The sequence below is a fragment of the Clinocottus analis genome, unplaced genomic scaffold, assembly GCF_023055335.1.
Source record: "Clinocottus analis isolate CAN_PGR_092001 unplaced genomic scaffold, fCliAna1.0.p SCAF_24, whole genome shotgun sequence".
Classification (NCBI taxonomy): Eukaryota; Metazoa; Chordata; class Actinopteri; order Perciformes; family Cottidae; genus Clinocottus; species Clinocottus analis.
The window spans coordinates 2000060-2142460 of record NW_027175976.1 but is presented as its reverse complement, the minus strand read 5'-3'; the positions used below and the strand labels follow the sequence as shown (position 1 = coordinate 2142460).

Here is a 142401-nt window from a genome sequence, read left to right as displayed (position 1 = left end):
ACTCGTTGGACTGGAGGTCTTTTCCCGCCACGGCGAACAGCAGGTTATCGCTCTCTCCGACGCTGAAGAGGCACCGAGGTGAAGGCATGGGCGGCAGGGCGACCCAGTCGGACGTGAGTGGATCCAACTGTGAAGAAAAGTACATTCATATCAGCCCCCGTCAGCTCGGCCTCCTCATCTCCTCACAGACCTCTCAGGTACTACTCACTGTTTTATTGCAGAGACTTGATTAGGCAGCTAGCTTAGCTTAGCATACAGCCTGAATGCAGGATGGACCGAGCTAGCCCGGTTGCAGTTAAACAAAAGTCTAATCCTTATAATTTCAAGTTTAATCCATAAAAAATAGACAGAAAAAAATCACCGCCAAGATATCTGTTTCACAATGCTGCATGTCTTTGTTTGCTAAGCTATCAGTCTCTGGGCTCCAGCGTTACATTTAAAGGGACAGAAATATGTATGTTTCCTTTTACCTGTGGTGCTATTTCTTAATCTAGATAGTGTTGGAGTTATTAGCCATACAGATATCTGCCTTCGCTCCAATATAAAGTGACTATATGGCACCAAAACAATGATAAATAACACTACAGATCCCTGCAAGAGAGTGATTTAGAATATTTTCCTCAAACTATTTCTTGAAATATTTTGTTTGTAATGAAGGTAGTGATATCGAGTGAAAGAGAAAACCCAGTTACCTGGAAGAAGTAGCATTGCAGGGGCACATCTTTGTTGTCCTCGTCCACAAACAGTCCTCCCATGATGTACAGCTGGTTCCTCTGTGACGCCAGGCTGACGTGGTTTCGCGGCACCTGCTCCGACATGGCCGCCAGGAAGCACTCGTTCTCGCTGACGTCGTACGCCACCGCCGCCGCGTCGTTGATCATGACGATGAATTCCCGCGTGTACATGCCGTGTCTGCGGTTGTCGTTCAGGAAGCCGGGGAACGGGCTTTCCTCCGCGCCCGCCGCCTCCTCACCCGCCTCCGTCTTGGGCGTCTCCGGGAGCTTTCCCTTGTAGGCGTCCCTGACGACCTGGATGGTCTTCTGCAGCTCCGGGTCGGCCTTGATGATCTCGTCGGTCTCCACTTTGTCCTTGAAGTACTTCTCCGGCAGCAGGCGGAAGCGGACGCAGTTGAACGCGTCCTTCAGGACCTTGACGCGCTCCTTGTCGTGGCGCACCCAGGCCATGACCGCCTCGAACACCAGCTCCTCCTTCTCCACGTTCAGCGAGTCTCCGCCGATGACGGCGAACAGTTCGTGGGCGGCCAGCTGGAGGAACTCCTCGTCCCGGTGGAGGAGTTCGAAGCGGTCGGCGATGTAGTTGCGCGCGGCCACGGCGAGCCTGGGACAGCTGAGCACCAGGCCCATCCTGAAAATGGCCAGGCAGTTGCTGACGGACAACTTCTTCTGGAGGTAGTTGACGCATACCGTGAAGACGGAGGGGATCTGGAATCGGCTCGCCACGGCAATTATATCCTGGACGTTGTCATCGGTGAGGTCGATCTCGGCCGAGTAGAGGTACTGGACGATCATGTCCAGGATGGACGGGTTGACGTCCTCAATGACCACCTCCTTGGTGTTCTCCACCTCCCTCCCGTCCTCGGTGAAGAAGATCTCCCTGAAGTAAGGGCTGCAGGCGGCCATGATCAGCCGGTGGCACGGGAAGCTGCGGTCGCCCACCTTCAGGGTGCAGTCCACAAACTTGTTCTCGTTCAGCAGCTCCTTGAGCCCGTCCTGGAGCAGGGTGCTCTGGAAGAGGCGCAGCTCCTCCTTCATGGCGTTGGGGTCCATGATCGTGCGGCGAGAGGGGAAACAGCGAGGCGAACGAAAAGGGGGTCTGCGGAGAGAGGAAGGAGGCGAGGTGGCCACAGGTCCTTTTGGCAGGCGGTCCTGGCTGGAAAAGGCAGAGCACAGAAAAGGGTCTCAGAGTGAAGACGCGGCAATTTAATCCCGTCCCGCTCTAAATATAGCTCGCTCGGCCCCCCGCCAGCTTCGGCTCCACTGGAATCCGACTGGGCCGAATCGCAGCGCAGGCCTGGGCTCCAGCAGCTGCCGTCACAGACTGAAAGAAGCAACTGGCCGCGCCGGCCGGGAATACGCCATCGTGGTTCAGCCCCCGAGAGTGTCATGTGGCCGCCGAGTGGCGGAGACAATGCTGTCAAAGCCCTGGAATAGATCGTCCTCAAGCTCCACCTATGACAGGGAGAGATATTTAGAGCCGTCGCAGTCATGTTCAAAACCATATGTACATAGATTTCTGGTGTCATTCATTCATTTTGTTCAAGACTGACAGGAGATCATACTTTATACTTCATATATTGAGACGAAGCAACAACCAGGACAGTTTGTCATTTTACTATAGACAATTAATTATGATCATATGATCATTTTTATCACACAGACGGGGCTGCAAATAATTACTTTTTATCATGTTACTTTCTGATTATTTTGTCAAAACCCAACGTACGATCTTCAAATTACTTCACGTTTTGTTCAACCAACAGTACTAACACCCAAAATGTTCCATTTACTATCCAATATGATAAAGAAAAACCTCAAATACAACAATTGAATCAGCAAATTGGGTATTTTTCTTCAATAATGGCGAAAGATTTTCCACTAAAATCCACACATTTTTATTCTAGGTTTCATGTTTAAGATTTATTGGTATTTTTAAGCTTTCCTTCATCACTTTTCTCTCTCTACAATCCCTCAAAGCAACCAACAAACTCGATGGAAAGTCGTATTGTTTCTATCTCATCCTCGTTATTAAAGTGAGATTGAAGTGCACAAAAACATTGAGCTAAAAAAAGACCAGAAAAGTTTGGGTGCAGCAGCTGTGCAGAGAAACAGGTGAAGCTGTTCTGTCCACCAATCAGCACGCCTCCTTCCCCCCATGTGGTGTGTTATTGTCCAGCTGCTTGGTTGTGCGACCGTGTCAGAGTTTGTTAAACCCGTTAAAAACAGTTCAGCTCATTCCACTGCTGAAAATGTTTACTCAGCGTTTCCTTTCTTCTTAAAGATAAATTATGTCAATTTGCTCAGACACACATTTTAGTACATGTCAACAAAAACAAAGATGTGTCTGGATCAATAAGATATTGTATTGTTCAGTCTTGTTTTTGTGGTCCGATACGGTGTGAGGAGTGTGTAGAGTTAGGTAAGATTTCTCCCGTGGGCAGCACTAAAGATAGATCAGACTACTTGTCTAACATGTAATTTAAGCAGAAGGGGAGAGCAGATTTCTGCGTGAGAAAACTCTGACACTTCCCCCAAAGCGGCAGTACATTCAAGAGTAATTGCACACTTAACTTAAAGACATGACTGTGCTTCTGCTGGTGTTAATAATGGCACATCTTCCCAAATTAAAAATAAATAAATTGTCATTTCATAGATAAAAAGGCCTCGAAACGCCGTCTACGTCGTTAAATCCGTCCGAATCATCAAGGTCAAAGCGGATATAAGCCTGTTCTCTTTTATCTGTGGACGTGAAATGAGCTGTCGTTGACTATTTGTTCACAGCAATGTGCTTTTCCACGCTGTGAAACAGTGTTTGTGGAGACGAAGCATTCACTTTTTCAGTGGCTGGCTAGTTAGCTTCATTAGCGCGCTAACGTTAGCGCTGGCTGAATTCGAGCCGTGACAGCCGCGACCGTCCAGAGCGGGATTCTTAGTGTTATTTGTTGACAATACGTTCAGGCTTTTGACATCAAAAGTGTGTCAAAATAATGCAGAGGATGGACTGAAGTTGAAGCAGATTTCTAAAACATGTTTGGTATGAAAATGAAGAGATGGGGAAGAGGTTTGAAGCCTTTGTTGCTCTTTTAAAAGAAAGCAACAACCAATACCCTCAAATACTGACAACACAACTCCTTTAACCATAAATAATGTAAGGGTCAAAACATAAGGAATAAACGTTCAATATCTTAATAGAATCTTATTATTTCCACCAATTTAAGAATAAGAAATCGCGACACTAAAAGTTAAACTTGCAGTTCCCAAATATATCAGGATATAAATGTTTCAAACCATAAACATCCAGTCAACATGTTTATATTTCTACAATGTTGATTAAAACAATAAATAACACCTACCGCTGGACACTATAATCCAGTCTAGCTTCATACGAAGCCAACAAAGCTAATATAATGTGCATGCAGTACCATGAACGTGATGCCACTGCACACATATATTAGTTTGGATCAGATTTATTATAAATGTTTGACATCAAACGTTGTCTACAATACGGGTTGACAGTCAGCACAGCTGGTTAACGTGGTGACAAAGCTCAACAATGGAAGAACAAGTGTGTGGCAGTTCAGTGCCATCAGCCCGTGTCACCCAGTAGAGGGCATCAGTTTACTGTCGAACAAGTGGAGACCGTTAGTGTTAAGAAAGAAATGCAATCATGTTAAACACAAAACATCACATTTTCATTCAGAAAATAAAATAATAAAAACAAACACATTCAAGCACACACAATTATTTCATGAAGTTACAGAGCATCAGTCATTTTTCTATATGAAAAAAGAACAAACTATATTGTATTATTATAAGTGATGAGAAGCTTCATTTGTGTGTTTTTGGCTCTTGCACGTATACAGTGATTTATACTCTCTCTGGCTGACTGGCTGACGTGTGATTCTGTCTTTAAAAAGGCTTTTTTTTTACTGGCCAGTCCACTTTTTTCACAACCTCAGCACTCACGGTCTGTGAATGAAACACACAATCACGTCCGAGAGGTTCGGGAAGCGGACACACGGAGTGAGAGTGCTCATCTGTATTCCTGAGTAGGAGCGATGGAGTATCTTGTGCGTTAGATGCTGGAATAAAAAAAAACTGAAACAAGCGGAGGTATCTATCAGAGCTGCGCTCCCGCTCACTGAAATTAGAGGATCATCATCGATAAGTCGTACAAGAAACTGAAATGTAAGCAAGACATCCCAGTACATGTAAATGCCCGAGGATTGTGCAGAAACTTTACATAACCCTGTAAAAAAAACGGCTGGGATTAGCTGCCCCTCCTTGAAGTATTTATAGCAGATGTAAGGCAGATGCCTGCAGTCGGCCTCCTGGAAAGAGAGAGCATACGAGTCAATACCTCGGAACATTTGGATCCGATAAAATTGTCACAGACTCAATTCGACTGAGGGAAATTGCGAAAAAAAAAAGAAAAAAAAGATGAAAGGAACTGACAGGTTTTTGCCGTTAAACAGGTGTGACTGACATAAATCATGAGCCGTGGGACTGACCGGTGGGTCAGACCATCACACACGTCCTCTTGCACTCCTCCTCTGTGTCGAAGCGGTTCCTGTTGCCGTTGCAGCCTCCGTACCAGAACTGGGCGCAGGCGTTGGCCTGCTTGTCGTAGTACCAGCGGATGTTATAGTCGCGGCACGTGCCCTGGTCCAGGACCAGGCCGCAGCGGGGGTCCAGAGGTACGGTCTCTGCGGGAAGAAAATGGAAGATGCGATGAAAATCATCCGCACGGCGTCAAAAAATAATTGGCTTCCCTCTCCTGCTCCCCCTCACCTACACGACCTCATTACTGAGCCTGTCAATCACAAAGCACTCATCACACTGCTGCCACATACATCTGTCAGGTGACATCACAGCAGAGATCAGACACAAACTCCACGAGATGATGCATTCAGGAGTGTGTTGTGTTACTTAGCATCTGACGGGTGGAGCGGTAGTGAGGGATCAAACTATTTTTAGCCTAATTTTGCACTTTGTCCGGTAAATACATTTCCAATGTACAGTTTTCCACTGGATAATTTACACTAAGTCTTTTGAAAAAAGGACCTTATTCTTAAATTTCAGCTAAATACATTTTTACTCCTTCATTGGCTTCCTGGAGACCTCATAAGTGTGTAATATCTCATGCGTAGTGATGTGAGGGTTGATAAAAATGGGCCCACGTGTGTCGAGGGGTAAATTAAATCCCTTTAAGCCTCATATCATGATCTCTCACGGTGTTAAAGAGCAGCTGGTAAACACTCAACCACAGGTTTTTATCCTCACGTTCAATCTAACCTTTTTAACATTCAAACGTGTCTCTGAGGAAAGTGCTATTTTGAACACATTTGGAGGGATGATGCATTTAAAAGCACTACTGCAGCCGCTACGATGAAAGGCAAACGCCGTTGCTTGTTTGATTGTAAAGGAACCTGGAGGTTCGATGGATTAATGCTCTGTTGCCCGAGGAGTCGTTTACAGGAAGCGGCTTTGCTTGTTTTCTTTTGCTGATATAGCGTTTCTCTGCAATCACCATTGCCGTGTTTGTTGTGGTCGAGCTCTCCGCTTTGTGACCGTGCCGTGCCTCTGCCTGCGCCGGCCAATCAATAATGAATCATCTAAAACGTAGAAAAGCAGAATAGACTGTCTGTACCTTTGGGGAGAGCTGGCCTCAGTGCAGGCTCGTGCGATATGGCGACACCTGAGGATGACGTGGTAACTCTTGTCGAAGAAGAAGAAGAAGATGAGGAGGAGGAAGAGGAGGAGCCTCGCGTACTGGAGGAGTCCTCTTCAGCAGGAGTTCTGATGACTGAGGTGTGAAATGTGTCCCCGCGCCCGGATCCCACGTGTGTCTCGGTGAACACGCGCTGCCCTCCTCCTCCCTGGCGGTGACAAAACCAGCGGTGTTAAAACAGTTTCATGACTTTCATGCAACGTGCGTCCACTCATGTGCTCCGTACTTGTCCTGCGCTGGATCCTTTGCCGCCGTGCACGGCGGTCTCGACCCGGCCTCCCTGGCTCTGGGCGCCGGCGCCGGACTGACGGCCGCTCAGCACTTGCTGCCCCGTCGCCAGCTGGTACCCGTAGCTGCCGACGGCGTATTTGCCGTCCGCGTTGCCGTTGTTGCCGTTGTTGCCGTTGTTGTAGCCGTTGGTTATTCGGTTGTATATCAGGGCGCCGTTCTCGTCCTCGCAGAACTGGCTGACCAGCTTGGATTCCAGCGCTGAGAGAGAGAAAGACACGGGGAGGGGAAGTCAGAGCCACTCGGGACGCCTCGTGTCGCCCGCTGAGCACCACCGAAGCGCTCTCTCTCACCTGGCAGCGTGTTGAAGTCGTCGATGAGGAACATGTGCTCGCTGTCGGGGTCAGAGGCGATCAGATTGAGCTCCCTCATGAACTCGGCCTGCGTGGGGTCCGAGGTGTTCACGATGCCCAGGGCGAACATCTCGATGTTGGCGGCGTGCGCCTCTCGCACGGCGATGTCCAGCTTCACGGGCTCCCGCTGGTCCGTCTGCCCGTCGGTGATCACGACGGCCACTTTGCCGACGCCCACGCGCGCGCTGTAGAAGGCCTCCTGCGTGGCTTTGCGGATGGCCGTGCCGGTGTAGGTGCCCTCCCCCATGTACGGGATGTTCCTGATGGCCTGCTTGATGTCCTGCTTGGTGGTGTAGCGCGCCAGGTTGAACACCAGCTTCACCTCCAGGCTGTACAGCACCAGGCCGATGCGGGTGGCGTTGCGGCCCACCGTCACCCGGTCCACCAGCGCGTTCACAAAGTCCTTGATGATCTCAAAGTTCTCCGGGCCGACGCTCTCCGAGCTGTCAATGACGAACACCAGCTCCATGGGCCGCTCCTTACACTTGATCCCGCATCCTGGAAGCACATCGCACGAGATCACGGTGAAAAACGTCACTTTGACGAGGTCGACCGCCGCGAAATCTGATCCAACGGCTCACAGATAAGACGAGACAGTGGCTCGGATTCACAAAGGGAATCGTCTCCGGTAACATCTGCGCTGCCGGGTCAATACCGAGATGTGAAATGAATATTGCAAAGATCACAAGATACCTTACCGCAGATCTCTTTGATCATCCGTATGATGTCCTCTCTCTGAAATGAACACACACAGCGTTGAGGGTAAAAATAAACACGAGCGGCATCCGAAAAAAATCAGCGAGTGAAAGAAGTATCAAGATCCTTTACGTGGGTAAAAATAGCGATATGTTTTCAGGGAGCGCTTCATCCTCCAGTTTATCACAAAGATTACAAATCAAAAATCACCAAATTTGGAGATGAATGCTTTTCACTGGACAGGAAGGGCGTGAAAAAGGTCACATGAGAAGTAACTCGTAACTAAAGCTGTCGGACACATGACATGAAATAGCATGACACGGGAATACACAAGTGAAGTACAAGTACCTCCAAGTTCTACTTGAGTACATGTTACATTTCAACACTGGAAAAAGTAGATAAAAGAAGACTCACAGTGAGGCCGGCTTCACCTTTGACCCCGGCTCGGCCCTGAGGTGAGAGACACAGTGGTTGCATTACTGCGAAGGAGACGAACATTTGCTGCACATGGAGCGATAAGGATCAGAGCGCGAAGCGTCATGAGGGTCACTCACAGGCTGCCCAGGCGTTCCTGAATCTCCCAGCTCTCCTTTGATTCCCTTCAGCCCTCTCTCCCCCGACGAGCCGCGGTCCCCCTGCCGCGCAAAAACAAAAAAAAAAGTCAGCGATCAGGACGCGTCACAAACCGGCATTGAGTTCTGCTCAACATGGCGACTCACTTTAGCTCCAGGGAAACCTTCTCCGGGAATCCCCCGCGGCCCCGTCACGCCCTGGGACCCCTGCTCCCCCTGAAGCAAACACGGGAATTAAGGACCATGTGCAGGGAAGAGTTTATAGATGCATGCACTCCTATAAGGAGGGCAATAGTGTGCCTACCTTTGGTCCTTGGACTCCTTGTCCTTGGGGCCCCGTTGGCCCTGGAGGGCCGGGCCGGCCCGGGTTACCCTGCAGCCCAGAGACACAGTGAGTATTTTCTCTTTACCACATGAATCCCCCACGCATTGGCCCTCTCTTACACATCACTGGTAGGCGGACCTAGATCTCAAAGTTCCTATTTATTCAGAAAATCTTGCAAGCAGAAGACTTCTCACTTGATACATGACCTCATCGTAAACGTGTGTTTATGGTTTCTTGAATACAGCGTGATGATCAAATACTCCATGATCTTTTTAGACAATACCAAATACTACTATACTGGTATTTGACACACATTACTGCAAAAAAAGTACTTTCTTAACAGAAAGCAGCGTGTAACAATATTTTTGCTCCATAAATAAAATCCTTAACTTGACTTGAGGCGCATGTGCAACAGATATAACTTTTATATGAGCCTGTCATATATCTCGGCATAAAAAAAGCATTTCCAAGGTGAGGATTATCCCCGTCTTATGAACCTGACTCAGGAATTTCTGACAGCAGCATTCTCTCAGCGGGGATAACGGCTGGAGTCTGCCAACGGGACGGCTTTCGTTGAGTCCTCAATTAAACGCCGCCTCGCTCGCTCGCTCTGCGTGCCCGTGACGGCGCCCGGACCTGCAGAAACACTGGTCTGCAGCCCTGCAGGGACTCTGGATGGGGCATTTGGGGACATGTGGGTGTTGCTTCTCATCAGACACAAACATCTGTGGAGACTCACTCTCTGCACCAGTGTGTCAGAGCGCTGCAGGGGAAATGGAGATGAATACCCGAAACAAATGAACTGTCAGCCTTTAGAATATAAGGCCCCTGTGGTCGGCATGTTCCCACACAAGACAGAGCGGTTTTCCCCCTTCGTTTCTGGAACTCTTTGACTGCAGCAAAGCGGTAATCCTTCAGAGGATGTGACTCAATCACGTCTACTTGGTCGTGTGTCAAATTGCGGTTTCCGCGCAATTAAACACAACGCAGTGTTGTTTCTTGGCGGGTGTTTGCGGAAACAGTGAAATGTGAAAAGCTATGAAGTACCAGAGGTCCTTGGAGGCCTTCGCCCGGAGGTCCGGGTAAACCAGGCAGCCCTCTGAAGCCGACGTCCCCCTGCGAGCGAGCAAACACAGCAATTTACAATCCATCAATCAAATGAGGCCAGCGCGGCGCAGGATCGCGCTTCCTCGAATGAATGAATGAACGCTTCTCATTTGTCACTTCCTTGACAAACGTTTCTTTGGATCTGACGGATCCAGGTTCTCACCTTCGGTCCGGGGATGCCCAGTCCTTCCTGTCCGGGTTCTCCAGAAAGTCCAGGCAGACCAGGAGGGCCCTGAACAACACACGGAGGTAGAATACTCTCTCAGACGGTGAAGTTTTTAAGGACTTTGTGTTGTCTTTGTGCTGTGGTTTGTGTACAGAATACACAAAACAATATACTGTCATTATTAGAGAGCTCATTTAAAGTTTCATGAAGCAGTAGATGTTGATCGAACTATGTAATGATGACATCATCGCCGTTATGATTGGTTTTCTCTAAGCCTTGGTTTCACGATACAATTCTACAAACCACCGCGTACAACCGCCCGCAAAAAATGTAGCTTATGAAAAGAAAACACTGTCTTCATCATATAGTAGCAGTGCATTCAGGGTTTCTAAGTCCAAACACAAATAACTATGATTCATCGTTTGTTTGATAATCTAATCCAAGGACGCGTTTTCTATAACGAGCTGAAACCAATTAACTGTATTCTGTTATATTTAATCCAGCTGTTAACAATAAGAACACTTGGAAACGATAAGTAAATAAATTCCTATTCTTCAAAATGTTGAACTAGTCCTTTAAATGTCCGTAGCCCAGATTTCCCTTTGCTCTGTCCTGGATCTGATTCCCCGACTGTCTCCTCGCTATGGTCCTGATTAGGGAAGAGGTTTATGAGGGACAGGTACTGTAACTTGTAGTAATAAATGTGGATATAGGGCTGGAATTGATGGGTGGGATAAGACAAGCAAAAGACAGATGGATGGGCGACAGAATAATGTGTGGGTGGAATGAATGAACAGATTTATGAGTCTCTAAATCAGTTCCTCACCACGGGGCCGGGGTAGCCGTCTCCTTTGGGACCGAATGGACCTGCAGGGCCTGAATCTCCACGGTCGCCCTACAGGCGGACAAATAATCCACTTAGGCAAAAGGATACAAAGTGATTTACAGGCGGACGTTCAAAGCGACGCACACGTGCTTTTCTGCTCCTCCCGATTGCTTCTGTATCGTGCAAAGCATCACATTTTGAACACGCGTTGTGTTGTTAGAGCAGAGATTGGTGACGGCTGTTACCTTTGGCCCAGGTAGTCCGTAGCCGGTCTCGCCAATCGGACCAGGAGGACCACTCGGGCCCAAATCCCCCTGAAACACACGATAGCGCTCATCAGCTCTAGATTCATGATGAAGGCACGTATCGTACAAGTTACACAAAACCTGTGATGAGATTATGAAAGGACAGGTTTTCACCCACAAAGGAGCCACATCCCCTTCCCACTGCTCTATTTTAAGTAGATGAACATTGTATTTAAATCAAGCCGGTGGTCTCGGCGGAGTTTGGGGATCGTAAAGCAGCGGGGGATCATGGGAGTTTCTGTCTTCACCAAGCACTGCAGTCTGCTTCTTCCTCGTTAGGATTCCTTCAGTGTTCACCGTTTATAAAGTTTCCCCCTTAGGTGTCCTTCTCTCTGAGACAAGTGATTCAAACCAGTAAAAAAACACTAAATATAAAGCAGTTTCACATATAAAAAAAGGAAAACACGTTAACTAGAAACAGTCACTAGTGCCAAGAGAGTCTTCCGCTTTATTCTAAATTGTTTTAAGGAATAATTGTCTCTTATCGATGTTTTCTGGGAGCGGTTACCTTGGGCCCGGAGACGAAGCGGCCCGGTGGACCGGGTAAACCCCCCCTGCCTTGTGTCCCCAGTTCTCCCTGAAGAAGACAAGAGGTCAGAGTCATTAATTCAGATCTCTCCTCACCATCACGGCGCTTCCAGCAGGCCGCGGGCAGAGTTTCACCTCAAAACATATCGACTAATCAAGCTCCACAGCTCCTCACCTTTGGTCCGGAGGGCCCGGCGATGCCAGGTGGCCCCGTCAAGCCCCGTATTCCTCTTTGGCCTTGGTCGCCCTGAAAGATCACGTTAGGTATACAGTTAATCTGACGTCCCTCATTATAGAGAGCTCAGCAAAGTCCTGGTGCGAGACATGCGCAAAAAAGTAAGCAGGAAGTGACACTTTTTGTTTTACCTTCTCACCCTGGGTGCCGATTCCAGGTGCCCCCTCTGACCCCCTGAACCCGACAGGACCCGGCTCACCCTGCAGACACAGACCAACTGGATTACTTTCGGAGGGAAGGAAACATGCAGACGCAGCAGGTGGTGGTTGAAGCTAACCTTCTGTCCGGGCGCTCCGTCCTCCCCCGGCAGACCCGGCAGGCCGGACAGCCCCGTGGACCCCGGCTCGCCCTGAGGACAGATTCGTGGATGTGTGGTAAATCGAAGCGCCGTACAAGTATACACGTCTGCTGCTGATGCGAGTCTTCACCCACCTTAGATCCGGGGTCTCCGGCCCCTCGCTCTCCGGTGGAGCCGACCTCTCCAGGCAGACCTTGGTCCCCCTGTGAGAGACCGGACAGCAGATCTTATTAAACACCGTCGCTCACGCGTTGAGGTGCAGCTTTTAAACTAAAACATTGGGTCTTGATGCTGACGACATGGAATTGAGCTAACATTGTGAATTGAGTGAAGGTGCAAACCTTGGGTCCAGGAAAGCCCTCGCCTTGCAGGCCTCGGCCCCCCGGCGGACCCCGTGGTCCTTCAACGCCCTGCAGGGATTAATAGACTCATAAAAAGAGACAAAATCCATCTAAAAAATAACACAAAGTCAAAACTGGACGGCTAAGGGACTGTGCAAAATGAATGACAGGAGGACAAGTTTGAAAACACATCATGGTTCATTACAGTTTTAAGTCGTTGAACATATTCAGCTTGTTGCAAAAGTAAAATTTGGCATTATTAAGCTAAAAAAAGCAGTGCACTGATCTGCACTGCTGTAACATTCAAAAAAGGATCAATATCGATGAAGTAGAAGCAGACATATGACTTTTTCTTACAATTTCTTCCTCGTCAAACTCTGGTGCTTACACATTACCCACAATGCAATGTGGCCACTGGGAGTTTGGTCTAATATAGCCGTTAGCATCGCACGAATTATGGCTATAGCAGCAGGAATGAGTAAGAAAATCAGGAAATGAGAATTTTTTGCACTTCCTGTTGCTCGTTCAGTCCGACTGGCTTCATACAAATTCTGGATTGTGTTATTTAATCCGTCGTTGTTTCTATTATTTGGAATTATTCATTAAAAAACAGGTTGAAAAAAAGGTTATGGTCCCTTCCCCGACGCAACCATTTCTGTACAGTCCCTAAAAATACTTATTTACATTCTTGGGATCAAGGAGCAACATGCAAAAGTGTAATTGTGCAGCAGTTTACGCCAAAGTGGGCGTCGTCTCAGCCCAGCACTTGCCTTCTCGCCCTGTATGCCTGCTCCTGGGAGGCCGAGGGGCCCTGGAAGACCTGGAGGCCCGAAATCCCCCTGCAGATCCAGATACGCGGGGCGGTTAATGATGATTACAGCGTGTTCAGTGTCGATATGCCGGAGCATCAAACGCGGATGCCAACGGGAACATTTCATGATTTATTATTACGTGGAAAGCACCCAAATGTAAAGCAGTTCGTTGCCAAGATCCTGTGCATTTCCTCCTGGCTCAGTAACGGATGCGTACGGTAAAGTATTTTTACACTTCGTTTCATCCGTCACATGCAACATTAAAGCCGTAAACCGGCCATGTTAATGCACAGGAGAAGCCCCTGGGCGCTGGTTTGACATTACCACACAAAAACATTGCAATTATCCGTGATGAACTTCAGCACCGGGCTACGCAGTAAAACTGTCAACGCCATCTTTGTTTTTAATAAGAACCACGTTGTCTTTTTTTCTTTCTGGGGTTTCATTTATTGTTCCAGCGACATAACTGTAAATTGCGTTTTCATCATGTCACTGTGCTAAAGGAGGGCCAGACCTTCCTGTGTCTGTGCAGAGCTGTAGCTTCCCCACAGCCCAAAAAACCAAAGCGGCACTCCTCCTACACTGGGCTCTGACCTTGACTCACTGCGACCTCGTCTACACCACGCTGAATGCTTCAGCGGAGACGCTGACTGCTTTTCTCCCTGCACCAGGACTCGGGCTTTGTCTCCGTGCTCGTGTGAAGGCGTTTTATTTACAGCCGCTCTGCACTCTTACCTTCCCGCCTTTGATGCCGGCGCCCGGCTGTCCTCTGATCCCTCGCGGCCCGTCCAAGCCTCGCTCGCCCTGCGGAGACGGACAGCAGGAGTAGCAGAAAATACATGAACACACAGGCAGCGTAAGAGGAAGTCGGCCATTCTCAGTTTCTTTGATCGGTCAGACAGACAGAGGATCTGGATTTTGACTCTTTTGCATAATCTGATACCCACATGGAGCTACATGAGCTCTCTGATCGACTGTTTGTTTTTTATGATTTTTAATGTAACATATATAACAAATATAACAAATGTTTCTTACTTATTAGCCTATTAGCTTATTGTTTCTAAGAGCATGATGTTTATATGCCCGCCGACATGTTTTCCAGCCAGTTCAGAAATCGTTTTGTGAAACACGGTCAGCCTCAGCTTGGTTTATTCTAACATTTATCAGCGATGCTGCTTTTGTCAAAAAAGCTTAACTCAGCAATCTTTTTGCACATAAGCCAAGGTGCTAATGATGTGGAAAAGAAGGAGATAAGACCGATGCCGAGCTCCTGTGAATCCGGAGCCTGTCGAGACACGCCATGTGAAGAACATGAACGCCACCTGCGAGAAGAAAAACGAGCGCCCCCGAGGCCAATCTAAAGGTACGAGATATACCACCTCCTGTTCGGGAGTGGAAACGAGCTGGAAAAGTTGACGAATGATAAATCAGATGAAGGTGTGGAGGGGAAGTGGAAAAAAAGTATAGTTTTTACCTGAATTATAGGGACTGAGCCTTCTGATGTAAAGCCACACTGTTGTGACATCGTGGAGAAAGCAAAGGATTCCCGTTGTGAATAACACTCCATTAACTTAATCACCTTTGTGTCTGCCTTCATCAAAACAACAGACGGTTTGGTGTTGTTGGGGAGCGGTGTGTTCACTTGGTACAGCTGACACGGCATCGGGGTGGATGTACAAACACATCTGTGTTTAGTGTGAAAGAGACTCGGATACTACAAAGCAGTGAAGGGACTGTGACGGGGGACTTTAAAGTACACGCCTGGGGGAAGATCAACACGCTGCACAAACATCTACGGCTTTTCTATTCAACATTTTAGGTTATTTTGTTATATTTTTGTACATATTTGCCCCGTTTTGTGAATAAAATGTGGTAAAGGCTACGACAAATACCACAGAAGAAGACTGTGAACATGAGTAATGAGCTCATTTACCTTTGAGTAGACAAATCAAGGAATATTAGCTAATTATTTCTTCTTCTTTTTTAACATATTTGATACCAATTTATTGACGAATAGACGGACAGATAGCCCTGAAACATAATGTCACCGGCATGGAGGCATAAAAATGTGTTTTTTCTACAATATTTAGAAAGCGGGTGGGTGGAAGGCACTTGTGTGAATTATATATATATATATATATATATATATATATATATATATATATATATATATATATATATATATATATATATATATATATATATATTTGACTTGTTAGACATCCAAACCAGCCGTGTGGAAGGATCTCTATCAATTCAGATTTCTCATCACATTTATTTTCATTTTCATTTATTCTCATTTTCTCATATTTGGATTCGAAGCATGTGTTGTGCACCTGTATGTGTGTGTGTGTGTGCGTGTGTGTGTGTGTGTGTGTGTGTGTGTGTGTGTGTCTGTGCATCCTGAGTGGAGGCAGACACAGGAACAGACTCATTGCTTCCTCTCCATCACGTCACAAGGCGTCCTGGCTGTTTCCCCTCTCGTTCCTGCACCGGCGAGCTCTCAGAGGGGAACACAGCGGCGCTAATGAGAGCCGCGGACGTCTCGTGGAACTTCTGTGTCGTGTTATCATCTCTTGTAATCATCCACACTGTCCATGCCCTGTCATTACCCTCTGGAATCTGGAGGCCGGGCGGGGCCTTTGAGCGAGTCAGGTGAGGTTGACAAATTGAAATTGAACGCATGAAATGGGGTCAAAGGGGTCAAAGCTATAAAAAAAGGTTTGGGTGCAGGTGTGCCAAGAAGAAACTGTGAGCCCCAACACCCGGATCAAACAAACAAACTCACCTTTGGTCCAGGGAGACCTTCTCCTATCTGTCCTCTCTCTCCTTGGGATCCCTGTGGCCCTTGAGGCCCCTGAGGAAAACAGAGCAATGCAAGTGACCACTGAAAACTCACAACAGCGAAAACAGCAAAAGAGTGTTTGTGTGCTCTAAAGTGAGTTCAAAGAGTTAGCGTCCTTGCTATCTTAATGTGCAGCCTCTTTTTAAGATCATTTTGTGTCACTGTAAAGCTGTTGTGTGTGTATTTGTGGTCATTTTGTGTTTGATTGTGGTTGTTTTTATCTTTTCATAGTTGTTTTGCATCTCTTTTGTGGTCTTTTTGGGGTCTTTTTTGGAGTTGTTCTGTATTTCTGTGAGGTCATTTTGAGTTTCTACCTGCTAAGTGTCTCTTTGAGTGACATTTTGTAGGTGCAGGCCACGAGGCGAGGATCAATTCATTGCTCAACACGACACCTGGCTTTCTGTTGCGTGGGGAATTTGGGGAGTGGGGAGTGTGAGGAGAAGGGCTGAAGCTGGATTGCAGGAAATCTGTGCGAGCAACAGTACGTCTGAGTGCAAGCATACAGTTCAAGAAGAAGCGAACCCAAGCTCGAGCCGGGGCTATTAGAGTGCAAGGACACGGCTTTGAGGAAAAGCACTACACAATCTGAATGGAAACTCAATGAATCATGCTATCAAATGGAAAGGTCAGGCTCTTGAATAAAGATGGGATACAAGCTCCTATAATTCACTAACTAATTTAGTTTTTGGGACGACAGGTTAGTTTAGAAATATTTCCATTCAAGAGGAAAATCAAAGACGCTGCTTCAAAAACAACAATGCATTTTGATGATGGATCGTCCGTGTTGTTATTTCAATAACACGGAGCTCATTGTGCTACAATGGAAAGCGTGACAGCTAGACAACAGCATCAGTGCTGGGGCTTAGCGAAGGGTCCATTAACGTTGCACTGCCAAGAAATGTAGCCTTGGTATGAGGTGTGTGTGTGTGTGTGTGTGTGTGTGTGTCTTACTCACCGGGAGTCCATGCTCGCCAAGTCCCGGAGGACCAGGGGGCCCAATTTGCCCCTGGTAGCCGACATCCCCCTGTGTAGCGGGAGGGGACACGACGAGTAGGTGGATTATTATGGACTCGTGACTTAAATGTTCCAAGCAAGAGAGTCAGGCTTTACCTTGGGACCTGGAAGGCCCATCCCTGTTTCCCCTTGGATTCCAGGCGGCCCAGAAAGTCCCCTTTCCCCCTATAGAAACACAGGCAGCGACAGACATTTACGAGTGCGCAAACAGACGCACAAACACGGCCTTGTTGGTCTGATTCCCTGGGTTCACTTTGACACGATGGGACGTCAGTAGAGCCGTCCAGTTTTCCCGATGACCACCAAACCAGTCCAGGTTCTCCCATTCCCTGGTTTTCCTACTTTTCATATTGTACTATTTTAAGGGGGTTCAGACATGTACTGTAGGGCTGCTTCATTCCTCCAGTCAGGAATCTATTCTTAAAGAATGTAATTATTCACACAGAGGCCGTAAATCTCCGCCATGAGGGCACGCGAGAGGCGTGGAGAGGGTGTGGAAATGTTAGCATGCGCATACCGGCACTTTTTTTTTATCATTTCCCTTGCCCTTTCAAGCAAGTTGGGACAGTGTTTAAAGCCAGACATTAGGCTGCCATTCAGGTGATATAGATTGACAGCCAGACAATCAACATGGACATTCTTCCAAAAATAATTAAGGAGGGAACACGTCGGGAAAGTGGACTCACGGCAGAATTGGCAGTTATAAAACATGAGAAAGGGGTCTTAAAGAGCAGGAATGGACAAATAAGCTGACAAGGTAATAACAGATGAGGTACAGATGAGGGGTTTCAAATGTTCCACTGGTGACGGGACATAACTCACACACAACATAACACACATGTTCAAAAGTCGGGGCATCCGATCAGTTTGTAGGGCTACTTGACATTTGTGCTATTATTATTTATTTATTGATGCCGGTGATGAATGGATTTCCTCTGAATGCATTTTAAATGTCAATTTCCAGAACGTCGCCTTACTCTGAGAAAACCCTTCATCATTACGTCACGTGTGTGTTCTCTCTGTGTATTCCTCCACATGCAGCAACACACTTTCATTTCTCAGCTCCACAGGTAACAAGGTTATTCGTTGTCTTTGTGCTGGTGAATCCGCTGACACGGTTACATTGATAAAAGAGAGTTAATTCAAACCAGACTAGAAAAAAAAACATAAAACCCTGAATCCTTCAGATATGCATGTGGTTTTGGAGAAGGGGAAAGGGCTGTCTTTGGCACAAAGTGAATTCACTCAAGTGTGAATTTGCTTCTTTCTTAGTTTCCTTTTGTATTTGAACACTTCCAGATTTCAAAGCTTTGGTTCAAAACATGATATCAAAGGCATCAAGGATGAAGGAATACTTACTTTTTTACCCATTGTCCCCTCAGGTCCGATGTCACCAGGTGGACCGAGCGTACCCTGAATCGTGGAAACATGTGTGAAGGTTCACACATGGGTAGTTGAAAGGAGCAGTTAATGGAGACGATCAAGGATAAGACACTGAACATAACAATGTGAAAAAAACAACTCAGCAGTTTATTGTAGAAGTGAAATATAAAAAGCCACCACAGAAAAAAAGGTTGGCTGTCAAACGTTCAAAACTTTGAGGATCATATTTCAGGGCTTTTGTTCCACAAACATGTGAGCTGGAAACACTGTGGTTAGCTAGAGACTAGGTTTTCAACCAGCACACAGAGAGTGCTAATTAGCGAGCTCGTTACAGCTGATTAAATATATAAATCTCTAGAACTGTAGCAGCAATAATTAATGGAAAAAAGGGCGATTTCACCTGGAGTCCACGATTTCCTCTTGGGCCAATGGTACCTTCAGGACCCTAAAAAATAGGAGTTTCTTAATATTCATGATCAATGGAGATCCTAAACAATACTTCATCTTAAAGAGGCCTTAAGATCGCACAACATTAAAGGGCAACATACTCTGTCTCCTTTAATTCCAGGTGTGCCACACTCCCCTCTCTCTCCCTGCAAGAGAAGGAAAACAACTTAAGTGAACTCCTCAGCATAGCATTTTGTTTTCATTTTGCATACAATCAAGTGCGTTCAAGTCGTTTCCTCGGAGCAATTTATTTTATTTTGTGTAAAAAATGATGACGTGGAATCCATGTAATTAAATTCCTTTGAAATAAAAGTAACTGGAGATACTTGCAGTCGGGCTTGACATTAAACCCAGATGGACAAAAAGAACAAAATGCCTTGATATTTCCAAAGTATTCAGAGTACAAGCTCCCTTTCAAGGCACTCTATCAGGTCTGGAAAACATAATTCTCCAGTTTCTCTCACTGTTGCAGATTGTGGGAACCCGATACGTTAACAAACCATTGGGGCCTTTGCATCGACGTCAACAGAATCCATACTATACCTTCTCTCCTTTGTATCCAGACTTTCCCTGTGTGTACAAAACAGTCGTGTTAAGTCAACCAAAACATTGCCACATAGAGCACAGAACAAGACTATAGGCTATTTTCCTTTAAGAGCAATGATTAATGTGAGAGACTTTATCTTATCAACCGGATCTGAGACCCTCAGCTCACCTCTGTTCCTTCCCGACCCGGAAGTCCACTGAGCCCGCTCTCACCCTGAAGGAAAGAGGGATTTTAGTTTAACGGGGAAAAGCATCTTGTTGACACCAGCAATGTCTTGTACTGGCACAACGTTTGTGTATTTCATGGTTAAATGAGTTGGTAGCACCTTAGCTCCTTTTGAGCCGGGGCTTCCATCTTCTCCAGAGCGACCCTTCTTGCCCTGAGGAGAAAGTCATGGACGCACCGTTAGGCAGAAAATGACGTGAAAAATAAGTGCTTCAGAGTGATGGCTGTGCAGCATAGACCGGCGTGTCAGCATCTGTGTGCCTGTTTCCAAGCTTGAAAGGAAAAGCATGACAACATCATAGCGTCCAGGGCCACCTGCGAGATGATGTCATACGAATGAAGTTTACAAGAATGGAGATGAGAACATATGACTCTTGTATGTCTGTTAAATATCAATATGTGAGCAGAGGAGCAGAGGGAAACAGGAAGCCTGACTTGTCAATTAGCCTTTTAAGGTGCTATTTGGCTGATTTGATCACCTTTGGAAAGAACAATGTTCCCAGTTTTTATGCTAAGCTACACAAACAACCAGCTGGCTGCAGCCATCTTCTCATCTAACTCTTGGCAAGAAAGCAAATGCATTTCCCAAAATGCCAAACAAGTCACTCCAAGTTTGGCAATTATTTTGTTATCCGTCAGTAAAACGATAGAGCAGTCTTCCTTCTTCTCTCACAGGCCTCATGGAAACATGTTTGAAGTGCAGCATGAATCAAGGCCATTGTATCTGGCAGCAGATGAGTCAGCGGGGGGACTCCATGATGTCTGTGTGTGAGAGGACTCGCCCCGAACAAGTGTCTGGCTCTTCTCTCTGTGTTCCTGCAGTTCGTGAAGTGGACTGTGGATGCTCTTATCTTTCAAGCATCTCCCCGTCTGCGTGCCTCTGCGCTGCACACACCGCCTCCGCCAGTGTGCGCCTGTTGCCAGCGATGTGAAACAGCTTTTGTTCGAGGCATTAGGTTTTAACGGGGTAATTGCTCTGTTCTCATCCCGCGAAAATACATCAAAGCGGAACCGCCGCGTCTAACTGCGGCTGGTCTTCTTCGTGTAATTGAAGGAGAGCTCACATCGCGACATGGCAAAGAAAGTCATGCGTGCAACATCTCATGCGGGTGTCCTCAGACCATCCCGAGTGGCAGGGCTCTCTCGACTGACAGACAAGATCCTGCTGATTTTCCAGGTAAATATGTGTTTAGGCCTGTTCTCAATATACGGTTAGAGGAATGTAGGGTATTTACTTTACGGCTTTACTCTCACTGCTGCAGGGAAACAGATTCTCAAAACCACATGATTTACTGAACCCCCCCACAAAACCCTTCAATTACGCAGGGTGTTAGCATCAAAGGTGCTTTTGTCAGCTGTGTTGTCCTTTATGGCGTTACATAACGAGCCGGCTCAGGCGTAATGGTCTTTAAGGGACAGCGAAAGAGACAACATGTGGTTTTCAAAAGCAGGGTCTCAATGTCACTGTATGTAGCAGAGGACCGCCGGTATGTACACGCAGAGAGGTTACTATTAAATAATGACAACAGTACACTGAGTACACAGCACACAGACACAGGAACTAACGGCCATTATTTAGCGTACAAAGGCTGCTGAAGCGACTCACTTAGCCGGCTAACAAGCTGGGCTACAAGAGTGTGGAGGGTGTTAGCCATGTTAGCTGGCACCTGCTGGGCAGAGCAACAAAAACTAGAAAGACTGCCATTTTACTCTTCACAGAGTTGTGTCTCTCTTTCTGCTTGTTTGAAATCAAGTTCACAATCCCGCCTCGCTAGCTAGTCTCTGCTAGTGACTCTGCTAGGTCGCTAGTTGTAGCAGACTTGTTAAGCTAAATACACAAAAGCTGTCTTTGAGCTTGCCAGCTCAAGAGGCTGTGATTGGTTAGGATATTTGAACATTTTAAGTACAAATGTCAATGACTTATTTCATTATTTAATAATGAACTCTTTGGGGCTCCATGGGGCTCCATGCTGGGTCGGAGGGATACTCACAGGAGGGCCGCTGGCTCCCCTCTCACCCTTGTCACACGCACACTGGCTCTGGGCCAGAGGACACTGCAAACAGGGGAAGGAGAGTCAGACTTTTGGGCGCACAAATTGGGAAATGTGCAGAAACACTGACTTCTGGAGACTTACCCCTTCATCCGCCAGCGTCGTCTGTGGAGCAAGAAAAAAAGAACATCATGCTGTTGTCAGACTTAATGCAAATATATATATATATATATATATATATATATATATATATATATATATATATATATATATATATATATATATATGTATATATCCAATCAGAACACATTTACAGACGAGAGATCGTAGAAAACGCGTTCAAAATCTGACGCAAGTTGTTAATTTTGGTCTCAAAGTTACATCATAGGAACAGTGTGGAGCCACAAACACCTGCTACTCAAACACCAAATTAAATGTGCGCTCAGCTGGCCTGGGTTCAGTTTGACGCATGACCTCCTGATTCTGCGAGTGGACTTTCCTCTTGTAACAGACAGGACTCGTTTCTTCACCACATGGGTTGCCTTTTCTCTTCAAAGCTCACCACATTCCCTGCACGAGGGGAAATGGCGGAAACTTCGCCCGAGACTAAACACAAACCACATGTATTTATTAGTGGAATCGGGGCAATGTTTCCCTCGCATGTTCTGAGAGGCATTGAAGTGAAAGTCTGGCTGTAGCCTGGCTGCTGCTGCCGCTGCTGCTGGACTCTTGCACGACGGACTTGGAGGCCGTAGAAGCCGCAATGAAAGTTTTCTATTACGTTTTCCCCTTTTAATATGCAGATGCGTACCACCTGTGTTGAACAGTGAGTTTAATGCGCCGCATGTGTTACGGCCAGCAGCCGCTCGTGTCTGCAGGACGTCAGCTCGCAGCGTTTCTTCTAATCATCTTGCAAAGTTTTTTTTTAAATTACCCAAATCTCTTGGTATGAACAATTGGAAATAAAGTCACATCTTCTTGACTTGACACGTGGCTGTCGAGGGGGAATTGAGTTTTGATTATTTCACCCAACTTACTTGAGTTGATGTTACGAGTGCGTTTCATTTTACAGCGATAACTTAGGTGATGACAGCTGATCTGTTACCATGGCAGCAGGGATACATGACAGGAAATGAAGCGTGGGTGGTGTCAAAGACGTAAGAGACGCTAACAGTTTATTAATTTGACTGAAGTCACTCTGCATATAACTCTGCATTCAATTCACACAGTCTTGCAAGTGTTTTTTGTAAATGAGAAATATTTTCAGGCTTTTGGGTGTTTGGGGCGTAAATTAAATAAAACATAAAGGAGTCTAGTGAGACCGCAATGTATTCCTTTAACAAAGTGACAATTGTTGTTTTTAAGTGTAATATTTGATTTGTAGGAGGAAGAATGCGTTATTTATTTTCATCCAAAATTACCAAATCATGCATGAAATCAAAAAGTAGACTTTGACTCCCAAAACAAAATCTGTACATAATTCTTACTCACAATCTCTTGGATGAATTTATCCACAACACCCCTGTCCTGCAGGTTGTGAAGGTAGCGCGAGGCCGGGGCGCTAGCGATTAGCCGCAGCTGAGCTATATTGGCGGCTGCGTTGGCTTCGGGTGTGATGCCGACGGTGAAGAAGCGGACGCCCTGGTTCTTGGCGTCGGCCACGGCTGAAGAGATGTCCGGGTTCCTGGGGTGCGAGATGCCGTCGAAGAGCAGAACGGCCACCTTGATGCTGCTGGCGTCCGACTCCTCCAGGTAGATACGGGTGAGGTTGGTGATGGCGAAGGTCGTGTAGGTGCCGTGACCGATGTACACGATGGGGGCGATTCGGGCCTTGAAGTCATCGATGCCTCTCCACTGCTTGAAGGTCTGCTCAATGATGACGTGGCTGCTGTACTGCAGGAGGGCCGCCCGGGAGTTGAGGCCCCGGCCCGTCTGCAGCCGGAGGTTCTGCAGGCGGTCCATCACGTCCAGGGCGAAGCGCTTCTCCTGGGCATGGTTGTCCTTGGCGCTCTCTGAGCTGTCGATCAGAAAGGCTAACTCCAAATTGCATGCTTCGCTTGCGAGCGCTGAAATGTAAAGAGGAGAAAGTCAGAATACAAAAATGGAAGAAAGGAAGTTTGACATTTTTGTACACTTGTTAGCTTAGCTTAGCATAAAGCCTGGAGACAAGTGGAACCAGCTAACCTAGAGCTAGGCTTTTTTTTAAATATGTGCATGCAGGATTCAGTAAAAAAGATTGCCCACTTGCAAGTTACTTGGCAAGTAAAATGCCAGGTTGGGCTAGTAAATCTAGCGACTCGCTTACCCGATCAGACGAGTGGTAAAAAGTAATTAAACACATTTTCTTCTGGAGCTGAGGAAGGAAACTAAGGAGCGAGCCATCTTCTCATCTCTGTTTAGAGTTAGTAGATAAATTATCATCCGTGGAGCCTTTGATTTACTGACGGTTTCACCTCCATAGTAAGCCGATGCTCCTTTTTCAGGAAAACTGTGATAAGTTTGTGAATGTGTCGTATCGTTGTTGTTTTTAAGAGAATATAAAAGCACCTCAACTTGCTGCACCAACCTTCGGCGGCGGGAGAAGGTCACAGATCTGATATGGGTTGGGGATAAATTACATTCATCTTCATGGGAATATGTCACGGGGAGAATTCCCCCCGGGGCGAAAGGATCGTGAGGGAATAAAACATTTGGGTAGCGCAGCACCGAGCTCAGGACACAGGAGATGGATGGCTCTGAGGAGCCCAGGAGATATGATCAATCCAAGTGGATTGCATCCTCCAGCGATGTCCTTGTTGAGAAAATCATGTTCTGTTTTTGTTTTTTTTTACATCTGTGGCAGCAGCTTTGGAAAAAGTGAATGATGGGCCACCTGCATGAATCCAACACCACTTTTCAGAGGAAGAGCGTCAGTGGAAAAGATGTACAAAATAGATAAATAAAAGACTCACGTTTGCCATTTTGCGGGATGGAATTGGATGGATTTAGTTTGCTCTTCTTCTTGGTGGTGGTCACCACCTCTTCCTCATAGTCTTCGTCGTATTCCTGTGCCCAAAGACCTTGAAGTCCCCACAGTAGCAGGAGCCAGCGCAGCGAGGGGACCATGACTTCTCTGGGAGATAACGAGAAGACAGAGATGGATAAAAAAAAAAAGAGAGACCCAGACACATTTCAATACCAACCCCCATACTGCACATACTCAGAGAACAAGCTTTAACATGCATGTATGAGACTCAAGCGTGCATAACTCACAAAGTTGCTGGCTTTGACTTTAATGAGTTCTGCTGTATGAAGCTCTGCTGGCACTGAGGAGATTCAGAGAAGTGCAAATAGCGAAGAGGAGAGATGCTTCATTCAGGTAGTGTTGGTTCCATGTCCTGAGCATCCAGCTGGGCGTCCTCTTCCAGGGTCGGATCTCCGTCGAGTCTGAAGGCCAACGGGCAGCAGCGGTGCGTTGCCAAAACTTTCTGGCTCTCGTGAAAACTCAGATTCAAGTCATTCTGAGCTTGCAGCAAATTAAGGGAGGTCCAGCCCACTCCCACTCAGGGGGAGTGTGGGAGGGACGCCCGGGAGGCAGAGAGACATTCAAGAAATCCCTCGTCATGACAGAGCAATGAGAGCCCCCACCTGCCATACACACTTTTTTTTCCTCCAGATTAATTCTTTTACATGGTAAGCCGTGCTATTTAAACAGGAACAGAGAGGGAAGCCCCTGAGGATAACTGACCAAGACAGATGGTAAAAATGAAAACAAGGCTTTATCAACGTGTTGGTAGCTACATTAGGGACACCGGGGTCGAGTCCTTGGTGATGTTTCTGGAGAGTTAAGGAGGTTAAGGACATGAGTGAAGGCTGCTTGGAACAGAAATGTTTAAACAAACACATTCTCCCTTTCATATATGAAAAATTGAATTCATTAGCAATAAAACACACCGCTGGCTGCTTCTTTACACTCTTTTGTCTTGCTGCTACTGCCGTATCAGGTAGATAGATGGAGAGATAGATATATAGATGGATAGGGAGACAGAGAGGTGGATAGATGGATAGCTGTGAACAAAAAGTCAACACGGTGAACTTTGCATATCTGTTCATCACTACCTTTACACATTACTCATAATTTAATTCACAGTTGTTGTAAGAATATCTTTTGTCGCAGCTTTAAAGTTGGTATTGTTCATGCGTTCTGTAATTGTGTCTCCAGAGGCCTCGCCCTCGCTCTAATCCAGAGAGATGAAAAGTTAGGATAGGTGATTTATACCTTAAGGCAACACACTTTGCAGAGGCAGCGTACCGTGATGCATCTGTGAAAACACCCAGAGCCGCTGTTCGTCTGTCTCTCAGCATGATTTACTGTAAACACACATTTCCAGGAGCCGGGGTGAAGTAAATCCGTAGGAAGGGTCACACCACCGTAGCGTTTACTGCTAAAGAGCCTCCTTGTTTCATTATTTTCAGACAGGAGTTTGTCTTTTTTCATCTCACTTCATAAAAACGGGTGCGATCTGCCCGGTACGCATGTCTTGTCCCTCTTACACACCTCAGGTCTACGTTCAAACTCTTCAAAGCCCGACGTGAAAGGTTAGAAGTTCTCCACAATCAGTCTGCTTTTTTATTGAAACCCGGTGTCCTTTTTTAGCACCAAAGGGAAGTCTCATACTCCCTGAACATATTATAATTCCGACATAATCCCAGATCAGAGGAGTCTCAACATCCCATGAGACCGTCTGCAGCCATAAAAGCTGCGAGGTGGAATCGCATAACCCTGCAGCGAGATGACGCCGTGTGTTTTTATTGCAGACTGCATTAGTGAAAGAAGGAGAGGTGAGCTGTCACTCAAGAATGCATCGTTCTGGAAGATGGACCTCGTCAAATCGGGTTCGCCTCCCCTCTCCTTCGTGTGGAGAGCTAATTAAGCAAAGTGAGGGTTTGTGGGAAAACGTTTGTCACATTAATATCGCGTCTGTTTTGGAAGTAGTCTGCAGCGAGAACGAGGAGGAGGCTGTCATTGCTTTCGACCTTACATTTTTAACGCTTGCTTTGTTGCATATTGCACAATATACGGCGAAACTGGGACACGGCACAGCACTGGATTTTAATATGAAATGATGTATTTGCGTTGAAAACCACAGACTATATGCAGAAATGAGACTCAGCACGACTTTCTCACAATCTTTTATATATTAAAAAAAAAACATTCTGTTTCAAAGTTAAGTTCTCAATGTTGTGATTTCTTTCACAGCGGGGATGCTCCATTAATGAGCCCGCTCGTTCGCTATCTGTGCTTCTAACAGCAGACCCCGCGGTGCATGTAAACCCAGCAATTAGGGTGACATTCAGTCAACGAGTCTATGGGAGTATATTTTTATTCAAGGCCTCCTTATTTAATTGTAAATAGCAAATAGTTTCCTCTGGGAAAAAAAGGTGTGCGGTATAGAAAGAGGAGGACAAACGGAGGAAGAGGAAGGCTTTCTTTTACGACACTGCGGAAGCTCTTTGATATCCGCTGCCCCTCCAGGTATCTTTCCAGGTTTAACCACTGTTTTTACAAGATAATGTAACTATACAGTTTGTCCTTCAACAATCTATATAGTTACAGCACATGCTTTCATCCGAGGCTGTTGCTTTTTAGCGAGTGAAATGCAAACCCTGTGCGAGATAAGTGTGTCCCGACAAGTTCTCACACCGGTCTGATCTTAAGTCGAGCTGAAGATAATCCTCAGTGTAGCTGTCATGGCGCACCAGAGGAATGTGTTCCCGGTTTACGAACAACAAAACGTTCAGATGGGGTTGTGTAGGTTGTCAATCACAATGCATTAATGAGTTTCTAACAGGTTTTGTTTGCCTTGTTTCTGACAGGAAGGGATGGATTACTAACCTAGGCCTGCCGGGCACGGGCCCGGGGGCCCGAAGCGTCAAGGTCTCCCACAAGATGTCACTCAAAGAGAGACATGCGAAGCGGGAGGAGGCTAAAAATGACCACAAAGAAACATAAAACGACTAGAAAGAGACACAAAAGCCTACAAAGAGATGCAAAACAGCTACAAAGAAACACAAAATCTCTTCAAAAAGACCAATACAGTTACACAAAAAAAATAAAGAGACACAAAATGACCACAAAGAGACATAAAACCAAACCGAAGCTAAACAAGTATGAAGTCTGTGTGGCTTTGTCCTCAGAGAGATGGAGGTTTTTTGCATGTCTGTGCCCAGGGGCCCATTGTCTCATAGTCCACCCATTGTAAGTGTCTTACTTTCATGTTAAAACATGCTAACGTTTGCAAATCAGCATTAAACACCAACTCCAGCTGATGGGAATGTTATTCTTTTTGCAGGGATTTGGTCATAAACCAAAGTATTGGAGGAATGTAAATGTTGATCGTATAATTACTCTGGATGAGAAGTTGAGGAACCACCAAAGTGATTGCTATTCATGAATGTGTGTACAAGATCTGAGGAGAATCCATCCAAACCACAAATGTCGACTTCATGGTGGCGCGGGGGAGAGAAAAAAAAAAATCAGTGGATCACTAAAGTCAGTGGGGTTCATCCTCTGAGGGCCATGAATGTCGGCCCAAAATCTCATGTCAATCCATCCGATAATTGTTGAGCTATTTCAGGCTGGACTGACAGACATCGCCTGGAGTCGTCCTGCTCGCGAGTCTTCAAAAGACCAGAGAAAATAACTCTAAAGCACTCACTGCAGAAGCATCTCGGTTTACCATCGAACATCATCTCTGCGTCTCTGCGTGGACAGACAAGAGCCGCCTGCTGTCAGCCTGTCCCCAGTATGATGCAGGGGGTGCTTTGAATAAAGGTTATTGTCGTGGATTTGAATACAGAGCAGGTTTGCACAGATCCTTCTGTAATGTGGGGCGTCAGATGTTTCTATACCGCATCGGCCTCTCCTGATTGGAACATGTCCGTTCCTGCATCCCTCGCCGTCGTGAGCTCACTTTTTGGCAACGCCATCCCAATCAAACGCGGAGAAGGGATGACATGGAAAGCTTTTGGGAAAACCACTGAAGGGTGATATCAACGTTGCTCTTGGCCGAGTGGCAACCTTTTTTTTTGGTGGCATTCAGAGTATTCCCATGCATGTGCCTGTGATGATCCAACAACACGGAGCACAAAAGCCTGGCAACGCAAACAGCCTCACTCATCTCTCAACACACTCTACTTTTGGGGCATGCAGAGGATGATTAATTCAAATATGTGCTGTGTTTTCATAGACAAATACAGACTAGTAGAGATGCGGCTATGCCTGCAGACAGTCACATGTGGTTAGCAGGAGCGATGCCAAGCCTTGCTCGATCTGTTACTCTGGAGGGAAACATCAGTGTGTTTGTTTTCAAAGCACAATCACACAGGTGAACTCATTTTACCTGAACACACTACTGATGGGATGACTCTGCTCCACTTACAAGTCTACAAAAGGGAACTGTTTGTACACAATATGTGTACGAATCACAGATTGTACAGAGAGGGTTAAACTGAGGCAGAGACAAGGAGAGACACACACACACACACACACACACACACACACACACACACACACACACACACACACACGCACACACACACTCTGTCTAATTTAATACAGCAGCCCCCTCTAGTGTACTAATAGTAGACTCTTCACATACTCTGTCCCAAATCCCATACTGTAGAATAATATATAATAATCTATTCTATTTATAGTGTTTTTTCATTATCAATGTTCTATATCAATTACAAATGCCCCCATTAACCCCTATATATATATATATATATATATATATATGGTTTTCTTAATTGGTTGGAATCTTTTCCAGCTGTTCACAGCTCCTCCCTTTCCTTCCTGCACTGCATTGTGGGACACTCGACTCAAGAGGACTGTCCCACTGTCGAATGGTGAAGAGCACCAGGGCTCTGATGAGTCTTTCTGTGAGTCTGCGTACCAGACTTCCCTGAGGGACGTGTCCACCGTTCATGGCAGAATTGGGGACGTACAAAACGTGGTTGTCTCGCTCAGAGAATTGAAAAATGCTGAGACTCAACTGCAAACTGTTGATAACCTCCAACAGACTGGGTTGTATACTAGACGAACCAATGGTGTACTTTCTACTGGGAATGTGGGCGTGTTGCCAGCGCTTTTCTAAATTTGTCCCTTTCTTTTTATAGTTTCAGGTTGATCCTCTGACTGAAATTGAACATTTACTCAAGTACTGTACTGAAGTACAATTAAGATGTTGTACTTTACTAATTAACACATGATGTATTATCATAAATTAACAAAAGACAAAAGAGACATTTACAAGCTACCAAGACGTCTATAAGGTCATTAAAGACTGCTTTTTTACCAGCAGCAACATTAAAGTGATCAACACATTAATGCATCAATATTTATAATGTAATAAAGTAATATATGTATGACTCTGAGACAGGCCATTCTTCACTGTTGTACTTTTACTTAAGTACATGTTTTGCCTGTAGTGTGTGACAGAGTATTTGTATTGTTACTTTCACAACACCTTATTGTGAAGGTTGGTTTCTGTGCAGCCTGAAAGGAGATACTGTCAAAGACATCTATTTGGGTTAAAAATCATTTTTATGTACAATTTTATTTACACTTGGGCCTCATCTTCTAGTAGCACGACCCACCACCAAAATAATGCTGACGCCAGTGTCCCAGAATAAGGATAAGCCAGCAGTATATTTACTCTTAGGTCCAACTGTATTGAAGGCAGGAGTATTTTTATAGTGTGATTTTAGAAATGTTCCTGAAATTAATGATTTGAATACTTCCACTACTGTAAACAAGTGAATATTTCTTATGCTGCTCATCACCAGCAGTTGCTGTTTTTCTTTTCTTTTCCCACTGTAATCAATACATGTGTGTATTGTACAATTAGTAATTGGCCTACGTTGCACTTCCAAAAAATACACCACACTTTGGATATTGGTTGCAGCTGTACTCACGTTCATGTTCACACATCCTTCTCTTCTCCAGAGAGCATGATTGGCTCTGTAATCAATGCTGTTGTGCGTGTGCATGTTTGTGGGTGTCGGTAATGTATTCCACATTACATATTCAGCAGCCTGTGGTGGAAAAAGTCAGATTCAATACTTGTGTAAAAGTAGTAACACCAAACTGTAAAAACACTACAACTCTCACGGAAACTTGCTACATGTCAAGGCATGTGACAAAAACACTTATGTTGAGTGCTAGTAAATTTAAATGTAAGTACAGTGCTTAAGTTGCTGTTTATCACCTTCACAAGCCTAGCTGTGTAGTCAGTGCAGATACAAGGTTTTAAGTGTACACCATTGACATGGTCTGCAAACAGTTGTCCAGATTTCAGTCAGAACATGGAACCAACTGTGGGTATTTCTGCTATTTCTCTGGGGATTGAGGTCACTGTTGATGACCTAATGTCAGGCCTGCTGCAGAAAACTGAACTCCCCTTGACATCAAACACTGTATAAATGGGAGAATGATTCCAAAATAATTTGTTCCCATGTCGTTCTACAATAATTGGAATAGTATGAAACGTGTATTATATTTAACTTGTAGTCTGGACTGTCATTCAGCAGTCACTGTCAAATAGTCCAGTCCTGGAGGGCAGAATGTCAGCTGGAAGCGCTTACCATCTGCGCATGCTCAGTTCAGCCCCTTACGTTGCACGCATGCGCAGTTCGCCTTATCGGCCATTCATTATAAAGCCGCAAGTTCCTCCGTCTCTTTCCACCTTCAGCCATTTTGACAATGTTAGGAGCTGTGGGACGTTGCTGCACCGGGGCACTGCAGGCTCTCAAGCCTGGGGTCCAGCCTCTGAAGGCCCTCGTCGGCTCCCCAGCCGTCCTTTCACGTAAGTCCTGCATGCTGAGCGAAATCGGACGAAGCAAAAAGCGCGTCTTCGCGTCTGTCAGAGAAGGGCAGAGGCTCGGCTAACGTTAGCGTTAGCTGTCGTTAGCCACACGTTGACTACCCTGTCAGCGGCGTAGCAGGCCTTTAACATTAACATGTCTAATTTCACATCTGCTGGTGTGACTCAAACAATTTACGTGGCCACACGTGTGCGTATGTGCTCTTATTGACGGATGTCACGCGTCAGAAAACTACTCCGCTGTGTGTTCCTTGGGCTAGCAGCAATGACCTTTGTGTAATGACATGAGGCGGTGCTACACTTTTGCAGGGCATGCTAAGCTAGCGTTACATGTTGCGTGTTAACGACGTCTAGCTGGCAGATTAGCCACGGTGTGAAGTCGTCTGCAACATTTCTCCACTTTGGGTTTATGCAGAAAAATAAATGAGCGTGAGGATTAAATGACACGCTAGCAAACTTACCCGCCAATGAATGTCCTGCGTGTGTCATTAGCAGTAGTCGCATTAGCAACGTTAGCCCGAAGTACACTTCATTCAGCTGCCTGTCATTTTAAGCTAACGTTGTTTAGTTGGTGACATGGTAAACCGTGCATACTGATAAATATCTATATATATGTACACTTTTTGACTTGTTAAAGGGCGTCGCTCGGCTCATTGCAGTTTCCTTTAAAGCTAATTCATCGTTTGGCCGACGACTCTCGCGTGACATTGACACGGCCAGACACGCAGTGTTCGTGTCTTGCTGCTTTTCACCGGACCGTGTGGTGCGTTCAGGGCTCCCGAGTACCGTCGGCATCGCAAGGTCACGGCGGTAGCACTCGTATGCTAACTGCACATACGCTACTTTACAGGCAGAGACTATGTCGCACCTGCCGCCGCCACCTCCGTGGCTGCCGGGCGCATTGTGGCCGTCATCGGTGCCGTCGTCGACGTCCAGTTTGACGACGACCTTCCTCCCATTCTCAACGCACTGGAAGTCGCCGGCCGTGAGGCCAGGCTAGTCCTGGAGGTGGCACAGCATCTTGGTGAGCAACTGTGACGTGTACCCTTCAGTCCTGTAACCCGCAGAAGCATGACAGAAGGAAATCAATTTAATGTTTTGTGTTTAGGGGAGAGCACAGTGCGTACCATTGCTATGGACGGTACCGAGGGTCTGGTCCGTGGACAGAAGGTTCTGGACACCGGTGCCCCCATCAGAATCCCAGTGGGTCCCGAGACTCTGGGCAGGATTATGAATGTCATCGGAGAGCCCATCGACGAGAGGGGTCCCATCTCCACCAAGCAGTGAGTTCACCTTAAACAAAAAGTCTTAATGAATGGCAATATAAAGTTGCTGTTAGTAAACAAATTCAAGTGCTAATTATGCTGATTAGGAGTGAATCGGCTTTGTTGAGCTTTGTAAAGCTCTGCAAAAACAGAGCTGCGCTTTGAATAGCTGAAAATCTCTTTATTTTTATCCACAGCACTGCACCCATCCACGCTGAGGCCCCTGAGTTCACTGACATGAGTGTGGAGCAGGAGATTCTGGTGACTGGCATCAAGGTGGTGGACCTGCTGGCCCCCTACGCTAAGGGAGGAAAGATCGGTATGTGCTACTACACAAGTTTGGCTGACTGTTGTATCATAACGCACATTACCATGCAGGAAACAATAATCTCCTCATTCTTCGCCCTCACAGGTCTGTTCGGTGGTGCCGGTGTGGGCAAGACTGTCTTGATCATGGAGCTGATCAACAACGTGGCCAAGGCCCATGGTGGTTACTCCGTGTTTGCCGGTGTGGGAGAGCGCACCCGTGAGGGAAACGACTTGTACCATGAAATGATTGAGTCCGGCGTCATCAACCTGAAGGACGACAGCTCCAAGGTGAGGATTTTGGCAGAAAGTAACTTTTTTTAAAACATTTTTTACCATGTTGTGGTAGCAAATGTCCACCGCTCACCGTGGCACTTGTCCCTGCTAGGTGGCGCTGGTGTACGGACAGATGAACGAGCCCCCCGGCGCCCGCGCCAGAGTGGCTCTGACTGGACTGAGTGTTGCAGAGTACTTCCGTGACCAGGAGGGTCAGGATGTGCTGCTCTTCATCGACAACATCTTCCGCTTCACACAGGCTGGCTCCGAGGTCTGTAAAACATTGTGTCCCTCAAGCAAAAACACAACAGTTATCGCGGTTAATGGTTTTAAATTTGTACACAGTCCCACTGAGACTGTTGGCTGGCGAGCTTGATAATGACCGAAGTCGTCCTACTCCCCAGGTGTCCGCCCTGCTGGGGCGTATCCCCTCTGCTGTGGGTTACCAGCCCACTCTGGCCACTGACATGGGTACCATGCAGGAGAGAATCACCACCACCAAGAAGGGCTCCATCACATCTGTGCAGGTAAATGTTGCGTCAGTGAGGCCGACTGACATTTTGTCCTGCGTTTATCAAGCAGATGATGTGCAAACATGATTTGCTACAATTAAAGGTTGCCTAAATTCTCTCCACCAGGCCATCTACGTGCCCGCTGACGATCTGACTGACCCTGCCCCCGCCACCACCTTCGCTCACTTGGACGCCACCACCGTGTTGTCTCGCGCCATCGCTGAGCTGGGTATCTACCCCGCTGTCGACCCCCTGGACTCTACCTCCCGTATCATGGACCCCAACATCGTCGGCACAGAGCACTATGAAATCGCCCGTGGTGTGCAGAAAATCCTTCAGGTTTGGGACTTAATGGTATTTTAAAACCTAGAATTTAAATTGTTTTTCTGTGCAACGCTAACAATTTTACTTTGCCTCTGTAGGACTACAAATCCCTGCAGGATATCATTGCCATTCTGGGTATGGATGAGTTGTCTGAGGAGGACAAACTGACTGTGGCCCGCGCCCGCAAGATCCAGCGTTTCCTGTCCCAGCCCTTCCAGGTGGCAGAGGTCTTCACTGGCCACGCAGGAAAGCTGGTGCCCCTCAAGGAAACCATCAAGGGCTTCCAGAGCATCCTCAACGGTAAGATGTCACGTAAAAGTACTTAATCATTTACACTTTAGATTTGTGCCCCTCAACTTCGCTTGAGCTTTCCGTAGTACTAATATTTATTTCTTTTACCCGATTGTTCCCTGCAGGCGAGTACGACAGTCTGCCCGAGCAGGCCTTCTACATGGTCGGCCCCATCGAGGAAGTGGTTGAGAAGGCCGCCAGGCTGGCTGAGGAGCACTCATAAACATCTAAACAATGTAACTGTTAAGGGAGGATTAAAAACAAGAGGGGTTCTGTGGTTAGGAGCACTTGGTTTGTAAAACATGTCAAAATACAAAATGTACCCGTCTCGTCATCCTAAGAGAAAGTTCTATTTAATGTTTCCAATGGAAGATGGAATAAAACGCTGTCTTTACACAAAACGACTTGTCAACTGTATATTTCTCATGCTTTTAATAGTTGTAGTTTAGAATCTTGTTCATGAGGGGTTTCATGAAATGGCTGTTCTCATCAGTCTGACCACCAGGAGGCAGTGAGTCATGTTGAAGCGTTCTGAACTGTGTTGCAGCTTTTCCTGAACTGAAATAAAAACTGTGGACAAACAATTGGATCAGTGTTTGAAACTTTAAAGGGGAAACCATATTGTTGGGATTAGGTTTTCTTGGCAAAGGGGTATTTGGCTCCGGAGGGACAGGATGTTCAATAATAAAACTTTTTTTTCCACATGGTTTGCAATTTAATGTCAGTTCAACACACCAGATATGTACCTGTATTTCCTGATGGTGGATTAAATTGTTTTTTTTTCAGCAAGAGTGTCCTACAACACTGATACACTAACAAGTGTTTAAGATGTTTCCTGACAGCTAAAAATGTAAAAACTTTCATACATTTGGAAACTAAACAAGTCCTGTGTCTGCTGCTCTTGCGAAAGTCCACTCTGTATATTGTGCACTTTAACTGCATGCACAGGGAAGTGTTGCTGCAGAGCAGTGTATTTGCAGATTTTTTTAAAAACCAGACAGCAATATTGATATTTCAAGCTTGTTTTTCACAAAATGTACAACAAATCAACAGTCCTACTCCAAATGAACTTTGTATTCAAGTCTTTAGTTTACCTGATTTTTTTATGGCTCCTCCCTGACCTTCCACACACCAATCATCACATTGATTTGAACCAACTCCTATCTGCCTGTAGATAAGGTGGCCTTGAATATGGCACAGTTTTGCATTAGCTACACAAACGTATGTAGGAGCAAGGCATTGTTCAGGAATATATCAGTAATACACTAAGAAACTTGTATTGCATAACGTGCACTATCATTGCACCGGCTTGGCAATAGGAATGGCTTCTTTGCACAAGATGTAATCGGAGACACGGGTGGGCATGTACGACAGCGGCAGCCAGAACAGCTTGGCGTCCCAGCCTGGAGAGTAGCGGGTGCGGGGTCGGACGGCGGAGATGGCGTGCTCCATACAGCTGACCACCTTCATCAGATCCCCGTCGCTGATCTTGGCAACTTTAGTGGATAGCACATCTAATGCTGGGAGGGAAAATGAGCAGAATGAGTAAAAAAATGAATAGACAAAAGACAAATGTAAAAAAGCAACAATCCCAACTTACCCTTTTGTCGATACTCAGTTCCGTAGACATCCTTCATGTCCTGGGACAGTCGGTCCCACAGCGTATTTATGTTTTTGCTCAGGATGCCGGTGTCGGTCACGTTTGTTTTAAAGAACCCCGGCTCGATGCAGTGGACTTTGACACCGAATGGCTTCATATTCAACCTGAAACGCCCCGTTTTATCAGCGCCGGGATGTAAAAGAATCTCTGCATACTCTTAAATATTGATTGTGCGAGTTAATGTTTCACCTGAGGCTGTCGTTGAAGGCTTCCACACCGTATTTGGAAACAGTGTACGGGCCCCCCACCGGACTGATCCTCCCGAACACGCTGGCGACATTGACCACCCTTCCCCTGGCCTTCTTAATCAGCGGCAGGACGCTCAGCGTCACCGCGATCACGCCGTTGAGGTTGACATCCAGCATGGGCTTGTAGTCGTCGATGGTTAGCCAATCGCACGGGGCCGAGGGGATGGACACCCCTGCGTTGTTCACCACAGCCCATAGGCCTGGGGGGGTTGCACAGAGGACGTACAGTCAACTAATGAACTCTTTTTAACTAAATTAAACCCCACTGAGCAGAGTTGCACCACAGTTAAGAGAGCAGAAAAATGCAAAGCATGTTAATACACGCTGAGTACATTTAGCGTGAGGGGATGAGAGGAATGAGGTGGGTGCGTTTTGGCGTTGAACCAACATGTTATTCTGTCCTGACAAAGGCCCCAGTAGGACTCAGAGGATCCTTGTTATGACCGTACATCCAATAAATGCTACTTCAAACACACATATGTCAACCTTGTTGGGACCTTAGAGGACCAGTCAGGACCAACACAGTCTGCAGGATTCATCCTCTGGGGATCATGAATGTCTTCATACAATTCCACGGCAATCAAGCCAATAGCTTTGGCTATATTTCGACCAAAAGAGGGGGCGGACACTCCACTCACCAAGCACCCCCACCTTCTCCTTGATCATCGCCGCAACCTTGTCCACGCTGTCCTTGGACCGCACATCCAGGTGCATTGTGGTCAGGTTGCCGGAGCAGGACTTCCTCAGGTCCTCTTCTCCCTTCTCGCTGAAACACGAGGCGATCACCCTGAAGCCCTTCTTGTCCAGATGGCGGGCCAGCAGGTTGCCGAAGCCGGTGTCGCAGCCGGTGATGTACACATACTTGCTGCCCTTGTCGGGGACATGGGGCAGCTCCCTGAACCAGCGGTACAGGAAGTAGACGACCACCAGCCCCAGGAGGTACAGGAACATGGCTGCAAGGCGGCACATCACATTCTCTCAAGTACTGCACTTCTTGTATTTTATGCTTTTACTTTAACCAATAGAGATTATACAAAATGGTTCAAATGAGCTCCACTTATTTCCAGTAGTATTAATACTCATAAATGTATTACTATCAACAATCCAGTAAAACACGCATACAAATAGATCACTACAAAGACAGCATTTTGTCTAATAGAGAAGTACATTTTGTGAATACATTTTTTTTTTTTTTTAGCATTTTAAATTAATTTTATCTGACGTCACAAACTAGAAAGCAAAGACACGCCGACACAGATCAGGGGCTCGTGCCGTCATCCAGTTAGAACAGTAACTTCGGAATAAACTTACATATCTACAAAAAAAAAAAAACTATTACGGAGGAAGCAATAATTAACTTGTACTTAAAAAAAATGAACTTCTTTATTGTTGTTTCACCAACTTTGGTTAACAGGCTTACACATCGCCTGCGGTTTTACGTCGCACATTGCATTTTTAACTACGCTACTTAGATGAAAACACAAACACAAACACAGACATGTGAGCTAAAACTCCTTCACTTCGAGTTAAAAGCGTCTACAAGGCGTTAAAAAGACCAAACCCGGACCGGGACCCCCCTACCTGTTGCGTGGAAGACCTTCCTGGGCGTCCCGCAGCTGCTTTATGTAGTCCGGCAGTGAGGCGCGCGCATCCCACCGCTATCTGGGGGCTGATGACGAACGGGCGACCGGAGGCCCCGCCCACCTCACCGAGGCAACATGATGACGTCGCCACCTATCGGTGAGAAAAGTAACAGCCGCTAGTCGACAGAGACAACACATTTGGATATCGCTGTTTGTCAAGTGCTGGACACCATTGTGTGTATAATTAATTTAAAAGACTACCGATTTTTTAAAAAAGGCCTGAAAGTGGAATTTTATTAATTGCTAATTTATGTATGCGTACGCAGCCTATTTAATTAGGTATGTCTCCTGTTTAATAATACATGAGGGTGTAATTATAATTATAGGTCATGTTCTGGGATGGATGATCAGTCAGGGTTAATTGCATTGATGTTGTCAACACAAAGGCAGGCTTAGAAGTTGTATTGGCCCCAACATGACTCATCTATTTAGATGTACTGTATATTATACAGTTAAAGTAATGGAATAATACAAACTAAGACATATGAATTCATAGTATTTACTTATCTGTGTTATCAGGTAACTAAGCAACATTTTAATTATGAGTTGGTCCAGTAGGAGCAAAATCAGGCGGTTAAAATGTACCTGTGAATCAGTTTGAAAGCTTATCTTATGAAGTAACTACTTCACAATTTACCTATGTCACAATGTTTTGTGAAATCAGAGTGATTTCACAATGTTTTGTGAAATCAGAGTGATTTCACAATGTTTTGTGAAATCAGAGTGATTTCACAATGTTTTGTGAAATCACTCTGAAACATCAAGTCTAAGACATGTTCATTTGAATAAAAATGGTTTCAGTGTTGAGAGAAATGGTGCAATAATCTCAAAATGTGTAGCCCTTCACATAAACTACGTTAAAAAGAAGAGGGGGCGGAGAAATAACAAAAAATAAGTTATTGTGTCGCTTCAAAATCAGCATTAGCTTAGCCTGAGCTGCCTTTAGCTTGTGCCTTGAGTGAGCAGCTACATCTGCATGGCTGGTGTTAGCTGTAGCTACTGTATTTACAGGTCACAGCACAGGGTGTGCAAGGTCATCTGAGACTTTTTATATTTCTATATACATGCCTACCACAAGGTGGCAGCAGTGCTGTTTTGTAAATTCCCTGTTGTGCAAACGCTGCCTTCAAGCGCTCTTATTTCCAATAATAAAGTAGCAATTACAAATGTCTTGCACACATAAATGCTTTCGGGCTGTATTCAATGTTTCAAGAGGAAATAGGTCATAGAAATATACAAGATGGTTGTTATTAAAACGTCGCTGCTAAACAAAATAAAGTAATTTACACTCAGTTGTAAATGCAACTGAGTGTAACTAAATGTCACAGCAACCTGGGGAAACATGGACAATTGCAACCTTTAAAGTTTAATTAACAGTATTCTTTTGATAGTTTGTGTTCAGTTCATTGTTCAATATTTCTGATGGGACTGGAGTCAGTTCCCTTTAACTTGACCTAATGCAACACTCATGCATGGCATTAATAAATAATACCCTTCATTTATGAAAAACAACATATTCCTCTTTGTAGTTTCCTGACGGCGCTTGAAGGCAGCAGTGAATGACCGACAGTGTGTTAACACCAGTGAGCAATACAGCTGTTTTCATCTGTCATATTTCAACCAGAGGCTTTTTTAATTCTCATACATAATTAAAGAAGCTTATTTTAAAAATGAAGCATGTTTCAATTGTCTCAAATGATTAAAACTGGACATACAGGCTTAATGTTGTCAACAAACCTTCAGCAGCATCATTAATAAAAACACATTGAGATTTTAAAAGTGTGAAAAATACCCAGAATTCCCTTGTTGTTGCATTGACGGCGACAGAAGTATGCGCAACATGAAGCGGCTGAGGAAGTCGAGGGCAATGACCTAAATGTCAACCAGCAGTTACGTGGTGTTCAAGCAGAGTTGTATTCCAGATATTAATCGTGTAAACACCCTGTTCCAGTAGCAAAAAGCGAAAAAGAGTCATAACGTTAGTGTGAATCAAGCCAACGTAACAATTCAGTGTTCAGTTTGAGGAACTGGAGCATCCGCGTCCACACCGAGTAAACAAACAAACTGGACTTTTGTGTTTGAATCGGTTGTGTATGATTCACAAGGAGAATTACTTAATACATGTTAGTCATTCATTCATTTCAGACCGAACGCGCACAGACGGGAGGCATCGGCGTGAAGCTGGAGAGGCGTCAGAGGGATGCGGCCAGGCAGAGACAACTATGTGCCAACCACACCGAGTGCACTTGAAGAATTGATCCTCAAGGAGAACACTATGATGTGAGTAAATCAGTCACGTTCAGATAGTGCGGGGTTTATCCTCTGGAGGTAAAATATTTGCCCTGCTGAGGTGACTGGCCTTTTACGCAGCATAAACCGACAGGACACTTACCCTCAAACAACACACTCTGACCCCGAGTCCCAGCCTGTGCCGTCCAATAAGAAGGTGAGACTCGCTGACGAGGGACTCAGTGTGTGCACGAGCCGCTCACTGCAACAATCAGCTGGAGACGTAACAAGTGGACGTCTGGGATGAAGTGAAGGAGTGCTGCTGATTTTGGTTTCAGAGGAAAAGAAAGAAAAAGACGGTATGGGGTTTTATTTTTGGCATTACCATCATGACAAAACACGTATTGTTCTGGTTTTGTGCATGTGAAATGTGACGCGTGCTCTATTTCTGCTTTTCCTAGAAGAGTCAACATGCCGACCGGATCGGTGAAACTGCAAAGCATAAAAAAACTGGGACAGGAAAACCACAGCTACGACTTCTCCGATGAAGGTAATGCAGAATAAAAGTTCTGCAAATCCTCCAAAAATAATCAAATAATACGGAAATCTTTTATTTTATTTGAACACAAAAATATGATATTTTTATATTACACCTGAGGATGTGATTGTAGAACCTGATTCTTCTCTTGTGCTGCAGAACCAGCTGGCTCCAATAAGTAAGTATGCTGTTAAAGACTCATCTTGGATTTTGTTTTAAGAGTTATACATTACTGGGTTTTGATTAAGGGTTAAGTTTTAAAGTGATACTTATTATGAATGACTTGACTTTTTTGCCTTTACTTGACCAGACTAGTCTATACTTGACTAGTTGACTGGTCTTTACTTGACTGGTGGACTAGACTTGTGTGGGTGAGGTGAGACTAAAGATACACGTCATAGTTGTATTGTGCAGCGCTGCTGCACCAGAAAACAAGTTAACACTGAACAAAAAGGGTACAAACCACATTATTAAGTTATGCATACCATGTGCATTAGAAATGATAATTTATTGCAAGATTAGGTCTCAGTTAAGGATTGTTTTCATCACTGATTAATATCTCTTAATTTGCAGTGCATTGAGCCTTCAGGGCCACCATACAGGATCATAAATTATATACATAGTTGATATATTAAATTAACACGGCTGGTGAATTCCAGCAACAAAGGGAGGAGGAGCCAAACACACACACACACACACACACACACACACACACACACACACACACACACCTTCATCTTGACCGTCTGCCAGGGAACAAGTGGTAAAGGAGCTGGTTTAATATCTGCAGCGCTGAAGAGAGAATAAAGGGGACAAAGGTTGATAGAAGTGTCTTTAAATAAATAATTGTTACTTGCTGATCCATTACAGCAGAAATACATCATGCATACAAGTGATGACACGTCTCTAACGGGGCCAATGTGGAGGGTTTAGTGGGTTCTGCCCGCAGAGACAGAATATCCTGTTTAAAAAAAGGAGGTTTTCATTTGTGTATCTCTGGCTGTGCGAGCGTCTCCCGCCGTACTTCTCCTCCACGCTCGAAGTTTCAGCGGGTTGCAACCTGCAAACTCACCGCTGGATGGCGCACACACACCTACACGCTGCACCTTTAAACATGTGTTTTGTTCCTGTGTTTTCAAAGTGTGATAAGTTCAGTAGCTCACCACGTGTTTTGTCTCTTCCCAAGCAGGGCCACGAGTGCAAAGGGTGATGGGAAGTGAGTACAACATGGCAATGCAGGGCCTGTACCCCGAGCACACAGTCACATCCAATAAAAACTCACCGGCCTTCTATTCCAAACAGAAACAAGGGCGATGCAGATCAGCCAGCGATAAGGGTCGGCTTCTTTCAGCTGGTAAGATGTTCATTCTTAACACATGGCGTCTTTCCTTGAGTCCGCGTTGAGATCCGCCCGCCTCATGCCACGCGCCCGCCCACAGTTCCGCTTCGCCACGTGCAAAGACGTGCTGATGATGGCGGTGGGCTCCGTGTGCGCCGTGCTGCACGGCTCGGCCCAGCCCCTCATGCTGCTGGTGTTCGGCCTGCTCACCGACACCTTCATCGAGTACGACATCGAGCTCAACGAGCTGCGCGACGACAGGAAGGAGTGCGCCAACAACACCATCCAGTGGAAGAGGAACTACACGGACTGGAGCCTCATGCACAATTCAACGTGGGAGATGTTCACGCCGCTGAAGGCCAGGGCGTGCGGGTAAGTGGCTTGTGAGAAATGCATGAGGTGGCCTTTTTCCTCAACATCCAGTATAGTGTAAAATGTGATATTTGAAGTTTCAGACCTGCGTTGGAGTGCATGTGGTTTGGTTCTTCATGAATGATAAATTTGCTGTATTTGTGCTATTTTTCAGGATTCTCGACATTGAACATGAAATGACCAATTTTGCCTTCTATTATGTTGGAATTGCAGCGGCTGTGTTCCTGCTGGGGTACTTTCAGGTTGGTTTTCACATGGCATCATACTCACACAAAGAGACTCATCTCAAATTAGATTAGTACGCGCCATCCACCTAAAACCAATTCAACCAGCATGACATCTCACGATCCCATCGCCCATGAGATATTGAAGGATATTGCCCAACCTCTCAGCGCCTGCTGCCGCTGCTTTGATATATTTTTCTGACTTTTTATAAATAGATTTTTAACTGCAGAAGTTCTGCACAGTCAACTTTTCTATTATCTCTGGCTGTTTTTCCACAAGCTCTGAAACGTGCAGTTATTAAGCCTTTCTGTCTGAATCAATCTAAAGCCCTCAATGGTGAACAAGAACAATTGTTTTAACAGTTGTTAATATATTCAACACGGTCCGCCACAACATATTACTAGACTAAACTTACGGCACATTGCATAGTACACTATTTGATGAGCGCTTAATAGTTTAGAGATTGTATTACACTTTCATAAAGAAAGGAGGCTCACCAGAGAGATTTTAATCTAATCAAAGCCGGAGAGGCAGAGATATCTGGATTTTAGTCCCTGGAATCGCTTCATCTTACATTTCCCATAATGCATATCGTCAGAGTTACTTTCTCAAACTTGACAAAAGCTCCTCGAAAGCCTCTGAAGCCTTTGTACAGCTGTTTTCCGAGGCCGAGTTGTACTCCTTATGTCGAATAAGCTGAACTTCATCATATAATATTCATGTAAAGCCTCTTAAATGTTTTACGTGACATTTCTCCGTTCACCCTTCAAAGGGAGGTCGAGGCTCAGGGTCACAGTACCATCTTGTTGCCCCGCTTGTTTTTATATCTAACAAATACGAGCGCTACCGGCCTTTTTACGACCGACAGATCTCGCTGTGGGTGACGGCCGCCGCCAAGCAGATCCAGCTCATCAGGAAAATGTACTTCAGCAGAGTGATGAGGATGGAGATCGGCTGGTTCGACTGCAACTCGGTGGGGGAGCTCAACACTCGCATGTCAGAGTGAGTGCGGCGACGGTCCCGTGATGAATGTGTCGTGGCATACGCTCGGCGTCTTGACGGCGTCTTGACGGCGTCTTGACGGCGTCAGCGCTGACGTGGTTTTATATCCGCGTTGCAGCGACATCAACAAGATCAACGACGCCATCGCGGACCAAGTTTCCATCTTCCTGCAGCGCTTCACCACCTTCGTGTGCGGCTTCTGCATCGGCTTCGTGAAGGGATGGAAGCTAACGCTCGTCATCGTCGCGGCGAGCCCACTGATCGGTCTAGCGGCTGGTCTCATGGCCATGGTGAGAAGCTTGTGGACCTGACTTTACTAAACTAGTATTCACTTGTTGACTTAACTTCTCTTGACTTCAAGATTTGACTTCTTCTAACTTGTTGACTCGACCTTTCATCAGCCGACTTGTTGACTAGACTCGTCTCTCAACTCGAGCAGTGACTTCTCTTGACTTAACTTCTGCTCTCCTCTCTTGTCCTCCAGTTCGTGGCGAAGCTAACAGGGTTCGAGCTGCAGGCCTACGCCAAAGCCGGAGCCATAGCAGACGAGGTCCTCTCCTCCATCAGGACCGTGGCTGCGTTCGGCGGGGAGAAAAAAGAAGTGCAAAGGTAGAAACTTGCCAGATGAAGGCTGAAGATCAACTTCTTCCTCTGCGCAGGTATGCGACCTTTCTCCTCGTGTCTGCTGCAGGTACGACAAGAACTTGATCTCGGCGCAGCGCGTGGGCATCAGGAAGGGTCTGATCATGGGCTTCTTCACCGGGTACATGTGGCTGGTCATCTTTCTGTGCTACGCGCTGGGCTTCTGGTACGGCTCCGGCCTGGTGGTGGACTCTGAGGAGTACACAGCGGGAACACTACTACAGGTATCACACCGGAGACCAGCAGCATGACGTTCACCTTTTCCATGTCACCGGAAGAGCCTTCGGAGCGATGACACACTGACGTCTTCCTTCCAGGTGTTCTTCGGGGTTTTGATAGCAGCCATGAATTTGGGGCAGGCCTCCCCGTGTCTGGAGGCGTTCGCTTCGGGCCGTGGCGCTGCTACCATCATCTTCGAGACGATTGAGAGAGTGAGAATGCTTGATGTTATCATTTTTTGCGAGACTTTGACCCTCACAAGGTACCATATTATTATGTGTTTTTAAAGGAAACCCTTGCTTTGTGTTGACAAGTCTCATTTTTCATAAATGTGCTACTGCCAGGAGCCGGAGATTGATTGTCTATCTGAGGCTGGATACAAGCTCGACAGGGTCAAAGGAGATATTGAGTTTCACAATGTGACCTTCCACTACCCCTCCAGACCTGAAGTCAAGGTACCAGCGTGCGTCGACACGCTCTGTCACCTGTAGCTGAGGGGGGAATTAGATCTCTGTAAACATACGTTTATGCCAAGGGGGCGGGGTCATGTGATCTCTACTCAGATCCTGGACCAGCTCAGCGTTCCAGTGAAGTCCGGGGAGACCACGGCCTTCGTCGGGCCGAGCGGAGCCGGGAAGAGCACCGCCATCCAGCTCCTCCAGCGCTTCTACGACCCCAAAGAGGGCATGGTGGGTCCGACGGCCGAGACAGCGGCTCAGACTGACGACGCCCTCGACGTCAGTCGCCGCTGCCGACTCCTTCCTTTTGAGCTTCATTCTGCTCGATTCAAAAATAACCGTCCCCAGAGGGTGATAGAAGAACGTGATAATCTGTTCCATTATTCAGCCAATGGGTCCTTACAGCCTCATTTTTCACTTTTACTGGAATTAGAGGTCCTAGCACACCTTATCTCTCTTATTGCTTCCAGTTTCTAGAGGAGGAGACAGCCCCTTCCAGCACAATGAAGGTTATGCACAAGACTAACAACTTTCCCAGCTGAAACTAGAAAAACGCATTATAGCAGGCAAAGTACTTTAATGGCGTCGTCCATCACTTTTGGCCCACTAGCAGCTCTCTGTGCCCTGCGACTCAGGTGACCCTGGACGGTCATGACATCAGAGGGCTGAACATCCAATGGCTGCGCTCGCTCATTGGCATTGTGGAGCAGGAGCCGGTGCTGTTCGCCACCACCATCGCCGAGAACATACGCTACGGTCAGGCCGGCGTCTCAACGGACGACATCATCGCCGCCACCAAGCAGGCCAACGCCTACAACTTCATCATGGACCTGCCGCAGGTGACGCGCAGGGTTTCAATGTGTGAAGATTCAGAGTTCAAACCGGCTTAACAACTCCATCTGTCGTTTAAAAAAAACAGAAATTCGAGACGTTGGTGGGGGAGGGTGGAGGTCAGATGAGCGGCGGGCAGAAGCAGCGCATCGCCATCGCTCGAGCGCTGGTCAGGAATCCTCGCATCCTGCTGCTGGACATGGCGACCTCGGCCCTGGACAACGAGAGCGAGGCCATCGTTCAAGAGGCTTTGGATAAAGTGAGTCTGAGCGTCTGTGTGCTGGATTATCTTCTGCTCTGGTCTCAGGTCCGGATGATTTATGGTTTCATTGTGTCGTCATGCCGGTGGCGGGACAATACGAAGAAAAAGCTTTCCGATATGTCGTTTTGAGCCATCTTTTTGACAACAAAAGACGACAAAACATACCTCTCTGAGTGTTTCTGAAGATATTCAATAAGATGACTGGACGAGGGGGAACTTTAACCCTTTGTGCAGCTGTGAGGTCAACGCGGTTTCTTTTGTGCAGCCCCTTTTTATTTCACTATATTGAATAAACATTGTAATTTCATATAGTGGTCATTTCATCCACATATCAAACAACACGAGCTACGGATGAAGGAAAAGGAAAATGAATCCGTGTGATATCAAAGTTGCATCTAAAGCATGAAGATAGTTTTTCTTCGTTCTGACACCTGTTTTGTTTGGTCTCAGGTGGGCGCGGGTCGCACCACCATCTCCATCGCTCACCGCCTCTCCACCATAAGGAACGCCGACGTGATCGTGGGCTTCGAGCACGGCCGCGCCGTGGAGTGGGGCAAACACAGCGAGCTGCTGGAGAGGAAGGGCGTGTACTTCACGCTGGTCACGCTGCAGAGCCAGGGCGACGAGGCCCTGAACGAGAAGGCGCCGCAGAGTAGGTCCAACCTAATGTCCCGGAAAGATATTCAGTCAAAGCTGACGACGGTCCGCCGATTGTGACCGCCGCCCTTTTGTTGGATCTCCTGCATTAGCGGCTGACAATGAAGAAGAGCCGGCGAGGCTCAATCTATCCAGAGCGGGCAGCTACCGTGCCAGTTTGAGGTATTACTCCCCCGCTCTTCATCACTCATTTGTTTATTTGTGTAAACTGTAATATCCATTTCCACGGTCCTGACTGTGCATCTAAATAGGATTATTACCGCAGTCGCTCTGTGTCGTGGCAGGAACTGGCACCTTCATTTTACTTAATTGCTCTCTCGCAATTACTTCGACATTTGGAGCATTTAGCCGGCACTATTATCCGGAGCCACTTACGAGTGCTGCCGACGGCGGAGGAGGCTTGAGGTCCTCGAACGCCACCGTCACAAGCCCCCGGTGATGAGTGCAGGGAGAGCACCGGCAGCACGGCGCATTCCCGTGCCCTTTGAATGAATAATCACGTGCATGAAGAGATGGGTAACATGGGAAGCTGTCTTGTGTTGGCAGAGCCTCGCTCCGCCAGCGGTCCCGGTCGCAGATGTCCAATCTGATCCCAGAGTCCTCCGTTCCCATGGTCGGAGAGCTCGGCCCCAGAGCCTACTCGGTGTCACAGGCAGACAAATTCACGGTATCCAGTGTCATACGTGGGAGGTTGCAGCGGGGGGGCCGGCGTGATTACAAACAGCTCAAAATGTTCTTTGCCTCAGATTGTACAGCGTTGACTGCCGGCTGACGTGCATCTGTCTTTGTGAATGCTCAGAACGCCGTCCCAGAGGACGAGGAGGAAGTGGTGGAGCCTGCTCCCGTCACCAGGATCCTCAAGTACAACTGGCCCGAGTGGCCCTACATGTTTTGTGGATCCATTGGCGCTGCCATCAACGGAGGGGTCAACCCCGTCTACGCCCTGCTGTTCAGTCAGATCCTGGCGGTGAGGGTCCGGACGTCATCGCGAGTTCTGAAATGCACAAAAATATATATTATAATCTCATTTCAAAAGCCCCAAAGCCACAGTTTCACGACAAAAAGAAGAAGCATAAATCCCAACTGCAACCGCTTGACAAAGCTGAGCATGTGCAACCTTTAATCCAGTCCTCTGAAGGTCGAGATTAACATGTTTCTGTTCTGTTTCGTTTTTTTACATACGTCTCTGTGTGTGTGTGTGTGTGTGTGTGTGTGTGTGTGTGTGTGCGTGTGTGTGCGTGTGTGTGCAGACCTTCTCAATAACAGATCCCGTGGTTCAGAGGAAGGAGATTGATAGTATCTGCCTGTTCTTCGTCATGGTCGGCGTGGTCTCCTTCTTCACCCAGATGATGCAGGTAGAGTAGCAGGTTGCTTCAGAGGACTGATCGCTTCCTCGCCTCCTCCTCCTCCTTCGTCTCCTCCTCCTCCTCCTTCTCCTTCAAGGTTGGAGGGAAAGTCACAAGGGAGCTTCTTTTTGTTCCTCAAATTAATACCTTCTTTGAACGAACAAGATGTTCTATGATTGATTCATGAGCTCTGACAACCTTTCTCTGATTAGTTTTACATTATGTTGAAGATCACTGTCATGGTGTGTGTGTGTGTGTGTGTGTGTGTGTGTGTGTGTGTGTGTGTGTGTGTCTCCAGGCTTATGCTTTCTCCAAGTCCGGAGAGCTGCTGACGCGCAGGCTGCGGCGGCTCGGCTTCCAGGCCATGCTGGGCCAAGAGATCGGCTGGTTTGATGATCACAGGAACAGCGCCGGAGCTCTGACGACCCGCCTGGCCACCGACGCCTCACAAGTCCAAGGAGTGGGTTGCGGGTTGAATTCTGCTCGGAGGATCTGGGTCAATCGATGAGGAGCAGTAACACGACCCGTTCTCTTCCTCTTCAGGCCACGGGCTCGCAGATCGGCATGATCGTCAACTCCCTGACCAACATCGGCGTGGCCGTCCTCATGTCCTTCTTCTTCAGCTGGAAGCTCACGCTGCTCATCCTGTGCTTCCTGCCCTTCATCGCGCTGTCGGGCGGCTTCCAGGCCAAGATGCTCACGGGGTTCGCCAAGCAGGACAAGCAGGCCATGGAGGCCGCCGGACAGGTAGGACTCTGACTCGCATACGAAGTTAAGGCCCAGAAAAGAGGCGACTATGATCATAACCCTGACATGATGTGAACAGAGAGGAGAAATGAGCTGAAACAAGTGGTTTAATAACCTGGTAAAGTGGTTTAATAACCTGGTAAAGTGGTTTAATAACCTGGTAAAGTAGTTTAATAACCTGGTAAAGTGGTTTAATATCTTGTAAAGAGGTTTAATAACCCGGTAAAGTAGTTTAACAACTTGTAAAGAGGTTTAATAACCCGGTAAAGTAGTTTAATAACTTGGTAAAGTTGTTTAATAACCAGGTAAAGTAGTTTAATAACTTGGTAAAGTTGTTTAATAACCAGGTAAAGTAGTTTAATAACTTGGTAAAGTTGTTTAAAATCCAGGTAAAGTGGTTTCATAACCAGGTAAAGTGGTTTAATAACCAGGTAAAGTAGTTTAATAACTGGTAAAGAGGTTTAATAACTTGGTAAAGTTGTTTAATAACCAGGTAAAGTCCCTGAATACACATTTCTCTTTTTAGATGACAAGAATATAATATCTCGGCTTTCTGCAGCAGCATGAGCAGAGACATGAGCGATGAAGCCTGAGCACATGCTTTGTCTGTATCATACGTTTCCACAGGTGAAAAACCTGAGGAATTAATGAGGAACGACAGCTTCTGTGCCATTTGTTAATCTGGTATCAGACCTTAAACTCAAGGCCTTTTTGTTTGCTTGTAGATTTCCGGCGAGGCGCTGAACAACATCCGCACCATCGCGGGTCTGGGGAAAGAGCGGATGTTTGTGGACACGTACGAGGCCCAGCTGGAAGCTCCGTACCAAGCCGCCCTGAAGAAGGCCAAAGTGTACGGGGCCTGCTACGGGTTCGCCCAGTGCGTCGTCTTTTTGACCAACTCCGCCTCCTACAGGTTCGGAGGTTACTTAGTGAAAGAGGAGGGGCTCCACTTCAGCCTGGTGTTCAGGTGAGAGGTCGTCCTTATCCGTACTGAACATACCTGTATCCTCCAGGTCTCTTTAAGCTCCCTCACGAAATGAGTCTAGTCTGCTCGACAATATGGATCTCGACAGTCCACAAAACCTCCTGGGTCATCTGTTTCACAGTTTGTGGGTCGTTTGTGCACACGCACTGAACAATCTCCTTAAATTCCAGGCGACACAGCTTTTCACTGTCTCCTTTGTGGACCCGTCACTGCCAAAAAGAGCTGCAGGGATGAGACGGGAAATCTGGAAATGAGTCAGCGTTTTTGCTCTTTTTCCGTTCCCTCGTCTTGACGATGTGTGTTGAGGCGACTGAACAAAGCTCACTGCTTATCACAAGCTGAAGAGATTTTAACGTTTCCTTCTGCGACGTAAACTACGCTAGTTAATACTCGTGAAGCTTTTATTGGCCTTAAAAAGAAGGTTGCAAACAAGTGTCTCAATGAGACTCCTTTACGGCCTCGCTGTGTCACACTCGTGTGCTGTGATGTTACACAGATGAAAACAGCTCTGCTGCTGAGAGAAGATGTAAAACTGGCCTTCCTTTGAGCTGGTTGAGTGTCTGGCGCATCACACTGTGGGTTCATTATACTCTGAAAATAGCCAGAAGAAGACAACTTTCATGTGAAACTCTCCAGTCTGTTCTTGTTCTTAGAAATGAAAAATATTCCATGTGAGAACTTGCCAAGAAACTGAAAATTTGTCTGGATGAACTCAAACTCTTCAACGGTAGTGGAGTATATTAAGAATTATGACTGGAAAAGGAGAAAGGACAACTCAGGTGAGTGTGTATGTGCAAAATGTCTGATTGGTGACCTTGCGTTGGCTTCTGTGGCAGGGTCATCTCAGCCATCGTGACCAGCGGCTCGGCCCTCGGCAGAGCCTCCTCTTACACGCCAGAATACGCCAAGGCCAAGATCTCTGCGGCACGTTTCTTCCAGCTGCTGGACCGCGTGCCTCTGATCAGCGTCTACAGCGATAAGGGAGATAAATGGGTACGAGGGCCTGTGTTATGCTACGTATTATGTGCTATTCCACCACATTGCATGCTGAGAGTATGAAAAAGCGAGCCGCCTGCTCTCTCCATGATGAAAAGTCTCATTTATTATTCCTTTATTGCTTTGCTCATTAATTTTGCATTAGTCATGAAAGAGAGATGTGTAGATGGAGAAGACAAGGAGGAATTGTTAGTCCTTCTATCAAATATTGTACATGCAAAGGAAAAATACACTCCACGGAGCCCTTTAAGAGACGAAAGGCATTTTAAATAATAAAACTATTATTAAATGAAATGAAGCCAGAGGAGGTGGCACCCTGACACACAGAGGAACCTACAACCTTTGTTCTGTTATTTATTCCCCCCGCTCTTCCTCCCTCCGCTGTGTTTTCAGGAAAACTTCCAAGGGAACATCGAGTTCATTGACTGCAAGTTCACCTACCCCACCAGGCCAGACATGCAGGTGCTGAAAGGGCTCAACATCTCGGTGAAGCCGGGCCAGACGCTGGCCTTCGTGGGCAGCAGCGGCTGCGGGAAGAGCACCAGCGTGCAGCTGCTGGAGAGGTTTTATGATCCCGACCAGGGCAGAGTGGTGAGGACACACGGCAGCGTCCTGCAGATGCACATCTCATGCAAAGTGCGACTTAGAGGGAAGATATAGTTCTGACTTTTATTGATGATATTAAAGGTGATATAGTGCGATAAAGCCTGTGAAAAAGGTGTGACGGCGTCTTCTGTGGACCTTTCTGCACGCTGTCAGCAGAGCAACAGATGGCTGACGGACAAAGTTAGCTGCTAGCTGGTGAACGCAGAGCAATTAGAAGCTAATGAGAGGCCGGTGGAGACCCAAAACGGAGCTAGAAGGAGAGCTAATATTGGACTTAGGTCAACACAAACAGCTAACCTAGCCACGCAGATGTGTAAAAAGGAAGCTGTTTGCTAACACGCTAGCTGTACTAGCTTTATATGGTGGTTGTGCGTCAATGTCAAAATGTCAGCTATCTCATTGTGAAAGGAGTAAGACATATGTAGTCTGCTTTCAGCTTGCACTCCCATGAGGCTCGGTTGTAACGGCTCTGGAGGAAGTTTGTCAAAGTCAAAGAATAATTGCTGTACATTCAGTGACCGAAGTATTTCTGACCCTCATACCACTTCAATTCATTCATCACACGGACATTTATGCTGACTTTGTGCGGCATGTACACGGGATGGATGTTTGCCTTGCTGCCAGTGAGGGATCCCCGCCAACATTCAAATTGCCTTAATTGAGTTGGAAGTGGTTTGGAAACGCGTCGTCCTGATTCCCTGCTTGAGATTTAAAAAGCACGGCTTCACCTCTGCATGGTTAGGAAAAAAATCACGGCAGAGATTGTGTTATGATCGCGCGTTAAGTGGATTGTATTTCCAGTCTTTGGTTATTATATTGCTTTCTCCTAATGGTAAAATCAATGGCTTCCCGCAGCTGATCGATGGCCACGACTCGACCGGCGTCAACGTGCCCTTCCTGCGCTCCAAGATCGGCATCGTGTCCCAGGAGCCCATCCTGTTCGACTGCAGCATCGAAGAGAACATCAAGTACGGCGACAACTCGCGGGAAATCGGCATGAATGAGGTCATCTCTGCTGCCAAGAAGGCTCAGCTCCACGACTTTGTCATGGCACTTCCTGAGGTACTACTGACATGTTGTGTGTAATGACTCAAGAGGAGAGGCCCTTCTGCAGCTCGAACTTCAAACGGTCTGTGAAAATAGGATTTGTTTTTAGCTCGGTGTGTACGTCACTGCTGCAGAAAGTCATTTTCCCTTCGCAAATTAAAAAAACCTCCAACACCTCGAGCAACAGTGTAATTGTGTTCTCTCAACTGGTTGTTGAAGCACTAACAAAAGACAGTTTGAAGGGTTTTATTATTTGTATTGATACTGGATTTTTTAAGGCCGATACTGATATAGATACTTATAGATAAAACACAAACAATGATCTTGATACGGATCCATTTGAAGCTAAACGGTGTTCCAGGAACTACTTCTTGTACAATAAACATTGCCGTGTTCAACTGAAAGACAACTACAATGTGATTTGACTCAATCGCTCTCCGTCCTGCCTCAGAAATACAACACAAACGTGGGTGCGCAGGGCTCTCAGCTGTCCCGCGGTCAGAAGCAGCGCATCGCCATCGCCAGAGCGATCATCCGCGACCCCAAGATCCTGCTCCTGGACGAGGCCACTTCCGCCCTGGACACCGAGAGCGAGAAGGTACGCCTCATTAGACTCTGAGCGCGTGTTGAATCCACACTTCTTACGCCAGTGCAGTGCAGCTGCTTCATATCCGTCGGGCCGGGGAAAGCAAGGCGGGTCGGCACTTAATTATTATTATCAGTAACATCATTATCATTCATCATCTCTATTATTATCACCAGCGGCGCACAGTGCGTACCAGCCCTCCAGTAGAGCCTCTTTGTGTCGGCGGGGCGATGCAGTCGCTCTTTCCAGCTCGAGCGGCTGAACCACGCTGAGGAGCAAAGAGGCCTCTGAGGCGCGCTGATACACTGGAACATTCTAATGATAGTAATCATTGCGTGATTGTGAAATTACTGTAATTGTCTCCTGCGTGGGGGGAGAGCGGGAACACCGCTTCATGTTTTGCGTTGTGTGTGTGTGTGTGTGTGTGTGTGCGCGCGTGACAGACCGTGCAAGGGGCCCTGGACAAAGCCCGAGAGGGCCGGACGTGCATCGTCATCGCCCACCGCCTGTCCACCATCCAGAACTCGGACATCATCGCCGTCATGTCCAGCGGCTTCGTGATCGAGAAAGGGACGCACGACCAGCTCATGGCGCGCAACGGAGCCTACTACAAGCTGGTTACCTCGGGAGCGCCAATCAGCTAACATGCTCGCGGAGGGGGGGAAGTGGACAATTATCAAGGCAGCCGAGAGTCTGAGGAGCGATGCATTTTGCTGCTGTACACGAGCAGAGACCTGAAGTAAAGTATGGAACAAAAGGAAGTTCACTCTTACAGTATTTATTTTGGGGTTGGGGTTCTTTTCTGTGGGTCACACACCCAATGAGGGGGAAAGGAAGTTACTCACTGTCTTGGTGTTATGTTGGCAATTGTCCATGTATGACCCACATTGTATGCAGCATCATTCAGAAGTGTGTCCCACAATGCATCACAGTATTTTGGGGGAGTTTTTCCTGATCCGATGTGATGTCCTGTACAGATTGTAAAGCCCTCCAGGGCAAATTTGTAATTTTTGGGCTTTACAAAATAAACTGAATCGAGTTTAATGCTCCAAACAACAATCAACAGACATAAAGATTAATTTTATGCCTAAATATTATTTATATTATTCATGTCCAAACACATTGCAGGTATACTTTTACATATGGTTACTGTTTACTGTACTCTGACTGTAATAAAGGGAATACATTCTTCTTGCAGAGTGTGATCAGAATAATATTTCTATGTATTATAATTAAATATAACATATTGTATGATAGTTTTTTTACAAAATGCAATAATATAGGAAATAAGCCTTTTTGCTTTCGTGCCAAACATGAGATGAAAAGATTGATACCTCTCATGTCTATATGCTGAATAGGAAGCTAGAGCTAACGAACAGTTAGCTTAGCATAGCGTAAAGACTGAAAGCAGGGTGAAATGCTACACTGGCTCAGTGCATTCTAAAGCTTATTATCTAATACTATTTGAGGTGCTAGCAGAGCCAAGCTAGCCGTTTCCTCCTGCTTTCAGTTGTTAGGCTAAGCTAACTAGCTGCTGCTAGCTTTACGTGTTATGTTTATGCTAGCTGTATGGTTCTAGTTTCACAATTAGTGTACCGACATGAGCGGTATCCATCTTCCCCGTCCGTAAGAAAGCTCATTATTTTCCTCAATGTCAAATGATTTATTTTTTTGATAATCATGAGACAGAAACCATTCAAAACTGTTTAAATTCCATTTAATCGCTTCATTAGATGTATTCCTCCTCCCAGCTCCTGACTGTGTGTCTGTTGTTCACTGTCATCTGATTGTGAATTAAACGCTGTATGCTTCATCTTATTTTTTTTATGCTCTGTGTGGGAATGAAGTAAAACAACTTGTGTCTGAGATGCCTGAGCCATGTGTGGTGCTACTGTGATGATGAAGAATGGCCTCATTGATCAAACGTGTCCCAGAGAGCTCCGATAAACTGGCTTATCGAGCACCTGGGCTCCTTTGGCGGCCATTGAAGAGATGTCGCACACGAGTGGGCATCTGACGGCTTGCAAATACTGCAAGTGTGGGTTTTGTCTGAAATCCAGATTTGCAATCCAACAAGAGTGGAGCGTTTCAACTTCCTCGTAGTAAAGCTGCTGCTGATGAAAACCAGTTTTATCTCATGGTTTTTAAACATGTCATTATGTTGTGGAGTGATTCAAGTCCCATTGATAAATATTAAAAGTAAAAATAGTATCGTCAGTAATGTTAAAAACCTTAAATATCTTTAATCTTGTGTCCTGACCTCCAATCACTGGGTAATAAATAAGAAAAGCTGTTTTTTCTTCAGCTGGTTCAAATATGTTGATGACTCTTCTGTTCATTTTAGACTTGCAAATTTATATTTCTCACCATCCAGTTTTTTAAAATTCATTTTGTATTAGCATAATCACGTTTGCCAGGCAACTCTGTGGTGGCCAAACCGCGGCCCATGGGCCAACCATCTGTTTTTTAAAAGGCCGGCGGTGATTTCTTTTTAAATAATCTAAAATGTGGCTTGAGCGTAATAATTCTAATAAACATGTACTTTACACATTCATGTTAAAACATTTAGTCGGCTGATTTGTTTGTGAAATTATCTCCATCTTGACTTCTTATACCAATTCTGCCTGTTCTGTTTATTACATCTTAATACTACACATTTACATTTATGTTTGCATCATAATCTTCTAAGTGGGCCTTTAGGCCATGAACAGAAACCAATATATATATTTTTTGGCGTTTAACTTCCCTTATTTACAGATTCAAACTCATTTGAGATTGAGGAAAAGATGTATTTCATATCCCATCTTATTGTCAACAAAAAGGATTATACTCATTGGGAGTATTTATTGATTTATTCAGTCATAACCTGACTGTCTTTGGGTCTGTTTTGGGCTCCTTATAATGCAACGCTGTAGGAGAAATATCCCTCCCTGCTGATTGAATTAGGCAAGGAGACGGGCACCGCCATGGATTACATATCTGGAGCAAGTGTGAGTGCCAGCGACCCGGCAGCAGAAGAGAATACTAATCACATGCTGCCCGGAAAGGAGCCGCGAGAACAGCCACTTAAAGATGAATGGTTTGCCGCGGGAAAACCTGGAAAGTTATACGTGATTTATAGAATATCTAATGGGCCGACAACAATCCCTTCTGAATCAGAAACGTATTGGTTTTTTTCACGGCTGTCAGTCGGTTGTTCAAATGACGAGATGATGGGATTGTAATGCAACACAGGAAAGAGCCGTCAGTGGTAGCCGGTGCCGTCGCTGCGAAGCGCAATCGCATTACAGAACCTGCTGCTCTGAAAAGCCTTTTCCCTCCGAGACTCATGTTGGGATAATGCACGGCCGAGGCTCCCTGCGACGTGAAGATAATGCAGGATGGCGGCATTTCAGGGCTTTAGCCGCTCGTAGCTCGGAGCCGCTGTCGGCCTCTCCCTCCACTTTTTCCAGCTTACATAAATCAAACCATGAATAAGCAGTTTGATAGCATGACGCAGCTACTTAGGAGCTGGGCGACTGAACGAATTCATGACGGGAATATTTCATCCGCCGCGGCCGGATTTCATCCGTTCCCGCGCTCACAGGTGCCGCCGCCGCCGCCTTCGCGCACATGTCACCGCCGCTCCATCAGTCGGCGGTAATATGTGATCACGCCGAGCCGACCTGCTGGGAAATTGAGTCTTTAATCACAACATCTCCAAGTCACCAGACTCCCGGCGGATTAGCATTCCTCAGATGCGATCTAATCTCGCGGGGCGCTCCCGCGTCAATTCCTCCAGCGAGAGAGAGGACGCGGCTTGACTTTGTGCCGCGTCGCGTCAACGCAATTCAGACTGATGAGAACCGACGCCGGAGGCCGAGGGGCCGACGCCTCTGTCGGGTGTGATAAGCCAGCTCCTCTGTGCATTTCCTGTGATCTCAGTCCACGTAAACAAGCTCGGCCCAACACACAGGATATTGGAAGTACCGCCACGTCTTTTCTCTTTCCAAATGGGGCCGGGCGCTAATGGAAAAGTATGATTTTCCGGCGAGTTGCGTGCTCATCAAATGTTATCCATTAGGCTCAAATAGAACATTGATGGCGAACTCGCTTTATTTGGTGCAGGTGCATTCACCCTGATTATTGTTTCATAATTACACCTCCCCTTAATTTCCCTGAAGGATCGTTTTCTTTTACGGTCTCTAACGGACTCAAAGCGCTGACAGGCGAGAAGCCATTACGGCTCGCGGAGAGGGCGGCCGGCAAATCGGCCGGCCGGCGGCGGTGGTGGACGGGAAATAAGATGGAGGACGAGACCCCAATTGTGTTTTTTCCTGCCCTGATGATTGCGGGGACCCGAGGGTCGAGTCAGAACTTAAATGTGTAGAGGAGAGAGGGAATTAAAATGAGACCCAGTGTGTTTAATCTGGAGGTAGCAGCTGGAGGTGATGCTCCCGCGATGCCGGCTGTGTTGCTGTTTGAGTGTTCACTCGCGGCAGGAGGCTGCTTCGTGTTCGAGGGTCCTCTTCACTCAGAAGCCTGGAAAGACCCGCTCGACCTTTAATAGACACAGAACGTTTGGCCGATGCTAGCGTTTGACACAGCGGGAGGAAATATCATTAGTCCTCTTGTCATGAGTCCGATAGCACTTTGAGTTGTGTTAATTTGTGTCTGGGCGTCCGGCTGCAGACGTTAAACGGCGAGGAGCGTCCGTGTCTATCCCCAACGTGGCCATTCCCATAAAACGGAAATTAACAGCAGGTCATTGAAAAATAAATCCACACTGGAAGACGTGTCATTAACCTAAAGGGGAAGTGGGAAAGGATCTACAGTGGAGCGAGAGCCTAATTCCCTCATTACCGATGACAGGCATTACCGTGAAAGCTTTCCATTATCATAATCATTATTACAGCAGAGGGACCGTGACCACCGGGTGGGCCAAGGGGCCGGACAAGGAGACGCCCCGCCAGTGACTTAGCTGTCATTCATTGACGCAAGTGTGGAAGGATTCAGTGTGAGAACGTCTCGGCTGAATTATACTTCTGCAACTCCAACTCCGGCTGGCCACGCAGTCGGATTGACGGACTCGATTGGATTTTTAGTGCCGGTGCGGTTTCCATACGCCAGACCAGCAGGAGGCGCAACGACCGTTTAGAGTCGACCTGCACACCAACGTTCACCCATATCTCCCTCCAGGAATTCACCTCCATCTTTGTGTCCTTATACTCCGTCAGACGGGTTTTATAAATGCTCATATTTGTGGACCTCTTCAGCCAAACGTTCTTCAACAGGATCATTTGTTTGTGTTTCTGCTGTGGCTTTTAAAAACAGCGGTATTATGCTATAAACCGGAAATGAGAGACTCAGAAAGGACCAATCACAGCCTTGTGGGCTCGTGTCTCTTGACTGATAGTCAGACATTTGGGGTGACGCACGCAAGCACGCAAAATCGCCGATTTGACCACGCATGGTCGGCCATGCGTGTCTTGCCTGCTTGCGTCTCTGCGTAAAACCCGAGTATAAATCAGCCTTCACGGTTACACTCGCCTGTCGGCTAACGTGGCTAACGCGGCTAAAGCAGCTAACGCGGCAGAGCGGAGGGTAACACCAGCTGTTATTTGGGTCTTGAAGAGGTTTGTACCGGGATCCAATTCCAGTCGTGCCGACCCGACAGCGACCTTCTCCTTCCATTGTGGCGGTTAAAGAGCAGCTCTGAAGTCCAAGCTCGTTGAAACCGAACCAGGAGGCCGTCCCCGTTTAAATCTGCACACGTTTTCATGCTAAACTTCCAATCTCTGTTATATCGTCGTCATCTCTTTCACCACAGCACAGACTCTGCTATAGCATATTAAAAACCATGCACAGCAATACCTCAAACGAGACCTCTGCACACCACCATCGCGCTTTATTTTGTAATGTTGGCAGGGTTTTTTTTTTAATATTTCTTTTAACACTTGTCCCAAAATTAAATATCCTCCTTCCCTATCCTATATATTTAGACCCCGAGGGGGAGTCTGTGTTTAAAATGAATGTCAAGGGTCTTAAAAAAAAAAAAAAAAAGGAAAAAGTTATTAAATTGAACCTGCTTAGCTTGCATTCATTTTATTTTTCATTTCAAAGATCACGCCGTACCTCCAAGGTGACCCTGCAGCCGCGCCGCCAACGCAGCAAAGAGCGGCGACAGAGCTCAATTTCCTCCTTATCGGGTCCGTTACGTTCCTCATAACGTTGAATCCACCATGATACGAATCACAATTATTAAAGGAAAGACGTGCAATGCAAATCACAACCCCGTGAGTATTGCTGCGTTCTGAGGAACCGGGTGAGCCCGTCTATCGCTGAGGCTTTCAACAGCTAATAGACGTTTCAGCGGGCAAGTTGTGCAGGCTTTCACACGGCGTTGCTCGCATTAAGCGCAGACTTTTGTCCGGCTGAAAGGTTTCTAAATAACAGCTATTTTATTTTCGTCTTAAAATGGAGGCAATTATTTGGTGAACTGGGTTTCCTGCTGCACTTCTTTTCACTCGAGGGCCGCAGAAAGCTAATGTGCCATTCAGCTTCCATCATGAGTACATTGTGCACAGCCGGATGGCGTCACTCGCGGCTGTTTGTCGAATCAAACGCACCTCGGTGGGAACGACCCGACGACGTGGCGCTCTGTGAACACGGCATATCATGCTGAGCTCCGTCTGTGCGCGCCGCGGCTCTCTTGACCCCGGACGCCGCTCAGTGGGAGAGCGCCTTTAAACGTGCTCGCCGATTAATATGGAGGCCGACCGGAGATGCCACCTCACAAGCTCTTTGGGGGAAGGTGGGGCGGGTTCTCCACTGGGATGAGTAGGAACCGGCGTGCGTGGACCGCCATATTAAACTCCCGCATTGCCGCCGCGTTGTCCCCCCGAGATAACATTAAAGCGCCGCTCGCTCAACCGTACGCCCGCCTGAGAGCGAGTTCTCGATCAGACACAGTCTCTGAACAGGCCCATTAGCGGGATTAGCAGACGGCGTCGCGGGCAAAACGAGGCGCTGGCCGACCTTGCAGCGGCGGACGAGAGCGCTCTCCTCACTGGGAACATCAGAGTACTGGAGGAAATGATGGAGTGTTGACACATAGTTGATTTTAGAAAAATAAACAGTTTGAAAGCTTAGAACCCGTTAAAAACATGTCTCCAGACCTCCTTTTCCTCTGTGTTTGAGCCGTCGTAGGAACCTGGAATTAATTCCAATACTTGTGTTTATTGTATGTATTTGTTCAGCAAAGTCTTGGGGAAAAAATGTACATCTGCAAAACTACGTAACTACGAACATCCAGCATGATATGAGCCAGATTCCCCAAAAAAGCCTCCTGGAGCGTCAATAAGACACCTTTATGGAAAGATTACATTAAAGAATCAGAATCTGCAACAAAAATCACAATAAAACAAAGTCTTGTCCTGTTAGGAAGGAGTTTCAGTCCAAAAAATGGAAAAAAAATACGTATTTTAAGCCAAAAGATTGTCTGAATGGGGCATGCTGGGACTTAAAATGGATGCGGGAGGATTTCCAAAAGGTTAAGACTATTCCTTGTAGCTTCTCCATTATTAATTGTAGTAGCGTTAAAAAGAGAGTGTAGCACAAAGGTAAACTTCAGTGTGAGTCTCCTCTTTAGATTCACCATTTCACTCCAGCGATCAACAGTCCCACAGGTAAACACACGACGTCTCATCCGTAGACCACAATGCAATGCAGCCACAAAACATATTGCTTTCCACCCACATGCTTCACCCTCAACTGAAAGCAACAAGTTCTCTCTCTCTCTCTCTCTCCCTCCCCCTCTCTCTCTTTCTCTCTCTCTCTCTCTCCCTCGATGTTGGATCTTTCTGGAGAAACAAAAGTCATGAAAGAAAGAGTACCTCAACACACAAAATATACACTCCACAGTAGCCAAGTTGTTAAGACTGCACTCATAATGAAGTGATATCTATTCGGTAAGTACAGCCGCCTGCTGTCAAGGCCCCAAAAGTTAAAAAAAAAACAACCGAAAAAATCTAAATTCATCATTTTTTAATAAAAACTTGATCCCGAACTCAGACTCTGCTCTCAAGATGGCGGAGGCTAAGCTGTTAGCTTACAGCTAACACGAGTACTCGGGCATTTGACCCGTCGCTCATGGAAAAAGACTTTGTGGAGCGGGTGATATGATCAGGTTTGCGGGTCGGGGTGGTTTCAGGAGAGCGAACTCTCGTTTTGGTGCGTTCCCCTCACATCGGCCCTCACATGAGTTCAGGACATGCGTGTGCGCGTGTTTACCCCGCCGGCGTGTAATTACCAAGAATCTCTGCAGAAGTAATTAGCTCTGACAGACACGGTGCACAGCGCCGCCCGCCCAGCGCCAGACCAGAGGGAGGAGCCGTCGCTCCAGAAGAAACGCACGTCGAAACATTTAAAACTCAGCGCCACGAACAAACTGTGAAGCTCAGCCGCTTCACCCGGGACGACCCCGACCCACCGCGAAGGAAGAGAGAAGATCCACCGAGGTGATTAAAGCCACGATCATCTGAGAGACTTTGTTCAATCAGCGGGACGAAACCTCAAAGGCCGCCAGGAAATCAAGCGGCCCGGTAACATGAAAGTAAGGAGCGCGCCTCCGTGGGCGAAGTCGCCTCCTTCCTCATCGCCGCCGAGGCGAGACAGCCGGTGGGGGAAAAAAAGGTGATTTATCATGATTGGGGAGGTGCACACTCCTTCCACGAGTGTGTGTGTGTGAGTCGATACCACTCGGAAAAGGGCGGGACAGTGACATAACTCACATGTGAGCTTCCCTTAAGTGTGTGTGAGAGAGAGAGAGAGAGAGAGAGAGAGAGAGAGAGAGAGTGTTAGTGAGCTTATTGTTTGCACGACCGCTTTTATTTACCGGCAAACTACATGTTGGACTCTCTTCCACAGAGGCAGACAAGGTTACGCTTATTATGGCCGAGGAGGGGGGGGGATTATCCTGGCAGCCGTTACGGCGTCCTGCGATTATCTCCCATCAGCCCTGAGCCGCCCCCCCCCCCCCCCACACACACACACACACACACTTAATTTCATTGTCGATTACCTCGTGGCGCTCGGGGAGGAAAGGACAGCGCTCCTGTATTCGGTAAATTGGAAGCGATAGGAGTGAGGGAGGAGACATAATGTAACGCTTGACCTTGTGTTTCCCTCCCTTTACACGTCCGACGCCTCGGCATGCTGGGTAATTGACTCTCCCTCCCCTCTGCCCCCCATCTTCACCTTTTTTTTCCAGAGTAGCAGCTCTTTGTTGAATAGATTTCGCCGCTTGATTGTGGCGGAAAAACTTTTATGAGCTGTCTCCGCGGAGGCGATGCTATCCACGTTCATACGCTCACATCAACGCAGAGCACCTGGAGTCGAGTATGAATAATGGCGGCTATTAATCTCCCGGACACCTGAGGTTTGATTGATTTTTTTTTCTTTTTCTCACCCCCGCAAAGCTCGCCGTGACACCGCGTGGGATTCTGTTATTTTTCTTCTTCTTCTTCTTCATCATCTGTTCAGCTTATCGGTCCTGAAGCCGAGAGAGGCGCTGACACGATGACGCGACATGTCGAGGAAGGGAAGCGTTAAAAAAGGAAAGGGATGAGGAGACGGTGGTGTTGGGCCTCTGCTCTGTGATTTAGGATCTCCTGAAAGCTGCAGCTTTGATAAGCACAAGGTTTGTGGTTGAATGCATAACTAAGTGTGTAATTAATCACTATTTTGACACACTGCACTTTTAACTCCACTGCATTTATTCAGCGTTTTACAGTTACTAACTGCTTTTTCACATTAAAAACAGATGTATGTTAATATATGATGAGGCATGCAAAGTATCTCACTATCACGTTGATGAACTGTGACATTTAAAATGCTCTTGCACAAATTAATTAGTGACAAACATAATATTCTTCTCTTTAAATGGACCAGGATTTACTAAATGAGCATCATGTTGCGTTGAAGACTTGAAACGAGTCATTGAGACATAAACGCAACAGAGGAGTCGCCCCCTGCTGGTCAGCAGGGAGAATGCAGCTTTAATGCTTAATAAGGTTTGACGCCTGTTTACACCACAAACTTTATTATGAATAGACAATATTTGATCATGGCAACGACAGTCCATCACGGTTTTATTTTTAAAAATAAAATCGTTTCAATGCAAGAAATAATTGCCGTATGAAATAGTCTCTCAAATAAGAAAAAGTAGTTTGAATCAAAACAATAAAAATCAATAAAACAATAGCTCCAGGAGGAGCAATCGAGGCTCTTCAACCATAGAAATGCTCGTCAAGACGCCAATAAAATATATAAATATTAGCTATGAATGTATGTTTTCTCCTCTGTGCTAAATTGAACAACTGGTAAGTAGTAGAGCAAGATGGCGGCTGTGCAATCCAGATTAATAGGAGCGCACTTCCTGACGCGCGCCCAAGTGCAGCGTGGGTAACGACTCGGGGATAAAGGCGCCGTGACGAACACAAAACGCTCGTATTTTGCTCCGACGCTGTTTTTTAAACAAATCATTTTGTGTTGACAGGCGTCGGAAAAGAATGTCAAACAAGTGCGTCTACGAGGTTTACCCCTCAACACACACACACACACACACACACACACACACACGCTATAAATTCATGCATTCCATTTCTGCTCGAAATAGCCTTGTTTTCACGTTTAAAGCCGTGTTGTCTGTCAGCAGCTCCGGCGCCAGCTCAACAGTCTCTCAGTCGTCTGCGGAGGCCTCGCAGTGAGAAGTGAATCAGACGGCGCGATGGAGGAGGAGGAGGAGGAGGAGGAGGAGGAGGCGGAGGAGAGATGGAGGCTCAAGAATGGCTTGGATTATCAAAGACAGAAAGGCGGTGGAGGACAGAGAGAGACGGGCAAAAAGCAGACGGGCATGCAGTGAATGAACACAAACAGAAAGTCTGCCATTATTCTTGTGAATCACCTCTACGTTTCACAGGTGAATTGTTTCCCTGCCGCTAAACTCTTCCTCGTCTCTTCAGCGGTTTGTGTATTGAAGCGTAAACCCGTGCGTGAGAGTGTGGGTTCAGGTGAGCAGCGAGATGGATGTGGTTTTAATAGAGATTAATTACAACCCGAATGAGGCAGTGAACTCCCCGCGGGTCGACATCAGAGCGGTCCGGACCTTTGTAACGGGGGAAAAAGTCAATGTGGAGTCGACCAGCGCGGTATTTAAAGTGCAACTGCACGTACAAAAGTAACCCGGGTCTTTATTACCGATGTGAAGAATGAGATGTAAATGTGAGCAAGCCCATAAATCAATGTGAAAAGTCTCCTGTTGGAACTACATTGGAATAAATGAGCCGGTGGAAATGATCATCAAGCTTTTCACACAGGGAAGTGAGGACGAGAGAGACGTTTGAGAGCAGCAAACTTCAACTACGGCTGCCAAATATGATGAAGGAATCAATCAATATTTAAGGAAATGCATTCCCTTTTTAGCTGGGAGTGAGATGAGAAGATTGATGCAACGCTCACATCTCGGTCTGAGAGCCGGGGGACGGCTAGCTTAGCCTAGCATCACAACAGACAACAGAGGAGTCTGACTCGGTCCAGAAGATGAAACCAAAATGTGAAATGAAGCAGCCGTCTGTCTTGGGAGTTCATGATTTTGAAGGCAGCTTGATTCGGCTCTCGGAAAACAAACATTATAACTAATTAAGCGTTTCCCCAAAAGTCTCCTGCAAGGTATCTGCAGCTTCATTTCACTAAACTCTAATTAAGACAACAAGGATCTCGTGTCCTCTGATCACACCAACGGGATGCAAAGTGGCCAAATTCTGTATTTCTAGTCTTTGGGAGTAAACAAGAAAGGTTTGCGATGACCATTTATGTATTTTTTCAGAACGTAATCTTAAGATCTTGTCGTCGATGAGCAGCTGTTTGAAGCTCGGTTTAAAGAGCTGTGGTTGCACACTGACGGAGCCCTGCAGGGCACACTGAGCCCCACACTGAGCCCCACACTGAGCCCCACACAGGCCGCCTGGCGCCCCACTGGGGCTCCTGCACTTTCTAGGTGGTCCACGGACTCGTTGTGGAGTAGCGCCACCATTGATGAAAATGGGATTATAACCGGATAAGTAATTCACATATTTGTGTTCAGAAGGAAACTAAGCATGTAATCAGGATTACAAATTGGTGTGATGCCAAACTTGAGTAAATGTATTTCCACAATAAGCAGGAAGCTGCCAGCGACCATATGCCGAACGCTCGGCGTGCACACGTGTAATTAATGACATGAATCACGGCCCCGCTCCATTCGGGTGTGCGAGGGCTCTAACTCAACTGTAAACTACGCAAAATAACTTTTAACACTTTGATTTCCAATGGCATGTTTCTGAATACTCACATAGGAATCATTCTCACATGATGAGAGGAGCCACCGTGCAAGATGCCACATCAGGACTATCTAACCTTCATGCATCGTCTTCACAGCCACAGAAGCAATTAAGCGAGGATCGAACCGCCGATTCTCTGATTGAAGGACGACCCCGGCGCCACGAACTTTAATTTACTTTAAAATCAGCTGAAATGAACACATTTGGAACAGTGGTGCTTGTGTTCTGGTGATGATGGTGATGATGATGATGGGATGATGGGGATGTCAGACTGAAGGTTGGGAGCTGTAGACTGCTGCACTGCATCAGTAGACCAGAACAGCTGATAGAGAGAGAGAGAGAGAGAGAGAGAGAGAGAGAGAGAGAGAGAGAGAGAGAGAGAGAGAGAGAGAGAGAGAGAGAGGTTAGCCTGCATGCAGAATAGGAGGATGCCCTTCATACATCAAACAGAATCCCTCACATTTGGAGACACACAGTCACACACTCCCCCAGTGAGCTGAATTACAAAAACACTTGACACCAAAACAGCCAGTGAGCATGTTCCAGGTATGCTGCTCCTGTTCCTTCACCTCCATATTCACAAGACCATTAGGTATTTATGAGGCCACGCTCTCATGCAAATATGCAAATATAATATCCCCTCCTCGCAGCTGGTCATAAATATGAGCGCGCTGCTTTGGGGAGCAGGTGAGCTTGAGCCTCGGCTTCCAGCCGTTCCATCCCGGGGATTTAGGAGTTAATTTATCGCTTTCGCAATTCAAACTCCGCCCGGCTGTCACACTTATCTCTGTCAAAAGCCTGGCGTCCTGATGCATGCTTCCTATTTAAATCCCATCCATCTGTAATGGGTGACAGGAAGATATTTCACGCCGCTGAAACGCTGTCATCGACACGGACGGAGAAGCCGCGTCGGAGGCCTCTGCAGCCGGGGGTCAACGCGCCGCCGCCGCCGCCGGACCCCCGGTGGAATAACCACGAGACGCTGGAGCCGTGCGCCATGTGACTGTAAAACAAGTGACAGGTCATTCCTGCAGCGCCGCAGAGGCCGACGCAGCAGCAGCAGCAGCGGGAGTCACGCGGCCTCGCCGCCATCGATTTGCTTTGCAGAGAAGTAATCGCACAACACATTTGAATGCTCGGAGGCAGCCGACGTCCAACAACATCGACTTCCCTTTGTATTTATCAGATGTTTGCAGCGCGGCAGACGGGACAAAGATTAATAGCTTCTGTGCTTTTAATCGCCGAGCTGCATCAAGCTTTGACCTTTGAGCGGCGAGGAAATATCGCCGCTTCCCCCGAGTGGAACGACCGGCGACGGCTGACTGATGCGAGTCAAAACTCCACGCGAGCAGATTTGAAAACGATCAATAGACGCATAATACGAGAGAGAATATCTAGTATTGATCCGGGCGGTGGAGGTCCCACTGGCCTTTATCTCTGCCAGGAGATTATGTGTTTGCTGTGTCTGTCCACGGCTAATCTTTATGTTTTATGCTCATTTACGAAGTGGTTAATATGCATGGATTAATGTGAGAGTTGCATTGACGTTATGTGTTTATTTAATCAATCACGAAAGTGCTTCATTACAGTCAGATATCTATCAACAAAATAAAAACGACAGATATTATGATGAATTGTTGTACAACTTTGAGGTTTTTGTCCTATTCTGCATTTAAATTTTTGCTTTATTTATACAGTAAAAAAAAATGTTTAATTGCAATTTGAGAGTAAAATATTATGGAAATATACAAAGGGATTTTTTTTCTTGTTAGAAAAATACTAAAAGCTTTTTTTAAGTAATCGAAAAGCGACCTAATCTGACTCCTTCCTCACGATCCTCAAGAGGAAAGGTCACGAGGAGGTCACGCACAATCGTATCCAGAGGAAAGTATCGACACACAGGAATATGAATTTGGATGTGAGGGTGCAGCTGTTGCACGAGATGCTCTGTGCACTGGATTATGCAGCGTTACAGCCTCGGCAGCAGCGAACCGGACTCCAACGCCACGAGACGGCGGCGCTGGGAGAGTCTCCTCCACTCGAGGCTCCACGGGCCGGCCCTGTACGGCTTTGTTCTGAAGCCGGAGCGATTCCCAATTGTCGAGCGCTCCGCCTCGCTCGTTACGAGGTTCATTTACCACAGGCCCCCGAATAATCACCCGCTTTTCATTTTCCCCAAGCTTCAGCCTTTTAAATGCACCACCGCTGGCTTGTTTGGCCAATTACAGAGCGGACTTTTCCATTACTCAGCATATTGTGTCACATTGTGAAAGCCGCAGGGGCCGATCAGAGGAGCGCAAAACACCGAGGACCAGGAGCTCTGAACAACGACGACTACACATGTGGAACAGGCTACGTTCATACTGGGCGGGAGGGGTTCCTGTTATTTTAAAGCAGATACACGGGAATAAAACCGTTTCAATTATTTCACAAAAACCGTTCTGGAGGATCAAAACGAAGCGTTTGATGGAAAGACGGCGTGTGGGGAATAGTTGTGTGTTGTCATCAGCGCTGTGTTGTGTGCCTACGAGCTCCCACAAGGTTTCTCGGGCTGAAAGTGTTTGAGGAAGGCGCCGCGCCACAAGTGCTTCCCGCATTTATTTTATATTTATCTTTTGCGAGTAAAGAACAGAGAACTTTTTTTTTTTATTCCCCCCCGCATCAAATCCCGCCGGAGTGTTATGCTGCTCCCTCTGATGATGATGAGGATGATGATGCACGCAACAAAGGGATCACAAAGCCAACACACACACACACACACACACACACACACACACACACACACACACACACACACTCACCTGTAGGCATGCGAGACTGGAGCAACCTAATTACAGAAACACCCGGTGCCGCTGACATCATGCCCACACACACGTATGCTCTCAGATCTTTATGGTGAAGATGAAACGCTCCTAACATACGAGGAAACACACACATTAACATTATTATTGTTTTTTTAAAGCATCAAACGTGTTCATGACGGATACAGAGCTCCACCAGCGGGTGCAGCGGTGTGTTTGGATGTTAATTACAGAGGAAACCTCACTCGTAAACTTCTGCTTTGCTCCGTTGGCTTCGGCCACGAGAGGACCGACGTGGGAAACGTGTTTCTGAGGAATTGAACACGTTTAACTTATAACCAAATGTCTTTCTGGAGGGAAGCCGTACACATTTTCTTTTGCCAAACAACATTGTTGATGAGTCTCACAATGCACCAGCCTCCTCCTCCTCCTCCTCCTCTTCCTCCTCCTGCATCACATGTTTATGGAGCAGGTTACAGTCCTCTGAAGTCTTTCAACTCCTGAAAATGTACCACAAAATGCAGGAAAAAAAGTACATTTTGCCATTTTTCTGACACACAAAGGCCGGTTTGTGAATATTTTTCATTGTCAAAAAGTTACCAACACAAAGAGCCACTAAGTGAGTCTGCTACGCTCAGTTCTGGTTCTGGTTCTCCTGAGCCCCTCTCCCGCCCCCCCCCCTCTCATCCATATGGCCCGGGTCCAGAGCAGCGTGGTGTCGGATCCCAGCGGGGGGGCGGTGCTGCAGAGCTCTCCACAGGGGAGACACACAAACAAATAAAGAGAAAACAAAATGGAGAAGGCACTTTAAAAACAGAGGTTTATGCAAAAAAATCAAAAAAAAAATCCTCTCGCTTCAGTAATTCCTCCTCGACATTTTTTAAAACAGTCATTTAGCTGCCAATTACACAAATGCTTCATGTCTCCATCTCCACACACACACACACACACACACACACACACACACACACCTGCATGCAGCAGAGGAGCAGCAGCTTCCCGGCTGCGGCTGCGTCGCGCTAAGCGCAGCTGCAGCGGCGAGCAGCCGCCGCCCTCACGAGACGCCGCCGCTCTTCCACGGCTTCGTGTTTCTCCAGCAGCCGCTCGGAGGCGGCGTCTGGTTCCTCCCTCGCCGGCGTGTTGGTTTCGCAGGTGGTGTGTGTAACACAACGCTTTTTTCCCCCCGGTAATAAACACAAGATGAAGTCTTACAAAAGCGCTTTATTTAACCTCGAGTTCGAAGAAAAGCACTCAAAAGTGTTACATATTCGTTCTCACCGTCTGTTCCCCTTCATGTTCAGGTAATATAAAATATAATAGTCTGCTCACAGCACTGCCTGGGACAAAGAACGGCACACTACACGTTAACAGAAGTGACATTCACCTTCGCGAAGCCGTCCAGTGTTCCACGAACATCAGCGGCTCTGTTTGTAGGAAAATAAGTCTGATTCAGGAGCGAGCACCGCAGTCATTAACGCTGCTCCGCTTTCCCAGAGAAACTATTTGAAATGAGTCATCTCGCTGTTAAACTCACCGACCGCGTCCTGCAGCGCCGGACTCGATAATCCGACATTTGCACCTCGCTCGGAGCGCCCGGCGGGCTGAAAGCAACACGAGGGACGTCCGTGATTAGAGCTCGGGATCGACCCAAGAGGCGAAACGTGCGTTTTGTAATCTGCAGTTTAGTTTGTGTCTCAAACTCAAGCCTGTGAGCTTCCTGTCGGGGGTTTTCCTGTGAAAATCTAAACGCTGCTGCCAATGACAAACAACCACCTGAACATTTTGCACATTTCTTTTTTTTACGCGTTTCTAACTTTGTGACATAGAAAACAAGGGCGAGCGCTTCGGCCTCGCGCGACAGAGATTCCTTGCAAAGCAATCGGCACACGGACGCTTCCTTCTCCTCCTTCCGCTCAGCGCTGCACAGCATGTGCTGCTCAACGTCCACCACGCTAACATTTCAGGTGCTTCTTGCTGGTCATGTCGTTCCAGATGCGGTGCATCTCCTCCGGGGAGATCTGGTGGACAGTGACCACCCGGCGGTAGCGGCACAGGCTGTAGGCCATCTTCCAGTGGTTGAAGCCGCTGTTCTGGAACGGGTGGATGCCCAGCTTGCGGAGGCACACGCCGACGTACACGTCCTCCAGGTGCAGCAGCCGCGTGTGCAAAGACGTCTGGTAGATGAGCTCGGCCACGTCGGCCGAGAAGACGTAGCCGGTGCCGGAGCAGAAGGGCGGGTACTTGCTGTCGGGGTACAGATCCCTCGGCATGTACCACTTGCTGCGCATGTCTCTGATCGGCCCGCCGTTGATGACGTAGCCGGTGAAGTACCGCCTCCTGGGCTTGGTGGTGGGCTTCAGGAGGTTGAAGAGGAGGTTCTCCATGTTGACAAAGATGTCACTGTCCGTCTTGAGGACGTACTGGGCCTTGGCGCAAAACGTGGCCACCCAGCGCAAGCCCATCAGCGTCTTGAGCGTCAGGTTGTGGTACGAGTCGATGAAGTCCTCCACCACCACGTCGTGGAAGATCTGGCTCTCCTGCTCCACCATCTGGTTGAGGACGGCGTCGGTGCTGCGGCCCAGCAGGAAGAGCGTGACCACGCGCACGTCCGGGAACGTGCTCTCGTCGCCCCATGTCTCCCGGATGGCCTGCCGGGCGTCGAACTCCTTGTGGGTGGTGCTGATCAGGATGACGAGGAAGGGCGGCTCCGCCTCGCACTTCTTGGCCTCGTTGATGAGGTAGTCGAAGTCGTGCGGGTTGAGCGAGCGCGTGCGGATGTTGCCGAAGGTGCCGTTCTTGCCCGCCTTGGGCGGTTTGCGTACGGGGATGGTCAGCTGGCCCCCGTAGGAGCTGGAGGGCCGGGACACGCTCAGGTACCACAGAGCGCTGGCCCAGCAAACCACCGTCAGCAAGTACAAGCAGGAGACCTTCGACGGCATCGCTGTTCACTCGGCTTCCGGCGTTAGCGGCGGCGGCGTTGGAAACGTCGAGGCCACGCCTCCATGGGTTGTCTCGCACCTGGCGGCGCAGCTGGAGGCCGCCTGCGCGACGCAGCGCGCATCAACCTCAAGGCGGCGCGCTCCCCCGCCGTCTAGCGTCGGAGGCGTCTTCTCGCGGCCGTCGCCTCGCCGACTCCCATCGCAGCTCGCCGGGGCGCTTTTTTAGCTCTCTGCGGCGGCGTCTGGAAAAAAAAAAAGAAAAAGACGAGACAACAGACGTGAATCATTAACGCCGGATGAAACTGCGGAGACTTGGCAACGTGTGACACATCTAACGAAATGTTTTACTCTGCATTCATTCCCGCACGCCACACCGGCGCCATCTCCCGCCCCGCCCCTTTCCACGCCTCAACGTCGAGCTGAACTCGCCGCCTGTTTTCTTTTCCACACGTCGTACCTCTCTGAGCGGCCTCCAGCGCGGCCACGCCTCCAGCTCTCAACGCGACTTCCTCACGCCGTCATGTATTTATGAGTTATTCAACAGCGGCGCCCGAATGATCAATTCACACGATGTTTGGCGTCGAACTAATCCTGCTTCACAAACAGACTTTTATGTGCTTCACACATAATCTTCTTTTTCTTTTTTCGCATGACTGCCGAACCAAAAAAATAAAGCAAGCGGGATGAAGATAGATCCTATTAGAGATACTGAAATGCAGCAAGATGCTTGTTCTCTGTTTTAAGATGGGAGGGCTGAGATAAAGCCGGCTCATTCTTCTTATCAGACGCCGGGTTCTCTGTCGGGTCTTTTCATCAGGGCTTTTCTCTTCTTCCCTCCCTCGTCTCTGCTATCTCTCCTTCTCGAGCAGAGTCATCAATCTCATGGTCCGGTTGAATCCATCTCATCACGGCTGCTTTTCCTCACCTACGTTCTCTCCATCACTTCTCCACTGCTTGATCCATTTTTATCAGTCTCACTACTCACCTCCTCCTCCTCCTCCTCATCTTCATCTCCCTCTCTATCCTTCTGGTTTTCATTCTCTATTGTCTTTGTCCGTGGGACTTGTTTCAAGTTTCCCACACTCCCTCCCACTACTTTTCTTTCTCCTCCTCACAGCTTGCCTCAAACTTATTGACAGCTCCTATCGCAATCAGTCTCCCCACACCTCCTCCTCTTCCTCTTCCTCCTCCCTCACTCTCCCCCGACAGCGTCACTAAATCACCATCCCCTTTCCTCGACCTCGCTCGCTCTCGCCGAGATCCTGAGACCAAACGTGGATGAACATTCGGGAGGTCGCCTCCCTACGAAGAGAAGGAAGCTGCGTCTGTCTGCGCGTCCTTCACGCTAACACTCACCTTTCCTTTCCACCTTTCCTCTCGCGGTGAACTGGAGTATAAAGGTGCTCGCTGCCGATGGAGGAAGCGTTCAAGCCGAACAACCGAAGCCCTGCACTCAACATGTACCTGATGCATCCTCAGCACAACGCGCAGAAAGCTTTACAGTCGAATGACAACGCATCATATTTGACTTGTCATAGTCAGCAGGCGTATGTGAAGTACTGCAACGTGATCCTCGGAGGTACAAGTGCACAGTAAACAGAGGAACTGCACATGTTTGTAAGTGCTTTGGCTCAAGTGTTTGAGTCAACAACATTCAATAATGTTTCCAGAACTTGTCAGAACTTATCAGAGCAAACCTTCAGCTACTCTGGGCTCTTATAGGTTGGCTTCCACGTCCTGCCAGGTGTCCTCTGGACCGCTGTGTGTGTGTGTGTGTGTGTGTGTGTGTGATGTCCTTTGTCTGAGTCACGGCTCTGAGAGGAAGTGCTGTAACATCTGAGGCAAATTGTGTAACATTGTGTGACAGGAATAAAAGGAATTTGACAGAAATGATGCATTAGTTTACACCTGTTTGCTAGTGACAGTGATGTAATATCACGTAGCCGGGAATATGAATTTAGGTGAGATTTAATATGTGCGTAAAATCAATAGACGTTCTTTATTACTATTTCTTTCACTTCACTTCTCTATTCATAAACTCCACATACACCGGCGGTAAACCAACATATTACGGCTTATATATCATATTTTATGTAAAAGAAATGCTGTTTTTATGCGGTCAAAAGCGTTGTGTGTATAAAGATAACCCTAAACATCTGCGTGGCGTTGAAGGAACCGCAGCGCGTCGCTTTGGGTGGACTTCTTCAGCGCTCACGGATCAATCATCCAGCGGCTGCCAGCTGTGTTTTCCTCAAGCAGCTCCTCTAATGAGGACGAGCCCAATCAGTGCAATCCTCGCCGTGTCTTGTCATCAATTATTTTGCTGATACACACACACAGACAGCCGCATCTCCGTCGCCGCGCTCGCGTTGGTTTTTGAAGTAAATGTACGCGCTTTTGGAGAATCGCGGCTTGTTAATCAGAACTGTTTTATGAGCGTCGGAGAATGAATAATGAAAGAAGTCGCCGGCTGGAGCTCCACGAGTTTGTCGGCTGTTCGGCCGGCAGCTGTCGCTTATGGAAAGCTCTGCTGCTCATACAATTTTTATGATTGCGCCGGGTGTGCCAGCTTGAGATTTAGAGGGTCTCTGATACACATGTACTGCTGCTCGTGCTGCGACTGTACATCATTACCACGGCAGCCAAACACGCCGACAGGAGAACTCCCCAAAAAATGTAGTATCACAGCACAATAATTACAGCTATTATTAACACCTACGCACGGGGCTGGCTGCTAACGATCAGCTCGAGGAGGAGGGCAGGGGATGCTGGGAAGCAGGAAACAGCGGAGGAGACATGCAGCCGGCCTCGCGGCGAGCTAAAGTGTGTTGAATGCAGAGGAAGTCCATTTGGCGGCCTCACGCTGAGCTGTGCTGCAGTCGCCGCTGATCCCCCTCGGTGCGGAGGGGAAGAGGCCGCGGAGGCCTTCGCCGCCGCCGGCGAGCTTCCTGAGAGGCGGCGGCGGACTGTTCTGACTCCGCCCCTTGACAGAAAATCCAGCCGACATGCGCTCATTCATCATTCATCATGCACGCTGCCGTGTCGCGCTGAACACTGAATATCTTTGGAGGGTTTTGAAGACGTCCTCTTTGGGCTTTGTGATGTAAAAACGAGTTCAGCTTGGAAAAAATAAAGGACTCCGGCGACTTAGCGTCGCACTTCTTCACATTTGGAGGATTTGCAATGGAGGAGTTACGCAGCGACCAACAGTTCAATAGCATGTTGACATGATAACGACGAGATTACATCATGAAACTTGGTGCTCGAGCGCTACGTTGATTGTTTTTCCTCATGTTTAATTCTTCATGTGAAGATGCCGGCTTTATGATCTGCCCACAAAATTCACAAAATGCATCAAAATGCTGTTTTTTGTTGTTTGCCATGTCTTCTTTGTGTTACAAATGAGCTACAGCTGAATCCCATTGTGCGTCGCCGCGTTGCGTAACCACAATGACTGATCCTTGAACTCTGGAATTGCAAGTAAACCGATCTCTAATGTGTGCCTCATTCATTAAATGCACACGAGCAGCAGAATGAAGTACTGGCTGCAGCCTTCGTCCTGTCCGCTCTTCATTCATTAAACCACGATGCGGCCGCCGCGAGCGCTGGAGGTTGCAGCAGCAACTTGTTATTCTCACACACGAAAAGAAGTCCGTGACAGATGTTACTATCGTGCAGAGCTTTGGACACGGAAATGCTGGGTTGTCTGTACCGTCGGGTGACCTCTGGGAGCTGCAGACATGTGGGAGCTTCAGTCCCGTTTAATGTTGCACCAGATAATTGATTGCGGTCATTAGTGCAGTGACCTTGCCTGCGGCGGCGGGGAGGGAACTGTGCGTCTAGTCGGCGGAGGGAGGCAGCTGCAGAAAAGCAAAACAAAGCGGTTTAATAGACTGTGATGTCTGCTGCCCTTTTTTACATTCAAAAGGAAAGATGTGAGCGTGGAGGCCGGACACAAGAAGAGGAGTAAAGCGTACGCTCTGAGCTCGCTGCCTGCTCCTCCGCTACGGATTCGACGATTAGCAGAGTAAACAGGAAGCAGCCGGGTTGTTTTCTTCCACCTGATTTCAGCAAAGCCGTCCGAATGTTTTGCGGGGAGGTTCTTCACATGATGAGGCAGTAACGGCGTTTATCTGTAAATATCACTCCGTAATAGTGGAGACTTTTTATGTCTGAGGAAGGGAAACAAAATGCTGCTCAGGACTGAATCCTATTTATAAACACACTTGCCCTTTCGACTCCGGGGTGTGTGACATTGTCTTAGAGTGCCTGCGTATGCTTTATGATCACTGAGCAAACAGACGCCTCCCTGGAGGAAAAAGACTCAAACACAACAGACTCCAAGGCCAGCGAGAGCTGCATATGAATGTCTCCAAACCGGAAGGCACGAAGATGTGAATAATGTGCAGCCGCGCTTTGGGGATTTCAACTACATTTAAGGCTTTGAATGAGGCTTTTCCTTCTCCTTTCTCGTGCATTTAAAGCGTACGGAGAAGATGTTTTTTAAACACATCAAGACACACAAACGCTTCAGCGAACCTTTCCGGCGGATGCTGACACGAGCTCGTCCACAGCCTGAAACTCTGCACCTTATCTCAAGCTCCTGCTGCTGAATTTGTGATAAGCTCAACAGGAGGTTTATAATTGTCAGCCACAAAAAAAAAAAAACTGTCTTCTGTTTCGGCGTTTGATCCTCTTTCCCTGCAATCTTCTGCCAACTCAGAAACCCATTATGTCGGCTTCCACACATTCAAAAGGAGGAATAATGCGCGTGGAGTTTAACAGCAGCGGTCAAATTGGTTAGCATCCCGCTTAATATGAGAGGCGTGCAATTAAAATGTCAGGGCTGGGAGGCTCCCAGTGTGGCACTGGTGCTGCTTTTGTTTCCCGGATAATAAAAGGACTCAATGAACGTTGTGGAGCGGCACAGCCGGCCGTGTCGTCGGTATTACGGGCCGAAAGGCTGGACACTCTGGGCTTAGCGCAAAGCCTCTGAATGCAAAGCAGCTTAGGAGCGACAGAGGAAATGGGATATCGATAGCGGCCAACAGATTTGGCCTCCGCACAGAAGCCTGGCGCTCCGTCGCCACTTCAGTGCCGACTTGAGCCCGAGAACAGCGCCGGGCCGAGCGCCTCGCCGGCAATTCCCTCGGCGTTCGCTTCAACCGATGAGCGCTTTGGAGGACGCGACGACGGTCGCCTGGAGCTGAGACTCGATTGAAGTAAGCTCGGGACTTATCGGACGAGGCGGCGCTTGTGGCGGAGCCGCGACTCATGACCACGGGGCGAATCCGTTCATTTCTTTTTGCAGGGTCACTGACCTCAATGGGAAACGGCGCTGGCGGTTGCTAAAGGGTGGAGTGGCGGTGGTGGAGAGGCTAACAGCTAACAGCCCTGGCCGAGACATGTGCTCCGAATCCCAAGTTCCCAGATAAATTGGAAATGACAACTTGATTCATGCAGGTAATATATTTCGCTGTCCGACTCGGGGTTGACATTGCCGTTATGCAAAAATTCAAGCTCGCCGCTTCTCTGGGGGGGAGAACGAAGCTCCCAGAAGACGAGGTGATGGCACATGAAACGTTTAGCGATAGCAGCCGGGGAGGACGAACGTGAAGCTCGCGAGGAAACGAGGCGCGGTGCTTCTGTGAAGCTGCTGAGGAAGCAGGACACAGTGGTAATAACCTTCAGATATCGGGCTGTAAAAGTCAGAGATTTATAGTATTGATGAAATGTATCAGCTGCAGCCGCCGGAGAGCGCGCAGGCGCCTCGGGGCCGAGGCAATGTTCGCTTTCTTTTAAACTTCGACATTAACCGGTGCACAGTTCTGCTGAGCGTGCACTCTCGGCAGCGGCCTCGGTCGTACGGTCGCAGCCGTCTGCCACCGTGGGAGCACTAACGTCCACGGCGGAGCGATTCAGTCCTAAGTGCTTTGCTCAAGACGGCGGCGACAAAGATGTGGAGAATGATATTATTGACCTTTCTGCAACCCGGAGATCTGCTGCAGGTCGCTGAAGCGCCGTGTGGCTTTTTCACGGGCTGCTGCACGGACGCTTCTCTCAACAGCTTCTTCAAAAGTCTTCTTGTCAATAATGTGGCTCACAAACAAACAAACAAACCTCATTGAGATGGTCTACCTCCAGATTAGTCAAATGAATCAATGGAAAAACTACTTAAACTGCCAGCTTTGTTGAAATAAACACTCACCACTCAGCTCAGCCTGACCTGTGGAGTACCACAAGGACCAGTACTTGGTCCTCTTCTTTTCAGTCCACAACATTAACTACCATACATTTGTCTTTTATTTGCTAACTAAGGGCCCATTGACGCATTCTGTCAAAATATTTCGAAAGCCAGCCTTTGAGCAACTTCAAATCGATGGGTAATTGTTTGTTTCCGCTGCTGTTCATCCCACATCCATCCACCGCAGTGAACTCCAGCAACAAAAATCAACCCGAGCCAACATAAGAAAGTAAAAGCACGATAATGAAGTTCTGAGCCGAACAAGCTGGCGTCCCTCTTCCCTCTGTGAGGCTCGACAGCAGATCCTCGTTCGAGTAAATGAGGCCAATCCGTCCGTCTTCATCGCCATCGTTCCCTGTGATGTACGGGGACGAATCAATTGTCTATCTGTTTTTGTAAAGATTTTAAATGCAGTCAAATCAGATAATCTGTAAACTAAGTCTTCGTGATGTCTCAACGCACGCAGAGAGGGACCTTCTGTCGAAGACTGATGAACAAACCGAGCAGGCGGTCGATACGGCGGCAGCCTGCAGAGGAAGTGGAGACGCATCACGTCGCAGCCGCCTCTCAAACCCTTCTCTCTCTCTCTGTTTGCCGTTTTTCATTTAAACAGCTCTCCCGCCTCCTCGTCCTCTCCCTCCTCTTCCACTCGGACATCGACCTTCAGCCCGTGAAAAGTGTATACAAGCGCCTCCAACACTAAAAGCAGCGGCGATGAGCCTCTGATGGGCTTGTAAATTCTCGGCTATCGATCCGGCTCTGGATGGTCTCTCGGGGTGTTTCTCCGTAATTTTATTTCCTTTTGTTACGTCTATCTGCAGAACAATGGCTCAGACTTTTATTGAACGCACCAGATTTAAACCACACACACACACACACACACACACACACAGAGTGAAGATTAAAAAAACAAAACAAGTGAGTGACAGAAAGATAAACATGCGGCTTGAAATTTTCAAATCACCGCGAACGTCCACCATCCTGAGCGATCACCTTTTTCTCCCATCATGCACCTGTGGTCACACGGCAGCCGTTTCTATGGGATGTAAATGCACCAATCTAACAGACACTAAATTCAAGTGAATTGCACGGGAAGTGCGGCATTAACATGAAGTGATTCACTCCAAAAAATGAGGCAGCGACCAATAAAATAGTTTTTTTTTAAAAGTGGCACTCCAGCTCTTGATGGATGGGACAGAAATTGAGAGAAGTGATGTCCCTTCTCAACACAAATGAGTATTTTCAGCACTTAGTTGATTAAATGACATCTCTTTCAAGTGCGGCGTCCTCCATATTTGAGAATTCCCCCCGAAAAAAAACTATTCAGAACTGTGGCGTAGTTCTCCGTCGGGATTTGTTGAAGTAATTTAGAAGTAAAAAAACATAATATAACCAGTGTGTTGCACGGGGCAGACGACACATGGCGGTCGGGCGGAGCCGTTTCGCTCCATGGCAGCTCAGGTTGCAGAGGCATTCGAGTCAAATGTGATCCCGAAAATCAAAAGGATGTCTCCGCTGCGCCGCCGGTTGGCTTTACCGCCGGCTGCGAGTCCATGCTGCGGAGGGTGGGGGCGAGGGTGGGGGCGAGGGTGGGGGCGAGGGAGTTATCAGGAACACCATCTCAACGCTGGCAGGCCGAACCCATCCCATTATATAGCAAGGTGCAGACAACTGCACCTGTCTAGATAACACCGGCGACTCCAGGCAACAGAGATGCTGGAGGGAGTAGAAGGGAGGTGGGGGGGGGGGGGCAGGGATGCAGAGACAGTGCAGTCACACACACACACACACACACACACACACACACTCAGGTTTTTATGTAACATGTGCTCCCTGCTGATAACCTTAACTGTCTCTCCATGTGTAAAAAAAAAAGAAGGAAAAAATAGGGGTGTTCTTTTTTGGGGGGCTATCCCGCACACACACACACACACACACACACACACACACACACACACACACACACACACACACACTTCCTAATAGTCTGTTGTTGGACCTGAGAGCTGAGGGGAGGCCAGATGAAGGGTCTCGTGGCAATTAGGTTGTATCCTCGCCTTATCCACCACACACACATGCACACACATGCACGCGTGAACACACACGTGCACACACACACACATCCCTGCCACTGCTGATGTGAGCACAGGCTGAGGACATGCAGCTTCAGCACTCCTTCCGGTAAATAACACTCCTACTGAAGGCCGCTGGGAACACGCATGCACACACACACACACACGCATACACACACATACACACACATGCACACGCACTGCCAGAATGCAGTGTCTCCAGGTCGGCATTGTCTTCTATACTGTGTCCAGGTCAAACTATACAAAAGTGTTTTGTGCATAAAATTGGTTTTCGGGAAGAAAAGCTGAAATAAAATAAAATAAAAGCAGTCTGTCTCGTGCAGGTTGAGCTCAGCAACAATTAAAGAACTGAAATAAATATGCAACACTGAGCGACACACAGTACGGCAACGTTCTCCGTGCAGCCTCATGAAAGCCGACACGCTGCAGCTGCTAATGAAATGTGCAGCGTGGGTTTCATTCATGGAGTCAGAGAGCGACTTCCACATCTTTATTTCCCCTTCTCTTCAGCGAGCTTCTGCTGATTCTGAGAAATATTAAGTTGATAGGCTTAAAATATTGATAACACATTCATGAAAGTTTAACTTGAATTCTTTGGAAATTGACGCGACGCAATCGGACAGATCATTTCTGAAGAGGAAAGATTTAAACTGGAAGAAAAACACCCGGCGGCCCGCTGGAGCCACGACCAGCCGATGGAGCCTCTCCATCATAAAGGTCTCTACTCCGGGTTGAAGGCGTGCTGGACTGCAGAGGCTGAGGTTCAGCTGTGCTGAGGTTCAGTGAGACTCCCTGGATGTGAACGCCTGCTGCTCATGTCTCCTACATAAGAAACGTTGTCGTGGCGTTGTACTTTTGACAGCCTTGTTAAATGATAGATGGAGACGTCTTCCAGCATTTGGCAGAAGACAGGTTGATCATTACATGCTTGTCAGTTTAAATAAGAAGTTCTCAATCTACTAATCTAAGACGAAACAGTAAATCCAGCAGGCAACACGCACTGAACATTTACATAAATGTGTGGTAAGAATCATAACCTCCAAGACTAAAAACATGTATGACAATCTAGACAAATGGCTGCAAGAGAAGACAGAAGATCCTTATTAATGGACACGTGCTCCTCTCTCCCTGCACACACACACACACACACACACACACACACACATCCTGCAAAAATCACAGCAGGCACTTCAGCCGCTCTAGCATCTGTGTGTGTGTGTGTGTGTGTGTGTGTGTGTGTGTGTGTGTGTGTGTAAAGATAACCCCGTGGTCCGGCCGCTATCTCCATCCAGCGTGAGGTCCGGTCAGAGGCCGCGCTGCTCGCTGCGCTCGCGGTAAATAAATGATTTCACCTGTCGGCGCCGCTAAGCTTCAGCATCGCGGGGGGTGAGACGCACGAGGAAGGCTTTGACACGATTTATTTCTTCCTGTGACAAACGTGTGTGTGTGTGTGTGTGTGTGTGTGTGTGTGTGCGTGCATGCGTGTGGTTTCCATCTAAAAACGCTGACAGAAATACACACTCTAGTTTCCATTGTTCACTGTACTGTCAGCCTGTCGGACGCAGTTTGGCTTAAAACCCACACACACATTATCAAACCCACACACACACACACAATTAAACACACACACACAGCAGACTGCACATCTTTGAACTCTTAACCTGTGGCGCACACATCACTATTGGCTGCAGGAGTATTTAGAGAAGCGGTATTAACCTTAAACTGTACTTTTGTTTGTGTCGGAGCGGCCCTCTGGAAACACTGAGATCAGAGGGATTATGAATAATATCTGTGTGTGTGTGTGTGAATAAATGTGTGTTTAAGAGCCGAGGAGGGAGCGTGGGCGGAGCACCCATGTTTATTTATGTGCGTGCACGTTGCAATATGGTTGAAGGCCTTTACACACCGGGGACGCGATGAATAAACGGCACAAAAACGCTAAAATAATCGCATGCAGATATTGTCTGTCTGGGGCTTTTATTGTGAAAGGTAAGGTCTGCTCTGCGCTGCATACATGTCAAGGTCGAGTAAAGTTTGTGGCTTGGATCGGACTACGAAGCCTCTACGTGTCCGTGTTATAGACAGACGCACGGCGTGATCAATGCATGCCTCTATTCGTGATGGAAATATAAAAAAAACGCCTCTTTTTTGCTGCGTAATATTCACACTGTGTGAAAGTATTCATAAAAAAAAGGGCGTAGAGTCCCAATCACATGAGCATCTCTAAAGGAGGAAGATGATCTGCATCTCCTGCGGCAGCAGGGAGTTTCTTTTGATGAATATTTAAATTCTTCCGCAGAAGGAGCGGAACGAGGTAACTGGTGTGGATTCTGGCCGACGGATCCGGTTCCTCCGGCTCTGCGTCTGGATCTCTGGACGCGTTAATGAGAGCTTTCCACGCATTACCCGCTCCGGGCCGGAGGATTCGACAGCGCAGCCGTCGTGACAAAGACGAGAGGGGATAAAGGAAAGAGAGAGAGGCGGCGGGGTAACCTCATTAGTACCATTTCCACTGTGCCACAGCACAGAAGGACCATGATATGTCTGCTCTGCAGGAACAGGGCCGTGGATCAGGATTATTTTTACGTTTCAGTCTGTAGATAAAACCATCAGAGCATCCAGTATTCCTACAATAGAGACATTCAGTGGGGACGTTTATTTGGCAACGCAACAACTTCTCAAGACCCAAGCTGAGCGCCGCCTGCGGATGAAGGCGAAGCCGGTTAGCGGGTTAGCAGCTTAGCGGCTAACGCTCACTTAAGGTGAACAAGCTAAGCCGGATATTGCCGCTGTCTGGTCGCTTTGCATTGGACATGAAGTAATATCTGAGATGAAAGATCAAAAATGTTTGCGTGATGCTTCCTTCAGCAAAGAGAAGAAAGAAAGTCACAGCAGTGCCTTGCCGAAGTGTGTGTGTGTGTGTGCGTGCGTGTGTGTGTGTTGACAGGAAGTGATGCAGTTGCGGTCTCTCCGCTTATGACGGCTGTCTGACGGGAGATCCATCTGCGTGATTAGCCGCTGGGACAGATCGATTTAGCCCCTCCCCCTTGTGTGTACGGTATGTGTGTGTCTGTGTACGGTATGTGTGTGTGTGTGTGTGTGTACTTGTAGGGACGGGTATGTTTCGATTTTGTCGTTCTTCCTAACTTTCCTCTCCAACACATCCACAGGCGACCGAGCGACGAGCAACCGACTCATGAACAGCACAGCTTGCACTTAATTACATCTCATGATGAGCTCGACTCCGAGCACATTAAACAGGAAACGAACAGAAGCACCAGAACCTGATAAAACACAGAAACCGATGCCTTCCAGCCTCCCCCCCCCCCACTCGGCTTGTTGCTTTCCATCGCTCCTCCTGCCTTTCCTTGCTGGAGAACGGCCTCCATCAAAGCCGCCTCCTTCAGCTTCCTCTCCTGGTTCCTGGTTCCCGTCGATGGCGCAGCAGCGACGGATGAAAGTGCAGCCACTTCTCACAGCATCTCTGATGAGAACAATCCCTCTCTTTGTCGGCGGCTCATCATTCTGTGATCGATAGGGGAGAGGATCCTCAGATCGAGATCACCCGCCACTCATTTCTCAGCCGTACGTATCTGAAGAGAAGAGAAACGCCGGCTCCTCTTCGCAGGAGCAGGATGGCCATGCGGCGGCGGCCATCTTGACTGAAACTCAAGCCGGCCAGGAGCTAGGACTGTGGGATAATATCTTCATGTATTTGGGCTATGCTTTGATGTGTTATATATATTTTTATCCATATATATATGTTGGTATTTTCATATTCTTTAGAAAGAGACTGTTTGATTTCACCCTTTGATGCAGTAGAGCACACTAGTGATAAACTAATAGACTAACACAGCTCAACTTTGACATTTTAGAGCGCTTTTATTTTGAAAGTCCACACCAGACTGGTCTGATATTGTCTGCGTGACACTCTGAGGTGGTGTCAGGAAACAGGAAGTTTAAATGAAACACCCTTCTCTCATTTTGAAGTCAGATTATTGACACGGTGGAAGGCCGCTTTTATTTTGAAGCCATCTTTTAAACACTATCACTGTCACGCCGAGCGGCGGCTGGCGTCGTCCATCACCGTGTTCTGAACTCAACGTCGTCCCCCGGGACTCTTCTCCGCGTTGGAAAACACACACCTCGTAAATCACACACTCGCCCGGAGAGCTGGAGGACGGAGAGAGGGACGCCGCAGCGATTTGTGTAATAACGCTTCAACGGGGAGAAGATTTAAGCACAATAACAGTTGAAGGCGTCCACGAAGAGAGAGAGGACGAAGACTCTCTGTCCTTCCATCACGCCGAGCGAGTAAAACAATTGCCCTGACAGCTGGACACTGAGGACCACTTGTTTATTTTGTACGTGGACACGACTTTCACGTGTAATTACAGGCGTTCTGGCCTCGTCCCTCATCCTTAAGTGTCGCTCAGGAGCCGGAGCTCGGACCGTGTGGCTGCAGATAGAGATCCTAAAACACTCCTCGCCGGCAGCTTCAACACACTCCTCCCCCTCCGCCCGTCGTCTCTTGCAGCACATCCATTATTCCTCCTCCGCCCTTGAAGGGAGGTCGTCTGAGAGCCGTCGGATCAGAACTTCTTGGTTGCGTAACGGCGGCCTCAGCGAGCTCGACGTCAACGCTCATACTTGACGGGTCCGGCCTCGGCGAGGCACTTTACCCGATTGACTTTCAGGTTGGGTTTTTTATCTGCTGCTCAGTTTGTGATGGAATAAAGAGTCAGCTGGAATTTGTTTTATCCGACTGGAACGGTCAGAAAATGTACAAACGTGTCAAAAATATATGACTCGATATGAACTAATGAAGCAAGTGAAAGCACTAAAGCTGGACTCTCCCATTATTGCGCTCTTTTCTTTAGCTTGACGCCGATTACAGGAACATTTCACTGCAGAAAAATGACCTGGTGATTTTGCACAACCTGTCTAATAAATCCTCTTTTATTTTCCCCAGTTCACACAAGTGGATCTGTTAAAATCCAATCATGAAATATGTAAGATCTCATGCTACTCTGCTATATAATTTAGTCTTTTCTAATTGTCTTATCGGAGCACTGCCACAATAAAGACAACAGAGACTAACAGTAAAGCTGTGGGGCTTTATTTGGTAGCATTCAATAAGCCGACGTGCATAGCTTCTGTTAAATGACTTAATTAAAAACACCCGTAGCCAGTGTGAGAGTTTACAGATCATCTCTCGATCAGTTTAATTAGGCTAAGTGCTATTTGCTACACTGCTCATTGTGACGTCTCATTGTAATTAAGTGAGGAATTAATAGATGAACCCGTGGTGAGAATCGTAAAGGTTGTGGAGATGGAGACGGCGTTCAGGCTCGATGGGAGTTTGATCCACAGCGAGAGAGCAGAATACGACTGTCATTACATCTCAGTCCTTAATGACAGCTTCGCTGAGAGTGAAATGAAATGCTGATTATAGACACGATAAGATGATATTAAATAAGCGCGTTCGCAGAACGCAGGCTTGTTTCTCTATTCAAAACAGAGAAAACATGACACAACACCCTGCGCTGGTGCGCGGAGACCCTTTCATCACAGCTATTCATTACTCGAGAGAGCCGTTAGTCACCGAGCGACGGCCATTACTGCCGCCCAGAAGTCGCCCGCGTTTCATTTACGAGGCGACGCTAGCTAAGTCTCTGATGTTCATCATCCTTAGTGGAGACGAATGAGATCGGCTGGTTTAAAAAAAGCTCCTGTGAACTGGGACGGGTTGGTTTCCCAGTGCTGCGCCGCTCGCTGGATGAACTAAAGACATCGAGATGTGTAAAGAAGTGGACGTACAGTCGCTGTGACGTCAGACAAGTTCAGTGCTTTGACAGCGAAGGGCGTCCAAAATGTTAAAATGAACTTTCATGAACAGAAAACAATTGTGAAACATGAACAACTCCGAGACCCAACGCTGTGGTTCACCTCCAAACGGACCTGAACGTACCGAATAGCATCATGCTGTGTTAAAGAAGTCTTGAATCTAGAGATTGAGACCATAATCTCATGATTACAACGGGAATAAATCAAAAGAGAAGTACAGTCATTTTCTCTAGATTTCTATTTACAACCAGAGGAGTCGCCCCCTGCTGGATATTAGAAATAACGCAGGTTTAAGGTTTTCAAAACAACGTTGGCTTCACTTTTCTGAGACACCATAATTCACAATTGCAAAGTTTTGCATTTAATTGTATTTCAATCCAATTGATCCAAAAGAAGGCAAAGTAAAAGACCACTTTTCTTTACGCAGGTTATTAGATACGTTGCACATTTTAATTGTATAAAGCTTAACTCTGTCAGAAGGTAAACTGCTCTCTGTTTGCAGACAGTTATGAACATACAAGTACACACATATCTTCTGTATGAACCGTGTGAACTCTTCCACTGAGATAACAGACTTCTATCACTTCCTAGTGTGACAGGGCTCTAGCTGCGTTAGTGCTATTTGTTTTAGTGCCTGTGTGTGAGACTCATCTCGGCTTGTAGATGTAATTAGTTCGCAGGTTTCTCTTGATGTCAAGAAGACTTCCTGGCTGAATGAATCTGTTCGACATGAATACAGAACGACCTGGAAATCTTACATTTTCTGTGTCTGTCTGATCCCAACAAGCACGAGCCCACGACGTTCATCATTTAAAGTGTTAATCTGGAAGATGGTGGTTTAAATGAATGTCTATTGAGTCACTATGCATCGCAGAACAGAAACACAAAGGGGATTTATTGGCTGTATTAGGGACTATATGTGTTGACTGTCCTCTTTTACAACCGAGTCAAGCACCTCCTCTCTGCAGGAAGTTGGCATTCATCCCCCACCTGTAGTTTTAGTGCATTACAGGCTTTATGGGCCGTACATCAGCTGGATCAGGTGATGCATCCGAGAGACACTCGGAGTTATCCGTCCTCCCGCCGCCGAGCAGAAAGGTCGAGCTCACATTACGACACTACGGCGAACTGTCCCTCCTTTATTATTCAGGTCAGACGCAGAGAAACATCCAGCTTCAGGGAACGATCGGCAGAGTGAAGTCACGCAGCGTTTCAATCTGATCTCCCGGCGCACGCCGTCCGATAACTTCTCGCGAAGACGGGATCAGCTCCCTCCGTCGGCGACGGGAATCCTTCGACTTCTAAATGACGACCGAAACAACAGTTAATCTGATGGAAGTCGCTCGGCGACAATTCGGATTTACTGTGTTTGGATCCGCACTAAAGATACAGCTCCGTGATGTACTGCTGCACGGCGTGTGCTCTGAAGTCACGGCACAAACAGTCCTCTCACTCGAACATTTAATACACTGGAGCGAGTTCATGCATTGTTTGTTATGCACATTACACGTTGGATCAGTTTGAATAGTTTACACACAAATGTTTTGCTTTTGCTGATCGCACTGCAGGAAAATAAACCCCAAAAATAACTTCATTATACTATGATAGTTGTCTTTACATTAGATTAATACAGCACCTTGCTTACAGGAGTGCAGAATATCCACCTCTGTATCATCAACACGCAACCCGTATATATAGATATCTTGATTTTTCTTAACCTCTCTTAATATCTTCACGTTACCAAAACACCGGAAGCAGATTTTCTGCAAGTGATTCTGGTTCTGTCGCGTCTGGAGGCGTCAGATGGAGCGAGCAGGGACGACAGCACGAGCTGCACGGTGTGATCAACACCTCTGATATCCACCACAGTTCTCCGTTCTGTTGTCCTGAATCCTCTCCCTCTCCCTCTCTCTCTCTCTCTCTCCCTCTCTCTCTCTCTCTCTCTCTCTCTCTTCCCTTCTTGGCTTTGAGATTTAAAAGATAAGATGAAACTTTAATGATCCCCGTGTGGAAAGTGGGTCGATGGAGCCGCGACGCAGCGACGGGACGCGGCGGCGGATTAGGAGGACGGAGCGGCGGCCGGTCTTATGAACGCTGGTCTGAGTCCACACGCTGCACAATGTGGGGCTCCAGAAGTAGCATGGACTAGCGCTGCGGTGCGGCTCGGTGCGCTGGAGCCGACGGGTTTACTGTCGGACGGCGATGAGACAAGAACGAACACGTTCGTGTGCGGCTCCTCTGCAAACATCTGAACACTGAAAGCGTGGATGGAACTATTAAACCTTTACACTCGGACTAATTCCCCACCAACCAAATGGGACTTTTTTGTGGTTCTGAATCCGTGAATCGCTCTCCTCGGGTGAGCTCAGTCTCTGTCCCCCTGTCATAATAACTAGAATACATCTTCCCCGCAGCGGTGTGCAGCCAAATCCTGTTCAGCTTGGGTATTGTGTGAGACTGCAGGGGCTAATCAATGTGTCAAAGACTTGGTGAGAACCAGCGGCGCTAAAAAAAGAAAGAAAATAAAACCCCTCCAGTGACAGAGTTTCTAATGTTTGGCCTTTGGTATTGAACGCTGTGGCGACACTGTGGGAACCTTGAATAGAGCCAAACACTGTTTTCATCTCTGAGCTGAAAGATTCAGTATTTCTCTCAAACAAAGAGACCGAACGGGCCGAGCTGCCGAGCGTTCAGACTTCGCCCCCGACCTGGTGGAGCAAAAATCTGAATTGGATGCTGTTAAGAGCTTTAATTGAAAGCCACGGAGGTCTTTTCTTTTTCTTTTTCTTCATGTGCACGGCCTTTCAGAGTAAGAAATCCGCTCTAACTGTCGTCGTCTTAGAGTAAAATCACGTACGAGTAAAAAAACAAACTCAACGGCGAAGGACGGACGCAGCTTCAGCAGCGCGATGAGTCGTCTCAGCTGCAATACGTCAAACGCTGCTGCGTTGTTCTGCAGCTCTTCAGGAGAATACACTTAAAGATAGCTACGCGTTCTCCTTCGGAGATACTTTTCATATACAACCCTTAACAGCATATTTGTTGATGCATTGGACTGTTCATGTGTTTGTCAAGCCGATTGCATGAGATTAAATCTATGACATCAGATATTTGCATCCAGAATATGAGCTTCATCCCTGAGGTTGATCTGTAGTGATGTAGTGAGGGACGCTGAGGTCTTGAAGTGTGTTTTCCACCCTCCAGTTGACTTAAACTTGAACAAATTGAAGCCGTTGCCCTGCCACACCGCTGCATTCACTCTGTTACAGTGAAAAAGACAAGAAGACCTGGAAAAGCAGCCAGTAAGGGAGTCCCTCTGCTGCTTTTGGTGCAGCTGTTGCACACAAACTACTGACGAGCATTCGCAGAAGATTGCACACGAGGAGGACGTCTGCGCTTGTTTTCATGGTCTGGATGTGAAGGGATTCATGCATTCACTGATTCAGCCGTTCATGCTGAATCCCGTCCAATGCAGTGCTGAAAACATTTTGTTCTGAGGAGCGGCGGCGCTCTGCTCCACAGGAAACCTTTGTAACCAGAACCAACTGGCTAACAAAGCTACACTTCTCTACAAGTACTCAAAGACGCCACGGCGGGTGTTGATGTCGAACGCTTCCGCTGCCAGAAACTGACTGACAATGGAGATGCAAAACACATTATCCTGCGGCCACAGTGGTGATTATGATTTCTAATGTGGGACCAATTAGCAAGACCCATCGAGCTCTGAATGTGCAATTATGTTTAATTACACGATAGAAGTTTGGCTGATCGCAAGAGAAGATGAGATGGAAAATACATGTTTTTCTCTCGATGCCGTCCTGTTTTTGAATGATACGCCGACTCTGTATTCCAAGCAGGGCTCGCTGTGAGGCCAGCGCTCCAAATTTAGTCTCATTTGGCGTCTTTTCAGAGGTAAACTGCACGGGGGGATTGGGACCGGCACGGAGAGGCGTTTGGCTCAGAGTCCTGCCGGGAGGCAAACCTTCGGTTCTGAAGAGTGAAGCCGAGGGCGGAGGAGTCTTTTCTGTCCTCTGGATGAGTCCTCTGGTTGCAAAATGAAGTCTAATAGTGATAAAATTACCCTGAACATGAGTTTACGGTCTCCACCGCTAGTTGTCCTGTGTTTCTTTGACCAGTTCACCTCCCATCCTCCATCAAGTCGTCTTTCTCAATAGTTATCACTCGCTCCGAGCGTCTCGTGTTCCTTTCTTCATCTACTACTCGCGTTGAGCCTCAAGCTCACATCATGAGAGGAAAACGCCTCAGAGGAGCCGAGAAAGTCACATATATGGTAGGATGTAGCAGGATTTTTTGACTTATCTTACCTATACGTCTGTATATATGTTCCCTTTCTCTAAAGAATACGTTACAAAACCTCAAGGGAGGATATTTTCACATATTGCTGGAAATCCCAGCTGATCTACGCCTCCGACCACAGCCTGAGGTGTTAGCGGTCAGTTATAGAGAGCTGTCGTCTCGGCTTTATTATTGCTCAGGAATCACCGGTGTAGTGAGCAATAAAACAGGTGAGCTCCCTCCTCTCCGTCAATATCACTTATTTTCTCCCCAGAATAGTGTCGTTTGCTCCAAATGTGTCTTAAAGGTGCAAGATCCAATCATTTTGATTGCCTCTCCACAGACGGCTCGGAGCTCATGGTGCTCACGGCGGTCCAAACAACGGTGGAAGTGCTGACCGGACGGCCGGCGCTACATGCGCTAAAAGCACGCACGGCCATTTGATCACACTGTCTGCACGGCGGTGTGCATGAGGCTCCATTAAGAGACATCCGAAGAGCTCGTGTGGTGTTGTTCCAGCTCCACAAATGAGAAAGTGCAAGGACTTAATTGTGTTTGCATGTTCTCTCATGTCAGCGACACATGCTAGCACGTTCAGCGAACTTCTAATGCTGCGATACAAACTAAGCATTACTTCACAGTGGACTTTTTTTTTGCGCCGTGTCCAATTAGAAACTTTAAATATACTTGGGGAAACTACTATTTGACACAAGATCACACAGAACAGTTGCAGCGAGCAGCACTGATGCTGTGGGTGAATTTTAAATGGAAGAGAACAAAGTCAAGCTGCGAGTAACAAAACAAAGAGTACCAGCGACGCGGTTTTGGTTCGGCTGGCTGCCTTACTGTCAATATTTACCTCCTACGGTTTGATCTCGCCTCCGATTGAAAGTTTGCCTTCTCTCTTAATGAGATTTGTTAAGCGGATTCTTTGTGCGCCCGGCGCTCGCCCGTAACCGAGCGCTGGGCGAAGGCGAGCAAACCGGGGCCGGATCTGAACTGAGACGCCGTAATGAGCGCAATTTCGCGAGCCCCGCCGCGGGAGAGCCTAATGCCCCGTCAGCAACCCGCTGCGAAGTAATGACTGCACGCGTCGCTCTGCAACGCCTCGGACGTACACACAAAACACGCGGAGCGACGTGCACCCGCGTGCAGGCAAACAACACGGCTGCTTAAAAAGCTTTTGATTATGCTCCTTTACCGCAAATACACTAATGGCCAATTATTCTTGATATTTTTCCAGCTGTGCAGCTGGCGAGTTTCTGCAGGAAAACACGCGGCAGACTCCGTCCTGTGAACTATGTAGCCTCACCGAGGCTCGCCGGGTGGAAGTAAGCGTCCTCGCAGGCCAGACTTCTCTGCAGCGCTGACGTTCATGGGACCTAATAAAGTTTAGAGCCGGATTTTTACCTTCAAATTGGAGTTGACTTTCGCCCCGGTTCCCAGTCGGTAGTTTTTCCAGGTGCATCGTTTCCCCCTTACAGGAATCTATGGTGGCACTGAAGAGGCGTGAGGCCTCATTGCATCACAACTAGTTTGAGTTGGGAGTGAAGGTCAGCGCCGCAGCAGGAAGCTGCACCAGTGGAAGTGAGATAAAGTAAAGTCAGAGATACAACACGGGGAACCGCTGCAGCGCAATGAATCACATGCAAACTAGAGGTCGGCCTCTTGATAGACGGTTGTGCAACATTTGCATAATTAGCTGCATTTCTGAGTGAAGTCACAGTGACCTTGAGCTCCTCGATCAACAAAATCCACTTAGTTCATCCTTGATTCTTCGGGGCGTTTCATATTTGCACAGTTTTGTCCATCATTTCTATTTGTTAGGGTCACAACAAGGATGTGGACACGTCTGACGGTAAGACAATAAGTATTATAAATACCATTTTAAACGGGTACTTGGCCGCTGATGCCGGCGTTCACCGACACCAAACGGGCCAATCAGACGTTTGAATAAGTATCTCATTTGGTCTTTAATATTGAATGATATTCACGGATGCACGTTACATAACCGACTGCAGTGTTTTGACTCGTTAGCTGCCGGATGTGCGGCGGCTCTTTGAACGGTTTGATGCCACCAACGTGTCGCTGTTAGTCCAAAGAGCCACGCGAACACGCCCACGCCAGCGTTAGCGCGGCTGTGGGAGAGAGACGATAAGCGGGAGAGGAAAAGCTGTGCGTTTCTATTATTGTGAAATTTCAAAAGTGTCGACTGTTATGGCTTAAACCCGTAAAATACCAATAACACTCAAGATGGGCAAACATGTAAAAATAATTGTTTTCCACTTTCATGCAGCGGAAACGCAAAATGACAGCTTATTGTAGCGGGAGCGCCGCAATTATTTTCCACTTCCTCCTGCTGCTAAACAGCGGGGATGTATGAAGTTACGACTTTGCCATCCGTCAGCAGTTGGTGGGAGACGTGTCATTTGCATAACGCAAAATACACGTTCAGAAGGAGAATCACAAGAGGAGGGGATGGAGAGACGGAGACGAGAGGAGACAGGAATATCACACCGCTGGAACGAGCTACCGAGTGTGAAGGGAAAACATCAAGAAGAGGCTTTCTTTCTGCCGGCGTCACAGGGGATTGGGAGCGGAGGGAACAGAGATACACAAGTCTGTGACCTCAGCCAATAAAAATTGCTTTTGTAAACCTAAAAGTCCCCCGCGACACCCATCTGGAGGCTTTATGATCTCCCGTTGCCGCCTTATTCCCCGTGTGGATGTCAGCGCTCTCTGTTTACCCGCACAAACAAAATCCAGCAGAAGACGGCGCTTCCCTCGGAGACGTGGCGCCGGGTCGGAGTGACGGCTGCACCTCTGAACTCGTCTTCCCTCTCAGACAAAAAGGCGTTATCAAACTGCAGCTCTTTGCCTCGCGCGTCTCTGCTTCCAGCTCGCTTTTTGAACATCTGAACACGTGTTAAAAATAAGTCTCCGCGTCGCTACGGATGCACAAAGATCTGTTTCTAACAGCAACAACTGTTGACGACAACGAGTTCATGATGTAATTGCATTTCGCTCCCTTGCTGGGGCTCAGCCTGCCAGCTGCTGTCAATCAAGCGGATGTATTGTACTTCAGGTGAGACGCTGCACATGTACGGCCACTCAGGTGTGTTTCAGGTGAACCTACAGCTGCTCTTTGCCTCCTACAGGACACAAAATAACGTCGCTGTCGCTGCATGAGCTTTGGTGTTTCACAGCCTCGCTTTAAAGAGCAAGACAAAGTGTCGGCGCGTAGGCGTGCGCACTCGTTGTCGCGTTTCCAACGGTCTCTAACAATGCAACGGCGTGCGCGAGTGTCTCGGCAATTAGCCCGCCGCCATTGAACTCCGACGCCGGCCTGTTCTGCCTCGGCTCAGAACAATCTCCTCCACGGACGGATGCAGCAATGTTCCTCCCGGCGCATAAATGAGATGAACATTTAAAGCCAGCGAGCGTGACTCGTTACGGCGCTTGAATGACAGCGCCGACCTCGCGCTTTGGGGGGAATGAAACGGAAAATGAACAAAGCTCCTCGCGGAAAAACGTCCTAATGACTCTTAATTATCTTTGCCGTGGCGCCGAGTGCAGGACACGCTAATCCTTCTGGCGCTGACTACATACGTTCAGCAAAGGTCTCCGTCTGAAAATAAGTCGGCGGAGAGAATTTGAATCCCTCTTCAGGTGAAGCAAGAGATAATCTGTCTATTTGAAGGTCCTGCTGAGCGGGAGAGGCCTCTATCTTCACGTGGAGTTGTTGTTTTGTGTGTTTTTTTTTACATAAAAATGTGACCTTTCAATCTGTTTTTACAGTGTTTATCTTCATGCTGTCGTTTTCATGTGAGTCAACCTCGTGGGAGTCGATCAGGGAACTCAAAGCGGGGACAGAAAGGTCGCGTTCGAGCGTGCCGGACGCACAACACATCGCTTCTCAAGCCCTCTTCTCGCGCCACTCGACGTGATGAACGCCGTGCGGAGGGCCGGTCATGTTTCTGTGCTGTTCAGCCGGGCTGGTTTTACTCCCTCCTCTCATTTCATGCGCGATAACCCTCCGAGAGGCTGATGTTACGCACCGGCTCGTTCTGAATATCTCACAGCAAATGCAAAAATCAGTTTTTTTAATTACACTTTAAATGGGCTGATGTTTAGAGATTCCTTTTAACCACTTACATCAGAAGATTCCAACACGGTTTAATTTATTCAAGTTATTTTTGTGCAAATATCTTTTACCAAGAGCCTTTCAGCAGATTTGCTCGCGACACAGATTCGAACACGTGTTGCGGCGGCTCGGGGCTGTTGTTGTGGGTTCAAAGGCGTGTTCGAGCGTTCTTAGCGCTCCGCTACGGAGGAAATAAAAACTGAGTGGGTGTTAATTATGCTTCAGTAGTTAATGGCTTTCCTGTGCAAGAATTGGATGAGTTTGTAGCTCTAAAATATGCTGATTTCACCACTTAGAGAACACATTTTGGACTAATTGTACTGTCAAGAGCCATAATGAAAACATAGCAGTGGGATGAAGGTTGTTTTCTTCATCATCCTCCTCCCTGGACTTCTGATTGGTATGGCGCCCCCTCACAAAACTTGCCCATTAGTTTCCATTTTTATCAACTTACTTACTTATTTAACTTAATCTACGCATGTGCATCACTTCACTGTACAACAAGTCAACAAAGACCAACTAAAAACACACAAAACAAATCCATCCCGACACATAATCACAGGACAGGTACATGTTTGACACAATAAAGAGAATAACACACATCTGAGTGTTTCAGTTAATACTATAACACCTCCAAAGCCCCGCTGTGGCGCCGTTCAGCAACACGCCAACATTGACACTAAATCCTTCTCTTTTTCTGACAGCAAAGGAAAATTAGTGCCGTGAAAAAAAAGGATGTGTGCATGGACACGAGGTGAAATAGCACCTGCATCCATCACGCCCGGCGGAAAGGAAAGGAGGAGATACTCGTCACGATTGAACCGAAGCGTTTCAAGAAGCCGGCCGCTGGCGAGAAAGCGTTTCAACTCGCGCCGGCCACATCCGCAAAAACAAGGCTCTGTACTGCCACTGTACCGCACACACACACACCTGCTGAAAGTCACGCTGCCAGCACATCACCACCGCCCACACACACACACACACACACACGTGGAATTACTACCGTAACAATTCAAGTCCCTCTGATCTCTCTAATCTCTTGATGTACAACATCGCTCTGCGTCCCGGTGGATTCATATCAAAGCCTCGACGGCAGAATCGTGAAATAATATAAAGGGCGAGGTGTGAAAGGGAACTGACTGCCATCATGTGCACGCTGAAAAAGTTTTGACAGCGCTTGTTGTTGCAATCTGTCCACCTGGTGCTTTCAGGAGCTCAAAGCGAATGTCGTTCTGTTCTTTTGCACCTTTTACGTGGGAAGAAAATCCAGTTTATCGCCTTTATTACTTAAAAAAGATTCCCGGAAATTCACCCATCTCAGGCCGGCGTTGGTGCACAGTCAAGTCCTTCGTTCATCCTTCCGACTAGAAATGGCGGCTTTTCTTTTGGGCATTGGGAAGTGAGTTTGTTGGTTTGTAGTAGTAAACAGGAAGCAGGCCATGTGCTGCAAAACTAGCGTGAAAAACCACAAATTCAGATGCAAAATCCCAACGCGCCGCATACGTGTCCACAGAAAGCTCCGAAGACCAGAATATTATCAGCGTGTCCCACATGCTGCCATCTGAAAAAAAGGCCTCAGTTGAATTATCCAAACAGAAAATGCTATTAACAGGATGAGTATCGAATTCTGAATGTTGTCATATTCAGAGTTATGGTGGGATTTCTGCAGCACACGCTATGGAAACGCTGTCTATGAGAATGAAAAATGTTTGCAAATCTCAGCTCGCACCTGCTTGAATTACCAACAGCGACCGTTTAACACTTTGCTGATGAGTGTTGTTTTTGCACTGTGTGTGTGTGTGTGTCTGGGTGTGTGTGTGTGTGTGTGTGCTCACACAGCTGTTAAACTGAAAAGCCTCCCAAAGGAAAGTCTGCCAATGTGCCAATGTTCTCTCTCTGTGCAACCTGCCAGGTGGAAACCTTGTATTTCTGAAATGTCAACTTCTCACAGGAGCAGCCTTGAGCGCCGCTCGGTCAGTGGGTTTTAAAATCGCTTTGAGGAGACCGGAGTGACACGCATCCCTCAGACGAGGGCAGTAATTAAGTCGAGGCTTTTCTGTATCTTCTGCAAAAACACAAACAGAAATATGTTGTGTAGAACATGTAAAAAAAAATTAAAAAAGAAGTACAAATATGTAAAAAAAACACTATGAATCACTTTGCATCTTAAATTATATATATATATATATATATATATATATATATATATATAGTGGCAGTATGAGCCTTCTTGTGCTTTCATTGTATGATGTCAAAGTGACTGAGGATGTGAGGTTGAGGATAAAAACACCTCTGAAAGGCTCCTCCCGTCTTCCGGCCCTCTCCCTTCAGTCGGGGCTCTCAGTACTTCCTGCAGTCGGGCTCCAGAGTCCCTTTTGTCATTTCCACTTCAATTACAGCCGCCTTGGCGCCGGGAGCCCTCGCGGCGCCGCCGCGCATTTATTTTCAGGCGTTCCCTCGAAAGACGTCTTCGGCCGCAAACCAGTCGACGCGTCCGGAGCGCTCGAACGGTCCGGCCCTTTGGTAATCTCTCGCTCGCCGGTCCTCCGCCGTCCCGCCGGACGAGCGGTGAGTGATGAGAGCGAGTCTGAGCCAGGCGGCTCGGCCGTGTAATCCCTCTCATAACGCCCTTCGTCGGCGGGCCGAGGGGGGTCATAAATAAACAGCAGAACAACGGGGAGGCGGCGGCGAGGCGGGGGCCATTGTGAATTGGTCCTGCCCCCCCGGTGGAGGAGGGGGGTTTACGATGCCGACGCTACGGTGTGACTGCCGCAGACACTTATTATGCTGGAGGTGTGATGGGCTGAGGAGGAGGAGGAGGAGGGAGGAAGAGAGAGAGAGATGGAGGGAAGCTGAATGGCAGAGCTGTCTGCGGGTTGTGTAGCCTGCTGGACCTTGTGATGATAGGGAGCTCCCATGGGGAGATGGGAACCTAAAAACAGAGTCTCTCTGCAGATGTACTCTTCTGTGTGTGTGTGTGTGTGTGTGTGTCCCTGTGTTGGTCCGGCGGCTGCAGGCGGCTCTCCTCCCGTCGCTGTGAAAAGGGCCGGCCGACCTGCGCGCATTTGCAAAAATTGCTGCAAGGTCAGAGCGGGCCTCGTTGCTCAGTGTCAAAATGGAGGACAGGAAGGAGGCAGGTAGGGCGGGCGGGCGGGCGGATGAGGGGGGAGAGTCATCATTGTCTCTGTGGGAGGGAGGGGAGGCCCCCCGGGGCTCTGAGCCCTTGATGAGTCCTTGAACTCCTCTCCTTTCTGCCTGCGCACAGACAGAAAACACACAGTCCTGCAGAGAACCAGACCAACGAGGACGGAGGATTTTCTTTATGAATTACACGGCGTGTGCAGGTTGGGGGAGGGAGGGGGAGGCGGCCATGACGGTGACGAGGGAATTACATTTGTTATCAATTTCTACTTGTGCAACCTTGAGGCAGTATCCAATACACTGGTCCAATGCTGTGTGCTGACACTGACCCACGCAGCCCACTCGGCTCATGTCGGTCCAGCACTTCTTCAGTTACGCAACAAACAGAGTTATGTCACAAACTTATTTAAACCCGAAACACTACTTTGGTTGTGTAAGTTCACCTGAAACCTACGTAAACGGGAGATGTAATGGAAGTATATTACCAATGCATGTCAGGAATGCACATTTTAAAATGTAAAAAGCATGAATAAAATGTGATTTAGAAATATGGTTTTTATGCTTCTACAGTTTCAAACGACACATTTTATGAAAATGTGTCCGGATTTTGTATCGTTTAGATTTCACGACACAATTACACTACTTGTATTATGGTTTATTGACCTTTTGGCATCGGTCCAATAAAATAAAGTAAAACAATCTAAACAAAGCAGACGCCGCTGGAGGTCAAAGGGTCAAGATGGTGATCACATGAGGGATCTTTGATCGGTGAAAGCTCGCTGGTTACTCCTCCTTTCTCGTGTCAATCTATTTGCAGTTTGCATTTTGAAAAAGACTCGAAGAACAAGTGTCACTTCAAACAGAGAGCGAGCCTCCCGCTGCCCACAGCGCTGCTGCCCCTGTTAAACTGAAATTAGCCTGGATGGAGTTACGTTTACGTAATATCCCACCGACACAAAGTACTTAGTATGCTCTGCAGCCCACGTGCAGCCAGAGACGGACACAAAGCCGGCGCTCCCACGTGCAGCGCTGGAGAGCGAGCAAGAGCTGCAGAGCGCCAACGTCCAGAGAAACTCAGGAAGTTTAGGCTTTTCTTTTGAAGCGGCGGAAAACAGAAACGTTCAGAGATGTAAAAGTGAACGTTGACGTGTTTACTGGCTGATGAACGCGGCGGGAAAGTGTGGACGAGGACACACACACACACACACACACACACACACACACTTTTCCTTCCTTTGTCACTCTCTTTGTTTGTTAGCTCGTTTTCACTGAGCTTTCTTTCTCACTCTTTACTTTCCCTCAAAGAACGCGGGGAAAAATGAAAAATGACCTCGTTGATGGAGGCGGACGTGATGAATGGCCTTTCAGGAATTCAGCTTTTTGAACCCGGCTTTAATTTTATGCGCCATCAAAACACTAACGCGCCGAATGTCCAAGGCCCCGCATTGAAGCGAAGGCATGGCGGCGCATAAAAGCCCCCTTATGCAGCGTGCTGTCACACTGTGCGGTGGGAGGGTCTATTCATCCACACAGTTAAGCTTTATCAAAGTCATGCACGGTTAAGAGTATGCAGTTGCTCCTTGAATACACAAAAGACTGCAAGGTTTTGGAGCGAGGAGAAAGCCTCGCAGTCCGACGCGCCCCGCTCGGTTTGGAACATCAAACGGCGCCGTTCAAAGAGACGCCGTGTGCTGAAAAGCCTCCAGGAAGTGCGGAGAGCAGAGGCGAAGCGGGGGGGTAAATGGCCGCCGCCGGAGTGGGAGAAGACGAGCCGTCCACTGAGGGGACGTCTCCCTTTAAGAACACCTTCACCTCGATACCTCCATCAGACGGCGGAGCTCACGCGTCATCCAGCAACTCAAACACACAGAGAACGGCCGTTTGCTCCTTTTGGGATAGCCACATTTTACAAGATGCTACCATGATGAAGGTGTGACACACCTTTGCCCAGTTGAACAAAGCTTGAATCGTAGCGTACGTGTACGTCAGCTAACAGTTAGCATTGCTAGTGTTACTAAAATAAGTTAAATGTCATTTTATTCTGCTGGTCTCAGGTCTGTCAAAGTGTGTGTGACTGCTTGTGGACCTCCACGAGGATGTGTGTCAGCCCGAAAGCTTTAAATCAGCAGCGAAGTAATAAACATAGCTGGAGAGAGAGAGAGAGAGAGACAGAGAGGGGAGATTCACGCCAGCGATTTCAAAACAAAAGCAGCTCGCGACCTTCACTTTAAATGAAACGTTCATTCGTCAGGCGATGCTCTGACGGGCAGAGCGCTCAGCTCTACCGCGAGACAGAAAACTAAACGCAGCCCTGCGACTCAAAGGCCGCCGTGCGTCTCTCTGACCTCGTGCACAAGAGGTGACCGTGTGAAACCCGGAGGGCTGCGTCCGGCCCACTTTGTGGCGCGAGGTCGCATGCACAACACAAACCATTAAAAGTATCCGCCTCCAACAAACTGCAAAGACACAGACGAAGAACTAAAGCAGAAAACTGACAGTAAATTGTGCAGCCATCAAAATTGACATCCTTTATATATTACTACGACGATAAACTACTATTTTTCCTCACATGAAAAAGTGAGGAGACTTTCTATTGGACTGAAAGGAAATACCTGCATGAAGTCGGTCCTGTCCTTGACGCCATTTTGTTTTTATTGATGGAAACGTTTGACGCCCGTGAGCGTACGTGTCGATGTCGAGCCGTCCTCACACGGTACTCTGAGACAGGATTTGGATCCGGGCCCGTCGGCTTGGAGCGGTCCTGTGGGGGACGGCCAAGACAAACAACTTGGACCGGATTTAATCTCCCTCTCATCCGACGGATCACTTTTGTCTGAACCCGGACACACATTATGAATCAAGGCGCGAAGTGAGTCCAGGGTCCTGAGGTCGTATTGTTTGGATTGGGAGCCGATTGAAACCCCGCCGCGGTTTCATTTAATCTGACAAGTATAATCTTGTGAGATTGCCCTTTCCCGCTGTGATGTTTGGAAAGCTTATGAAAGACTCTCCATTGATCTGAAGACACTTTAAGAGGCCTCATTGTTGTTCCCACGCCATAATCGCAAATAGAGTCTTTGAGATGGAATAACACCAAACAAAGGCAGTCAGGGACAGAGGCAGCCGCGCAATAAAGGCCTAATAGTGTTATCATCGCCGAGGAATTGAGTGGTCCATCTGTGTGCGTCTGTGTTGTGCTCTTCCTGTCTGTAAACCGGCTCGTTCACCGTACCCACAGAGGATGCTTTTGTCGAGGTATGGATTGAAATGAGGAACGTATCGACAACCTCCGGTTCTGAAAGCTGGAGGCAAAACACAAGTGAAAAGTCTTGATTGAAACGAGTCCACTTCTCTCTCTCCATGTATTCCCTCTGAGTTTAACACGAGTTCATGTCTCAATCTCTAGCACGATGCTCATTCAGAGTCAAACAGACCATATAGCAGCTGATGCTTTAGGGCGGGACTACAAGGTGATTGACAGGTCGTTACCACAGTGTTGTTCTGCCAAGAGATGGACAAAAACCAAGATGGTGTCAGTAAAAAACACAAAAACCTTCGTCCACAAACCAAAGAGTTGTTTCACTGTGGCTACGTGTGCTGCTTACGGACATGTGTACAGGGAATACACAAAATCATCAACTCTTGGGGGATGAATTCCCTTTTTAATTGGCAATCAAAGCAGTTACAATTAATACAGTCTGAGGGAGAACACACACACACACACACACACACACACACGTCCATATTCCAACTCATCAAGCGCTTTACTTCCCACTGCGTCTCACTGGATTTCCCCCTGAGGCCAACAACACTCAAGGTTTGTGTTCCTAATGACCCGCCATGATCCAGCCGTGATTGATCAGTGAAAAACCCACTAATGAGTCACAACCGGCACGCCAACACGGGGCGTCAGTCCCTGGAGGACTTCTTCTTCTTCTTCTTCGGCCCCATCGCCGGCCGTGCCGTGCGCGGCCAAAACGCCGCGACCCGCTCGCCGCGAGGAAGAAGTAGGAGCCGGTGGCGTGACGTACTCGCAGGGAAAAAAGATGGCGGGGTCGCTCCTGAGACGTGATGAAGTGCCGGCTGAGGTGCGCTTGATAAATTACGATGAAGCTAAGCAAACAGCGCCTGCAGCGGGATCTCCGGCTCGCGCTGTTCAATTAGCGCGGCGCCGCGGCGGCGGACTAATACTTGAACTGGGTGAGCAATGAATCCATCCATTATTGAAATTCATGCTCGTTTCACACTCGGCTTTCTGATGAAATCAAAAGGCAATAACTCGAGTTCGGCGGAGACAAAAAAAATTAAAAAAACACACAAGAGCAAACTCAGAAGCTGAGATTAATCTTAAAATCAATACTTTATGCACGGGACCCTTTGTTATTACACCAATTTAAAAGCCTAGCAGCAAGACAAAGTCACTTTTTTACCCAGTGGGAAGAAGGAAACGTTACACTCAGAGTATATTAACTATTAGTCATCATAGTTTTTCTCTTCCACTAAATGAATACAAGAAAGAAGAAATCAAGTGCTCCGACTTGTCAGAAGAAAAGATCTCAAGGGTTGATTGAATATTTGAAAAGAGTGCGTTTCATAAATGAAAAAGGCCGGATAAAGTGCTGCTTTTAACTATTTGTACTCGGATGATTCCCAGAAGGCTCAGAGTCCTGGTCTGGGGAGGAAGGGGAGGCGGTTCAAAGAGGCTGAATTGCCTCTAAGATGCTGTTGGTCCCCAAGGGCCGTCGATACACTCGCTCCCTTTTTCTTCCCACTGAATATTTCACCGGGAGGTTACGCGTGACTCAGCCGTGCGTTTTGCACATGCATGTTCCCGCGTGGAGCAGAAAGCTCAGCCTCCGCTTTGTAGTTTGTGATTAGATGCGGCTTTGAAGCCCCGGCGTTGCTTTCTTTCCCTCGTAGCCGGAGAACAAGCCACAGCAAAACACTTTCCTGTGATCCCCCCGGAAGCTTCCGCCCTCGCTGACAATCGCTTTTATTTCAATTAAACCTGCTGCCGCCGCCGCCGACTATCGTCTCCAACTTCTCCTCGTTGAGGGCTTTTGGATGTCACAACACAGACGGAGAAGCAACGTGTCCGTCTGCACAATGACATCACATTAAAACACAATCAGAGGCCAGAAAAGGCTAATCGCATGCAGATTTGCGGGATGATTCCTGTGTTAATCTGGCTCGCTGAGTGGTGATTAGGTGAGAGGCGACGGCTGGAAACAGCGGGACGAGGGGGAAGTGAGAGCGGGGCGGTTTCCTGTGAGAGAGGTGACCTTTTTCCACACGGACCCCGCCTGTGGCGCTGAGGGAAGCGCAGGCGCACATGACGGGGATTTGAACTTTAGCTCGCATGGAGCGCCTGACATGTGTATGCTAACTGATTGCGTCTCTGCGGGCTGCGAGCCGACGAGGAGGGAAGGAGAGCAGGATGTTCTTACGTCTCGTTTAAAAGATGCAACACCCAGATTTGGTTTTTACGTACCCGTGTCCGTTTACTGGACGCGATCGCGCCGACTGAAACATTTTAAACTGTCTTCTTCGGCTCAAAGCTGTATGAAGTCTGAGGAATTAACAGTATTTCTGATTCTTTTCTTTTAACGCTGACTGCCGTTTGAACGGGCTCATCCCCTTTTTTTTAGGGAGCAAATACATTAAAACCAAGAACTGCGTCCCCGAGGTGCCAGACAACCTCCGTCCAGTGTTAAAGAAAGAAACCACATCATGATGAGACGCTCCGATGTGCCTTCAGCGTGAACTCCAGGCTGCTGTCAGTCCGTCTTCATAAACAAACAAACTGCAGCAGGTCAAATTGTGTTTCTATTAGATAGAAAATATTATTACATGCACAGTATTAGAGCCTCATCTGTTTGAAACTACATTTTAATTGGTTTGATTTAGGTTATAAACGGTTTGGCAACAAAAAAAAAACATCCGTCGGGGTGTTTTCGCAACTAAAAATGATGAGCAAACGCAAAAGTTCATTCTGTTTTTGACCGTTTGTGCACTGAAGGCGTCACCATAACCGATCCCGTCTTTTTTTTTTTTTTTTTAATTTTTAATTTTTGTTTTTGGACAGCAGCTTAATTTACAACGTATACATCAGCACTAGTGTAGTATTCAATTTATACTATCCAGTTTTACAAATGACAGAAACAGTAACATTGAACATTTTGGGAGAGTGTACACATAAACAGAGAAATACAGATAAGGGGGGGGGCTAGAGAGAGAAAGAGGGGAAAAAAGGTCGGAGAGGTTTCCTAAGCTAGAGCAGCGTCACAGGGTCACTCATTCATTATCTCCACAGAATCTGTCCGTACTGGTTTTGCATATCTCACCCATTTGTCCCAGAGTTGAATAAAGCTACTTCTCTGAAGGCGGAGGGAGAAGGTGATCCTTTCCATAATATAGATGTCATTTACTATGTCCATCCACTCCTGTATCGTGGGGGGCTCAGGAAGCAGCCAGCGTCTGGTGAGTGCTTTTTTACAGGCGGTTATTAAAATGCCAAACATATATTTATCTCGACGCCCTGCTTGAAAATCAAATTTTCCTAAAAATAAAGTTGAAAATTCCAGGGGCATGTCAGTGTTAAGTATGACTTTTAATGTCTTATGAAATTCCGCCCAAAAAGGCCTTATCACAGGGCACTCCCAAAATATGTGCCAGTGATTTGCTTCATGAGCCCCACATCGTCTCCAACATGTGGCATCGCCTCCTGCGAAGCGTGCCTTCTGCTTCGGTGTAATAAAGAAACGAATAACACACTTCCATGCAAATTCCCGCCATATATGAGAATTAGTGCATTTCCATTGGAATTCACACACATCTAACCAGTCCTCATTTGATATTGAGAGGTTACCATCTCTTTCCCACTTTTCCTTTACATATACTGTGGTATGGTATTTTTTCGCCATAAGGCCCTTGTAGGATTTAGAGATAATACCTTTATTTGATTCGTTTTGGTAGGCATCAAGGAATATTCCCAATATTGGTTCATCCAGGTCTATTGTATTTCTAATGTTATGTTCAAAATGGTTGCGTATCTGGAGATATCTATAAAAATCGGATTTTTCAAGACAATATTTTTTTCTTAGGTGTTCAAAGTCCTTTAGTTGTCCGTTTTCTGTCAGAGAATAGAATGTCGTTATACCTTTTGGGATCCAGGATTTAAATCTATGATCCATTTCATTTGGTTTGAACCCTGGGTCGTAAGCACACCATTGAAGTATTTGTAGTTTCTGATCTAGTCTATATTCTCCTCTTATCATGTTCCAGATTTTTAAATTGAATTTGATCCATGGGTTTTGCAAATTGTCTATAAGTTTTCCCAGGTTTTTGTGGGCCAATACCGCTTGAATTGGGGGGTCCTTCATAATAGAGAGTTCGATATCTTTCCATCTGGCGCAATAAGATGGGGTACACATGTTAATTAAGGGTTTAATCTGGACAGCATAGAAGTAATCTTTAAAGTTGGGTAAGGCCATTCCTCCACCTTCTTTTGGAAGTTGTAGAGTTTTAAATTTAATCCTTGGTTTTTTTCCTTGCCAGATAAACCTTGAAATTATTTTATCCAATTCAGAGAATTGTTTCAGGGGAATTTCTACAGGGATTGCTTGAAATAGGAACAGATATCGTGGGAGAATGTTCATTTTTATAGAGTCAATTCTATGGCTTAGTCCGAGGAAAGAAATAGAGTTCCATCGATGTATATCCTCTTTAATTTTTGCTGAGAGGGGAGTGTAGTTTATCTCTGCCAATGTTGAGATATCTCTTGGTAGGTGTATTCCTAGGTATTTCAAGGACTTCTGATCCCAGTTAAGGTGGAATTTTTCCTTAATGTGTTCAGGAGGTGTACAATTAAAGGTCAAGATTTGTGTTTTTTGCAGGTTTAATTTATATCCTGCATATGTACCAAATGTTTTTAACAAATTCATTAATTCAAACCGATCCCGTCTTTAACACAAGACGTCCACCAGAGAGCTCCTGTGCCGCGTCCACCATACTTCCCCTTCAATTGGGTAATTCCCTTTTGATGACTGGAGGAATGCAAGGGTGACAAAGCCTTCGCTTCGTTAAGCAGCGGAGATTGAAGCGGTGAACCTCAGAGGCGAAGATAACTTGTATTCACGACTTCTCTCTCTCCTCTGAGGGAAAACCTCTGTGCATCGTGCACCTTTTCTTCTTCCTCTTCTTCTTTTAAAAGCAGAAATAGGACTCCATCCCTGACTGAGCAGCGCTGTGACAAGCGGACGGGGGGGCTGAGGTCGGCGGAGCGTACCTGACACAGCTGGCTCTCGTCCCGGGCAAGATGGCCGCCGCGTCTTCATAGCATGTCTGCGAGAAGAAGAGAAAGACAAGACAGGTCAGGACAACGGAGGTGCGACGTCTGGAGATGATATTGGAAAAGGAAAGGAGATTAGATGATGCTGCGGAGATGCTTTTTAAGCCTGTCAAGACTGTCGGGCTGAAATAACAACAACTTTACTCCTCAAATAAACAACGCATCTCTGGAGAAGCGTCTCTGAATAAATGAATGGAGTTGAACCCATTCCATCAGAAACTGGAACAATGACTCAGCGGGTAAAGCGGCGACGGCCCGTCAGCGCGCCGCCGCCTCTCGTGTCGGAGCGACGGAAACCAAACGGGCGGAGCCGGTGGAGGGGAGCTCCTTCATGAGGACTTATCGGTCGAGGCTCACTCGCGCCCACGAAAAGGTCAAATGAAAAATTCTCTCATATGAAATTGAGTTTTCCACTTGATTAACAAGCCTCCGTGGCAGATGCAAGCACACACACACACACACACACACACACACGCGGGCAATTTCAACTCATTGAGGTTTTTAATTTCCCCGTGAACTCGGATAACAAAAGTCCAATTAATGGACTCCAAAGGAAAAATATTTCCATTGTGCTTCCCGCCTCCACTCGGAGAGCGTCGGTGGTTCTAGTGAAGCGACATTTCACACAGCGGTTGTGTTTAAAGCCCGCTGGTGAACAACGGAGCCACACAACGACGAGGGATGTCGTAGTATTAGTGGAATGCATTCATTCCAGCGCTGGATTATTAACGATAAATGAAGTTCAGAGAACGAGAGAGAAAAACCTTTTACACCACCAACCCCCAAACAATGAATATCTCATGTCGACCGTCCTCAAATCAGAGTAAAACATCTCAGTGTTTACGTTGTTAGAGTCATCTATCAAGGTCACGGGGATGAAAAACATTGGAATTAGTATGATGTATTAGTTGCTGCTTGGAGCTAATGTGAGGAGTATTGCTGTGAAAACATCTTGGAAGTTTCTCACAAAAACAAACTTTTTCAAGAGATTACACCTGAATACTACGATAGTCTCATTCCTCACCTTCATCCAATGCTCATTTTTACTGAGCAGACTTTGAATGCAGCGTAATGGAGCCAATGCCGGAGCGCAAGAGAAGCTTTAAATATTATAATAAACGGCATTTGGTACAGCGCTGGCAGCATTCGTTGTTGTTATTTCATCATCAACATATCTGCTGAATTTTTCCCGCAATTAAATGATTAATCATTTTGGTTGATGGAAGAACAAAAACAATCAAAACCCCAGAGGCCAAAGTCTGTAATGTACTGCGACCAAAAGATATCGTATACGACATAATTATGTATTTGTACCTTAAACTATTGCACTTCTGCTCAGATGCAAAACTGCATTGTGTTGCTCTGTGCTTGTCAATAAAGTTGAGTCTAATCTAATAAGGTGACAAAACGTCACATTTTAAAGCAAATATTTGGCCTTTTTGATTGAAATATGACAGAAAATTAATCAATATGTCTTCTTTTTGTCCAACCAATGACCCAAAACCCCAAAAATATTCCATCTACATTGATATGAAACACATGAAAAGAAGAAGCATCCCATGAGAAGAGCTGGACGCTGTTCGGCTCAAAAGATTTACCTACAATTAAAAAAGTTGTGTTGTAACAATGTGGAGCGGTGAAGCAGACTGAGCCCAGACCGTCATGGCTGTCAGAGAGAGAGAGAGAGAGAGAGAGAGAGAGAGAGAGAGAGAGAGAGAGAGAGAGAGAGAGAGAGAGGGAGAGAGAGAGAGAGAGAGAGAGAGACAGAGAGAGAGAGAGAGAGACACAGAGAGAGAGAGAGAGAGAGAGAGAGAGAGAGAGAGAGAGAGAGAGAGAGAGAGGAAGCACCGCGTCAAGGTCAGGATGGAGCCCTGTCACCGCTCCGGCTAACAGGCGGCGGTGGTGGGAGCAGTGCGTTCTGGGTAATTGGGAAGAACTTCCTGCCCTCGGACTTGAGTGGCATGTCTCGGCCGAGAAAGTCAGAGCTTAGCCGCGTGGGGCTGTCAGCTCGGCTCCGCAGTAATCGCGGCGTCGTCCATTAACACGCCGCTCACGATCCAGAATGCCTCTCGCAGACACACACACAAAACACACACACACACACACACCACAACCACCACGTAGAATAGGGCGCACATCTGTGAGCACACACTCGGAGGAGGCAGCTGATGAGCAATCACCTTACAAATTGTCTAACTGAAGAGACGGCGGAGGAATACTTATCAACGCGGCCGCCGTGGCCTCCGCACACTTTTAGTTTCTCCTCATTGTGGAAACGGCAACAAAAATGGCGGCGCGCGATATCTGTCAATGTGCTAATCAGCATAATATGAGTCATTGGCCTCATTACAGTGGGAGGTCGAGAAATAACAAAAGCTCTTAATTATTCAACGACGGGGAATAATAAAATGGAGCAAATGCACCTTTCGTTTCCGCTGCCAGTAGCCATTACGCCTCGTATCTCTCTCCCCTTCGGCAGCAGGAGTTGGCGGCGTTTCTCTGTTGTGGAAATCATTTCTAAAGGCGACGAGCGTATCTCTCGCCCCGAATATACTCCCCGAGTGTGTTTGTCACTGTGGAAATTACCATGAGAGCCCAATAACGATGTGCTCTGCAATGAGGGCGGTTTTTTGGGGGTTCCTCTGCCAACGGATTTATCATTTCTAGCGTGTAATTGTTGTTTCGGTTTGCCGTTAAAATTATGATTGGAGGGTCATTTAGCTGAGGCCCCAATTAAAGTCAGGATTCGGTGGCAGATTTGAAGTTTTTAGGTTAAAAACTTCTCGTTAGTATTGTTATCCACTACTGATGGACGTCTGTTAGACATTTAAAGCCTTAATTTCCCTCTTTCATCAGAGATGTTCTTGCATTTTATGCTCCATCCGGATCACTGCGGCCATAAACAGAGTTAAACAAACAGAAAAAAGTAGCTGTGCTTCTGATATTGTGCCTCAATATGAACTTTAAGAAGCTAAAAAGGTAAGTACATGTATTTTTAAGTCACAAAAGTGCTTGACAAGAGTCGTGATAAGAACACTAGATTAACACAATACGACCGTACAAGGGGCCAATAAGTGACAGGAAGTTTTTAACACAAGGGATTTTTCTCATGCTAAATGCTAACATGAGCATACTCCACCTGCTGAATTGTGGGTTTACCACTGTCTCATTTTACCACGTTATCATGCAAACATTTGCGCAAAAATTAGCGCAAAACCCAAAGAGCCAAGCTGAGAAACCGTGAACTCTGATCCATCCTGAAAGAACCGGCCTCAAGTTTTTTAGTAGCAGGTACTGATCTGAGACCAGCGTTTAAACACTATATATATATATATATATATATATATATATATATATATATATATATATATATATATATATATATATATATATATATATATATTTCATTATAATAAGTGCATTCACCGTCACCACTTCTGACTCAAGCAGCACAAATCACGGATGTCATAATCCTCAGCTCCTTGAGAGATAACGGCTTCAGCTGAATCCACAAAGTCCGGCAGCACCGCGCGGCTCTTCTGACCTTTCCGGACGAGTTGCCAATCAGTCTTTACGGAGACGCGGCGGCGACAGCGGACATGATTCAGAGCTATGAAGCGCCGGCCTTCAGGAGGAAAATGAAGCCGCCAAATGAGTAATTATTGTTTTGGACACGTGACAGAAAAACGCAGGATTACATCGCTCTCTAGGAATGATCTGCTGGCTGAGCGACGCGTCCGTAAACACGTCCACGGCGTCCTTTTGACACGCCGACAACCCTGATTGCTGATCAGTGCTAACCAGAGGAGGTGAGGGGGGGGGGGGGGGGGGGTAGGTGTCACAATTCAAAGCGTGTCTTTGTGTGGTCTGAAAGCTTGAAGCAGATACCGTCAGATCCTGAGATACCCGGCGGAGCCAACGAGATAATTAGCTTTCGGCTCGAAGGCATCCTTAAGGCTTCCTGTCAGTTGCCGTTGCCGCCGTCGTGCACAAAGTCTCCGGTGACGGACGGCATATGGAGATTCTTTTTGATTTCAAAAATCGCTTCGCAGGTGATGAGACGATTCACAGACACCCCGAGCTGGAGAGCGAGCCACGCTGCCTGCCGCTCGCCGTGCCGTGGCGTATGAAATCCAAGGTCACGTTTCACTCCCCGGCTCGCTGGAGCCGGCTCCAATTGAAATCCCACCGCGTGTCCAGCTCTCGCGGGGCTTCGTCAAACCAAAGCAGGACTACGTTGCCTTGTAGGAACAACTGCCAGCTTCGCGCAGCAAAAAAAACTCTTTCAGGACAAGAAATCTTTCATAACGATTGCAGTCAGAAGGACATGTGGACGACATTGCTGGACACTTTGGTTCCTGCCTCACCAAGAAAGATCTTGTAGTAAATCCTCCTCAACACCTGAGAGCCGACCGAACACAACGGTTAGCTTGAACGCTGAAGCTCAGCTCCACGTGAGAGGCAAACGTGCCACAAACACGAGAAGACTGATCAAGACGACGAGCTGCTCACTCGTGTTGGACTGAGCAGTAAAGACTGTAACACACAAACAACACAAAAACATGAAATGTTTGGCTGAATTGAAGATATTCGTGGCGGTGCACACCTGCAGCGTCTCATTTGATAATAAGTTAGAATAGATTCACACGGGGAGTAAAGAGAAGAAAAAACATGCACAAAGAAAAATACTGTTCAAATATTACTTTCCAGTCTATAATCAGGCAATGCTGCAAAAAACACACATTTAATTGGTGTTGGACTCCTTCAAGTGCAGTTTTCATGACGTTTGTATAATTTTCATTGTCCTACGACATAATTCCTGAATATTCTGAGGAAATAAAAAGTGAGAAACTTGCAGTTGACACAGACGGGAACCAGGACAATGAGTCGTGCAATGAAGTGACTCTACGTGTATTTTAATAACTAAAAGTGGAGTCACTCTTTGAAGCTGATTGTTGTTGCAGGTCTGTTCCATATTTCGAGGACCTGAAGAGTTTTCTCTTCAACCAACGGGCTTCATCACGCCAACAGACCGTGGAGGTACTCACAGCGTCGTGTTATGAATGGCGCGTGACCAAATTAGACTTTTTATTTGAATGGAAATGACCCAGATCTAATTAGAAGTGGCCTAGATCCTGATGACTCATTATGCACCTGGAGCAGACGACGCACACTTGTGTTTTTAACAGCCATAGGCTTAAGTGGTTGACCTTTTTCAACGCTCACGGCATTATTAAAGACCTAATTAAGAGTCCCATTAGTATCTGAGATGTCAATTAACTCCTTAAACACAAATGGAGTCGTCATCGGGCAGAGGAAGGCCCAGCTGGTGTCGCTCTGAGGAATGAGAGATCGCCTCAAAGGAATAAAAAAGGACTTCAAATTAAGTTCAAAGGCTAAAACAACTTAACAGAGCGCGCACGTCCTTCCCCAAAGTTAAACCTGCGCTTCACGCTCTCGTTCACGTCTTGTGTCGCGGTCGTCTTCGTGTCGCCGCACCGTAAATCAAGACAAATGGCGGCGTCCCAAGCATCAAACGTGTCGTCCTCCCGCCGGCGCCGGCGCCGAGAGAGCAGCTGCACTCAGGAGGGAGAAATCTAGGTCGCGTCCCCCTGGATCTCCTGCGTAACCTCCCAGCTCGTAATCGTCACGTTTAATGAGCGAGACGCTCTCCAGGCATTCCTCGGCGTCGTGCCGCGCGGCGTTTCCTGCCGCTGATTGGATATTCCGGCCCCGACACCTTGATCCCAGCGCTAATTGAACCGGAAGGCACAATCAGAGCGACGTGGAGCAGCTGCGTGGCGCTCCAGAGTAAAGGAAATGATGCAGCTCCACTAAGTGGAAGGGACGCTTTTAAAAAGAGGACCTTCTATTACCTGAAGCATCACCATCCAGCATCTCCTCAAACGCTCGTGATCAGTCCATTTCAGGTTCGTAAAGCACGACTGAGGAGTTCACCTCGACAGAAACAGTGACTCTCTAGTGGCGTTGGAGCGCGATGACGCCAATTAGCAGCTAGTTTCTGTCTTCCATTTCCTTTGTGGTTTACAAACGCTGGTTATTTACTGTAACGGCTAAGTGTGTGTATCCTGTGCATACGTTACCGTGTACATGAAGAAAGCTTCCACTGAGACTGAGACTGAGAAGATGTCAGGTGGAAGGATGCTTTTGTCAGAGCGCCGCATTCTCAGCCTGCAGCCTTCGTCGCCATTGACTTCTCATTGAAGCCCCCCTCCTCCACGCCGCCACCCCGCCCACCTCTTTGCCCCTCTGTCAAAGCAAAAGGAGAGACGAGCCCTTGATGAGCGCACCTTTGATCTCGCCGAGGCGCCTCTGCTCCTCCTCCGCCTCCTCTCTTTCCCCCCATCATCCTCCCTGTCCTCTCTGCTGGCGAGCTGTCAGCGCCGTGGCGGCTCGGCCCGGCCGGCTCGACCACTTCTCCGAGCTCTTTCATCATGTGCGGCGCCGGCCGGCGTCCCAGAAGGACCTCGCCGCTCACCCAGGGGTCCAGGTAGTGGCCTCCGCCTCCCCTCCCCTCGGTTTATTTCTGATCGGGCTCCCGTGTTAAATGTGCAGAACAAAAAAGGTCAACGCGCCGTCCCTGTCTTTCTTTTAGGAAACCGTCGGCGCTGAAACGGCCAATCAATCCGCGCCCGCAGGGAGGCGTTTCAATCACAGCCCTTCTCTTGTGATTTAATCTTATTTACAGCGCGTAGGGGCTCCTTGCTCGTCGCCACCACACAGATCTCGAAGCAATATTTCACTTCAGAGGAACAGTTGGGAGTCGCGGCTCCCGTTGCGTTTGATTTGCGCGTGCGCCGTCTCTCCGGCGCCGGTTTGTTATCAACCCGCGAAGCGATCCGGTGACCGGCCCATGCTTCAACGACGCAATGAGCCGGGCCTCACTTCAATCCCTCGTGCTATTACATATTCAATTAAATTCCTCGTCTCCTCGGCGGTAATGGTGATGAATATGCGGGGTGTTCATTTCTTTGTGTCACGGTCTCAAAAGGAGGGAGGAGGGGAGGGGGAGGGGTCGACAAAGCTTGCCAGTTGATTGGATCCCTCGCCGCCGCGGGGCAAACCGGTGGAGGTTAATGATGCCGGCAAGGACGATGCGTTCTGAATGAGACGTTTCCCGGCGTGCCACACTCTGCACCGCTGACACGGGTCACAGAGAAATCACTCGCACGAGGAGGAAGAGGAGGAGGAGGAAGAGGAGGAGGACCCACCAGGTACGACGGGTTACTCTGGATTATTTTGTCCCATATATTCTCCTAATGAGCCGTGTTGTTCCCTGTGAGGTTCACGCAAACCAGTGTTCCAGGTTTGATGAACCAATCTGCACCTCGACTTGATTAATGTCGGCCGTTTGTCAGGAGGCGCGCGTTCATTAGCTTTGATCATTAGCGTAAATAGAGCAGTTCCCATGCAAAGCGCCCCTGTGGGGTCGCAGCGGACCGATTGCTTCGCCCTAGAGAGGGGGGGGGAGGGGTTGTCGCCGCTTTTAGCTTTCTTTATCTGCTCGTAAAACTTTGCTTTCGAGCAAACACTCATGACATCGTTGCAGAAACACCAGTGAGAGACACTCCGGCTACTCACACTCAGAAACTATGATTGAGACTCTGGCTTTCGCCCTAAATTGCTGCAACAACGCTGCCCGTTGTTGCAGCAAATCCCGAAGTTGCAGCGATGTCGTCATATTCGAGGATGTGAAAGACAAAGAAACAGGATGTTCCCCACACACATGTGCAGGTAGAGGATGAGAAAGGGAGTAAGTGTGATGGAGGTGCAGTGACATGGAGCGACTCCACCTCTTTTGACCTCACATTTCATTTGTTGGAGCAAAGAAGACATTCATTAACTCCCTCGTTGTTTTTACAGTCTTATTGGATCTCCTGAACGGCGTTGAAGAAGCCGGCCTCGACCCGCGCTTTGTCAAACAATGAGCCGACGCCGCCGGCGCTATGAAAGGTGCTCGTTCGCTCCAAAGTCATCGCCTCTCCTCCGGCAAAGCCATCGGAGCCGTGATGAATCCCTGCCTTCAAATAGGTGTAAAAGCCGAACTTGTGAGCTATGCTGTTGCTTAAATTGCTTCCCATTGGCGATACGATGAAATGCTGCTGACCTGATAGTAAATGAACTGCATTGATATCGCTCTTTTCTAGTGTGTGAGGGGGGTTCAGCGTCCTGCTCAAGGACACTTCGACACACTCTCGAGCCGGGGACCCTCTGTACTACTCGACTACGTTGAAGGTAAGTCCACACCAGAAGATCATTTGTCCACCGGAGCTGAATTAACACTTGCTAGGACTATTTGTGCCGAGTACCATCATCCTGACACCCCGTGGAAAAAAAAAGAAGCACTTTTTCCTCCTTCCAGACGGACAGGAAGGCGGCGAGAGTGAGAGAAAGCGCTGGATGAGGGGGATGCTATCGATTTTAAGTGGGTTTCCAAGTATAGTAGGTGCAGGTTTCATTACTGCAGCCAATTCCTGAGAAAGAAAAGCTGCTGTTGAAGCCGCGTGGTAGCACTTAGTGATTTAAGAGTCTTGCGTGATCCAGCCCCCCAGCCACGCTTTCCAGAGACGAGCGGGAACAACCCGACTGATTTAGAGCCACGTTCAGATCTAACTTTTGCCTCCGGGCGTCGTCCTTTCACTCTCTTGTGATCCTCTTCAGTCAGGTGATACACGTGTTGGTTCATGGCAAGAAAAGCTCATTTGGCTTCTGCTTGAATTTGTCCTCTTAACGCGTGCAACGACGACAAAGGTTGACACATTTAAAGCCACGGGATGAAGAGAAATAAACAGTCTTAGCAGTGAAAGACTGTCAAGGTTAGAGTAAAATAGGTCTTTGAGTGAATCAGTCTGTGAACAAACTCAATAGCGGACTGGCAACTGAATCATTTTTCTCCATCATTCCTGACTCTCTCTCTCTCTCTCTCTCTCTCTGTCTCTCTCTCTCTCTCTCTCTCTCTCTCATCACACACTGAAAATGGAGGGTGATAGTGACAAGAGCGTGGGAGGCAGCGGCTGCCAGCAGAGTGTCGTTCACATCGCTGATGTCACCTCCGCTGTCGCCCCAAACCGGGAGCGCTGCCAAAGCCAGACTTTTTTTTTACCGCTGATTCAGCCCGGCCGCCGCCGCCGCCGCCGCCGCGGTGATGTGCATCGTGGGATGCCTCCGAGTGTCATTAGCCGGCGTGGATGAGTGTCGCTGGTGGCGGCGCACTGTCGCATGCTCTCTCGCTCACACGTGGGATCCGTTTCAGGGCGAGGGAGGTAAAGACGGGGAGACGGAGAGACAAAGGCCGATGTCGCGCTTGTCTTTTTCGCAGGCCTTTTTTTGTCGTGCGATCACGCCGGAGCGTGTTCGCCCGTCAGTGAGATCGGCTCCTGCTCCCACGCCGGCATCGGCCAGACAACATGCCAAAAGAGGCCCGGCTCACATCGAGTTTAGATGTCAGCGAGGTGGTCGAGGGGAGGAAACCAGGGATGGAGACCAGCTGCTTGTTACTGCTGACGAAAACCCAACATTTCCTGATTTTGTTGCTTCAAAACAATGGAATTAATTAAGAAATGTGTCTATCACCACATCGGATCTGTTAGCAGCTATTCTGCCATAAAAAAGAAATACAGTGCAAGTCAGGAAAATATACTCTTGCACACTTTGATTTATTTCTCATAAATCACTCCTCACGCACGCTGACCGATAATTTCCTTGCTGTCATTGTCAATCACCAGCGGTCCTGACGAGCTCGTCTCTTCCATCCAATAACGCGGGCGACAAAATGACAGCCTATCACTCTGCAGCTGCACAATAAATATGATTGTCTCTCCACCTTCACCTCAATGTCACTGCAACAACCCACAGCAGCTTCATGGGCTCATCCTTCCATCAGCCTCACACTTCATCCTTTAATGGTTAGGATTGGGGTTGAACTTTTAGGAAACGTGTTTCACAGACGCTCTTGTGGACATGTCGACCACAAACGCAGCGTGACTCTGCGCGTGGAAGCCGGACGTGGAGAGACGACGGCGGGTTTGAAAGGAGCAGGAAGCGCGAGGGCATATCGGGAGCGCAGCTCCGGAGAGACGGAGAGTTAAGAACCCAAAACCCGAGGTGAGAAATTGAGAGGAAGGAGTGGGAAGCAGAGAGAAAGGCGAGCGAGTAAAGTCGGGGCTGACTCATTTCCCCGAGGCTCATCGGAAAATGCTCTTTCGTCTCCTTCCTCTCGGTGTGCCGAGTCCACAATAACGGCGCGTTGAAAAGCTGCTCCGTCCTCCACGGGAGGAAAACAAATAAGGGATTCGTGAAGAACTGCCTCTTTGTGGTCGCTGCCGCCCCGGACATTCAGCCCCAGCTCCGAGATAAACACCGACGGCCGCGGCTCATCGCTCGGTTGCCGGCTAACAATTGATAAAGCCGTTGCCGCCGGCTCGTCCGCGCATCACAATGCGCAACTTTCATGTTGCGGGATTAGGAGGGATCCGTTTTCCGGATCAATCGGATTATAGCTGTCGTTAACCCCGTGGAGATGAAAGGATCGCAGCCTCCAGAGGAGACAAAGGGGATGTACAGATAAAATAAATAAAAGTCTGTTGCGGGGTGGAAGGAGGACAGCGCTGCCAGTACTTAGCACGCCAAAACAAACAGTTATTTCCAAGCGGGAATAATCTGTACTTGGAAGCAGACAGAAAGCAAACTGCCCACAGCACAAAAACGAAAAGAAGAAAAGAAAAATCACAAAAGCGCCTAAAAGAAAAGAAAAGCTCCAATTGTTCGAAGGGGCCCAAATAGAAAAATCACTCACTGTAATTGGTCTGCCTTTCTTCTACATATCTACCTCTGTCTCGAGAGGAAGACAAACACGCTTGAATATGCACGCGGACTTCTGGACTCACAATAAATGACGACTCTGCAGGAAACGCAGACGCGATGTCGGCCGTCAAATCCACTTTGAGCTGCTTTCAGCCCATTTCATGCAGCGAGGGGGAGGTTTGAAACTTACAGGTAAATTACAGCGACGTGTTCGCCGCTAACGCTAACGCTAACACACGGAATAGAGGAAGAAGCAGAACGCAGAGAGGACCGTGCTGTGCATTGATGCCGTGACAAATGCTTTCTACTCAGCACAGCTGTCTCTATTTTTATAACTCGATGCTTCTCCCTGTTTCAACACGTTGGGCTTCACGCTGGAAAGCTTCTTGTATTCTCTTCCGAGAGAGATGGACCGACAGAGCCGTGACACCATGTTGCGCCGTCAGATGATGCTCCCATTGACTCGCACGAACCTGCACACGAAGACCCGTCCATCTGTCTCAAAGACACAGAGAAGCTATTCATGCTTTGATGTTCTCACCTAATTGCACCTGCCTCCTACGACCGGCCTGTAAATGATGTTCATCCCTCGGCTGAAGAAAGGCTTCGTCCGTACGAGTGCTTCCTGCGTGAGGCCCGTTGGCTCGTGTGTGCGTTTTCCTCCGTCTGTTTGTTCGTGTCCAGCATGTGTGAGCCCACGAATACAGAAACACAACTCCTGCCAAGGTGCGTCTGCGAGTATTTGATTTGTGCGCGTGCTTTCGCTCGTGTCTGTGTGTGTGTGTGTGTGTGTCTGTGTTGCGTGTCCGTCCGGCTCGCCGAGCACTGCTCCCACATCGACCCCTCGCGCTCAGCGGCGGCAGATGGATCCTGGTGAAATAGCCAGGGAGAAAATTAAGAACAGCTGTCAAATGAGAAAGCGAGGAGAGGCGGCGGCGGCGGCGGCGGGGGAAGAAGCAGAAGACGAAGGAAGAGGGGGGAAATAAATCCCTGTGAATTCATAAGAGTTGCACCTCGCTCAGGTACAGCACATTGACATTCAGCGAACAGCTTATTAGCAAATTTCATGGGAGTCGTGAAGTGATTATCCTGAACCTGTCAGCTGCGAACAGCATGTCAAGATGCCACCCTGGCGTTCCTCTACACCCCCCCTCCGGGTGGCTGACGCGTCGCCGCACATGTGTTCGAACGAGGCGAGGGAGCGCAGACGGGAGGCCGAGTGATGCGCGCGCACATCCGGCTTCACCTGCGTAGCGCGAGTGCAGTCGGGTGTGAACGATCCTCGTCTCTGCGTGTAAACTGATGCGTGCGGAGCGGCTAATCAGCGGTGTGAATGAAAGGAAGTGTGTCATCATGTCTCCTCCCCCCCTTTCCCCCTCTTTGTACTGTCACTGCGAGCTGTTTGATCATCACGAATCATCTATAATGTATTTTAATCTACATTCACAAGGGAAGGGGGAAGCGGTTGCTTTTTTCCTCCGTATGACACCTTTCAAACAGCGGCAATTCAAAGTGCTTCACATACGAGGGAACCGTGCGTCGCGGTCACATGGCGGTCATATGCTCCACTGCTTGTGTGCTGAAAGTCAACGAGGCAGCTCTTATCTAACAGCGGGCTGCAGGGATGACGCTTTGTTTGGGATTGTAGAAGCAAATACTGAATTGTCATGGACTTGCAATCTCTCTGCTGGCCAGCAGGGGCTCAGCAGAGACGCCTCTGGTTGGAAAAAGAAGTCTGATTGAATAGAAGTCGATGAGAAAATGGCCCTAACGTACCCATGGACTCCATGAGGGTCTAGTTTTGTCCCGTCGAGTGCTTGAGGGCTCTCTGGCAGACATTTTGAAGCCTTCATGAGCCCTTTCCGTAAAGCAGGGCGTGCCTGAGGGGGGCGTGGCTACCTTGCGATTGACAGGTCGCTAGTCGCGTCACTTCTGGTTCCAAAAAAAAACCAAGATGGCGAACTCGAGGCTTCACGAACCAGCAACAGCAACAGGAGAAACACAACGAAGCCGCGATGACGTTTCGTCGTCTCGATAAGAGTCAAAACATTTTCTGTGTTCCACAACATTGATAAAACCGGCAAAATCTTATTTATGCAGTGCTTTAAAGTCTCACACGGATCCGTGCGGCTGTGATCATATATTCCACTGGGTTCATGCTTGAATCTTAGTATTCAGTTAAGTATTCTGTTAGGGGCTGCCGGCTTGAAGATAGCGTGCAAACCTTTAAGATACTAAGTGAAGTCATTAAGATGTTGATCGTACTTTTTGCTGGTTGCACTGTTTCAAGACGATAAATCTCACGACTCATCAAAGTTCAGAAAGGTCAGTTAAAGATGAGACGTTTGGCTCCTGAGCCATTTGCTATCGCTCTGTTTTCCAGCGTCATTCTGGTGTTTTTTCACACGGCAGCGTTTTAAGACACCGCCGCCTCGTCCTTCGCAGACACCGACACCCGATCATGCGATCATGCGATCCGCTTCGTACTCGGTGGGTGATGAGCACCCGAGGGAGTCCGGCACATCGCCTGCGGTCGGGTGACAACCTGACAGCGCTGCGAGCGATCCTCCAGCTTAACAGATGCAGATACGGCCCAGCGCGTCCTGAGAGTCGGGGAATCGGCCCGCTATAATTGGCGACTGAGCACGAGCGAAAAGCAATAATTTCTGGCATTTTTGTTGCACAAAAACAGTTTTAAATCTGCGAATGATCTGGTAATTACGTTTATAGCATTTGTTTTGGGCCCTCAACTCCAAAGAGCACCTTTGTTCTTTAAATTACTTTTACTTATTGAGTGGAAACCGGCGCTGCCGTCGTCTGTTTTCAATGGTCTGTGAACGGCCTGCGGGCGATGAAAAGGGAGTTTGTTTCGGCGCTTTTTCAGAAGCGACCTCGCCGCTCAGACAGCAGCGTGGACACGCTGAACGGAGCCGCCGCTCAACTCGACCACGAAGTGACGAGGCGGGATCAGGCAGAAGGGAAATTAAGGAGTTTCTTTGTGCATCGCGCTTCAGGGTTTCCAATCAAGGACGAGACGGCGAACACGACGCAGGCCGCTCATTACAAGTTGAGTTTCACGCTTTCAACACCAGCCGGGTGGACGCCGTTTCAGATAACCTTGGTCTGACAATCAAGGTTGGCAAGAGTCTATATCTGGAGACAGAGGTTACAATTCAATATGTCGCAAAATGTGTGATATTTTAGAATTGTCACGATATGAAGAACACGCCGCCGAATGCACGAAATCTTGCTTTCACAGCAGGATTTGCATGTCTCTCAGTCTCCGTCACATCATGCTACTACTTGAAGGTTGAATTGCTTTAATATCGGTCAACACTTGTATAAAACTAGAGAGTGTTTTTGAGAAGCTAGACAGAACAAAACATATTGCAATACTCAAGGGAATCAATATCCTTTATTAAATTGGCTGTGAAAATGGCTTTTTCGTTTCCATTTCTGCATATATTATTGATATAGTTTGTTTTATGCAGACATACATCACTAAACCTGCCTCATTTGATGTTGGCATTATAATTAACGAGGCACAAAAATATACCTCAAGAAATCCTCCACCTTTATTATCCTCCATAATGTATTCTCCGAGGATCGACTCCTCTTTTCAGTCGAGGAGAGCGGCTGCAATTTGTATCCAGGTAGATAGAAAAATAAAAAAAAATACCTGAGTTACATCACTGTGTGTGTGTGTGTGTGAGAAGTCCTCAAAAGTGAGTGACTTAAAGATGACATATGCGGGAATAATACCGAGCCAAAGTTGTCAATATGCAAAACAGCATCCGGTGTGTGTGTTGTGAAAGCTGCAAAGCACACAGTTTGACTGCAACTCTATCGCTGTTGAATGAAAAGAGAACAGCAATTGTGAAAGGAAATAGCAGGCAAAGTGATTGTTTAGGTGTGTGTGTGTGTGGCGGTTTTGTATGCAGGGTTTGGACAGCGGCTGAGGGGACTGATTAGCAGCAACATCTTGTGCCAGGCGACAGTTATCAGTGCTGATTTCACCCGGCTATCTGTATTCATGTATGCATGGAGCGACCGAGGAGCCTGAGTGGTGTGCAAAACACAATATCGTTTCCTCTCAGGGTCTCAGTGTTTCACCCCTCGCTGTTGCTATCTCTTCTGTCGACTAAGTCATCCATCGCCGCTTCTGCTGATTCAGTTCAAAACTGAGAAGTAAGATTCTCCATTTGTCATTCTTTGACGTGGGACTGCGGACCATGAGGAGTACATTGTTGTCGAGGGATTTTTGATGCCGCTCTGCAGCCACCCGCTGTCGAGAAACACCAGCAGCGCTTTCCATGAATACAAACCAAATGAGTCAGAGGGAGCAAAGCTTCTCCGAGTGAACGTGCAGCCGATAAGGCAGCGCAGTGCACTTCATCACGCGGCGTACGGCACTACGCTGCCGCCTCAAACGACCCTTCGCTAAGTCCCGCCCCTCGAACGCACACTGCCGTAGAACCGGGTGCAACAGCGATCCGGCAAATGTCCGATACCGGTGTTAAACCGATCCTATATTGTGAATATGAATAAATAAATATGAAACACTGGACTTCAAACTGCGAGCAGCGCTAGCGGGAATCAGGGGATGTGCCGTTGTGAACGGGCACAGCACCGCCAGGGAGCCGCTGACTTCTGGAGGACTAACACGGCCCACAAACGTAAAAACCACATGGAGTCAATCAGGTGGAGCTGCCGCTGTAATCAGAGCTGATCGCTGCAGAGCCGCTTTGTGCTGCTGAACTCAAGGTAACGACGGCGCTGGCACAGAACCGCCATGCTCGCTGCTACGTTGTAAAATAAGAATGCACATGGACCCATGGAAACGTTAGCATTAGCATCTACAGCAGCAGTGGCAGCAGCAGCATTAGCATCTGCAGCAGAAGCAGCATTAGCATCTGCAGCAGAAGCAGCTTTAGCATCTGCAGCAGAAGCAGCATTAGCATCTGCAGCAGAAGCAGCATTAGCATCTGCAGCAGAAACAGCATTAGCATCTGCAGCAGCAGCATTAGCATTTGCAGCAGAAGCTGCAGCAGAAGCTGCAGGCAGAGCGACGACGCCTCAGTGACTTTTCTAAACTCCCAGCGACAAATATATTGCAAAGATATTAATGTGGAAATTAGCATTTCACTTGGGGCCATTTCTAGCAGAATATCGAATAAAAAAATCCACCAAGATTTGATGAAAACACCTGCAGCTGAGAAAGAAATATTACTCCTCATTATTCGAATTTACATGATCAATATTCATCCCTTTGCAGATGCTCGTACGGATATTACCGCATGATCTTGATACCACACATTTGCAAAACTCCCTCCAGTCCACACGGTGTAAAAGGGGAACTTACTGTCTCCACATTAGCTGCTAATGCTGCAGCAGTTAATGCACCGCGTCTAGTTCAGAGAGTCTCCCACTGCTCTCATCAACCAACTAAAGAATTATGACAGTAACTGCAAACCGGAGTGAGATGGACGCAGATTAGGCTTATTTCACCGGCGTGCGTATGATGTCGGAGGTCACATCGGCACTAAAAGGAGAAGAGCTGGACCACCTGGAAGAAATATGACGGCATATTCATTACTTACCTTGAGTTCTTGAGTGAAAGGAGAGTCAAGAAGTGAGAAGTAATTCCCTCAGACTTCTGCAAACCGGAGGAGTCGCCCCCTGTTGGTCAGAAGAGAGAATCCAAGTTGAAGGCTTAACTTTTCAAAACAATATTCACGTTTCAGAAGCGAGAACCGGCGAACGCTCGCTATTTCTTTGCCTCTGAAATACAACATGCATTTCCAGACAAGTGCAGAGAGTACAGCTTCAAACCAAGCAGCCAATTTGCGAGACAGAGACGGCCACCATTTCCCAAGATGCTAATTAGTCCCTTCGACATGCAAGGACCCAGTTGGACAACAGCGATGTTTGAGAGTGGACGCCGCACAGAGACAGCGCGCTCTGATCAGCTGTCTCCTCTCGTGTCCTCGGGCGTGAAACGAAGAGGATGCTGCAATCCACAACATCCTGGTTTATTGATAGCTCTCTGTTAGCGATGGTCATCAAACGCTTTGCCTCTTCTGCTTGAAATCAATGGCCGCTTGTGGGAGAAATAGTTTTTTTGAATTCTTTTCTACTTGTGTCCAGGTTCTGCGATAAGAAACGCCAGAGGCAAGAAGAGATAGGGGGGTCGAGGCATGCGGGCCAGAAATGTTCCTTTATATGGTTTTTGCTACGGCACCAATTAACTCGTGAAAAATAGCTTGAAAAACATTTTACTATATAAAGATATGCTATTTCTCTCCTTACCCAACAAAAACATGTACTTGTTTTAACCATCCGACGATATTTCAGAATAAAAAGAACACAAATATCTGTACTTTTTATCTTGTATTGTATTCTGGCTGCACAGTGACGATCTTTATCCGTAAGCCAGCAGTCCAAGTGTCAAAGACAGACCGTCCTCCTGCTGAATGAAGCGTTTTCTCCTCTGGCGTCTTTGCTTAACTATATTCAATGTCAACAATTCACCATTCACACACTCCAGTATTACACTGGAGTGTTTACACTGAAACTGAAAAGCAGCTCTTCGGCTATGAAATCGATAATAATAAATACGTATAATAATAAAAAGAGGATCTTTTCTTTTGCCCACGATGGAGCTTTTACATTTTTAAAATGTGTTTTTACAATTGCATGTTTTATTTCCTTCTTTTATGTAAAGAAGTGCTGCCCCTGTGTAGTAAATGTGTATAAATAACCTTGCTACTGCGCTCCTGTTAATGCCAATTATTTCTCTAACCGTTCCTCTGAGGGTATTCAGGCTCCGGCGTTATATTCGGTCTTGCAATACTGTGACTCCCACTGCAATCCGCCTGTTGTGCTAACCTTTGAACCCGTTCGCTAACCGCGTACGGCTAAAGGTTCACGGGCGGATATTACATTACCTGTACCATTATCCTGCATTCATCTGGCGAATGTTTTCAACACAACGGCTGAATGATCGACCACGGCACACCCACGGAGACATGGAAAGCGACGGCGTTGACAGTCCCTGGCTTTACCCTCATGACTGGAGACAATAAGCTAGTTTCAAACCATCCAAACGGCACGCGGGCCATTAAAGAGTGAGCTGTGACGCCGCCGCTCCCTCCCTCTCCCCGCGGCACATCAGCATCTTTGGATTTATCATTGGGCTCGACGCCTCACTGTATGATGGAGCAGCCGTGCCGATGTGTCCCTGGAGACGCATTGCAATAAAGTGAACTGCCATTGTTTTCTCGCAGAAGGTTACAAATTGCCTCATCAAAGCCCCAACATGGGTCCTCCACCTCTAGCCATTAATCAGTGGGAGAGACGCGGGCGTCACAGGATGTCTTTGCATTTTCCTCGGCTGAGACGAGCGTCGGGCTGACAAGTGTTGTTGTTTCCACGATGCGCTCGGGAGGGGGGGGGGGGGAGACAGAAGAGGAAGACCTCGCGGCGTCGTGGAGGACAGATGTTTTAAATCCGGGCACGTGGGAGCCGACGCACTCGGATGTCGCCGTCGTAGCTTTCATTCAAACGCCGTCGGTTTAGTTTGCGGCAGGTTGACGCTCTCGCTGACCCGAGAGTCAGAGACGAAGACGCGCTGCTGTTCTGAATGACGTTCTGCGATTGAAATCTTTCCACCGCCTCTAAATATGGAGCGGATCCATAAATGAACAGCACCGCTTTGGGGAATAAATTAAGACGAGCCGCTGGGCTGAATTCTAATGACCGTGTTAACCTTTCGCTAACAAAGTTCCCTTGACATTCACGTTAAAAAAAAATAAAAAAAAGGGGGGGGGGTGAGCGAGCGAGAGAGGGCCTCCTGTAATTTCCACTTCCACCGACTGTTCTTTTTTTAATCATATCCCACCCTCGTGTTCACAGCGTCTCGTTTCTAATTGGGATGAGAGTTGCGAGGATGAAACACTTGGATTTCATTAAATTACCCAAAATGGATTTCATTCCAGACGCCCGTGTGCGGCATGATTGGGCTATTTTTGGCCCCGGCTTGTGTGTGAGGGATCTTGGGGGGGGTGTACCTTCTTATGATTGGACCAGACGCAGGTCTTCAGTGGGCTGAAGAGCTCATGCATTCCCATAATGCAGCATGCATGCAGCAGAAGCAGCCTGGTTCAATTGCAGCGTGCGCCACACTGCAGCAGCCAGGGTTTGTGCAGAGTGTGAGTTATGCAAAAAGCCCGTGACACAACAGGATTTGAGCGCCGCTGCTCTTATACAACAGAGAGAAACAAACACACACACACACACACAGAAGAGTCACAGCCTGTGTGTGGCCTGAAAACACAACGTTCAGACACTTCCTGGCCCGTCAGCCGTCCGAAAACCAATGAAATCACCACCCGGTGCAGCCTCACGCCGACTGAAACATCATTACGTCAGAGAGCGTTTGTGAGTGAATGAGATCCGCACGGAGCTGAGCATGTTAGAAAAAAGGTGGCCGGTGCCATCGAGTCCAGCCTGGCTCACCCCTCGCGACAGCCGCAGCCAAACTTTGTATGCGTGCTCTGATCTTCTTCCAAATCACACACTGTTTTACAAGCCGGTCACAAGCAAGCGCCGCAGCTCCGCAGACTGTTTTCCAAACACTTAACCGTAGAAGGCCTTTGCCACGCAGTGCATTCATTGAATTTGGATAGTTTTGAACATTTCGCCGATGCCTGCCACGTCGCTGAGGTTTTACCTCCCACTCGGTGGCAGTTCATGACGTGGAAGGACGGCAGTGACGAGGCAACAGAGATGTGCAATAGAGACCGTCTTCTCATTCAGGAAGAGACTTCCTTTTGAATTAAGAGTGAGCCCTCATTACTGACCTCAAGATGGCTTTAAGGAAACCTCACAAGTAGTCATACTGGATTTGTGTGTGATGTTTAAACACTCAGCTAAAAGTAATAACGACGATGCGGTTGAAATAGTAATGAAGCTTAGCTTCTGTCGCTAGCGCTACTGATGCTAACACAGAGGACTTAATTGGTTCGGAGAGAAAAAAGGTGAATGGACTGAATTGTGTTGCGCCTTTCTCGTCTTCATGTCATCATTCACCCATTCACACAAATGAATACACTGATGAATTGAAATGAACACGCACCTGATGGGCGGCGAAGTGGATGAAGTGGTACTCGGCCGCGGGGGAACGTCTTCAATGGGAACCACCGAGCTGAAATACCAGTCAAACACAAGGAACACGTGGACAATAAGAACGACTGGGTCGACAAATACTTCATTACAGAGGAAATGAGATCAACTCAACTGGGTCAAACTACGTTTCCAAACTGTGCTTCACCCCCCAAAAGAAACCCAGAAGAGTCTTCCTGTGAGTCTCAGCCTGTAAATCCTGGCGGCCACAATCCCTCTCGCACTGAGAGCTTTCCCGGTGCTCCGCCGAAAGAAATCAAAATAAAATGGCTGTGGCGCAGCGTGCTCTCTGAAGATGTACATGCAGGCTTGATTGCTGTCCGTCGCTCGTAATCACGGCGTCACACTTGTTGCCCGCGGAGGCTGTTGTCGCCTCACCTCTATTAAGAGACGGCGCCGGGAAATCAGTCAGGGAGAGGGAGAATAATGCCACCGCGTAAACACAGAGAAATGTAATTGGAGGGGTGTGTGTGTGTGTGTGTGTGTGTGTGTGTGTGTGTTATGATAACACATGCACAGCCTCGACACTCACAGGGAGATGATGCATTAGAAGAGTGAGCAATGTTGTCTGAGCTCGACGTCTGAACTGTCAAATGGTCTTTTTTATCAGTTTGATCAAAATGTCACCTCGAAAACAACTTTGAAGGGAATCCTCAAAGCAGTTGTGACACCAGGGGGCGGGGCTACAAACCAACGCCGCCGCCGCTCTGCAGAAACCAATATGGTGACAAACATTAGCTGCAGTAAGCCGGAGGGCTTTTTTTTTTTTATTGCAGCTGAGAGTTGCAGTGTAAAGAGTATTATGGAGCAGGCTGGAGATTATGCCGCTAATCTGTACCGACAACCGCGCTGTCATTGATTATTAAAGGCCCAATCCATAATCCAGAAGCACGCGGAGGGGACGCCACCGAAAGAGCCTCTGTGAGCGTTTTAGTTCACACGCTTGTCACGAGTCCTGATACCGAGAATGACGAGCTGGCGGCTGATAACAGGACTGTGACGTGTTGAAATAAACAGCAAACGGCTTTTAATTACATCCTGGAATAAAGGAAATATCTGCAGTGTTAGTTTCTAACGTGCGTCACGGCTTCTGGAGACGGCTGACTCTGGTGGTTGCACTTCACCGAATGAAATATAACACCTGCAAACGGTCAATATGACAATATAATGTCATATATACCGATACACACACACACACACACACACACACACGCTTTCTTCTCTCTCATGTACAAACACCATACTTATATCCACTGAATACAAGATGTCTTGTTGGCCTGCATCTCACTGTTTTGTCTTCCTGTTGATGTTATGTTTATGCATTGTCTTTGTTTTGTTTGTGCAATAAAATAAATGAACACATTTTAAAACAATAGACAAACACATGGCCGTTGCAATGCACAGGTGTTGGTTGCACAATTTACACAATGATGCTTTTTTGTATTTCTTTTGTCATTGACCGAATATGCAAATTAATGTCAGATGCCCAAACTCAAAGAAAAAAGTAATAAATGATAACATGAAACTAAATAGAAGCGCAAATACATTTTTAAAAAACAGTGGTTTTAAATATGAAGAGCTATTTACAGACTTTGTGGGCTAAAACATTCAGTTCTACTTTATTGTAATTTGCTTCATGGTTACAATCAGGTCGACAAACTAAAATAGGCCATAATTAATTAATTAATTGATGAATGTGAAATGATTTGGACCCCATAGCCGTGTGGCCGGCTCCTCCATACTCCTCTAGGTTCATACAGAAATGTACAATATTTACCGCATAGTGATTATATTCTTATTTTAAGGGAAAATAAAGCAAATTTAGATATGAAAAATTGAAGTGGCAGCCGAGCTGAGCAGCTGTCCAAACTGTCCCACGTTAAGAAGAGGAACACAATGATTCTCATTTCTCCAGCTTCAGCAGATATTTATTCTCCTGCAGGATGTTTCTCCTCGTGAGGAAGACGCGCTCTCAAAAGCTGCAGATGGAGGAGGAGGAGACGCCGGTCCCGTTTCATTTCAGGCTACTTTTCACTCGTCTATTTTATTACGACGCGAGCCTGTGATGTGGCTGGAACGTGAGGCACCTCTGGGTGCCAAAGTCTCTCCCCCCTCCCTCCCCTGACACCGACAGCGCCGGCGTCTCCGCGCGGTCCAATCCGTCCTTTTTCATTTCCCTCCATTAATCTCCCGGCCTGGTGATTCAGCTTTCATTTGTTCCTCATCTCGCAAAAGGCCGGTCCAACGCCGAGCCCGCGCTGCGATCTCACGCTCGTGCCAGACGGTTTCCTCTTCGCCGACGGGGAGCCGCGGGGAGAGATTAGGCTAACCGCAATTACAGGAGAACAGCGGAAGGGGAGGATGCTCTGCGTTCGCCGTGCGCCTCGGCTAACCCCCGACGAGCGGCCGTGCACCTGGACTGTCCCTCCTGGGCTCCCGTACTTCACTCAATTAGCGAGGATCCTTCATTGCACCTGTGCTTCCCCCGTTCAGCGGTCTGCGCGCGCTCTTTTCCCCCCCGACGAAGATGGCAGACATCCAACAGCATAGCAAAGACGGCCCTTTCATCGCTGTCTCTCTTTTTTCTCGCTCCGTCTCCCTTTCTCCCTCGTCTATCAGATATTTCGACCGCAAACAGTTCTCAAAAATAGACGCTTTGAATGGTTCTCGCGGCACCTCGGAGAGCACAAACTCTCAGGCTGACACTCTGTGAATCTCATGACGGGTGACTAGGTTGAAAGCTGTGAAGACGACGGGGAGAAGAAGCGACTTCAAGCGACTGCCAGTCTCATTTTGAAAAGGTGTCGAAGTATAATTTTAATATTTCTGTCTTAAAAATAATCCCCGCTGACCCCTGCAATAAAAAGCAGCCTTATTATTTATTTTTTTCCTCCAGATGACGGACTGACTGTATCTCAGGGACACAATGCGGCCAATAATATCATTTAAAACACTCTATTTGTGTTAATATCCCTTTGAAAGGACTGGTTTTGTCGTTACTTTGAAACCATCCTGCTGACATTGTGAAAAGCAGCTGGTCCCCGTGATGATTCACACTACAACAACACCAGAGCGGCCTATCGCCATGAGTTGGCCTTGAGGAGCCGACTCCGCCCGGCTCTTTATCACCAACACAAGTCCCCGTGAAATTGAAGTGGGGGGGGGGACACACACAAACTACAGATAACACAAGCAGAGCGAACACATTCACTGCACAGCCTGCAGCACAAAGCCAGAGGGGGATTTATGGACAAGGGAGATGACTTGCAGCGACGCTACGAGGTGTTTAAGTTCCCTTTGTGCGCCCCATAAAAAGAAAATGCACACACCCCCTAGTTTGTTTTGTGCTGAGTTTGTGTGTTTTTTTGTTGGAGGCTTGACATCAGAAGCAGGTATAAGAAAATAAATGTAAAAAAATAATAAACAATCCAGGGTTGTGGAGCTGCAGATATAAATATTGTTTGTATTACGACTCTTGCGCATAAAAATGTGTTGCATGCATAATTTTTGTTTTATGTTTACAAGCATTTATTCCACTGCCATACTCTAAATTATTTACCTGACACAGTTGATGTATTTTCCACTGGCAGAAATCTTCCTTATTGATGCATAAAACAAACGCTAACAGTCATGTTCTGTGCGTGACGTCACGGTGAGGTCATGTTTCAGTCCACCGCGCGTCACTTCTTCCTACCGAGCCGTGAGAGGCAGGTGAGCTCCTACATCACTTCCACAAGTGTTTTATCCACCAGGGCCGTTATAATGAGGAACCCAACACCGCCGTGTAAAGTGTTGTCAGGCTCCATAAAACCACAGGTGACAGCTAACGAGTGAGCCACAAAGTGAGGTGAGGAAGGATAAACATGTGGAAAAAGAACGTACAAATAATAAACCAGGAGTCAATAAAATAAAAGAGAGAGAGTAAAAATGGCATTTGCATGAAATGTGTTGTGCAATAGAAAAATGCAATTTAACACATGCAGCTGGGTTTCATAGCTGCCGTGCCAACGACACAACTCCTTACTGCTGAAGGTTAGAAGCTGCACATCGTAAGAACAAAGACAGTGAAGGTTGAGGTCTCTGGTTGGAGTGGGTGTACAGCGAGGTGTCGTCTGCATCACAGCGATCGTTCTGCAGCCGCCGCCACACGGCCGGCCGTGGTTCAGGGCCCTGATTCCTGATAAAATAATGAAAATATATCAAAATTTATAGAGCGGTTTCCTGTGGCTGTAGAGCACAGACTCTGAGCACGCTACGGTCCGCTTCAATGGTTTGAATCACAGCTAAATATATTTATGCTTTATTTTCCGCTGTTTTTTTATAGTCTGGTTCAGTTTCTCAGTGCAGTTGGAAAAAGAAATGCTGAGGGGTTTGAAAGAAGGAGCTGCAGGGATGAAGGTGTTTCACTTTGACTCGCCGCTGATCCCATGATCCACTACTAAATCCCTTCTTCCCATTCTGCCCAGACAAACCGTACCAGTTCACAGGAATTGTATTATTTCACGATGGCTGCTGGAATTTTGATGCAAAATGTGTGAAAATACCTTGTTTATTTACACACAGTGCTGCAGATGTCCTGGCCTGCACATCATTCCCTCTAATCACAATTGCAGCATAAGTCAAAATATACGAATATGATTTTTTTTTCTGTTCCGCTCCGACCACGAGGAGAGAAATCACAAGAAGGAAGTTAACGACCCAACAGAAAACAATCTGTACAGAACTAACAGGATTATATTTGTTTGTGTCACAGGCCAGGCTCAGATCTATGAGAATATAAATTAGTAACAATGAGCAGGATATTATTAATCCATTGCAATTTGCATTATAGAAATTAGTCCTAATGGGTGTAAAATGAGTATCTTTCAGTAATGGAGAGAACGTGAAGCCAGCGTTTGAGAAAACATCCTTGAGGCCGCCGGTTGAGATCACATCAGCGGAGCCATGAGAGGATGTTTGACTTCATTTTACCGCCGGCTGGCTGTCGTGGGCCAAACATTAAGTGTCACCAATTAATTATTGTCATCATGGAAGTGTTCGGTATGAATCAGTAATTATCACGCCCTCCCCTCGCCATCCAAATCCACTTCAGTCAACACGCGTATGAATCCTTCACAAGCTCAAAATACTTGAGCGGCTAAGCAGAATTCCTCTGATTAGTGTGAAAACAAATGCAGAAAAACATCAGCGAAACCTGCTACGACTTGACAAGAAGTCAGGATCACCTGCAGGTCGAGGCTCCCGGGCTGCTCGCCGCTAGAAAATACAGCCTGGCGTGTTATTATAGAGTCCTGGCTGTTCTCATCAGCATTCCCTCAGGGGAGCACCTGCTGCTGAGGTGGATGCTCCACAAGTTATTGGATTGCTAATCTCTTCCTGGGAGGCCTTTTCAGCCAGGCGGACAGACGAGGGTGGAAAAGGCAATAAGCCGTCCACGAGGAGCAGCTGATGATAAACCTGAGTAAGACGACAGCGACATAAGAGGTGGGTGGGGGGGGGGGGGGGGGGGTCCATATGCACGACTGACTTGGGGAAGTATGGCCGTCTGGCTTGATAGGACACGCCTCCTGATTTCCTCCCTCCAGCGGCCGCAGAGTTATTGCTTTTATTTGAAGACCGCTCCGGATATCTCCCTCAATAGATCATAGCGCTTGATAAAGTGAAGGGCGAGGAGCGGGTGGGTGGTGTGAATCTGCTCCAGCCATCTCCACCCGCCCGCTTCCTCCGCCCGAGTTGACCCGAGCGCTTAATGATGATGAATGCACAGGAAACAGCCGGGGGAGCAATAGCGTGGCGTGGCGGGACCCTCGCCGCCACGCGGCCGGGGACCCGCGCTGCGTCGAGTGCACCTTCCCAGCAACCGTTTATTTGGTTATTTTCAATTTTTCACAAGTCGAGCTTTTCAGTTTTGGAAGCCCGTTGTGACCCGCCGCCTTCAGGGAGAGGTGTTTGCTCAGCGTCGGTACGGCGCGACACCAAAGTGTTGGAAATGTTCTTTAGCGACAAAACGCCGCCTCAGCGCCGAACAACAGGATTCCCTCTGCCTTTCACGCTCCTGTCATTACCGTCTGCTCGAAATAAATCAAAAATGAATCTCTCCAATTCGTGCGGCGGCCCGAATCCACAAATCTTTATTCCACGATGGAGCTTTTCAACATCGACTGCGGCGCGTCCCACGCGTGCTTGGCTTCGAACCTGCGGGACTATGGCGGCATCTTCAGGCATCACGGCACTGCAAACACAGCCCCGATGCGGCGGGGAGTCGCAGCCGGCGCCGCAAAGCACGGACGACCGTCCTCTGTTTTCCTCTTGTGTCTCGGCGTGAGAAGGAGAAGCGTCGCGTCACTCGCCGCGACAGGTGAGTGTGTCTTGTATTGAGTGTTTGCTCTGGAGGACACGACAGAGGAAAGGGATGATGCCGCAACAAATTCAACAAACGCTCCGCACAGCAGATTCTCCAAAGGTCACCAGGTGTCCCCTCGGGGGCGGGCGGCCGCCAGTCGGCGAGGAATGAATGAAAAATTATCAGAATATCAAGACGGTCCGCGGAGCCGGGGAGCACCGAAAAATGCGCGCGCTTCATTTTCCGGTCGACGGCTTATTGCAGGAGCTTTGTTTTGTTGCTTTCAGGTGCGATTATGATCCTCATTAGCATCCCGGCTCTCACTGTTTTCCTGGGAACATCCGATATAACGTGCGATTAAATCCGTGTTATTTGGAGATGAATCACCGACGAGAGATAGATAACTAAGATTCATTACAGAGGATTAAAACGCCAAAAATAATCCCTCAAACAACTGAATTAGAGGTAATCAGGGCCACACAAGTAATCACATCACTGCAGTATGGAAGTTTAAAGAGTGTTATGAGAGGAGAGCTTTCTGAGCTACGTACGAGAGGTCGATCGAGAGGTTTTGGCTTTCCTTTAAGAAGTGCACGTAGTCACCTTGATGTTACCATCAATCGACATCGAACAAGCGTTGAAGCTGATTTTCATGAACTGAAAACACACCGGAAAGGGTTAAAGACGGAGATACGGACCAAACCCAGAGGATCGGCCTCGATCTGACGCAAGAGATCTGCACATTCGCGAGACCGGAGCGCAACATGGGCGTGACATAAGTGATGTTTGTGTGAAAGTGCATTATTTATTGCCCCTCAAGTCAATGAATGAGCTCATTATTGATGAAAAGAATCGGCATTGAATCGTGCAGGTCTCTGTAATGTCACCAAATGATGAAGAGCAAATACATTATTCCTGCAAAAACTTCTCTCCACAGACGGAGCTGTGAATGCAAGCAAAGTAAACGCATGTCTGTAATGTGGACACGCTGAATATTCATGACCACTCTCGTGTAAGTAAAACCCATAATGCCTGGAGCTGATTAAAAATGAAAAAAATCATCCAGAGAATGTAATCAACCGCGGTCGTGAAATGGTTCACGTACATCCGCATGTGCATGGTGCATCTCACAGATGCCCCGCTGCACGACTTTGTCCTTTCTTTTCTTTGAAGGCGACGAGATAAGACAGACATTCCTGAAGTAATCTGAGCAGATAAAAGGATCTTCAGAGCCGCCGCATCAGACGAAGTCGTTTATCATTTTCAGATCACAGTGTTTGCGTTTGCGGAGCGCGACCGCGGTCAAAACTCAGCGGCTAATGGAGCGCAACACACTGTATTCAAATCAATACGCAGAGATGAATGTGCGTTGTTTGCCTGCAGTACAAATATAACAAACAGCACAAAAAAAAGTTCCCCGAACGCCTGAGAACAAACATGCTTCAAGAAAAGATGATACCAAAAGTGATTTGCCTCTTTCCACATGTCTGGTTGGGTGCTCAAGGGGAAGATTGTTTTTTTGTGTTACCCCTGTGAGAACACAGTCAAACAACAGACACACTATGTCTGGTGCAATACGAGTCCAGAGCACACGTATGATGCACTGCCCATGTTGTTCTCCGTCATGGGAGTTTGGGTCTTTGCACCTGATGGTAACACAGATCCGCTCCGTGTTATTTCGACTCCTTTTTTAATGAATCGTTAGATCTATGAAAAGGTCACATGGTGAGAAATAGTTTTTCCAGACCTGAAGGAGATTGAAGGAGATTGCTTCTTGAAATGTCCTTTTTAAAGCCGGCCGAAGCCCAAATATATGTAACTGCCATCAAAGTGTAAGAATCTAAGAAAACCTGCAAATATGTATTTCTAAAAAACTGAATTTCTTGGCATTTTCTCTTGATCCATAGGGAAACGTGTGCAGCTTCACAAAGGCAAAAGTGGAACTAGTAAAATAAAAATAGGAAAATGGAAAAAAAACCAAGAGTATGAATATGTGCTGAATAAAAGGTCTTATTATCATTCAGGCTGCTTTAGTGTTATTTGACCTTTAAAAGGCTTCCTCCCTGTAAGAGAAGGAATAAATGAGACAAGACTCTTTGAGAACACCGTACAAACATTACAGAAACACTTCTTCCCTGTACGCCCTTGATCCACGCTTTAAGACCATGAATGGAAAAAATACACACACACACACACACACACATATACATATATATATATATATATATATATATATATATATATATATATATATATATGTAGACTTTAACCTTGCATACTCCAGTGAACAATAAGGAGACTTCCACAGAGGAAAAGCATTTCATAAACTTGCTCCTGCATGAAAATACATTATTCCTCCTGCAGCTCAGTCAACTGAAAGTGGAACATTATTTAGCCCGTTATGGCTAAAAGGAAAATGTACATTGTGAGCAACATGGCTTTGGATCTGGTCTCCATGCTGGTAGAATACTAATAGTGGTTGAGCTCCGTGGACATCGAACCCATCATCCAAGCTGTCATTCACAGTCAAATCGTATTTTCTGTCCCTTTTCTGACACGAGACTGCAAAGACAAATCAACTAGCGACGTAAACACAGACGCGCTAACGTAGCGTCACAGCTAGGTAGCAGCTGGGCTCGAGAGTAACGGCGTTCGCTATCGTCGTGAACAACAAATCAGACCAGCAGGACGAGAGCTGGTCGATGTTGAGTAATGCTACGTAAAGTTCACGGTTCAGTGTGAGTGCGTTCGTCTTCGTAGGCGAGAAACCTGAATAAGTAACGTTGCTTGAAGGACGTTATGCTAAGTGCATCTTGTATGCAGAGAAATGCGTCAGTTGCTGAGTGATTAAGTATTATATTATATATTATGTATGTCGTTCACGTTACTTCCACTGCAGCACCGTTTACTTAAGCGGCGGAAAAGTAAAGAGACTGTTGGGTCGAACCAAACTAAAATATTTGGAAGATCAATGAAGGCAATCGCAGGCCTGCCGAAAATGAAACTCTCAGAAGTAATATAATACCCAATAAACACTTTTTGGCTCGCTTTCTGAGCCCTTCAAAGATTTCAGGGAGTTATTCATCCTTTTCCAATCATCAATATTGAGAGCTGAACTAAAATAAAACCCTTGGTGTGAGCAGTGAATCCCTGCAGCCGCCGCCGCTGGATATTGACCAAAACTGAACTTCTGAGAGGTTCCACCAAAGTGAGCCACTGATTTCTGCTCCAAGTGGCACAAAAGCTTCAAATGTGCTAAATCTAAAGTGGAGCTTTGCAGCGATCGACCCGAATAAAAGCAACCGTCTTCCTAGATTTTTAGCTGATGGGCCATGACCAATGTCTTTTCATGACGAAAACCACGATAGAGGACAAGCATGAAGTCAAAAAAAAAAAGAAGAATTTGACGGTTTACACAGATTTTTGTGGATTAGAATTGTAACGTTCAAACCGGTGCCTCCCCACACTCAACATATCGTCACTGCAGCTTCATGACGTGAACGAGAGAGGAGGCAGAAGAGATGGAGATCAACCTCCTGACTTGTGGAAAGCATCTGTTCGCTCCAGCACTACTTTCTGGGCCCGTCTGCCTCACGTCCACATCTTTTCTTACAGCTGAGAGTGGAGGCGCTTAACAAGACCAACTGGGATGAGATGGAGATAAGATTGCTCCACATTAAATATGCCTGCCCTCGAAATCAATTTGGTTGAAGGGATTTTGAAAAGCAAATGTCAAATCTACACCCGGGCCTCGAAGGATAGAGACACTTAGGTGCATCACGTGCATGAAAAAAAATATTCAGCGCTGCGTCGGTTCGTCTGAGCTGAACGATGCTCTGCATGGTGTTGGTGCACGCTTAATAGTGCGTGCTCTGTAATAAGGCCGAGGAGCCGCACCATTCAAACGGGTTAGTCGGGTCCTCTGAGGGATCTGAGCTCGTTGAGAGAAGACGCTGATTGAAAATCACCCGTGCATCCAGCCAGATATTAATATCACCAACCAAATTACGCCGAAAGCAGCACGAGATGTTCCCCATAACGCCTACGAAGAAATAAAAGTTCACGTCTTCCTCCGCGGCGAGCTGCACTCTCAGGTATTGCAATAATTCAGCTGAAGAATCAACACCAGGGCGCTTTAACTCTAGTATGAGGAGAGGAAGAGGAGGCACGATGCTACTGCCCGACATGTCTCCTAAAAAGTCCCTTTTCTCTAATTGAGGAAAACAGCTTTCTCGGTGCGGCATGGATTTCCCCCAGGATGCTTTCGAGTGTGTTTCCTGAGCCACGAGGGTTTCACACAACCTCTGAAATCGGAGTGACAAGGTTTCCATGCGGTAGCGGCGATAAGGCGGGAGGAAGCACGCCCTCACACGCAAACAGGGCGTCCTCGTGTTAAAAACCGAGCGCTCTCGGAGGCCAAACAGCCCGTGGAGATGCACGGGGAGGCGGCTGATAGCGTCCTCGTATCCCCCCGCTCGCTATTTGACCGCTCCGAGTAAAATCCAATCATCTACTTGGCCGCGGGGCGGGTGGAGGGGAGTTGGAGACGTCGGACCTCGCAGCGGCCAGCAAAGTCGCGTCATCAGAACCCAATAAAAAAACATTAAAAAAAACAGGGCTGCACTCATCCCATGCCAAGAGTTTGTGGCTCGCGTGGTGGAAACGGGAAGGCGACATGCGACCGCAGCTGCTGGAGTAGATAACCAAGATAGCAGCCTGTGGGGGGGGCAGTGTGTCCCGCGCTCCTACCGGCTTTGAGATACGACGACAGCCATGAAACTGAAGCGCCGCGACCCCGAGAGCCGTGCACAGAGGGAACAAAATGCACCCGAGCACTTAAAGCAGGACTCTGCATTATCGGACAACGTCATCCCCTGAATGTTCCCATCAGGCCCGGCTGCAGCGGTAAGTGACTCGAGTCATCAACCTGGAATGCACCGACGATTTCGGGGTCTTTTCACGCTGCGCCGGCTCGTCGTCTTCAGCCGAGCAGAAGAGGGAATCTGCCAGCTGAGCCTTTTTGGATAATAACAGCGTATTACTCCTCATCATCTGTCATTTTTGTAAACAAAAGCCGGAAAATGGATGAACAACGTGCCATTTAGTGTCCTTGCTATTACTGTAAATGAGTGTTTGTGCGTCTAATCCAGTAAATACAGCCCGATATAATAGACTATTTATGCTTTGGCCAGAGAGAGAAACGCACCGTGGCGTTGGACTCCATCATCTGTGGCTCTGAAGTCGAATGCAGAACTGGGGACGCACATGGCTTAAGCTGCAGCCAACGAGATTACCGAATGATCCAATAAACTTTGGAGCGAGCGAACATGATCGAGACTTGCTGAGCGGCATGGACTGAACACGCGGCTTCATGTGTAGCTCCAGCAAAACCCCTTCCCCTCAGGGACGAGGCGGGGGGGGGCACAGTGTTGGAGAAAGCAGCGCAGGTCAGAGCGCATCAATGTGAAGCCGGCGGGCGTCCTCGGAGAAAGAGAAAGAGTCAGGGAGAGGGTTCCTGCAGCCACGGCGGTCGCAAACCTCCTCATAAAAGATGACAGCCTCCGCGAGCCGCAGCCTCCTCCGATCAGTAATTACAGTGTAGCCAGGCAGACGTAAAATCTAATGCATTGCAAATTATGGGGCGTTACGCGGAGGCCATTAATTCTGCATGAACGCGGGCGACTGGTCAGTGCTCCCCACCGCGGCTCTGCTTCCCCCATGTTGCGATTAAATTGAACAATTTGGTCATTCATTATTCAGAAAGAAGGGCCAAGTGGAGAACAATAATGCTCTTTGTGTTTGCCGCCGCATCAGGAGGAGGTCGGGGGTCAACGATGCCGATCCCGCCCTTCAGAGACGTTCCTGGAGCAGGATGTAAAAGATGAAGAGGGACTTTATGCGCAGGAAATTAATTCATTTCCAATATCTCCACCAAGCAAGATCACGCACACTTTATCAGAGAGAATAATTAATTTCTTCGGTAGGTCACATCTGATAACGTTTTGATGTACGACCGCCAACGCCGCCGCTAACAGCTGGAGCTAACGTTAGCGTTAGCTCCAGGGACAAGATTCCTCGCAGCTCTGAAGCGCACGTTTTATAATTGGATCTTCATTTCAGCATCAACTTGTTTCGCACACACAACTCGGAAGATAAATTATGAAATGTTGATATGAATCATTCTCCCTTTCTTTCTGCTTTTGTGATAGTTAGAGTTCAGTGACTGCCAGCCATCGATATATTGCCCAGCAAACGTTGTCCGTCATCTGTGCAGACTTCTTCTTCTTCTGTGGTGCGTCTGTCTGACAGCAGCTGTAGCGAGCCCATCATCCAGACCACACAGACGATTAACGTTTCCTTTTAGGCGCTATTTGACGACAGCGGAGCTAATCCGCTAACGGTGGAGTCTGTAGCTTCTCCAGCTGAAAAAAGAGGAAGCTGCTCCTCGTGTGTCTTCTGCAGCGCTGCGCTAACGAAAAGGCGCGTGAGATAAAATGTTTGATTGGAGATTACTTCGCTTAACAAATCTCAGAGTATCGCCAAACGTGGAACCCAATCCAGGATTAAACCCTCTGTGGGAACCGGTCGCTGCCTCTGGCCCGGCTTAAATGAAGAGACACTGGCATGCGGAGCGCTCATTAACTGGACCGCCAGCAGATTATTTTTTTGTGTTGTTTCTCCAACTCGCTGAGTAAATGTATCCGCCGTCGTCACGGCCGGCGAAGTCCACAGCTGCTATGTGGAAAACGTCTCCTGCCGCAGCTCGTTAAAACACTCTTGATTATGGAAGTTAGAACAAAAGCACTTTTTCGAAAAAGGAGAAAACATGTTTAAAGTGGAAGGAAACTGCAAACCAGACACAATGAGCACAACACAAAGTCTCAGTGAATACATTACTGACACACTTTATGTCCACATTGGCTTCAGAGTTTGGCTCACAGCAGATAGCACATTTCCCTCTGTGTATTTAGCTTTTTCTCACTGCCAATCTGTCACCGAAGCAGCCACCTGGGTGCATTCTGGGAAATAAATGCTTGAAAAACGCAGTTATTAGAAACAAGGAAGCATCGTCATTTCCTTTGCTTTCCCAGCTTTCTGATGTTTATCACAACATCACCTGCTGATGTCGTTCACGCGCGGTCACATGATATCTCCTCGCCGGCTGCGCCGCAATCATGTCTCCGTGATTGCGGCCGTGGCCCCTCACTCAACGGAGGAATTGGTATCTCTTCACGCGCGATGTGATGGATTCCTCCCGGTGCGACGGCTGAACGTCGATGCAAAGAGACTTTGAGTGAGTGACACTAAATCCTGATGATGAATGCCAAACATAAAATTAAACCAGCGGCGGTGACAAGAGGGGGAGGAGGGACTGCTAGATTCAACTGGAGCGCTTTATAAAGCAGCGGTTCCCAAAGGAGAGATGTTGCCCGGAGGGCACCGAGACGCCGCCGCGCTGTGACATACAGCCGCGCACAAACTGACAGACTCCCCCTTTTAAATTGTGTTGACGAGAAAAGCAGCAGCCAAAAAAAAAAAAAAGGCATTGGAATTGTGAGTGAGTTAATAAGCCGGTTTGTAAAACACGCCTCCATTGCGCTTTTAACAAACGCCATTCATCACTGTCACATACAGTTTATATCACGCGGGAGGGGAGATATGACGTCATTTGGCGAATCTGGATTCATCTCAGCCCCCGAAAGTGTCCGATCCATCGCTGCAAGTGAGCTTATTTAGTGCACCTCGTTGCAAACGATCAATTCCATGTGTCACATTCACCCAATAACTCTGACGGGATGGATGCCTTCACATATAAAACCCCCCACACGGGGGTTAAATGAGTTAAAACCATCCTGTGAGACGCCGTGGGCCTTGCTTCCTCTCGCAGGACGTCAATACGATGTAATCCACAACACAGTAGTCGTAGACGGCCTATTTATAGATGTATACGGGCTGTGAAGAGACTCAGGAGTGTTTAAGAGTGATACACTTCTGCAGCCGCTTTTTGGAGCCGGGGTTTAACAAAAAGGGGGGAAGGCATTCGAGTTTGGGGACTTCCAGGCGTCAGTAGACACGCGAGGATATGAGACTGTCATGTCGCGACAACGCAGGCCGAAGCCATCACCACACACGATATTATCCCGATATCCTCTATCACGGAGCACTAACAGGCGCCATTGCATCTGGACTGTGGACCTGCAGCCCATCCATAATTGAATGTTAATTAATGTTGACGGATAGTTCAGCAATCCAGGAACCACAACCACCAATTACATGCATGCAAATCACATCACGTGACGCTCCTCGGCCAATCAAACATGCGTATTCAGTCTGAAACGTGGACAGCGAGTCCAGAGCCTTTAACCAGACTCTTCTATGTTCATTCTTCCCAAAGGCATTTCCAAACAAGTGCGTCCCTCATGTGTTCTGACGGTTATCACAAGCGCAACGTGAAGCTTTGCTGCGAGACAACGCACAACGCGTTATCGACTCACATCTGAAATGAAGGAACGGACTGTAAGAGCCAACAGGATCAGAATCCAGACATTCATTCACTGCCCAACTATGAAAAACACACAATTAAGTAATCGTGAAGCATAAGGTCTCGCTGCATGAATAAAGGATCAACATTCATAATAATAACAAAAGTAACATTGCTCAAGTGTTTTTTACATATACATTGCTTTTCCCTACTAGTATAGAGAAACTAAACAGCTGTTTCAAGTCACTCATGCAAGATATTCACGATAATTCACCACCATCCACTTATTGTTTATCGCGATCCGCAATAAGATCCGATATCATCCGATCCCTCGTCATACAGAGGACGCTCTGAGGGGCTCGTTGACCCACAATCACCTTCATGACACTGTTTTTCACGTCCCTATCAGCTGTGGTATGAGGACGAGGAGACCCTAACCCTCAAGATCCAGCTGCATCCCACCGAGGACACCGGGAGGAAAATGGAAATGCAGAAAAGCTGAAATCAATTAACTATATATATATATATATATATATATATATATATATATATATATATATATATATATATATATCAGTGTCACCTGGTGTGTGGGGGCATCCATTCTGATATGTCTAATTGAGATGAAACCACTGCATTTGGAGTCACAGGAGATGAATGGAGGGCTGTTGGACGTCCTCCCCCCGTCTCGCGCCTCGCCATCAGTCCCTGGTCACGCAACAGCACACAGACTTTCTAAATGAGACAATTTGGCGGGGCAGCCGGTCATAACGACCCGGGCGGCGGGTGTTTCGGTGGGAGAGCCGCGGGGCGCCTCGTGGAGGACGTGGGCTCGACGTCAAACGGTGCCGAAAGCAGCGTTTGGCGTTTACGCACTTCAAGGGGCCGCGTGACTCCAACCAGGGGGCCGGTCCTCCAGGTGAGATGCGTTTGAGGTCCGAAAGTAAGTGTCAGAATATATCTTTAGAAATGGAGGCTGAAGGCGATGAAGTGACCCCTTGGACCGAGAGGTAAACCCACCTCCGCTGCGTTGGAGGAGTGAGGCAGTGCGCTGTGACGTGGAGAGATAAAGCACTCATCCCCCTTTTATGCAGCGAAACACAGGAGCTGATGGATTTTACGAGTTCACGTTAAGTGACGCGGATTAGCAGCCGGATAAATCATTGTGCTCGCGCGGCATTATGAGACGCACAATGCTGTCGTGCACTTATCTGGATTTATTCTGTCTCTTTCTCACTCACACAGATACACACACACTCTCACACACACACACACACACAAACAACACTGCCAATGAGCCGACAGTTCAATCGCAATGATAGCGCGCGCTTCAAAGCGTGAATGATATTTCTGGCACATGAAAGGGAGCGACCGCCACCGGAGACCGAAGTAGCCTAAACCGTCAAAAGCAAGTTTAACCACTGTTACCACCAGAGAGTTCCCTTTTCTTTTCCTTTCACAGACACAGAGGGGTCCACATAGCGCATAGCTATCCATAAACATGCCACCAGACTTCAGCGAGCCCGTTAAACTCCATTTCACTTCCACGAGCAGCAGCATCCGTCCGGAGGCGAGAGAGCGAAGCAATTAGTGCCTCGAAAGCGTCCGGACGCACAGCGGATAAAACCTCTTTTTTTCTTCTCTCAGCGCGTCCGAGCACCTACCGGTGTCGTCCTCCCCGGAACTTGTCCTCTCCAGCCCGGACGTCGTCCTCTCCACACGCCGCGCGAATTCCTCCTCTGCTCGGCGTGTCTCGCTGCACGCTCGTGGGATGCGAAGTGGAGGGAGGAGGAGGAGGAGGAGGAGGAGGAAGAGGAGGTGTGGAGGGGGAGCGGCTGCAGCCGACCGGAGGAGAGCAGCCGTCCAATCAGAAGGCGTCTGTGTTGTGGGGACGTCGGCCAATCGCACCCGGTGAGAGGAGGGGAGGGGGGAAGGGGGGGGGGGGCTGCTTTGATTTATTTGTTTATTTTTTTTAACGGAGATTGACTTGCAAGACCGGCTCGTCATGCCTGAGCGATGTGATGGCATCTGGGGGGAACCAGAGTTGGATCATTGGCAGGTTGTGTTTATTGCAGGTCCGCCGTCTTAGATTGAACACAATCAAAGGG

The 142401-nt window shown here is 47.5% G+C and overlaps 6 protein-coding genes across 8 annotated transcripts in view; 2 read left to right on the top strand and 4 right to left on the bottom strand.

Moving 5' to 3' along the window:
• LOC137793952 (kelch-like protein 41b) overlaps window positions 1-1884 on the bottom strand; it is a 4435-nt gene extending 2551 nt beyond the window's left edge. Inside the window, exons 1-2 of the mRNA XM_068590430.1 lie at window positions 693-1884; window positions 1-127 (exon numbers count right to left, since the gene is read on the bottom strand). The exon at window positions 1-127 is cut by the window's left edge and continues 31 nt beyond it. Of these exons, the coding sequence (XP_068446531.1) occupies window positions 1-127; window positions 693-1787 (1222 nt within the window). The 5' untranslated portion in view covers window positions 1788-1884. The remainder of the gene's footprint in view (window positions 128-692) is intronic.
• A 2115-nt stretch (window positions 1885-3999) lies between these two features.
• On the bottom strand, window positions 4000-25735 carry LOC137793950 (collagen alpha-1(XXVIII) chain-like). Its single transcript, XM_068590426.1, has 37 exons — window positions 25706-25735; window positions 25025-25077; window positions 24724-24884; window positions 23264-23838; window positions 21917-21937; window positions 21773-21835; window positions 19882-19935; window positions 19725-19769; window positions 19553-19579; window positions 19111-19155; window positions 18963-19007; window positions 18539-18592; window positions 17276-17344; window positions 17121-17189; window positions 16109-16177; window positions 14056-14124; window positions 13279-13347; window positions 12509-12577; window positions 12302-12370; window positions 12147-12218; window positions 12001-12069; window positions 11810-11881; window positions 11615-11683; window positions 11047-11115; window positions 10802-10870; window positions 9973-10041; window positions 9750-9818; window positions 8682-8750; window positions 8525-8593; window positions 8360-8440; window positions 8220-8255; window positions 7808-7844; window positions 7050-7607; window positions 6695-6957; window positions 6388-6616; window positions 5249-5443; window positions 4000-5068 (listed from the first exon to the last, which is right to left on the bottom strand). The coding sequence occupies exons 3-36, from the start codon at window positions 24875-24877 to the stop codon at window positions 5256-5258; spliced, it is 3654 nt and encodes a 1217-aa protein (XP_068446527.1). The 5' UTR covers window positions 24878-24884; window positions 25025-25077; window positions 25706-25735; the 3' UTR covers window positions 4000-5068; window positions 5249-5255.
• Window positions 25736-31458: 5723 nt separating this feature from the next.
• Window positions 31459-35193, top strand: atp5f1b (ATP synthase F1 subunit beta). The gene is made up of 10 exons (XM_068590431.1): window positions 31459-31617; window positions 32486-32659; window positions 32744-32918; window positions 33098-33219; window positions 33313-33497; window positions 33595-33753; window positions 33887-34009; window positions 34121-34333; window positions 34417-34618; window positions 34735-35193. Exons 1-10 carry the CDS (start codon window positions 31515-31517, stop codon window positions 34830-34832), a joined length of 1554 nt encoding a protein of 517 aa, XP_068446532.1. The 5' UTR covers window positions 31459-31514; the 3' UTR covers window positions 34833-35193.
• Window positions 35194-35257: 64 nt separating this feature from the next.
• Window positions 35258-40686, bottom strand: LOC137793954 (retinol dehydrogenase 7-like). Its single transcript, XM_068590432.1, has 6 exons — window positions 40553-40686; window positions 38099-38251; window positions 37156-37470; window positions 36459-36717; window positions 36210-36373; window positions 35258-36129 (listed from the first exon to the last, which is right to left on the bottom strand). Exons 3-6 carry the CDS (start codon window positions 37466-37468, stop codon window positions 35906-35908), a joined length of 960 nt encoding a protein of 319 aa, XP_068446533.1. The 5' UTR covers window positions 37469-37470; window positions 38099-38251; window positions 40553-40686; the 3' UTR covers window positions 35258-35905.
• A 174-nt stretch (window positions 40687-40860) lies between these two features.
• Window positions 40861-54125, top strand: abcb11b (ATP-binding cassette, sub-family B (MDR/TAP), member 11b). 2 transcript variants are annotated; one of them, XM_068590428.1, is made up of 28 exons: window positions 40861-40939; window positions 41087-41105; window positions 42117-42143; window positions 42230-42281; window positions 42367-42638; window positions 42793-42880; window positions 43732-43865; window positions 43984-44155; window positions 44350-44474; window positions 44557-44731; window positions 44825-44938; window positions 45071-45181; window positions 45290-45415; window positions 45820-46023; window positions 46104-46274; window positions 46728-46929; window positions 47027-47096; window positions 47481-47601; window positions 47734-47901; window positions 48185-48289; window positions 48579-48740; window positions 48824-49027; window positions 49753-49994; window positions 50849-51005; window positions 51402-51599; window positions 52470-52676; window positions 53113-53259; window positions 53691-54125. In XM_068590428.1, exons 1-28 carry the CDS (start codon window positions 40861-40863, stop codon window positions 53889-53891), a joined length of 4053 nt encoding a protein of 1350 aa, XP_068446529.1. In that variant the 3' UTR covers window positions 53892-54125. The 2 variants fall into 2 exon arrangements, with proteins under 2 accessions (XP_068446529.1, XP_068446528.1); XM_068590427.1 differs by having other exon boundaries at window positions 42114-42143.
• A 15154-nt stretch (window positions 54126-69279) lies between these two features.
• Window positions 69280-142060, bottom strand: LOC137794071 (beta-1,3-galactosyltransferase 1-like). Of its 2 annotated transcripts, XM_068590666.1 has the most exons (5): window positions 141958-142060; window positions 125422-125490; window positions 121886-121964; window positions 105399-105454; window positions 69280-71588 (listed from the first exon to the last, which is right to left on the bottom strand). In XM_068590666.1, exon 5 carries the CDS (start codon window positions 71344-71346, stop codon window positions 70360-70362), a length of 987 nt encoding a protein of 328 aa, XP_068446767.1. In that variant the 5' UTR covers window positions 71347-71588; window positions 105399-105454; window positions 121886-121964; window positions 125422-125490; window positions 141958-142060; the 3' UTR covers window positions 69280-70359. The 2 variants fall into 2 exon arrangements, with proteins under 2 accessions (XP_068446767.1, XP_068446768.1); XM_068590667.1 differs by lacking the exon at window positions 125422-125490 and having other exon boundaries at window positions 141958-142044.
• Between the last annotated feature and the right edge of the window lie 341 nt (window positions 142061-142401).

Excerpts from the sequence above, each read along its gene's own strand:
- LOC137793950 (XM_068590426.1), bottom strand. The coding sequence starts at position 24,877 with ATGGTCCCCTCGCTGCGCTGGCTCCTGCTACTGTGGGGACTTCAAGGT. Across the intron at positions 11,684-11,809 it reads CCGGGCCCTCCGGACCAAAG|GGAGAACTGGGGACACAAGG; the intron begins GTGAGGAGCTGT and ends TGTCTTCTTCAG. Across the intron at positions 7,608-7,807 it reads GATGATCAAAGAGATCTGCG|GATGCGGGATCAAGTGTAAG; the intron begins GTAAGGTATCTT and ends ATGTGCTTCCAG.
- atp5f1b (XM_068590431.1), top strand. The coding sequence starts at position 31,515 with ATGTTAGGAGCTGTGGGACGTTGCTGCACCGGGGCACTGCAGGCTCTC. Across the intron at positions 33,220-33,312 it reads CGCTAAGGGAGGAAAGATCG|GTCTGTTCGGTGGTGCCGGT; the intron begins GTATGTGCTACT and ends TCGCCCTCACAG. Across the intron at positions 33,498-33,594 it reads TGAAGGACGACAGCTCCAAG|GTGGCGCTGGTGTACGGACA; the intron begins GTGAGGATTTTG and ends TGTCCCTGCTAG.
- LOC137793954 (XM_068590432.1), bottom strand. The coding sequence starts at position 37,468 with ATGTTCCTGTACCTCCTGGGGCTGGTGGTCGTCTACTTCCTGTACCGC. Across the intron at positions 36,718-37,155 it reads GGAGAAGGTGGGGGTGCTTG|GCCTATGGGCTGTGGTGAAC; the intron begins GTGAGTGGAGTG and ends CAACCCCCCCAG. Across the intron at positions 36,130-36,209 it reads AACTGAGTATCGACAAAAGG|CATTAGATGTGCTATCCACT; the intron begins GTAAGTTGGGAT and ends TTTCCCTCCCAG.
- abcb11b (XM_068590427.1), top strand. The coding sequence starts at position 40,861 with ATGCCGACCGGATCGGTGAAACTGCAAAGCATAAAAAAACTGGGACAG. Across the intron at positions 42,639-42,792 it reads CTGAAGGCCAGGGCGTGCGG|GATTCTCGACATTGAACATG; the intron begins GTAAGTGGCTTG and ends GCTATTTTTCAG. Across the intron at positions 47,097-47,480 it reads AGCTACCGTGCCAGTTTGAG|AGCCTCGCTCCGCCAGCGGT; the intron begins GTATTACTCCCC and ends TTGTGTTGGCAG.
- LOC137794071 (XM_068590666.1), bottom strand. The coding sequence starts at position 71,346 with ATGCCGTCGAAGGTCTCCTGCTTGTACTTGCTGACGGTGGTTTGCTGG.